Raw genomic sequence first — 132,557 nt, forward strand, 5'->3', positions numbered from 1 at the left:
AGCCATTGGTAATGATACTATATACTTATGAGAACTTAGGAATTAAGGCAACTTAAATTTCTTAACCATGTTGTAATTTAAAAAGTTGTGTGTGGCCGTATCATCTATGAGGATTCTAACTTTTTTATTATATTTCCATGCCCTCGAACCAAATCATGTGGTCTAAATGATGATTCCCACATAGATTTTTCCACCATATAACAATACTTTTCATCACAATGACAAACCTCAACTGATTTATATTAGGAGAGTCCTTAAGTGTCAACACTTGAATAGTGTGCACCTACCATCCTTGCAATGTAATAAATTTTCCTTTATGCTCAAATGTTAGTGTATTATGCACATAGCTTCTCGAAAGTGTTTCCCCAAATGAAAATAACCATTCTCTCCCAAGAATTACATATATAGATACATCACTTGAAATCTAAAAGTGCTTCATACTCTTGAATCTTTATCCCAACTTGGTTTACCATAGCATCCCACTCATCTTTATCATATCCATTGACTAATGATACTATATACTTATGAGAACTTGGGACTTGAGGCAACTTAAGTTTCTTAACCAAGTTGGGACTTGAGGCAACTTAAGTTTCTTAACCAAGTTGTAATTTAAAAAGTTGTGTGGTTGTATCATCTATGAGGATTCTAACTTTTTTATCATATTTTCATGCACTCGAACCAAATCATGTGGTCCAAATGATGATTCCCATATAGATTTTTCCACCATACAACAATACTTTTCATCATAATGACAAACCTCGATCGATTTATATTTAAGAGAACCTTAAGTGTCCACACTTGAATAATGTGCACTGATTTTCCTTTAGGTTTATCATTACCATTCCCAGTAAGTTCTTGTCCTTTTAGGGCTTAGGACAATGCTTTTTATCATGTCCCGGCTCAAGTCGAGAGAAACAAAGTTTCTCTTTGACTGCTCTCTCAAAATCTTGATTTTTTAGAAACTTACTAGGATTGGATTTTTTTTGCTTTTTGGAAGCTTTTTCCTTTTTAAAGAAGAAACTGTTTCTTTTTTGAGAGCCGAAATTTTCTCCATGAGGCTTACATGAAATTTTTTTATCTTTTTCTTTACGATTACCATTACCCATGGTATCGTCAAATTTTTTTGCAAATCTTATAACCTCATCTAAGTTTTTTGGCTCTTTGGATCAAGCTTCCTTCTTGGATTCCCTTTTCATGCCTGTAATGAAGCCTCTCCTTTTTGAAAATTGTCTATTCCCTTAAGTTTTAAGATAATTTCTCTATAGCAAGCTATATATTGAGTGAGATTTAAATTCTTTTGTTCCATATAACAATTACCCTACTTCTCCCAATTTTGACCTTCTTTATTTTTAGGAAGCTCCTTTAAGAATAATTCCTTTAATGAATCCCAAGAATTGGATACTTGCCTAGCTTTCGCTAAACTCATCCACCTGTAATGTAGGAAATTATGTGTTTGGTTGTACTACACATGCACATGTGGGATGAGGGCCTAGGCACATGATATGGGGCATAAGACGGGGGTTTATGGGCAGCCCATGTGTGAAAGGTCCTAGGAGTAAGTGACTATATAAGCCACTTATGGGATAGTTTGTACCAATCTTTGATATCTTTTATGAATACACATTACCTTGATGTCTATGGCACAAGCTTCCATGGTGAGCTTCTCCCTTCATGATATTCTAGAATGTTGACCTACACCCTTGTTGTTTACTCCATGTAATGAGTGGACCTCCTCCTTGTAGTGGTATTAGAGCTCATGCCTTTGATCCATTTTCTTGAATTTTTTGTATTTTCTTGATTTAGACCAAAACCCTGGCATCCAAAACACCGGTTCTCACTTTTGAGCTCATCCCTCTGAATCCTTGAAAAAGGTGCTCCTAAGAAAGTGTTCTGGGGGGGAAGGGTCTTCCTTCACCTCTGAATCTTCCCGCATCCTGATTCTGAATTGGGCCTTGCTACCTCTTTGGGGGAGGAAAGTTTGAAGTACTTCTTGGGGTTTGGAATCTTTTAAAGTTGGAGGGTACAGGCTTTGTCGGGACCTTAACAACAAAGGCTTTGGCAAAGTCCTTTACCATTCTTACTGCTTTGGCCACTGAGATAGGTTTGGCATTCTTTACTAAGGTGTCTAATGGCTCGTTCATTCCTCGAATGAACCTGGACATCAGCTACTCTTCATCCAATTGAGGAGAATATTTGAGGAGAAGGGCAAAAGCTTGATGGTACTCTTCAATTGTCCGGCTATCATGCTTCAGTTCCAAGAACTCATTCATTTTAGTTTCAAGGAAGCCCGGAGAACAAAACCTCTTTCTGAGAGGTAAGCTTTAAGATCGCTCCAGGTCTAGGTATTCCGATTGAGATGGTTAGTCTCGCAGTGATTCCTTCAAGCGACCCTGGCTGTTTCCACAATCTTTAACCTAGCGAGAGCCATCTTGCTTCTCTCATTGTAGCCAATTACATCAAAGTATTCCTCCATTGCTTTAATCCACTTTTCCACTACTTCACCTAAATGCTCCCCTTTACCCTTGAAGGGACTAGGTTGGGATCTGTGCAGGGCTTTTCGAACATCCGGATCTAACTCTTCGTCATCGATTAGAGGATCCGATTACCTTGCACGGGCCGCACGCCTCATGACTCTGACAAAACGAGATTTTCGTCAACTTAACTTTGACAACAGATTTATAATTATTTAATTTTTATGATTTATTCTTTAATAAACGGAGAATATTTCATCATACATCATGAAACAAGATTTACTCCGATAATTTTATCAACCATATTCACAATCATGAAAATAATTTGGGATTTTTTCGCAAAACATCATTTATTATCAAAAGTTTTCGATATATACATAGAGCATCACGGCTCCCAAAATCATTGCCTCAATCATATATGCATAAAGAAGCAAAACTGCGAAGGAGACATGCCATGGTACACACGATTCATTACAGAAAGAGGTGCTATAATTCTACTTCTAGGGATAAGAAGCCTAAAAACTCGGCATGAAATTTTGAAGTTCTTGGGTGAATGATTAAGAGTTGTACATGCTGAACAAGCCCTAGCTTTATTAGAATCATGGCTAAGGAAATATTTTGCCTAAGCCTCAAACGCTGACTCTGTACTGACATTATCACTCTGCTTACTCGGGTCGTAGCAGAGTTGATGAGGTGCTCGAATGCAAAGGCTATCATATCCTGACTCTGGAAGAGTTCAGGAATGCCAGATAGATTCGGGGTATCCATCTATAAATTTCCAATTCAATTTATGAGTTTTCAATTTTTGAAGTTTATTCTACATAAATTTAACAAGTGAAAACATTATTTCCCAGATTTACTTTAAAATTTTAAGCAATTTCTGATGCTGTTATGTAAATTTACAACATCGCCCTTATACCAACTGTGAGATTCCACTGCCCCCTCTATGCACCGGATTCTCGGATGGTAGTAGCAGAAGTAGCTTCCTCTTGTGCGAGGCAGGGTTTCTCACTCGGGGCCTCGCCCTCGAATGTCCGGGCACGAGACTAAGCTGGTGGTCATTCCGAAAACCAAAACCAGGAAAATTTCCCATGCCCGGAAAGCGGGGACGATTCCACCATTTTTATTTTCTAACGAATTCTTTTTAACGAGGTCAAGATACTAAACTACCTTCATCTGATAAAACCAGATACAAGGGAAACTATTATAGACTTAACTTTGAAGGAATCAACGCTTTTTTCCTAATTGAATCACGCACAGCTACTGTTGATTTATTCTTTAGACAAGTCTTCAAGATTCTAATTAACTACTTGAGTTCTAAGCGTATTCCTATTGATCAATTTTATTATTAAAACTCTACTGATTCCAGCAGCTACCCCATCTGGCCCATGGGCCAACCACTGGAATTGGTAGAACCAGACAAGTACTCACCCACCCATAATTGAATGCCTTTCTGAACTTTTGCTTTAGAATATAGATACGCAAACACTCCTCTTTAAACTTTAATTTATAAAACAATCCATTGACAAACAATTATTGGTTACAGATGTCATAACTCAAAAATTCCATTCAATCCTTGTTTCTCACAAAACAATATCACTCTGGACTCTCCGTTGAGACCAATAGGTCAGCAACGAGATCCAGTAACAGATTACAATAATTTTCTCTTCATCATACATATATATCTTCCATGACATACGCATGGGTGTCCTCGGCATCACGAGCCCGTGCATCACCTGGTCAGAACCCTCCAGGATCTTCCTTCGATGTCCTTTTATGCATCTATTTATGCATAAAAATCAATATTCGTGAAAGTAACACTTTTATAATAAAAAAATTTATTTTATGTATCATTTTATGCATAAAAATTGATATTAGTGAAAGTAACACTTTTACAATTAAAAATTTCCTTTTATGCATCATTTTATGCATAAAAATCCATTTTGATGAAAGTAACACTTTTATAATTAAAAAAGTATTCTTTTATGCATCTATTTATGCATAAAAATCAATATTGATGAAAGTAACACTTTTATAATTAAAAAAATATTCTTTTATGCATCTATTTATGCATAAAAATCCATTTTGATGAAAGTAACACTTTTATAATAAAAAAATATTCTTTTATGCATCTATTTATGCATAAAAATCCATTTTGATGAAAGTAACACTTTTATAATAAAAAATATTCTTTTATGCATCTATTTATGAATAAAAATTCATTTTGATGAAAGTAACACTTTTATAATAAAAAATATTCTTTTATGCATCTATTTATGCACAAAAATCCATTTTGATGAAAGTAACACTTTTATAATAAAAAATATTCTTTTATGCATCTATTTATGCATAAAAATCAATATTGATCAAAGTAACACTTTTGTAATAAAAAAATAACCAATACGCATCTTTCTATGCATATAATTTATATCTAATGAAAATCACTCTTTTATGATTAAAAAAATAACCAATATGCGTCTTTCTATGCATAGAATTTATATCTAATGAAAATCACTCTTTTATAATTTAAAAAATAACCAATATGCATCTTTCTATGCATAGAAATTATATCTAATGAAAATCACTCTTTTATAATAATAATAAAAATAACCAATATGCATCTTTCTATGCATAGAATTTATATCTAATGAAAATTACTCTTTTATAATTAAAAAAATAACCAATATGCATCTTTCTATGCATAGAATTTAAATCTAATGGAAATAACACTTTTAGAATAAATATATTTCTACTATGCATTTTTCTATGCATAGAATGAAAATGACACTTTTAAAATATACACAAATGATAGGGATTATTCTTTTAGAATAATAAAAGATGAAACTTATTTTACAAAATTTTAAAATTTTTTCCCATAACCTCCTTTGTATGGCTGACCATTTTTTATTTTTTTCTACTTTAATTTACTTAAAAATTAATGGTTTTAAGAACTCTAAACTAATCAATTTTTACTTTTAAAAGAGAAACAATATGAAAAGACTAATCCCAACAATTAGATTACTTAACTAGGATAAAGAAGGGCTGAATTTAAGAAAGAAGAGAGGGGGAAAGCCTTTCCAACACGGCATAGCATGTGTTTATCATTTTAGGATAACAAAAAAAATAGAAAACCATTAAAAGAGTAAAGAAAAATATAAGATTTCTAACTTACATGAATTCTAGGAGCTTTCCTTTGGCTTGATGGTTTGAGGGATCTACTCTTGTTTGTAACAAGAGTGGCCACCAAATCTTTAGAAGAGGGAATGGTCAAAAACTACTGAATTATTAAGAAATTCACAGTTCTTGGCTCTTGGGAGGAGTAGAGTAACAGTGCATAAAACACTATTAAGCTCCAACAAAGGGGAAGGCTTCTATTGATAGGAAAAAGTGAGCTCCTAACCAAGCAAACTGATTCTAGAATTTTCCAGAAGAGTTTGGTTAATTTTTGACCATTTTTAGGTCAGCTTAGCTTACTTTTTGGAACTAGACTTGAATTAGGAGAGAGGAGAGATAAAATATCTCATTTTTTGATAATTTAAAACTCCACCACACATGTGAAATAGGTGCCTCCTTCATGAGGGGGAATCCCCACATCTGAGGTGTCAAAAATTCATTTTTTTAGTATTTCCTTTGGTCCTTAGTCCACTCTTCATCTTATGTGAGTATTTACTCATTTTTGGGGGGATTTTCTTTATTTCTTCTATTTATCTCCTCCACACATTTGGATGAATTTGATTGGCCCCTCAAAACCTTAATTTAAAATTTTCAGAAAATTTGGACCCCTAGGATAAGGCCTTTTGAACAGATTATAATTGATTTCTAATGCACCTTATGAAAATCTTTTTGAACTTCTATTTTCAGGAGAATTTATTTTAATAAGATGAGATATTTTTCCATCCAAAAATATCTAAAATCTGAATAACCTCTCTCTAGAATATTTTCTCTCTCTAAGCCAAAATAGGTAAAAACAAGATCTTTTATATTTTTGAAGAGGGATTTGATTACAGGGGAAGATACTCAACATCTTGAGAGGCTGGGGAGGAATCTTACATACCTTTCCTTCTTTGTTCTTGACATCAAAGAGAAGGAAAGTATAGAGGGTTTTGTGTAAAGATTATTAGACAAATATTTCATGCAAGTATCTCAAAGTATTGTGCAAATTGATGAGGGCATTGGTCTTAATGAGATCATGGTGTTGGTAGGACTTGTCCACATGTATACCCAAAGGGTCAATCACTAGGGGGGAAAGTTTGTTAAGCTAAGCAAGATAGAAATGAATGAGTTGGTAGTACCCATTCTTGGATACACTTTATGCTTTAGTAGTGGGGATGGAGTGTTGAAAGATTTGAATATCAAAAGGGATAAAAGAGGTTACCCGCTCACTCAACCTTTTAGTCATTGCATGGATTATGATTATGTGGGTCTTTGTGAGTTCATTAAGGGTATCCTTGGGGTCAACAGACTTGCTAAAAATTCTGAAATTGTGAAACCATACACTCAAGTACAAGAAGTTTTAAACATTATCTCATGTACCGATTGTGTTCTTGCATGCATAGATCTTTTTCCTATGATGGAAACATCCCTATGTGTTGATGTAGCAGCCCATTGTGAGCTAATGATGAGCTTTGTGATGGCTAGAAATTCATAACTTGTTGATAGAGACAGAGATAGTGTGTGCGACAGAGACAATGAGAATGATAACTGCTATTTGAAATTTGCATGGTGCGTTGGGGGTGAGTGAGACAATTACAAAGAGAGAGAGAGAGAGAGAGAGAGAGAGAGAGAGAGAGAGAGAGAGAGAGAGAGAGAGAAATCCATTAATAATCTTAAAGTTTAATACATCATTATCATTATGAGTTTCCTTACCAGAATGTACTTCAATATTTCCCTGAAAATGTAGTGCTTCTCCTCAGAGCTCCTACATCTACTACCCATAATATAAAACCCATCTAGTAATCCTAATGCCTCTTTGATTAAGAGGAGCCTAGGATTGTTGTCTAGCCTATAGGGGTCTAACGTTATGTAAATATATCGTTGATTAGGATTATGCCATCCATCAACCCCGAGGGATTCACTCTTAGAAAACTTATGATATCACGTGAGTGTACAAGAGGGGGGTTTTTTGAAATGAGACATAAGCTTATAAGGTAGGGGTAGGGCCATGTATTTAGGTGAATACTAAATCTTAAATTTAAGTTAGGGGGAGGGAGCCTTAGTAGTACTTACTTTCATGGTGCATGTATGGTAATGATCTAATGATAAGAAATTATCATAACATGCTTTAATAATGATTCAAGTAGGTTGTGGTGATTTACAGTGATGATTCAAGTAGGTTGTGGTGATTTACAGTGATGATTTCCTAGTACTTAACGTCTATTTCTTGGTAGCATGCATGAAGTACTTATGTTTTCTCGATAAGGTTCAAAGTAACATACTTTGATCTAAGGAGAGGGGGTGTGTAAATGCTAGAGAAAAAACATAGAGAAAAGGAAGAGGGATGACATAGTCATTTTAAAGGTATCATTTAATAAGCTTAAATATGGGGTGTTATCATCTTATGATCATCATATATAGGGGTTTTTCTTGAGGTTCATGCATGCAGGTGACATCCCCCTTTATTGTGAGTGAATCCCCTAGGCCATCAACTTCCCATTTCAAGCTAGGTTGGTATACGTGGTATCCAATACCACCCAATTGTGCAGCCTCATAAAAAAGGAACGTATCTGGCAACGTATTATTTTCATAAACCACCTTTATAATGTCTAACAACATATCTGTGCATAAAACATAAGAAAAGTTTATATTAAACAACAATCATGATTTGTGTATTAGTGGACAAGAGAGAGACTGAGAGAGATACAGATAGTATATATAAATAAAAACATAATAATTCTAAATAATTCAAACAAAACTTAAAAAACCTTCTCACACCAATGATACACAAACACACGAATAAAAGACACACCCTAACAAAAGGATAAAACCTTAACACAAATTAGCTATACTATTCATTATTATGAAAATAAGACATCATATATACAAACTTAGCTATACTAATCATCGTGAAAATAAGCATCATATATATCATCATGAAAATAATACATTAATTTAATTTCTAAGGAATTTGTCCTTTGGAATACATTTAATCACATCATCAAACATGCATCTTACTTGATCTTTGTCTCTATAGAGCTCATAATTTATTTCATAGAAATCTATTAAATCAAGATTTTCTTCAATATACATAAGGGCTATATTTTCATTTAATCTTTCTAGCCCTAGCTCTATAGTAATTTTTGGATATTTTTCATCCCATCCAACACTTGCTGTAACATTCCATGGTCAAACCCATTCATTGCCATGATCATCAAAGAAACGGACCTCGTACTCTCTAGCCAATTCCACCCTTTCCTCGTACACGAGTCACCTCTTCCATCTCTTAAATTTATAATATGTTTATATTAAAAAGATATTTGAAACATATATGTGTATGTATGCTTATATTATGCATGAATGTTTGTATATCTATATCTATGTGTGTGTGTGTGTGTGTGTGTATGTGTACACACACACACACACAGTTTTTTCATATGGCATATGTAGATGGGTATCAAAGTATGGTTCAAGTATGTTATTTTTCTCTGGCCTAAAATATACGTAACCCTAATTCTCTAAGTCAGTTTTTTTAGGAAATATATAAAAATGTGAGATAGAAGTGAGAACTCTATCACTGATAAAGACATATATTTTAGTTCTGCAAATTCAAGCTACACAGACCATTATAAAGGGCACAAAGGCCTTTACACACCCATATATATAAACATATACTACCTAAATATCATGTTATCGTGGGAGATATAATTCTAAGGTTAAACAATGATTCAGAATTTCTCTCTCTCTCTTAGGGAAGCACAAAGCCTCATGGGCTTGGGTTAAGCTCTAGGTTTTGTAGACATCCCTCAAAGCTTCTAAACCACCTCAAATGGCTAAGAATATCAAGCTAAATCTAGTCGCAAGGGTGTATAAGCTGAGAAGGTTGAGGTTCACAAAGGGGAAGGAGTCTCAATTTGATTATTAGTGCTATAATATGACAATTAATAATGCAGTAATTATGATGATTAATGATGGTACTATGATGACTAATAGCGGTTCTGATGGTCGATGATGTGAATAAAGGTGGGCACATCAACCCAACGCAAGTGATGTTTGGCTTATTTCTGTGGTGAGGAAGGTGTTAACCACATATTGGTTAACACATTCCTATGACAACTATGTCCGCACACTTATGTAATGGGCACCGGCATTATATATTATAAATCCCATCATTTGATGAGGGAAACGCCCTAAAGATGCTCCCAATTATTGAGCTTTGAAGAATAGACAAGAGGATCTTGGTCAGTTCCCCAAACCATAGAGAAAAGCCTTATAACTATGTTTTGGGCACCCCGGGTCACTTACTCCCAGGCGGCCTAGTGGGAAAAGGCTTAGAACTATAAAAGCCAATTTCTCTTATTTGTAACTCATTCTCCCATTTGTGCAATAGAAATGGAGTGTTCTCTCTCTCTCTCTCTCCCTCTCTTGTAACTCTAATCTAGCAATCACGTGTTTCCTCTTGCTTCCTCTCTCTCTCTCTCTCTCTCTCTCTCTCTCTCTCTCTCTCTCTCTCTCTCTCTCTCTCTCTCTCGTGATTAGGCTAACCAACGTGATCCTCTTCCGTGGAGATCCCACACGATCTTCAGAGAGAGCTTGCATCACTCGTTGGATTAGAGTAACCGCCTTGGTGTGACACAAGTGCGGGAGGACGGCGGTGATGAGCGGACGGTGGAGCTCTTAAGCCTAGCTCGAGCTTGGCAGATAGGCAACTTCCCACGACATGTTAGGATAGGGTTTCCTTAACATCTTGGTGCTGCTGTCGGGGAGCACAAATCCACTACTAGTGTATGCCATCTTTGATTTGAATCTGACAGAGCCTCCATAGCCTGCCAAGTAAGCTCTTTGACAGGTGGTTTTTTAATTTTTTGATGTTTTGCATGGTTTTTGTTGTGATTCATGTATAGCTTTGTGTTTAGAGTAGGATTACTACTTGTTTGAGTGAAAAAACTTGAGATTTGGGTGATTAGAGAGCCTAATCAAGAGGGTTTTGGCTCAAACCTAGACCATTTTCCTTATTTTTAAGCTTGATATTGATTCTTTTGCTCAATTCCTTTGCATAGGTAGGTTAGCAATGTTAAATAAAACCTAATCTATCAAAAAAAACCCAAAATATTTCTTTTAGAATGCACAAACGGTGGGAATTACTCTTTTGGAATAACATAAAAATAAACTTTCTTTTCCACAAAATTGCAAAAAATTTTGCCATAACCTCCTTTGTATGGCTGACCATTTCTCATTTTTAACATTCTATTTTCAATTTAAATTAACCCCAATTAGATGTAAAGGACTCTAATCTACACAATTTTCAATTTCCAAGAGAGTAAACAATAAGAAAAGTTTAATTAATCTTTTTGTTAAACATTCTAGGATAAATAAAGATTGAATTATAAAGAAGAGAAGGGGATGGCCTTTTCATCAAGGCATAGCATTAGAATTTACTTTAATCAACTAAATAAACAAGAAAATCAAGAAAACCATAGATTTAAAATTAAAAAGTAAGAAAAATTTAGCTTTCATGGAGTTGTAAGCTTTCCTTTGGCTTGAGGGATTAAGGGTTCTACTCTTGTCTGAAGCAAGAGTGGCTACCAATTGCTTTGGAGAGGATTAAGCCAAAAACAATTGAATCATCAAGAAAATTCAATGTAAATGGCTCTGGGTAGGAGTAGGGTAGTAGTGCATAAAACACCATTAAGCTTTTACAAAGGGGGAGGCTTCTATTTATAGGAAAAAGTGAGCCTCTAACCAAGCAAATTGATTGTAGAATTTTCCAGATCAGTTTGGTCAATTTTTGACCATTTTTAGGTCAATTTAGCTTACTTTTTGGATCTAGTTAAAACAGGACAGAGGAGAGATGAAAATATCTCATTATTTTTTAGTTTAAAACTCCTCCACACATGTGAAATAGGCACCTCCTTCATGAGGAGAGATCCCCACACTGAGGTGTCAAATACATCATTTCCTCTAAATATCTCTTAATTTTTAACTAATAAACCTTGTACTCAGTCAACTCTTCATCTTATGTGAGCATTTACTCATTTTTAGGGGTTTTTCTTTTATTCTTTAATTTATCTCCTCCCTACATTTGGATTAATCTTATTGGTCCATAGGAACCTTAATTGGAGCATAATTCAAAAATTTCTAAAAATCTAGACCCTTAGGCTAAGGTCCTTCATACCTATTTTTAATTAATTCCAATTGCACATTGGAAAGTTCTTTTTGAATTTTTGTTTCAAGGGAAATCATTTTAGACACTAGGAGGATTTTTATATCCAAAAATATCTCAATTTTTAATTACCTCCCTCTAGACATATTCTCTCTCCAAGTCAAAATAGATAGATAGAAACAAGATCTGTTATTATTTTGAAAAGGGGGATTGATTACAGGGGGAGAAACTAGATATCTTGAGGGGCTGGGGAGGAATCTTACATCCTACCCCACTTAAAAAACATGAGATGTCCTCATCTCGCACGTGGAGTATGATCTCTTTCATTTTCTTCTTCTTCTTCAATCACTTCCAGTGTTAGTGGACGGCCGATTTGGGAACATCTCTCTTTGACTTCCCCTATTCGGAGGTGGATGTCTTGCATTACTTTGGATTGAAACTGCGGGTTGGTTAGAGGGTCTACCTCTAGGATTTCCTTGATTTTGGCGGAAAGAAACCTGATTACTCTGGAAGGAAGGAGCTGGAGTCTGGAATCTTGATCCCTGATTTCCCTGCCCCAAAAACCTTGATCCAAAAGGAGTTGGGCAAACCATACTGTGATGTCTAAATCCTTGACAGTTATAGCATTTCACTCCCTTGTTCAAGGGTGAAACTTCTGAAGTTGAATTCCAAGGGATTTAGTTTTGGAAAAATGACATTTCTTCCATTCTGGAACTTCCCATATCCTAGGCTTGACCCTGATATCTTTTAGGCGGTGAAAGGTTGGAATCACCTTCTAGAATTAAAAACCTTTTGAAAGGTGATGGTGCTGGCTTCGGTGGGACTTTGACATCAAAGGCCTTGGCGAAATCCTTCGCCATCCACACTGCTTCGGCCATGGAAACTGGCTTGGCATTCTTCACCAAGATATTCAAAGGTTCGTTCAGTCCGTGAATGAACCTAGCCATTAGCTGTTCTTCATCTAGTGGTGGCGAGAATTTGAGGAGGAGAGCGAATGCTTGGTGATATACTTCAATAGTTCTGCTCCCCTGGGTTAACTCTAAGAATTTGTTCGCCAGGAGGATAGAACCTCGTCCTTAGGTAAATTTTGAGATCAGTCCATGTCTGGGTATTCCGATCTAGAAGGTTTGTCTCGCAGTGGTTTCTCCATGCCACTTTGGATGTTTCTACTATCTTCAGCCTTGCAAGAGCCATTTTGCTCTTCTCATTGTACCCAGTGACATCGAAGTACTCTTCCATTGCTTCGATCCACTTCTCCACAACCTCGCCCAAGTTTTTCCCTTCACCCTTGAAAGGTCCAAGCTGCGATCTATGAAGAGTTTTACGAACATCCAAGTCGAGCTCTTCCTCATCGAGTTGGGGGTTATCATTTCTACCACGATGACCTCAATCCATGCTCCTATCAATACGAAAATTCTTGTTAAGTCCCTTTATTTATGATTCAAATCGGATTTTAGATTCAACTGATTCTGGGGTTCTTTAGATTGGTCAGCTCCTCACAAAACCATGGGATAAAGATATATGTATATAGAACTCATTATCAGATAATAATTCATTCAGAACATATCATTCATATCTTTAATACAATAATGGTCCATTAGACCGAAATTTCCATCTGGAACAATCCTCCATGGGAATTTCAATTCTACAAATTTTTAATTTGTCATTCCTTAACTTGATCCACTAAGTCAAGTGTTAAGAGTAGCAATTTGTCAGCACAATCCACTAATCTTATAGTGATTTTCTAAAGTCATTATCATCATTCCAGTTATGAACATCATCACAGGGACTCATCCCATTCATCCTCATTGTGGTTTTTCTCAGCTTATCGTCAACCAAAATTCAAGAATCATCATTTTTCAATCAGAATCCAAATCAACTCATCAGTTCTCAACCAGAATTTTAAAATCATATCAACCACATTCGAATTCATCATCTGGATAGCATTTTTGCTTATAATTTCAAGATCTTATATTTACTCGTAAATACTGCTAGTAAAGAGCTGCAGTTATACCCTCAGTATATACGGGTAATCACGGTCCTTGGAACTACAAGGTAAATACCATCATGTCTAGGCCTCAAGCAAGTCAGGGATTCCATATAATTGTGGTACTTCCATCTGAAGACCCAGTTACCAATTTATGAATTTCAGCCTGAATAACAATTTGTATGAATTTTATCACACAATTACAACCTTTTACTACTACTACATAATTTTTTGGCATTTTTGGCTTCTCGGTTGATCCACATTAGCCAATTTTCTCTGATACCAGCGAAGAGATCCCTGTCCCCTCCATGCAACGATATCAGGGGTACTAGCATCGAAAGTAGCACTTCTTGCACAGGGCAGGGTCCTTCACTCGGGGCCTCGCCCATGGATATTCGGACGAGAGACTAATCCATCGGTTCTTCCAAAACCAAACCCGAAAAAACTTCCCTTGCCCGAAAAGCATGGGCAATTCCTCCAGGATAATTTTTCTCTAATGTAGTCGAAAGCCTTAACTAACTGAACTGATTTGACCAAACCTGTAAGTCCCATAGCTAGATCAGGGAAAAGATTGCACTTGGATCATGAGACCAACGCTTTTTTCCTCACCATTGAGAGGCACAACCGTTGATTCTTTTCTATAGAACAATTTTTGTCTGGGATTTACTTCATCTATCGTACCATAACAGAATTGAGTCTCATTTTAGGGATCCATCAGTCCAACCTTACCCCATCCAGCCCCATGGGTTAGCCAACCACCCAACCACTGTAGTGATGGGATCCAATTAGGAATTTGATTAGGTTTTATCTCGGGTACCAGGGAAAAGAGTTCCCAGGTCCCCTAGCCAGATATTCATGCAAACTTAAAACTAGTCACACCACACACACCCAATATGAAATTACCTTGGTTCCTAGCTCATAGTACTTGGTAATATATTCACATATTAAAATGGAATCTCCGTTGAAAACCAGTAAGATCAACAAACAGATCCATATAAAAGATTCATGGACTCATCCGCCGTTGAGGACCAGCAAGGTCAATCAACCAGATCTATCCCCGAATTCAGAAAACAACTCTTACTCCTTGTTCCAATATCTTCCACGACGCACGTGTGGGTATCTTCGGCAACCAAGAGCCCGAGCACTGTATGGTCAGCACCCTCTAGGATCCTTCGCAGGTGACCTAGCGCTTCAGTCATAGGCCGCTTCCTTGGTCCCTCATCCATTGTACCAGAAGCTTACCATTTTAATCAAACCGAGGCTGGTCAAGACCTCCTTCAACCTTATTACGCGAGATGTCCTCCATTGACTCTCCGTCAGCTATTGCAACTTTATCAGATTAGGTCTCCACGACCTCATTCTTCACAGGACGGTCAAAATGCTTCCCCAGCATTCTTGACATAAAACAGTCATTTTAAAAACAGGTCATAAATACAGTTTCTATAGCGAACTCTCGTCTTTCCTCATTGTTCTACATCAATCCTCATTTATTTCATCTATATTCCCATTCTCATCACATCATAATCATTCACATCTATCCCAATTTACATCACATCTCATTCATTCACATCCCGATTCACATCACATCACATCAATTCATGTCCATCACATTCATTTACATCACATCCATTTACATCCATCACATCACATTCATTCATACTACCCATCACATTCGTTCATTCATATCCACCACATACATTCTCATAACCATCCCATCACACACATTATATCACATCACTTCTATCCACATCATATCTCATTCATACACATCCATCCAATCGTTCACCCCTGTATGACTACCCACATCTATTCATACATTCATATCTATCACTTCACACCCACATATATTCATGTCACATCACATCTATTTTCATCACATCACATTCTTTCGCATACACATCCACATCACATTCTTTCACATACACATCCACATCAATTCTTTCACATACATTCACATCCATTCTTTTACATACATCCACTCACATCCCATATCATTCATTTATATCCTGATTCACATGACATCACATCTCATCCATTCATTCACATTTATCTGATTCACATCACATCTCATCACATCTATTCACCTCACATCTCATCACTTCTATTCACATCACATCCATCCATCCATTCATTCACATCTATTTCATGAAATTTAAACAAAGAATTTAAGAGAATTCTAATTTTGATATAAAGATTCTTTACGCATCTATTTATGCATAAAAATCAACTTCACTGGGAATAACACTTTTATAAAAATCCTTTTATGCATAAATTCAAATTTAAGGAAAATAACACTTTTGAAATAAAAAATAAATCCTTTATGCATCTTTCTATGCATAAAATCAATTTTAATGAGAATAACACTTTTGAAATAAAAATAAATCCTTTATGCATCTTTCCATGCATAAAATCAATTTTAATGAGAATAACACTTTTGAAATAAAAATAAATCCTTTATGCATCTTTCTATGCATAAAATCAATTTTAATGAGAATAACACTTTTATAATAAAAATTTTCATTATGCATCTATTTATGCATATAAATCAAATTCAATGAAAATAACACTTTCATAATAAAAATTTCCATTATGCACCTTTCTATGCATAGAAATTAAATTCAATGAAAATAACACTTTTATAATAAAAATTTCCATTATGCACCTTTCTATGCATAGAAATTAAACTCAATGAAAATAACACTTTTATAATAAAATTTTCATTATTCACCGTTCTATGCATAGAAATTAAATTCAATGAAAACAACGCTTTTATAATAAAAATATTTCCATTATGCATCTTTCTATGCATAGAAGTTAAATTCAATGAAAACAACACTTTTATAATAAAAATATTTCCATTATGCATCTTTCTATGCATAGTAATTAAATTCAATGAAAACAACACTTTTATAATAGAAAAATTTCCATTATGCATCTTTCTATGCATAGAAATTAAATTCAATGAAAACAACACTTTTATAATAGAAAACTTTCCATTATGCATCTTTCTATGCATATAAATTAAATAAATAAATAATATCAATGATATCCATGCATATTTATAGGTGAATATTTACATGGAGTAAATTAGAATATTTCTTTTTAGAATGCACAAACGGTGGAAATTACTCTTTTGGAAAAACATAAAAATAAACTTTCTTTTCCACAAAATTCTAGAAAATTTTACCATAACCTCCTTTGTATGGCTAACCATTTTTGTATTCAAGGATAAATAAAGATTGAATTATAAAGAAGAGAAGGGGATGGCCTTTTCATCAAGGCATAGCATTAGAATTTACTTTCATCAACTAAATAAACAAGAAAATCAAGAAAACCATAGATTTAAAATTAAAAAGTAAGAAAAATTTAGCTTACATGGAGTTGTAAGATTTCCTTTGGCTTGAGGGATTGAGGGTTCTACTCTTGTATAAAGCAAGAGTGGCCACCAATTGCTTTGGAGAGGATTAAGCCAAAAATAATTGAATTATCAAGAAAATTCAATGTGAATGGCTCTGGGTAGGAGTAGAGTAGCAGTGCATAAAACACCATTAAGCTTTTACAAAGGGGGAGGCTTCTATTTATAGGAAAATGTGAGCCTCTAACCAAGCAAACTGATTGTAGAATTTTCAAGATCAGTTTGGTCAATTTTTGACCATTTTTAGGTCAGTTTAGCTTACTTTTTGGATCTAGTTGAAACATGAGAGAGGAGAGATAAAAATATCTCATTAATTTTTAGTTTAAAACTCCTCCACACATGTGAAATAGGTGCCTCCTTTATGAGGGGAGATCCCCACACTAAAGTGTCAAAAATACATCATTTCCTCTAAATATCTCTTAATTTTTAACTAATAAACCTTGTACTCAGTCAACTCTTCATCTTATGTGAGCATTTACTCATTTTTAGGGATTTTTCTTTTATTCTTCAATTTATCTCCTCCCTACATTTGGATTAATCTTATTGGTCTATAGGAACCTTAATTGGAGCATAATTCAAAATTTTCTCTAAATCTGGACCCTTAGGCTAAGGTCCTTTATACCTATTTTTAATTAATTCCAATTGCACATTGGAAAGTTCTTTTTGAATTTCTATTTTAGGGAAAATCATTTTAGACACTAGGAGGATTTTTATATCCAAAAATATCTCAATTTTGAATTACCTCCCTCTAGACATTTTCTCTCTCCGGGTTAAAATAGATAGAAACAAGATCTGTTGTTATTCTAAAAAGGGGGATTGATTACAGGGAAAGAAACTAGACATCTTGAGGGTCTGGGGAAGAATCTTACATCCTACCCCACTTGAAAAACACGAGATGTCCTTATCTCGCAGGTGGAGTATGTTTTGGATTAAGGTTCTTATGGACCAATAAGATTAATCCAAATGTAGGGAGGAGATAAATTAAAGAATTAAAAAATTCAAAAATGAGTAAATGCTCACATAAGATGAAGAGTGGACTAAGGACCAAAGAAAACAATTAAAAAACTGAATTTTGACACCTCACAATGGGGATCTCCCCTCATGAAGTAGGTACCTTTTTCTTTTCATTACCCCCAATTTTAATCAATTAAATGAGATATTTTTATCTCTCCTCTCTCCTATTTCAAAACTAGGCTAAAAAGTAAGCTGAACTGGCCCAAAAATGGTCAAAATTTGACCAAACTGATCTCAAAAATTCTAGAATCAATCTGCTTGGTTAGAGGCTCACTCTTTCCTATAAATAGAAGCCTCCCCCTTTGTAAAATCTAAATGGTGTTTATGCACTGTTACTCTACTCCTGTCTCCTGAGCCATCTACATTGAATTTCTTAATATTTCAATTGTTTTTTGCCTAATCCTCTCCAAAGTGAATTAGTGGCCACTCTTGCTTCAAACAAGAGTAGAACCCTCAATCCCTCCTCAAGCCAAAGGAGAGCTTACAAGCTCCATGTAAGCTAATTTTCTTACTTATTTACAAATCTTAAATCTATGGTTTTCTTGATTTTTATGTTTTACAGTTGATTGAGTTAAATTCAAATGCTATGCCTTTGAGGAAAAGGCCACCCCCTTCTCTTCTTTACATTCCAGCCTTTCTTAATCCTAGAAAGATTAACTAAGGGATTAATTAAACTCTTCGTATTGTTTACTCTCTTGAATTTAGAAAATTGTGTAGATTAGAGTTTTATGAATCTAATTTGGGTTAATTTAAGCTAAATATGAGAAATGGTCAGCCATACAAAGGAGGTTATGGCAAAATTTTCTAGAATTTTATGGAAAAGAAAGTTTATTTTTTATGTTATACCATTTTTTTGCATCTAAAAGAAATATTCTAATTACTCCATGTACATATTCACCTATGAATATGCATGGATATCACTGATATTAATTATTAAATTTAATTTCTATGCATAGAAAGATGCATAATGAAATTTTTTTATTATAAAAGTGTTATTCTCATTAAATTTGATTTTTATGCATAGAAGGATGCATAATGGAAATTTTTTTATTATAAAAGTGTTATTCTCATTAAATTTGATATTTATGCATAGAAGGATGCATAATGAAAATTTTTTATTATAAAAGTGTTATTCTTATTAAATTTGATTTCTATGCATAGAAAGATGCATAATGGAAATTTTTTTATTATAAAAGTGTTATTCTCATTAAAATTGATTTTTATGCATAGAAAGATGCATAAAGGAATTTTTTTTATTTCAAAAGTGTTATTCTCATTAAATTTAGTTTCTATGCATAGAAAGATGCATAATGGAAATTTTTTTATTATAAAAGTGTTATTCTCATTAAAATTGATTTTTATGCATAGAAAGATGCATAAAGGAATTTTTTTTATTACAAAAGTGTTATTCTCATTAAATTTAATTTCTATGCATAGAAAGATGCATAATGGAAATTTTTTTATTATAAAAGTGTTATACTCATTAAATTTAATTTCTATGCATAGAAAGATGCATAATGGAAATTTTTTTATTATAAAAGTGTTATTGTCATTAAATTTGATTTTTATGCATACAAAGATGCATAATGGAAATTTTTTGATTATGTGTTATTCTTATTAAATTTGACTTTTATGCATAAATAGATGCATAAAGAAATTCTTTTTATTTTAAAAGTGTTATTCCTATTAAATTTAATTTTATGTATAAATAGATGCATAAAAGGATTTTCTTTTATATAAAAGTGTTATTCCTATTGAAGTTGATTTTTATGCATAAACAGATGCATAAAGAATTTTTATATCAAAATTAGAATTCTCTTAAATTCTATGTTTAAAATTCTATGAGAAAGTGATAAATGAATAATTAAATACTCTAAGAGAGAAATTTCTATCGTTTTATATTCACACGGATTGTAAAAAGAAAATTCAAGAAATATATCAAGATCGAAATATTCAGATAAATGATTAATTTATTCCTCATTGAAATTCGTAACTAATTTAGAAATTAGTTAAGTGAATATTCAAAGAAAGAAATTCAGTAAAACAGTAACTGAATTATCAAACCCTTTTTGAGAAAGATAGTTCAGGAAAAATCTTATCAAGCTTGAACCTTGAATCAGACTATGACCAAGACCAAACTCTTTCGTCAGTTTCGAGGAGAGAAGATGTGACCAGTTCAGAAAAATACACTCAAATCTCCCACCAAATCTGAAACTAAGTTTAAGACCCTTTGAATTGAACTGAAAAATACACTCAAATCTCCCACCAAATCTGAAACTAAGTTTAAGGCCCTTTGAATTGAACTGTGGATCAAGGTTACAGAATTTGAGGAATTCTGTTATGAAATTCAGAATCACGATCAAGAAGTTTTGGGGATACTGATTCAAGAAATACTCCTTGTATTCAAAAGAAATACTCCTTGTATTCAAGAAATACTCCTTGTATTCAAAAGAAAATCAAACTGAAAACTTGCATAGAAACCCTATTTTCTTAAAGGACTGTCTTACACCAGAATGCTGGAGGGAGCATTTGGTATATGTTTTTCTAAGGGAAGTTCGGTTGCAACAGCTGGCGGCAGGGGAGTGTTCAAAGGACAGCTCATGCAGCAAAGCCTACCCAGGTCTTGACGAGCCTCGGCAGTTAAAATGGTGCGCTTCCGGTACGATGGATGAGGGCCAGCGAAGCGGTCCCTGAGTGAAGTGCCAAGACACCTAAGGAGGATCCTGGAGGGTTCTGACCAGGCGATGCACGGGCTCGTGATGCCTAGGACACCCATGCATATGTCGTGGAAGGTATGTATGATGGACGAAATGATTATTGTAATCTATTACTGGATCTCGTTGTTGCTAACCAGCTGGTCTCAACGGAGAGTCCAGAGTGATATTGTTTTTTTTAGAAACAAGGGACTAGATAGAAATTTTGAGTTATGATATCTGTAACCAATAACTGTTTGTCAATAGATTATTTTATATGTTGAAGTTTCAAAGAGGAGTGTGTGCGTATCTGTATTCGAAAGCAAAAGTTAAGAAAGACATTCAATTATGGGTGGGTGAGTAATTGTTTGGTTCTACTGATTCCAGTGGTTGGGTGGTGGCTAACCCATGGGCCAGATGGGGTTAGGCTGGAATCAGTGGAGTTTTAATAATTAAATTGAAATAATAGGAATACGCTTTAGAATTCAAGTAGTTAAATAAACACTTGAAGAATTTCTCAAATGAGAAGATCAACGGCTGTGCCTGATTTCGGTTAGGAAAAAAGCATTGATTTTCTCAAATGATTAGATCAATAGTTGTACCTGATTTCAGTTAGGAAAAGGCATTGATTTCTTCAAATTAAGTCAATGATAGTTTTCCTTCTATCTGGTTTAATCAGGTGAAGGATAGCTTAGTCTCTTGACTCCATTAGAAAATTCGTTAAGAAAATAAAAAAGGTGGAATTGTCCCCATTTTTCGGGCAAGGGCCCGGTTTCGGTTTTGAAATGACCACCAGATTAGTCTCGTGCCCGGACATTCGAGGGCGAGGCCCCGAGTGGGAAACCCTGCCCTGCGCAAGAGGAAGCTACTTCCGCTGCTAGAGTAACCGGGAAACTGGTGCGCGGAGGGGGCAGTGGGGTCTCACAGTTAACAAGCACTACTACCGTTATCTTATATCAAGGAGTCAAGGTAAATACACCAAAAGGAGTCATACATTCAAGATATAAAGCAATGGTGTCTAAATCTACAACTTAAACGGGTGCCCGTAATGGTCCTATAGAATACTTATGGTGATTTTCACTTCAAGAGCATGTAATATTAAGTTAGGATGAAATCCCGAGTGATGTAATTCATGGATATATTATGAGATAATTCATTCTAATAGCATTAGGCCTCTTATAAGCCTAAAGTGCCCGACCTGCCACAGTTTGAGTGTGAACACTTATGGCCATGTATATAAGTGAATATTTCTCATAATACAGAGAACTCTCCCATTGTGCAATAGAGTCTTGCTAATCTCTCTCTCTAGTACATGCTAGTGAGTGTGTGTGTGTGTGTGTGTGTGAAGTGAGGTGAGAGAAGGGACGAGTACACATAAAGTAACGCACAACGCTCATCACTGGAGATGTGATGGAATTGCTTCTCAAGGAGTTGTAGAGCTTGGAGACCTCAAGAGTTATGAGCTCGGCCATTGGAAAGATTCTCACAATAGTTGTGGTTCACTAGGTAATCTCTTGTTGGATGTGTTTTAAGGGAGGGTTTAGGTGAGCCATAACACCAGCAAATGGTGCATCATAAGCTTCATGTAAGATTTGGTCTTTTAACTCCTTAATCTTTGGTATACACATCCTTAGTTGATAGAATAAACATCCATCACTAAGAGTGTAATCTTTGATTATCCTATGCTCTTTCTTAGAGTGAGTTGCTTGGGCTATGAGTTGTAAAATATGCCCAAAGTAATCATCCAAGGCTACTTTATCCTTCACTTCCATAAGTAAAGGGTTACCTAGCATAGAGATTGCAACCACAAAGGACTTTCTACTACATTATCTTTGCCTTGTATGTATTTGATTTCAAAGTCAAATTTTGATAAGATCTCTATCCAATGCCTTTGTCTCATGTTGAGATCTAACTTAGTAAAAATCCACTTTAATCTCTTATGATCTATAGTAAGCATGAACCTTCTGCCTAGTAGGTAGTGTCACCATAACTTAAGAGCATGAATTACAGCCAAAATATCTAGATCATGAGGAGCATAGTTTGTCTCATAATCTTTGAGTTTCCTTAGAGTGTAAGCTACTAGTTTCCCTTCTTATGTAAGTACTCCACCAATAGCCAATCCACTAGCATCAGTACTCACTTCAAAATCTGCATCAAAATTTGGCAGTTGAAGGATGGGTGCAATTATGAGAGCCACCTTGAGTTTATCAAAACTTTGTTGATGCTCCTTAATCCTAACTATTTTTGTATTATTTTTGAGTAGCTTGGTTAAAGGTGTGGCTATCTTTGCATAATCCTGAATAAAGATACGTTACCACCGTGTGATTCCAAGAAATCCTCAAATCTCCTTGATGTTGGACAGTTGAGGCCATTCCACTATATCTTGCTCCTTTGTTGCTGGGTCTACTAAAATTCCATCCTTCGAGACAATGAATCCCAAATATTCAATTTTTTCTGCAAAAAAGGTACACTTACTCTTTTTAGCAAAGAGTTTATGCTCCCTTCAGATTTTTAGAACTTTTCTAACTTGGGCTTTGTGCTCTTTCTCATCCTTAGAGAAAATCATAATATTATCAAAGAACACCAAGACATGATTGTCAAGCTACTTCCTAAATATATCTTGCATGAGACTGTTAAATTTTGTTGAGACATTAGTCAACCCAAATAGCATCATGGTGTATTCATAATGCCCATATCTGGAGTTGAATGGTATCTTTGTTGGGATGTCTTCTTCCTTGACCCTAATTTGATAGTATCCAGACTTCAAATCAATCTTTATGAAGACTTGGGATCTATGAAGTTGATTTAGAAGTTCATCAATCCTAGGGATTGGATACTTATTCTTCACAGTGAGTTGATTTAGGCCCCTAATAGTCAATGCATAAGCATAAGGTTCCATCCTTCTTCTTCTTCTAAAATAGGACCGGGGCTCCCGAGGGTGATACACTCGTCCTGATAAATCCTTGCTATAATATCAGTCAAAGTTATTCCTTGAGTTCCATCAATTTTGGAACCGATATTTTATATGACCTTTTTGCCACAGGTTATGCTCCATGAATAGGCTCAATCTCATGGTCAATTTCCCTTTATGGAGGCATCTAGGTAAGTTCCTCTAGGAAGAGATCTTTGTAGTCTTGTAGCCAATCGAGTTCACTCTCTATAGCATCTTTCTCTACATGTTACGTTTTACTACGAACACCTTTTGATTCTTCCTGAGACCCTTTAGTAACTTACTACCCTTCACTAGTTGTAAGTTGGGTCCACCAGTCCTCCTTGAAGCTACTATTTCTTCGTTTTTGGCATCCTTGAATGAGATTTGCCCACTCTCATAGTGGATAGCATCCCTTTTTGCTTTTAACCAATACATTCCAAGAATACCATCATAAATTCCCAGGGGCATCACAAGGGAGTAGCAATTGGTTGGTTTACTATCAAGATTAAACTCTAGATCCCCTATGGTATGCTGGGAAATTTCTTCCTTGTCACTAGCTAGCTCGATGATCATTTTCTTGGATGGTTTTTTTTAAAGACCTAATTGTCTGATACACTTTAGTGAAAGAAATCAATGAGTACTTCTAGAATCAATCAGCAATTTAAAATGTTTACCATGATGAGATGCTAGTGTCTGGATCACTGAAAATTGCCAATTATCACCTTGGTGCTCACAAACATGAACCCAGCCTCTAGCCTCCTCTTCATCTTCAATGGTCGCTTCTTTAGCTTGAATCATAGCAACTCTTCCTCTTTCATGACCTCGTCCATGATATCTACTTTTGGGGCCTTGAATTCCATTTCTTATTAGACTAGGTTTTTGAACAAAAGGAGTTCTTCCCCTAGGATTAGCTTGTGGGTTCCTAGGGGAAAGTTTGGAGGAGGTAATTTTGAAAGGTTAAGAGCCTTGGGTGGATGAGGGCATTCAGCACACCGATGACCTGGTTGACAGCAATTGTAGCACACTGCACTTCACCAGGCTAGGCCATTCTATAGGGACTCCAGGCGAGGCAAGAGTGGTCGTGATTTTTGACCATTGATCAGAAGATTAAAGGGTAATCCAGAGGGTCACCCTAACTTAAATGGTTTGGGGTAAGGTCTCTTCCCTAAAGTTTTTATCCTTTAGTTATTCTTATGAAGGTTTGCTTGAAAAACTGCATCCTAAGTCAGCCACATGGATTCTACCCGATGGTTGAGGGGAGGGTTTAAGCCTTACACAAATCAACTAATGGATTGAGCCAAGGTCATAGTTGGAGCATACTTATTGAGTTTAACAAACTGGGAGTAGTAAGCATCCATTGATGAGTTCTTTTGGGTCAAGCTATAGAACTCATTCATCTTTAGAATTTCAAAGTCTAAGGGTAAGTACCTTTCCTTAATATCTCCCTTGATTTGTTCCCATGTGATATTGCTTTCTTGGATATCTTTTTCTCTACACCACTCCTTCTACCATAGCTTAGCACCCCAGTTAGTCGAAAATGTGCCAACATAGATTGGTTGGCTTCATTAGTACCAACAAGAGAGAAATAGTCGGTCATGGACTCTATCCATGCCTCTGCATCTTTAGCCACAACTCTTCCTTCTCCTGAGAAGAAAGAGGGTTATATCTGCTTAAGCAAGAATTTACTTTTAGCTTCGTCATTCTGTTGGCGTAAAAAGGGAGAACACACTTTAATTTCAACTTAAGGAAACCCAAACAGGTGAAAAAGATAATATTCACTTTTTATTACTTTTTGTGAAGAAGGTTGCGTGTTGATTTACAATACTTTCTTGAAGATTGTTCATCCCTAGGAAAAACTCAGGAGGTTGTGTGGTAAGATCCAAAACATAGATTTTTGTGGAATTAGTGATCCCTGATTTAGGAGGTGTGGAGATATTCTGGGATAGGTGGAGAGAATCAAGCAAAAGAGGTGGAATGAATCAAGAAGAAATCAGTGGGATTAGATGCTTGGATGTAAACCCTATAAATTGAGGCATTGGCCTAATGAGAATTTGCTAGTTTTTTATTATCCATGCCTACATTAAGCTATCAGTTAATTACTCACTAATCACATCTTAATTATCATCTAATCTCTTTGTTAATGATGTTGATTCTAGCATTTGATCCACCATAGCTCATCACATTGCTGTAATTTGAACAATTTTCTCATAATGAATGGACACAATCCCCCTTTGTGTTATGAGAGCTCTTGTCTTGTCTTGTGAGAGAGTGTGAGAGTGTACTCTAGTGCATATGCCTTCTCTATGCATGCTTGTGTAGAGGAGTGAGAGAGAGATTGCCTTGTGTGGTAGTGTGAGTGACTCTATGGTGACAGCATGGAGGTGGAGCTTGGAGGATTGGAGATTTTGGAAGTGAGCTTGGAGAGACCTCAAGGGATGTGAGCTCGGAGCATTGGTAAGTCCCCAACGATGGTTGTTGTCTGCTACTTCTTTCAATGGTGAATGTTTAGAGTTCTCTCTTGGGAGGTGTGGTAGCCCATAACATTTTTTGGCACCGTTACACCGGGGAAACAACATTGTTTCTTTCGTTCTCCTTGAGTTTCATCTCCCACTAACACAACATATGTTGGCCAATCACATGTCTAGAATTCCGAATGGAAACCTGTAACAACTGGTATTGATGATGATCTCCTAGATGCTTGTTTATTCAAACTCGACATGGTGCCTGAATGGAGTGAGGAGATATTAGACTATCTAGCTTATGGTTTCTCGTCGCAAGAACGACCTTTGAACAAGGATAAAATGTGTTGGCTTATTAAGCTGGCTGCACCTTATCAATTAATTGCTGGAGAATTGTACAAGCTAGATAAGGATAATATCTTAAGAAGATGTGTGTGAGAAGACGAATTTGTCACAATACTAGATGAAGCACACTCAGGAATAGTTGAAGGACATTTCACTGGGAAAATTATAGCTCGCAAGGTGCTTCAAGAAAGACCATGGTGGCCCACATTATTCGGGGGATGCCATGGAGTTTGTAAAAAGATGCGAAGAGTGTCAAAGATTCGCTATTCCACTACAAAGAGACAGGATGCCACTCACCCCTATGATTGTAAGACAACCTTTTGAGAAGTGGTGTATTGATTTTGTTAGACCCATTAGTCCAGTTGTGCATCCATCAACAAAAGCCTGATATGTGATCGTGGCCCCACAGACTATTTCACAAAACGGGCAAAGGCAAAAGCCTCTACTACATCCCCTCATCTAGCCAACACTAAAATCAAATTCTTTGTAATGTTTGGAACATAAAGTATATATGCAAGGTACTTCACCTTACCATCTTGCATAGACAATGGCACATCTCCAACATGGACAATCGGATGAGAAGTGTCATCCCTTGTTTCAATGAAACCTAGTCTTTCAAGACTCTTCATTTCCTTGAGTTAATGCACAAACAACGGCTAAGTTCTTATATGAACAAATCATTTCTAGATTCGACTGCCCATTGGAATTAGTCAGTGTGATCGGGGTTCACATTTCATTAATGAGGTGATTGATCACTTACTTGATGGATTCTTTGTAGTCTGCCGAAAGTCATCACCTTATTATCCATAGGAAAATGGTCAACGGAGAGTACAAATAAGATTTTGTGTACTATCTTGACAAAAACATTAGTTAGAAGCAAGCTCGACGGATTGGGAACATAAGCTGACTGAAGCTTTATGGGCATATCGAATATCTTATAAGGTAGCGACGTGATATACTCCCTTTTGTCTAGCTTATGGTGTTGAGGCAATGATGCCTATGAAGTACTTAGTTCCAAGCCTGCAAATTACGGTGCAAGAAAGGTTAACTAAAAATGCATTGGCTGAAAGATTAATTGATTTAGAGAAACTTGATGAAACCCAGCTAATTACATCACATGGGCTTAGGGTCGAAAATTTCGAAGAAAATGTTGGTTTGACCATAACCTAAAACAAAAAGAACTGGAAACGAGAGACTTAGTCCTCATGTATGGTGTTGGAAGCACCAGAAAAAGAAACTCAAGTACAGAGGGTTAGGACCATTTAGAGTGTCTGAAATCACCCCTCAAGGGTTGGTCCGAATTGAAGCTATCGAGGGTGTGCAAATGGAAGGGTACATCAATGAAAGCAAACTTAAGAAATATTACAGACCATTGACCCACGAGATGCTCATGCAAGAGCATCTACTGAAACAAAAGAAAGAGCTGGCCAAGGAAAAAATCAAGCAAGCTCAAGATGAAGCCAAGGCATGGAAAGCCAAGGCCAAACAAAGACTCCAAGAGAGAATATTGCATGTGAGCATGGCTTCACTAACCCTCCTTGATGAGGATGACTTGGACATTGAGCCGGCAGCACGTCTCAGTGTAAAAGTCTCTATGACCAAAAGTTATGCAACGAGCATTGCGCTAATTGATATGGGATCAAGTCATAACTTGATCTCCTATGAAACACACGAATATCTAGACACACCCCACCTAGAAGCCACCAATGCACAAGTCTGAAGTGTGCATTTATCTACTACCAAGGCTATGGGATTTTTAAATGTTAATATTTCCATCAAAAATAATAACTTGTTTAGAAAGGTATTTGTCATGCTTGTAAGATCTATGGAAGAAGAGATAATTCTTGGACGATCTTGGATTTGCTCCAATCAGTGTATATATCCAATGGGAAAAGAGGGAAACACAACTCAATGAGGGCAAGGAGACCATTACCGTGCCATTATATGGAGTCCCTTAAATAAAGGGAAATAGGCAATGATGGATGACACAAAACCGCCAATGCCAAAACAACCAACAATCGTACCAGAAGAGGCGTCAACATCAAAAAATAGTTAAAGTATCCAGTAATTCAGCAGTGGGTTCCTAAGGACCAACTTCGCGCCCAGGGATACTATGAATGCAAAAGGAGTAGTCAGGGAATCAAGGCAAAAAGTTCAAGCTACGAACAAAGGAAAGAGAAGGCCATCCAAAGACAACAAGCAGTATTCCAAGCAGAGCCACCACCCAAAAAATACTCAAAAGCAATGGGTTAGGAAAGAATTGCTAGCTGCACAGGGATATTACCAGGGAAATACATCAATATGGGTGCCGAAATCCTACCCGAGTTCTAATACTACTGGCACTTTCAAAAGCTCGCGAAAGGACCATGAAGGCAAAGAGGACCAATTTACAGTTAAAGCAAATGTTAAGAAGACCCCAAAATTGGTTTGGAGAAAGAAGACCATTCAACCCACCAAACAGAAAGGAGCAACATTGCCAACTCCACCTACCAAGGTGAACGAATTAAGCAAGGTTAAGGAGAAGGGAAAAGAAGGCGTGCACCCATAGGCACAAGGCACACAGCAAATTCAACAGGAATCAGTGGATGCACTCTTCAATTGGATGAACTGAAGAGGTTACAACAACAAATTCCCACGAGGGCCAAGGTACCAAATTGGTTTCCATTGGCAATAAGCAGAGAAGAAGTACAAAAGGTATCCATTTCTCAACAATGGGTCCAAGGTAAAAGTGTATTTAACCCTTCTCTTAATGCATGATATGGGGAATTGAGTGTTTGAGCATGTAGGAAGCATAGGACATCAACCTTGCACGTACGAGATCAAAATTGGTTTCCATTGGCAATAAGCAGAGAAGAAGTACAAAAGGTATCCATTTCTCAACAATGGGTCCAAGGTAAAAGTGTATTTAACCCTTCTCTTAATGCATGATATGGGGAATTGAGTGTTTGAGCATGTAGGAAGCATAGGACATCAACCTTGCACGCACGAGATCAAAATAGTTCACGTGGTGAAACGCTTAGTGCTTCACACCATGAAATGGTCAAAAATAGTTCACGTCATGAAACGCTTAGTGCTTCACGCTGTGAAATGGTCAGAAATAGTTCACATCGTGAAACGCTTAGTGCTTCACACCATGAAATAATAAAAAACGATTCACGTCCTAAACCGCCTTAGTGTCTCATGGCGTGAAATGGTCAAATACCATCCGTCGGCCAATCGCAAGACACTATGTGGATTGCTTCATTAAGTTAGCCTTTGAGGCTGACAAATAATTCATAAAATCAATTTCTTTCCTCTTTTGTGCACTTCTGGCTTGTGCAAGTTATGCATTCAAGCTTCATCCATTGCATCTCTGCTCATCGCTCACGGATTTTCCACGTGATCTTTCGTCTCACATTGCTTTTACGACATTCGATTTCAGGTGGGAGCTTGTGCTTTAACCTCATTCAGTGAGTATCGATTGCTATCATGTTGTGCATAGTACTTTGTCTAATTGTTTTCTATTTGCGCGGTTGTTATTATGGCTTGTACCTATTCCCCAATGCTTGTTATGAAAGAATGTGCATAAAATGTTTTACTCTTGGCGATTGATTTTCCCCATGAAATAGCAATCTGCTATTTCATGGCACCCACTTTGATCCTTCAAATGGGGCTACACAATCTCACTCTCTGTCTAAATGCTTAAATCTATCATAGTTGACCCATAAAAGCATTTAAAATAAAAAACCTAGGGTCAAAAACCTTCTATCTGACAGGTTAAGCCCGCTCATGCATTAGCAGTATCACGGCTTAACCATCTCAGGTTTTAAGTTGTCTCAAGGGTTAAGCCCTCTCACGCATTAACAGTCTCATGGGTTAACCATCTCACGGCTTAAGCTGTCTCACGGGTTAAGCCCTCTCATGCATTATCAATCTTAACCGATCAACCAATAATTTTTGAAACTATGTTTAGTGTGCCTAGAAGAATTTTTTAAATTAGGCTCATTGCATGGGGTAGGGTTTTCTAGTACAAGGTTATGATGCACACATTATGAGTCGAAGGGGATGCTTGTGGAACACACTCGTTTTAGATGTGTGTAAGCAATCTAAACATGAAAGAGTAATGAAAGAATGTTGTTTTGCGTAGGTGTGTCTTGAGCCAGGTGCCTTGAGCCAATGGTTACTCTTAGGCATTCAACCTTTATTGAGCTTTACTATAATGCCCAACTGGTGCAAGGGCTTCATATTTGTCATTATCATCTCATAAGTATGCATAACATGTGCGAAAGCGTATAAAGTCATTTTCTCAAGGTGCCTTTTAGTATTGGAGTAAAGTAGAGTCACCAATACTTAACTCTGGAGAGCTATAGGAAGGGCATGCATTCTTAAAGTACACAAAGGAAATTATGAAGGAACTGAAAAAGAGCAGAAGAAAAAAGTTAGATAAGAAGATGAGGGGTATCATTCCAAGAGTCACTGAGGAGTCTGAACGCCTGGAAGCGGAGCTGGCCCAAGACATCGCCTCTTTTTAGCAAACAAGTGGTGGAGCACCAAGAAGCAAGGGGGATTTGCCTTTCGGAGATACCAGTGTGAACAGCTTTCAAAGGGCCTCAACAAACATCTCCTCCTAGCCTAGCTCATATGATTTTCAAAAACCTATCACTGCTTCGTAATTCTATTATATCAGATCATAATGCATCAGCAAAAATTGGTGTAGATAAAGCTCATGAGGGAGATATACTACAAGATGATATAGGCCACAAGGATGAAGAGGCAACCTCTGCACGTCCGGAGGCCCCAGATGAAAGCCAGGAAACGGAAAAAAGAAAGAGAGACAAAGAAGTAATAAGCCCTAACAAGCGATAACGACTAGATGATGATGAAGACCAAATCCCGGATGATTCCTTCTGCATAATTTGGATATTGTCCGCTTCCTAACTGAAACTATGGAGGGCCTAGACAGCTTGTTACAATTTCCACTACGTGGATTAGAAGGCCCAGCTTCCACAAGTGCTTCCATCTGGGAACAGGAATAAAGGGTATGGCGTTGCCACTTATTAACTACTTACATGATTAATGACATAAATGATATCCTCTGGAAGCAAGTGACAAGGTGCAAATGCTCCAGGAACAAATGGCGGCGGCAACAGTGGCTACACATAAAGATGTCATCCTTAAAGCCTTAAGGCTGCAGAAGAGCAGGAGGCAAGATACCAAGTCTTAGAGGGAACAACCAAGTACTCAGCCAAACCATTGTTTAGAGGATTAAGGAGAATATAGAGCTGAAAGTGCAAGTAGAACAAGCAAAGGATCAGGATCAGCCAAACCATTGTTTAGAGGATTAAGGAGAATATAGAGTTGAAAGTGCAAGTAGAACAAGCAAAGGATCAGGTCAAAAAAGAAGTCGCACATACTCACGAACAAGAAAGGCAACATGCTCAGCAGTTTCAAGATGCTCAGGAAAAGTTCCATGCCAAAGAAGAAGAATTCACAAGGACTATTGCTACCACCAATGAAGCCCTCGTAGCTTTTGAACAGAAGGTACTTAATCTTCAGACTGAGAGAGAGCAAACAAACAAAGCACATGCAAGAAGGTTAAAGCCTTGAATGAAATGATCACTGCCAAGTCGTTGGAGATTCAATAGATGTCCACTAGCCACAAACAGGAAGTGGAACAGATCACTCAGCAACTCAAGGCTAGCCAAGTATTGGCAATAGAGAGGCTCAAGCGAATAGAAGAAGCTCAAGATTTGGAAGCATCAGTAAGAAGGGCACAAGAAGGCGCCACACGAAGATATGAAAAATTAGATGCAGCTCGAATGGTTCATGAAAAATTAGATGCACCTCGAATGGTTCATGAAATGACAATATCATATCTTCTATCAGCTAAAGACTCAAGAATACAATAATTGGAGCACCAACTTGCTGTAAGAGAAAGAAGTGCAAGACAGGAGCCGCTAGACGAATTAAGACTACTGATTGAATGAGCCTCAGAGATGGGTTTGTTGCCAGTGACTCCTCGGGCCCCTCCTCAAAATCTAACTCTCTCTCACTCCTTTAATACGAAATTAACTTATATGAAGACCTCAGCTTAGGGGATTCAACACTAATTAAGCAAAATACAGAACGAGATGCAAACCCAACTATAATCATGGGTATTTTTTGGGGGGATTTATTACTAACAGACCCCAGTGATATATTCTTCTATCCCCTACATCCCATCATGTGTTAAACCTACCTAGTTGGTGTCGGGTGTTGCAAAACTCAGACATCTTAGACAACGGTGTCTACAAACTTAACCTGTTTGTCCAAGATGATATCCCTAATACACCAACCAACTACGAGGTTGTAGCACAGAGCTATCAATGGATAATTAGTCATGGGTGGTTAGAGGTCTATAACACACATCAACACTTAAATCTAACTGAATCAACACTTTATCACCCATATGGCATTCTTAAGCTTTATTTGCTATATACATAAACATTTAGAAGCCATGATGACTATGGTCATATATAACTTTGATAAAGTACATACTGAATATCCTGATATAACTCCTGATGAAATCATAGAACTTCAGGAGTTTATGAAAATCGACAAGCCCACCCACCCACCTCCTAGTTGTGGAGAGGGTCAAGAGGAAACACAAAGTTCTTCCACTCCTACCACTTATCCTGTGTTTTCCTTTATAGCAAGTAAACTACTACATCCTTATACTAGTGTTAATCCTACTAACAAATCTGAGGTGGATTGCATCTTCTCTCGTCTCCCTTCTATCCCTCTAGAATTTCCCACTAACACTCACTCCTCCCGAGGAGTTGCCAACACCCCACCAATCTCCACCAAGGCCAATTCAAGAGGTATGCCAAATTCAACCTCAAGTTGACATACAGTCTTATACTGTGACGACCCCATTCTTAAGTCTTTATCATGTGCAGAGTATGAAGGTTTAGTTAGAGTTGGCAATCTATTATTAAAGCCGAAGCTGATGCTCAAGGTATTGATGCAAATCACACCATTTTTGAACCCACTAGACGCATATTGCCAGAAGCTTACTCTACAACCTTATGTACCATATCCTCTCCGAGCACTAATGCCATAATTGGAGGAGTTATTGCCAATGGCAGGAGAAGGAATTTTATGGGCTAATGTCATAAAACATACAAAGCTGGCTAACCCTCGTTTAGCAGTTCTGCTGGAAATCATGATTGTGACATTTATGATCACCTTACTACTACCACCGATGGAGAAAAGCACATCCTGTACATACAAGAGGGGGCTATACCAACCTTATCACAAATGATGCAAATCCCAGAATTGAAGATTTTGGTATGCAGCCAGTGTGGCGGAGGGAGTACTTGATCAAACTCGAATATAGTCAACAGTACCAATGTGCACCACCCACACAAAGAGTGGATCCGCTGTATATGCTAGTCAAGCGAAGGATGACGCCACTCAAGTTCCATGATACAAAGCAGTGGGATTCGCATGTGCGCTACAACTTTCCATTATTTGTCCTAGTAGCTTTTTCAGATATAGCCCAACAAAGACAGCAAATGCTGACCTCAATACACGTGCGTGGCACCGTATTCCAAATCCAACTATTGTGGCCAATGTCAAATTCTTGAAGCTGATCATGGTGTTCATTGACCAACGAAAGGAAAGATATGATGGCTTTGACGCACGCAGATCAACTCTCTTCGACATGAACCAAGGCCCAAGTGAGCAAGGCATCGCTTGAGTGTCTACCAGCTCATATGCATGTTACATTTGAAGACATGGTAGACACCGGGTTTTGGACTTCCCACTCTGCATTCCCAAGAACCCTAAAAAGCTTGTCCCGCCGAAACTTCTATTGACATGAGTTTGACGACCAGGTCTTTAGACCTCGGTAACAGGTTTCGAGAACATAACCTACATCAGGTAAGGGGGATGCTAATCCCATTTTAGATTAACAATTATTCTCCTCCATTTGAGGACATTAATAAGTGTCATACAAAGGCCTTATAAAAGTTGTACATTATGAGATATTGGCCACCCAAGGTCTTAGTTTGTAAGTTTTGGGTGCCCAAGTGTGAATAAGTCCAATTGTGTATAAGGTATTTTCTCATAAAAATGAATGGACACAAAACCCCCTTTGTGTTATGAGAGCTCTTGTCTTATCTTGTGAGAGAGTGTGCGAGTGTACACTAGTGCATGTGCCTTCTCTATGCATGCTTGTGTAGAGGAGTGAGAGAGAGATTTCCTTGTGTGGTGGTGTAAGCAACTCTATGGTGATAGCTCGGAGGATTGGAGCTTTCAGAAGCGAGCTTGGAGACCTCAAGGGACGTGAGCTCGGAGCATTAGTAAGTCCCCAACAATGATTGTTGTCTGCTACTTCTTTCAATGGTGAATGTTTAGAGTTCTCTCTTGGGAGGTGTGGTAGCCCATAACAGGTTATCACCAAGAGAACATGTCCCTTAGTTTATTTTACAACAACTTTAGACTATGTTACCAGTCTTGTTGTAATCTTGCATCCACGTTTCACGTAGTAATCCATGCAACAAACATACTCACATGAGAGAGAACCTTTTCTATTTTTTTAAAGAAAAAATCCCTAGTTAAATGCAATAGACAATCCCTTTTCTTAATCAAAAACTTCTAGGGCTGGTCCCACTTACACGATGCGTGGAGGTCCAATATTTGCAGTTATAGGGAGGTGAGCTGGTCCTCCACTTCCTTTGGGAGACATTTGAAGCTACCACTTCTTGGACACCCACGTCCTCCGCGTTCTGTACGTCCTCCACGAGCCATTATTCTTTGTCGTGGTTGAGTCTTTGCTTATTGCCGAGAAGTAACTCACATAGCTTGGGAGTTGAGTGGAAACCCTCTCTTAGGTAGAATATATTAAGAACATCTTGGAGATATAACCTCTAATCTCTCAGTTCATTCTTCCAACACTATATGTACATAATATACAACTAATAATCAAGTTGTAGTTATTTTCTTTAACTCTTAATAGGGAAAAATGGAAGGAATAGAGAAAGACATTGATTGATTAAGAGAGAGAGATATGGGAACAGAAGAGTAAGAGAGGTGGAAGTAGTTGGAGAGGAGACCGGGAGAGGGAAAGATGGACTAGAGATTGAGAGAGTGTGAAGGAGACTAAGATAGCGAATCCCGGAGGGAGAAGGAAGTATGTGGGGGTTGGTTGGCGAGGGTTTCATTGACAAGAGAGTATAAGAGTGGTGGTGAGGGTTGAGAGAGAGGGGCTGAGTACTAGCAAGGGTGGTGAGGGACTACACATGAGCGAAGCAAGGGTGGTGAGGGACTACGCATGAGCGAAGCAAGGGGAGTGAGGGGGCTGGCTACTAACGAGTGAGTGGGGGAGGAATGTGAGGGAGTGAAAGTGATGGTGGCCATGGTGGTGGGTAGAGGGAATGAGGGAGTTGACAAGGGAGTGAGTGCAAGAGACAAGGAGAGCGAGTGAGAGGAGTGAGAGCTGGACTCGGGAGTCACTAGAGGGAGTGTGCGCTCTTGCCGCACGTGTCGGAGCTAGGGACTTGCCAAGCACCGTGTGCGAGCCACGAATGGCTTCAAGCACACAACCAGGAAACCAGCAAGCTCAAAATAGGGAGCAACAGTGTGTCACTCACCGCTCAGACTGCCGTCATGAAGGATTCTTGCGTCGCGATGAGGAAGGAGCCGCCGTCGTCGCCGCTCTACCGTCGTGCCACTACGCAATGCTTGATTGCTACACTCTCTCTCTCTCTCACTCTCTCACACACACACATGTTGAAATTAGAGCAATGTGATGAGCTATGGTGGATCAAATACTAGAATCAACATCATTAACAAAGTGATTAGCAAATAATTAAGACATGAGTAATTAGCAAATAGCTTAATGTAGGCATGGATAATCAAAAACCAGCATTTTCTCATTAGGGAAATGCCTCAATTTATAGAGTTTACATCCAAGCATTTATCCCCACACTGATTTCTCCTTGATTCACTCCACCTCTCCCAGAATATCTCCACCTCTTTTGCTTGATTCTCTCCACCTCTTCACTTTTCCCAGAATATCTCCACACTTCCTAAATCTTCTCATGCTACCCTTTATTCTCTCCCAGTAGATTCTTCTCACCTTTTCACAAGTTCTTTCACATTTACACATTTTCTTTTAGAGCCTCTAACCAAGGGCTTGTTCCCGTACACACCCTATTCACTTATATATTTTAACACCTCCCCTCAAGTGAATACTCTCTAGCACACCTGGACCCTATACCAAGTTTCTCTCTTACTTGATAGTCCGCGACCAGTGCCTCAAGGCCCTAAACTCATAGTCCTTGACACTCTCTCTCTCTATGTGTCCAAGGCTTACTACAAGTGCCCGTGACCTTGACTAAAGTGCTCACACATACATCTATCTACCACGTGGCCTACATCATCGGTGGCTCAAAGGTGGTTTTACTTTGTTGGGGTAGGTTACATTGGGTTGTGGGGTCTCTCTCTCTCTCTCTCTCTCTCTCTCTCTCTCTCTCTCTCTCTCTGAGATTTTCACATGGTTCCTCACTCTTTGGAGCCTCACATCTTCTTTTATCTTTAGTCTTCTTCTCGTGGCAGCTTTTCTTCATGCGTCCATCTCTTCTTTCAATCTTCTTGGGGTAGCTTCTCTTCTCGTGTCCATGATGTCTTCCTTCAATGCTTCCTCTAGCTTTTCTTCTCGGTGTGGATCCTCTTCTTGGAAGGAGATGTTCTTCTTCTTTCATGGCTGGGACCATGAGCTTGTTAGTCAAGTCTTTTTGCTCCATGTGAGCAACATGTTTAACCATTTTGCTGACAGATCTTTTGGGCTTTTGATGTTTATCTTGTATCATTATGCAATGCAAAACCAAATTTATGCGGGAGGTCTTACCTCTTGCCTTATTCTGGAGACAAGGGCAGTGTCTGATCCCATTTTTACACTGATGTAATGTGCCCAATACATAATATATATAGCATTCATTCTTATGCACATTCCCAAATGCAACTCTGGCTGTGAATAATCTTGAATTTGAGTGAGATTTACAGGCATTAACTAAGGGTTAAATGTAAAATGATGATTATCATAAATTTATCAGCACAATTTTACCAGAAATTACATTAAATCAAGGGTAACCAATTTGTACGGAATGGTTGGAGTATCAAACCAACTCCGAATTGCAATCTGAAGTTATAGGGATCTGTATCAGATACTAATGGTTAATTTGAACCCTTAATTGTACCAAAATATAGTGATTAGTACTGATTAGTAAATTAATCCACTGTTTTGTGTGCAAAAAACAAAGTATGCGGGGAGTCCAGATCTGGTGCCTTAGACTTCAAATGAGCTCAAATGCTTTCAAAGCCATCAATAGCAATGAGTCTAGTAGAGGATTAAGCCAATAGCCACAAGATTTGTTTAAATATTGAATGCTTAATCTTTATTTTACCAAAAGTCACCTGCAGATTTGATGAAGAGCTTGGATCTCACTGTAGACTTAATCAAATTGAATTCTGACTTCACCAGCTTGTAGAGCATGCTTGAAAACCCCTGGAGCTATGAGGAATTAGGCTAATTTGATTTGATGAAGATAAGATCTGCAAATTGCTCAGAAAAAACGGCGCCCACTAATCAGTGAATTTTCGGAGTTCTACTCGGCGATTTGCGCTTCTGATTGAAGTGGCTGGAGCCCAAGGGTTATGGCTAGCTAGGGGTTAAAGGGTTTGGCCTAATGTTGAGTGTGCAAGGAGCTAGAGCTCCTCCACCAGCTGGGGGTACAGAGGTGAGTTGAAAAAAGAGGGAAAAATTATAATTTTCTATTAATCCTAATTAGCAAAATGATTAGCAAGATAATGGGCTCACAAAATGATGGATTCTAGGCATGACTCTGATACCATGTTGAAATTAGAGCAATGTGATGAGCTATGGTGGATCAAATACTAGAATCAACATCATTAATAAAGTGATTAGTAAATAATTAAGATGTGATTAGTGAGTAATTAGCAAATAGCTTAATGTAGGTATGGATAATCAAAAACCAGTAAATTCTCATTAGGGCAATGCCTCAATTCAAATAATTAAGATGTAATTAGTGAGTAATTAGCAAATAGCTTAATGTAGGCATGGATAATCAAAAACCAACAAATTCTCATTAGGACAATGCCTCAATCTATAGAGTTTACATCCAAGCATCTAATCCCACTGATTTCTCCTTGATTCACTCCACCTCTCCCAGAATATCTCCACCTCTTTTGCTTGATTCTCTCCACCTCTTCACTTTTCCCAGAATATCTCCACACTTCCTAAATCTTCTCATGCTACCCTTTATTCTCTCTCCCAGTAGATTCTTCTCATGCTACCCTTTATTCTCTCCCAGTAGATTCTTCTCACCTTTTCACAGGTTCTTTCACAATTACACATTCTCTTTTACAGCCTCTAACCAAGGGCTTGTTCCCGCACACACCCTATTCACTTGTATATTACAACAACAACACACACACACGCTGAAGAAGGAGATGGAGAAGATGAAGCAAGAGCACTCCTTGTATTCAACACTCAGAGAATGAAAGGTTTTAGGTTACATTTGACTTTTATATGTGACCTGGTTGTTCACACATGGGTGCCCACACATGGCTGGCCGATCCTAACCCTTATCTTGATGAAATTTGAGATGCGCCTCTCATCGCCAATCACCCAATCCCCTTACCCTTTACATGTGGTGCCGACAAGCCCGGCCCATGACTCAGAATACGTAAAATAATTATATGACGTAAAAAGTAATACGTCTAAATGTCCGCCCCAACAGGGAGGGGGAGAGGCTACAAGAATTGGAGAGGGGCAGAAAACACGTGAGGAGTGGTAAGGGGATGACTGGCTGGATCACAGAGAGAGAGAGAGAGAGAGAGAGAGAGAGAGAGAGAGAGAGGTGCCACTACTATGAGAGGGTAGACAGGAAGATGAGTGAGGGAGAGGGAGTGCAAGTGATTAAGCTCAGAGAGGGGGTTGCCACAGAAGGAACTGGAGAGGCTGCGAGGGATGAGAAAGGAAAGCGTACGTGAGGAGTGGTGAATAGCCGTAAGGGGGGGGATTGCTGTCCTAGAGACAAAGGGGGGGGGAGGTGGCTTTATAGGAACAAGGGACTAGGACGCGTGGGAGACGAGGTCAGCACCGACAGTGCGAGAGCATGAGAATGCCAACCAAGTTGGCCAGTGGGAGTAGAAGATAGAGAATGCTTACACAACCATATGGGCTAGGTGGCTAGTGGAGAAATACGACAAGGCGCTTGCTCGACAGTAGCAGATAAAGAGCATAGCATTTGCAGGGTTGATGACGTTGGTGAGACAGTGGTTGCCCTCCCTTTTTTATAAAATAATAAAAGTAAAATAAAATAAGAACTTGAATTTGCAATGATAGGGTTTTTACAAGGTTCAAGAAATCATGCCACATGGCAATGTGTAATTATGCACATTAGTGAATGGGTCCATACTCAATCTCTATCTCCAAGATATACCTAAAAAACCATCTCCTTGTAGGCCAGGTTGATGAATGTTAAAAAAAAACATCCTACCTGAAAATCGCCTTGATAGGCAGAAAGCCTGCCACTCCATGGTCTATCAACAGACCCAACACAAGAGGACTCTGTAGGTCCACTCAAGGACTGTGATTATTGACTTGCATTCTGTGCAATCACATTTTCAGTTACATCAACCCTAACGACATCTTTCTTAGCAGCATACTAGCTACTCATTTCATCAAACACAACATCTCTGCTTACTCTTAACTCACGTGTAGTAGGGTTATATTATCTATATCCATTTTTCTCAAGGGAATATCCAATAAACACACATTTTTCTACCTTTGGATCTAGTTTCGTATGTAACTCATGTGGCACATGCTCATAGGCAATATATCCAAAAACTTTCAAGTGAGACAAATCAAGTTTCTTGCCACCACTGAATTTCTCCTCTGGTGTTACATCATGTATGGCTGCAGTAGGAGTCCTTTTCACGATATAAACTGTTGTGGAAACATCGTCAACCCAATAGCTATGCGGCATATTCTTCTCTGTCTCATCAATGCTCATGCTATCTTTGTAATGTGCTTGTTTTTTTGCTCATCAACAACTCCATTTTGCTGTGGAGTGTATCTACATGTAAACTGTCTCTGAATGCCATTCTTCCGCAAGAAATCAGAGAACTCATTGGAGAAGTACTCTCCCCCTCCATCTGACTTTAAGCACTCTCCCCCTCCATCTGACTTTAAGCACTTCTTTCCTGTCTACTTTTTAGCCATCACTTTGAAATTTTGGAAATGAGTGAAAACTTCACTCTTCTCCTTCTCATGAAATACACCCACACTTTTCTCGTGTGATCATCAATGAATGTTACATATAATACCTGCAGCCACCCATAGACGTAGTTTTTGCAGGATACCATACATCTGAATGCACCACATCTAGTACATTCCTGCTCACATTTTTATCATGTGGAAACACATGCTTTGTTTGCTTTCCAAATTGACATGCTTCACATACTTTCTGCATACCGTCAACTTTAAACTTAAGCAGCCTTGTCACGATTTCTTTAGTCTACATAAGCTTCATTCTTTGCACATTTACATGCCCAATTCTTTTATGCCAAATGTCAGTATCTGCAACAACTCCTGGACCCTATGCAAACATTGCAACTTTCACTTCAAGCATATTTACATCTAGTGTAAACATTTTGCCTACTCTATTGTCTTTTTGCAACCAACCTGCACTTGTCTTTACAGTCTTCGACATAACAACTATCAAGGTTAAAGTGCACCTATAAACCCTGCTCAATCATCTGGCCAATAGAAACTCGATTCTTTATAATATTTGGAACGTGAAGTACATCTATAAGATACTTCACCTTACCATTCTACATAGACAATGGCACTTTCCAATATGGGTAATTGGATGAGTAGTATCATCCCTTGTTTCAACAAAACCTGGCTTTTCAGGATTTTTCATATCCTTGAACCACTCGCCATGACTGGTCATGTGGTTCAAAGCACCTGAATCCACATACCATACATCATCATTACATGCGAATACATCATTTTTTGACACAGTATTAAGCACATGTCGTATAACAAATAACCTTTCATTGTCCTCATTAATTTGGCTAGAGGATGCATAATTATTTTGTTGCACTTTTCCACTTCTTATGTCATTTTGCTTCGTATAGCAATCTGCCTGCACATGCCCATATGCCACAATAAAAAAAGTCTCGTGTATCATTTTGTTACCTTTGCCAATTTTCACGACCTCTTTGACTCCCCCTGCCTCTGAACTGGCCTCTTCCACCTGTGTGTTGTTGTTGTGATTCATGGGACACTACCCGAACTTGTGTAAAAAGCATGTTGCTATACGAACTGTCTTTGTTTTGTGAAAATTGATCTTTACCTAAACTCTTCTCTTTAATGATCAGCATTGACACCAAATCTGCAAAGTTGGGAATGTTCTCTCGAGTCTGAATAAACATCTTGAATGCCTTGTATTGTGGCTCGAGACCACGTAGACATACTTCCATCTTATCATCATCATCAACTGAAACACTAATAGATGTAAGGAATTCCACAATGCCCTTGATCTTTAAGGCATAATCATTTACAGACATGTTTCTCCACAATATGAAGCTCATTCTTCAACTAAATCTTTCATGCCTTGGTGTTAGTTTCATACAACTTTACCAAGGTGTCCCATGACTCCTTGGGTGACTTGGTATCGTGTATATGCGTAATCATGGTGTTCTGTATACTAATAGAAAGCTAATACATGACTTTCTTTGCTCCTTGATTTCAATCTATTCTTTTACATCTGCAGCAGTTAGATTAATCTCCGGTATCTCTGGTGCCTCCTCATGTTCACCTTCAATATAGTCCGAATAGCCTTTTCCTATCAAAAAATTTGTTAATCTAAATCTCCAAGCATGTAAGTTGTTCTTGTCAAGCTTCTCTGCAACAATCTGGTTAATTCTATCATTTCCTGTCTGCAACAGAAACTGACCAAAAATAACATTCTTGTTTGTCTTGCACAAATTATTGTATTCTCTGCAACGGTACTATACTACATCCAAACTGTCACAAACTAGTGACCTCAATTTGTATACATACACCCAATAGCACCTATAAGACCTCTTTGCAATACACATAATGTTTGCACAACTAAATGCCCTTCTTGTAGTTCCAAAAACAAAAATCTATAGAGAATCGAAAGTTACCCACAGTGCAAGTGAACGAATGCGAACTGAAAAACGGAGGTCAAGACGTGCCGAAATTGCATTTTTGGCCACAAAGTAGCTCCACTCCCATGAAGACAGCTCCTCAATTGGAGTTCGTTTGCCAGTGCTTTCGGTCGAAGAGCTCCCGACAAGGGCAAGAGTAGGTGAAGCTCTTACCCTCGTACCACTTCCTGTGCTTCTCTTGCTTGTTGCTCAGCTTCTTAGCATGAACCAAGCTTTAATACCATAAAAAGATGAAGAAAAGAAGAGAGCTTGAGCTCTTGCAAGCACACACACACTCACACAAACCCTAGAAGAGAACACACAAGATGAGAGGCTGAAAATCGTTTTTATTCTTTTCAACAAAAGGGTTCTACCAAAAGATAAGGGAAAATACAACATAAGTACTAAAGAACTATGTACATGCGGTCCATAGTGTGAACACGCTAAGTGAGTGAGCTGGTAAGATAAGTATGCCATAACTCAATGGTGGCCTAGTAGCTGGTATAGTCCACCTGTATAATCACTGGCAAAGATCTATCATGTCAACATCCTACCAAACACGCCAATGATGTAAGTGACGAAAACGATTACCCAAGCATATCATAAGTGTCAGCTCGTGTTGAGCTTGACATCTTAACATTTCCCTCTCTTCACTCTCCTTCACTTACAAGCACACCATTTTTTCCTCTTAACCCTCTCTCCTCTCCTTAGGGACAGGTTGGGATGTCCGGACAGAAGCGGTTGTTACGGCCGAAAGCTTGTGAACCCGCCATCTATATCTATATAGGATTAAGGACAACCCCACCTCCCTCCACGTGGGCAAAGGAGGTGGGGTTAATTCAAATTCCTGCGTTCCTCCCTCTACCGTGAAGTTCACGCTTGAGTTCCGCTTGAGTTTCGCGCTTGGGCTCCACCTTCGGTTCACCGGGTCCAGTCACATTTCGCCTCCTCGCCTGCTGTTCCAGTCGCGTACGGCGCTTCACCTCGCCTGCTGTTCCGGACGTCATCAGCTCAAGGTCGCGTGCGGCACTGCAACTCGCCTGCCATTCCGCCTCCTCGCCTGCCCGCCTGCTGTTCCAGTCGCGTGCGGCGCTTCAAATCGCCTGCTGTTCCAGACGTCATCACCTCAAGGTCGCGTGCGGCACTTCAACTCACCTCCAGGTCGCCTCGAGCTCTACCTCCACAGTTTGTACTGTTATGTAATAGGCCTTAGCACATCCCTGGTGAGGTCGCAGGGATGGCGACATGTATGCATGGGCCGGTGGGCGGCGGGACTAGCCAGTTGTGCGGGCAGCGTGCATTCGTAGGTAGTTTGTATGGGGCCCACTAGTGCCGGGCCCAGGTTTGTGAGTGGTACGTCGCCAGCGCCAGTACCCGCGAGATGCGCCCGCAGCACAGGCAGGGGCAGATGCGTGTTCACTGAGGGAGAGAGTCGGGAGAGCAAGAGAGAGCTACTGGGAGAGGCTTGGCAAGGATGGAGATTGCGAAGGAATTGAGAGGGGGTGAGCGAGGGAGAGACGCTGTTGTGAGGGAGAGGGGGTCAGCACGGAAGAGAAAGAGCAGGAATAGGTACGTAGCCACCAGCGCCAACACCCTGAGCGAGGGAGAGAGGCTATTGTGAGGGAGAGGGGGTCAGCACAGAGCACAGAAGAGAAAGAGCAGGAAGAGGGAGAGGAGAGGGAGTTTTACAAGAGCAGGAGGGGGCTCGGATTGCTACGCGTGTGCATGAAGGAGAGGGAGAGAGAGGCGAAGTCAATGGCGGGTGGAAAGAAGACAAATGGAAGACGGACGTTTAGTGCAGCTCACCACTGGGAAAAACGATGGGTGGTGGAGAAAAACGATGAGCATGCTAGCCGCCTCCACAGTCGTTTAGTGCAGCTCGACGATGGGTGGTGGAGAAAAATGATGAGCATGCGGCAGTAGCCGCCTCCACAGCCGCCTCCACAGTCGTTTAGTGCAGCTCGACGATGGGTGGTGGAGAAAAATGATGAGCATGCGGCAGTAGCCGCCTCCACAGTCGTTTACTGCAGCTCGCCACTGGGAGAAGAGACTAACGAGAGGAGGAGAAAGTCATGCAGCATCGGTGGTGGAGAAAAACGATGAGTCGCCTCCATTTAAAAAAACAATATATATATATATATATATCTTGCTTAACTTTGGGTTTAGCAAGGTGGGTTCATAAACACTCTATACTAGCAGAAAGGGCGCATGCGGCGTGGGCTCTCCTCATCATTTCCTTCATCATTATCTTTTCTCATCGGCACACAAGTCTGGTTGTTGAGCCCCTAGGGCAGATGTGCGTCCACTGGTAGCTGGCACCTAGCTTGAGAGTCCTCAACGAGGAGCTGGGGTGGCCCAATTTCCACAGATAGATTTAATCTACATGCACAAATCTGATCTCTAATGAAAGATTAGCAAGCTTCTAAAGGTGAAAGCGAGCTAGGCATTCAATGGGTTTAAGCATAACGATGATAAGTATACGCATCTGTTTATTGAAAGCTTAATTGTTAAGCAGGCAATGGATCCCTGCAGCTAATCAACAGCTACTGGAAAGCATAATTTGGATTCCTGTAGCTAATTGTAGGCTAATCAGAGCTACTAATTAAGAGACCAACCGTGTGTGTGTGTGTGTGTGTGTATCAATACCAATAAAACTAAAACTAGAAATTGAAGGGCATATATATATATATATGAGCCCCTAGGGCAGATGTGCGTCCACTGGTAGCTGGCACCTAGCTTGAGAGTCCTCAACGAGGAGCTGGGGTGGCCCAATTTCCACAGATAGATTTAATCTGCATGCACAAATCTGATCTCTAATGAAGGATTAGCAAGCTTCTAAAGGTGAAAGCGAGCTAGGCATTCAATGGGTTTAAGCATAACGATGATAAGTATACGCATCTGTTTATTGAAAGCTTAATTGTTAAGCAAGCAATGGATCCCTGCAGCTAATCAACAGCTACTGGAAAGCATAATTTGGATTCCTGTAGCTAATTGTAGGCTAATCAGAGCTACTAATTAAGAGACCAACCGTGTGTGTGTGTGTGTGTGTGTGTGTGTGTGTGTGTGTGTGTGTGTGTGTGTGTGTGTCAATACCAATAAAACTAAAACTAGAAATTGAAGGGCATATATATATATATATATATGAAATTGTAAGCCCCTTTTGTTTAACGCACATGATATATATGAAATTGTAACTCCAAGCCTGCAGCCAGCCTGGACGTAAAACTTAAAAATGGATATTTAAATATTAAAATTATATATTTTCTTAAGCATAATTTTTCATTTATAAGTGAATAGTCTATTAAATATTTTTAATATTCTAGATTACATTTTTGAAGTGAATAGTCTATTAAATATTTTTCCTCTTTGTAGAGTAAGAATGTAAAACTTAAAAATGGATATTTAAATATTAAAATTATATATTTTCTTGAGCATAAATTTTCATTTAGAAGCTTAAGGGAGACTGGCCCTCCCTCCACGTGTTTTGTTACACACACACACACACACACACACACACACACACACACACACATATATATATATATATATATAGAGAGAGAGAGAGAGAGTGTAGAAAAAGAATGATTGAGAAAAAGTGGTTGCATTTTGGCTAGCCTTCAAATTTTTAAAAATTTTGGTTATTCTATGTATGCCAGGCACCTCAGTTTGCTAGCTTTGAGCTCCACGTGGTCGTGCCTTTGCCTCCTCCAGCTCCTCGACTGCCTCCAAGTGCAAACCAGAACTGGTACTGCGCTGCTACCTTGAACTCGATGCAATTGTATACATGAGTGTTGTAATGAATTGTTTTATAATTAATGATTCAACCTAATATAAGCATCAATTCAAAACCTTCCTAAAAAGTCAAAGACTGATGACTTTTGATTAATGTTTGATAAAGATAGAATGTTTCTAATATATAAGCCAGCCAGATTTGACATTTTTGTTGTTGTGGAACTTTATTGAACTTTTCCTCTTTGTAGAGTAAGAATGTAAAACTTAAAAATGGATATTTAAATATTAAAATTATATATTTTCTTAAGCATAATTTTTTTATTTATAAGTGAATAGTCTATTAAATATTTTTAATATTCTAGATTACATTTTTGAAGTGAATAGCCTATTAAATATTTTTCCTCTTTGTAGAGTAAGAATGTAAAACTTAAAAATGGATATTTAAATATTAAAATGATATATTTTCTTAAGGATAAATTTTCATTTAGAAGCTTAAGGGAGACTGGGCCTCCCTCCACGTGTTTTGTTACACACACACACACACACACACACACACACACATATATATATATATATATATATATATATATATATAGAGAGAGAGAGAGAGAGAGAGAGAGAGAGAGAGAGAGAGTGTGAAGAATAATTTGGGTTTTTTAATTAAAAAATGATTGAGAAAAAGTGGTTACATTTTGGCTAGCCTTCAAATTTTTAAAAATTTTGGTTATTCTATGTATGCCAGGCACCTCAGTTTGCTACCTTTGAGCTCCACGTGGTCGTGCCTTCGCCTCCTCGAGCTCCTCGACCGCCTTTGCCTCCTCCAAGTGCAAACCAGAACTGGTACTGCGCTGCTACCTTGAACTCGATGCAATTGTATACATGAGTGTTGTAATGAATTGTTTTATAATTAATGATTCAACCTAATATAAACATCAATTCAAAACCTTCCTAAAAAGTCAAAGACTAATGACTTTTGATTAATGTTTGATAAAGATTTGGATTGTTTTGTTTTAAATAAAATATTTATTTATATAGAATATATATATATATATATAGAGGACTACCTAAAGATTTCAAACAAAATGTATTATATATATTTATCTATACCTTGAACTCGATGCATTCATGGGTGGGAGAGGAGGCTATTCACATGAACGGCTTGATGTCAATGGTGTGGCCAACGGCAGCCCCTTCGCCATGGCAGAAGGAAACGATCGATCACTGTCTTGGTTTTTGTTGTGATACCTGAGAAGCCCATGGGACCAAATCCCTTCTGCATTGCATTGCCCCTCATACCTCTTATGCCCGAATTATTGACATACACGCCTTCAAGAACAGATTCCTTTATGAAAGTTGGCACAGTATGTGTCCTCTACATGGGGAACATGCATGTTGTTCAAACAATGTGTCCTCTACGTGGGGAACATGCATGTTGTAATGAATTGTTTTATAATTAATGATTCAACGTAATATAAACATCAATTCAAAACGTTCCTAAAAAGTCAAAGACTGATGACTTTTAATTAATGTTTGATAAAGATTTGGATTGTTTTGTTTTAAATAAAAGATTTATTTATATAGAATAAATATATATATACTCGGACCTTTGGACGCATCGAAGAACATCTGCAGTCGTTAACTATTTGCTATATCTAGTGGGTCCATCACCTATATCTTGATTACGTGTAGCAATACATCTCACAACAATCTGACACAAGCTTCGCAAGAATCAGATTCTGTTGAGAGAGAGGCGCAGCCAGTGTGCAGAGACATTAGCTTTACAAATCATATAAGGTTCGCTTACAATGGCAGAAGAAACATACCGTGTGGAGCTCGAGGCGGAACGACAGGCGTGGAGCAGCAGGGAAGCGTGGAACGTAGCTGACACTGATGGAAGCGTGGAAGCGTGGAACTGACACTGATGGAAGCGTGAAAGTAAGCGTAGCGTGAACATCACGCTTGCATGAGGGGGAGGTATTTTGAAATAAGGCCCCCTCCTTTGCCCACGTGGAGGGAGGGCCAGTCTCCCTTAATCTTGTATAGATGTATATGTATATGCATATGCATATGCATATACATACATATATGGTTGTATATGTATTTGTATATGTATATATATATATATGTATATGCATATACATACATATATATATGTATATGTATTTGTATATATATCTATATATGTCTGAAGGCGGTTCACCTAATTTTAGCTTTTAGGAAACTCATTTAAAAAGATGGATGAGAGTGCGGGCCCAAGGGATTCACCTAGGAATATGTAAAATATCATGTGAGTTTGAAATCTTTAGGTAGTCCTCTATATATATATATATATATATATTCTATATAAATAAATCTTTTATTTAAAACAAAACAATCCAAATCTTTATCAAACATTAATCAAAAGTCATCAGTCTTTGACTTTTTAGGAACGTTTTGAATTGATGTTTATATTACGTTGAATCATTAATTATAAAACAATTCATTACAACATGCATGTTCCCCATGTAGAGGACACATTGTTTGAACAACATGCATGTTCCCCATGTAGAGGACACATACTGTGCCAACTTTCATAAAGAAATCTGTTCTTGAAGGCGTGTATGTCAATAATTCGAGCATAAGAGGTATGAGGGGCAATGCAATGCAGAAGGGATTTGGTCCCATGGGCTTCTCAGGTATCACAACAAAAACCAAGACAGTGATCGATCATTTTCTTCTGCCATGGCGAAGGGGCTGCCGTTGGCCACACCATTGACATCAAGCCGTTCATGTGAATAGCCTCCTCTCCCTGCGCCGACTACTTTCACTGTTTTCAAACCTTCTCTCTCCTTCTACCTATGGTAGACGAGCCACTACTTCCTGCTTGGAGGCGTTCTGTACAATCACCCAGAGTTCTTCACCCAAAGACTTCCAGAGTTCTTTCCTGTGGCTGTCGTTGTAGGCGTTCTGTACAATCACCCAGAGTTCTTCACCCAAAGACTTCCAGAGTTCTTTCCTGTGGCTGTCGTTGTAGTGGAGTTGGTAGAACATACAGTCTTCCCTTAACCACAGCAAAACTAAGCCGAGACTGGCCTTCCCATTCTGCCCTCCACATCTCAGGCTGCGCCATCGACCATTCACCGATCCTTGAATCCCATATCTCTGGCACTGGTGGAGCACAAAGGCATCTTCATTTTTTCCACCAAGCCAGCATCGTGGCCTCTCAAGCGGAGACAGCTTCCTTTCGCATCCCGTTCATCTCCACCAGGGGTCTCCAGTATCGCTGTCATCACTGTGTGACAGCTTATACCTCTGCACTGTGTTGGTGTTCGCCGATGGGAATCGTGTGGTCCGAGTAGCCCACGCCGGCTGCTACACGGCCAAACCTTCGCGACGTCCGGAATGCAACACTGTGCATAGCTGCAAGAGTGCGTGTATCTACACGGCCAAACCTACAGAGGCCACACTGCGCATAGCTGCAAGAGTGCTACACGGCCAAACCTTCGCGATGTCCGGAATGCAACACTATGCATAGCTGCAAGACTGCGTGTATCTACACGGCCAAACCTACACAGGCCACGCTGTGCATAGCTGCAAGAGTGCTACACGGCCAAACCTTCGCGACGTCCGGAATGCAACACTGTGCATAGCTGCAAGACTGCGTGTATCTACACGGCTAAAACCTACGCGACGTGGCCTCTGTAGCGCATGCAACACTGTGCATGTGCACTGTGCATGTGCGAGCTGCAAGTTCCACAAGCATGTGCGAGCTACATACATACATATACAAATACATATACAACCATATATGTATGTATATGCATATATATATATACATATAGATACATATACATATACATCATGTGGATACCTTTTTACCATTCATTCACTTGAGCGTAGTTGGGTCTTAATCTATTCTACGTACGTGTCATTTAGTTTCTGATTCACCGTTTCGATTATTTTCATAATCCATACTTTCTTCTAGATTAAATAAAATTTAAAAAATATTTCATTAATATATTTCTTAATGATGTACAGTATGGATAACGAGGGGGAAATTGTGAGGTGTTCCATGCATATACATATACATATATATATATATATATATACATATAGATACATATACATATACATCATGTGGATACCTTTTTACCATTCATTCACTTGAGCGTAGTTGGGTCTTAATCTATTCTACGTACGTGTCATTTAGTTTCTGATTCACCGTTTCGATTATTTTCATAATCCATACTTTCTTCTAGATTAAATACTTTCTTCTATTCTACGTACGTGTCATTTAGTTTCTGATTCACCGTTTCGATTATTTTCATAATCCATACTTTCTTCTAGATTAAATAAAATTTAAAAAATATTTCATTAATATATTTCTTAATGATGTACAATATGGATAACGAGGGGGAAATTGTGAGGTGTTCCATGGACGTTCAGGATAGAGGCCATTGTGCAGAGTATTCAAGACCTCAACAATCTGAGGTAAGAGAAGATAATGAGAAGACTCAACGAATAATGCATGCTTTTAAGCAATGCCGGAGGAAACTAAAAACCTCTACTAAGTGGGTGCGACGTAACCATGGTAAGAAGACTCGAAATGGAAAGAAGACAATAAATGTAACATCAGAGAATATACTCCATTTGGTCAACGACACAAACTCCCATGTGTTAAATGTGGAGAGCTTGATTGCTGGTCTTGGTCAGTGCATAAGAAATCATGGAAGTGGGGAGAGCAGTTCAACTCGAGAATCAGTTTCTGCCATTATAAGTAACAATCACGAGATTAAGGATATTGTCGAAGCTACCTACCTCCGCGTAATGGATACATGTGGTGCTTTCGGAGCACACCTATGTGATATTGGTTGTCGAAAGACAATTGATGCTATAAAAGAGCAACAAGACAAGTTAAGTGCCCATGTTGATAGGCTTGGAATGGAAGTATCAAGCCTTAAAGTAACATTGAATAGGTTTGGGGCTTTGCTTACCCAAATGAGTCGTAGATTGCAAACACGTGGAATGTAATTACTCAATTGGTTCACCAATTAGGAGTTGATCTTATGATCCTTTTGTAACACTTATGACACTATTATTTTTTTGTAAGTTTGGGCTGTAAGTACTCTAATGATAATGATGGTCGTTTACTTACCAAAATGAGTTATAGATTGTAAACACGTGGAATGTAATTATTCATTTGGTTCACCGATAAGAAGTTTTTGTTATGATCCTTTTGTAATGCTTATGACAGTATTTTCTTTTTGTAACTTTGGGCTCTAAGTACTCGAATGATAATGATGGTTCTTTTTGTCTCTCAGATATCATTGAGAGAGAGAGAGAGAGAGAGAGAGAGAGAGAGAGAGAGAGAGAGAGAGAGACAGATTGATTTATATATGTGGATATAATCTCTTAGTATTTATATGGAGATTATAGAGAATGTCTCTTTTAATCGTTTTTTATAGAAAATTCTCTTTTTATGGCTTTTTGTCTCTTATATGTACATGGGGGGAAGAGAGAGAGAGAGAGAGAGAGAGAGAGAGAGAGAGAGAGAGAGATAGATTTCTAAGCTTGGTTTGGTCATTGGAAGACATTGGATGTTGATTTTATAATGTTTTTGTAATATTTGTGACATTGTTATTATCTTTTTATAAGTATATATGTAATGTTTTATGATTATAGATTTTGTCTGTTATTTTTATAAATGTAAGTTTAAAGGAAAACTGTGAAATGAAGTTAAGGGGATGGAAAGAGCTCTCATCTATTCTACTTTGTGGATCAATGTAGGTACATTAGCTTTTCATAGGACTGCCATATTGTTGATTTGTCATATAGTTTGGGTCTTCCTTAGTCTTTTGAGGTAAGCTGCCAAAACTTTACTTTATTTTTGTTTTTCTTCTTAATTGTATGTTTATTTTTAGAATTTATGATTTTTAAATACGAATAGCTCGATATAGTTTGATAAGAGCATAAGGATTTTAATGCTCATGAGAAAAGATGAAACTTGGCAAAGATCAAATAAGTTTATGACATTTATTTACCTACATATAAGCACAATCTAGCTTGAGTCAAAGGGATGGATATATATATATATATATATATATATATACATGTATATATATATATATATGGATATATATATATATATATATATATACATGTATATATATATATATACATGTATATATATATATATATATATACATATATATATATACATGTATATATATATATATACATATATATATACATGTATATATATATATATACATGTATATATATATATATACATGTACATGTATATATATATGTATATATATATATATACATGTATATATATATATATACATGTATATATATATATATATACATGTATATATATATATATATACATGTATATATATATATATACATGTATATATATATATATATATATATACATGTATATATATATATATATATATATGGATATATATATATGTATATATATATATATATTCATGTATATACATGTATATATTCAATGTTTACTATTTTATAATAAAGAAACTGACTTTACTATTTTATAATAAAGAAACTGACTTTACTATTTTATGATGGAATTAGGTTTATAGCAAGAATGGTAGAGACACATAGTTTGAGGCGTCCTCTTCAGACCATTTCCTTGAATGCTCCAAGGAAAAGAAGAAGAAATGAAAAAATAAAATGTGCACAGGAGTCAAGGGATAGTGAACCTCATTGTTGTGATGCAAGGATGCATAATGTTAGCTGTAATACCGGTGATGTATTGATGCAAGAGACTCATAGGATTCTTGCAGAAAACGATACCTTTTCTGCACAAAGACAAGTAGCAAAAGAAACTTTGATGTGTTTACCTCAATCTAGCACTAAGAGGTCTCAAATTGCCATGGGTGGAGATAAAAGGATATCTAACAAGAGTGCTAGAAGTGTTCGCCGTGAAATTGCTAGGAATAGGACTCTTTTGAAAGAAATAACAAGGGAAATGGCAAGTGGAGTTTATTCGGGGATATCACTGGTTGAAAGTTTGAGACTTACAAGAAGGTACCGTCGCTTCATCGCTAGAAATAGGACCTCTTATAATGCAACTAGAAGAGTAAATGAGGGTAATGGAATTACAATGTGTTCCTTTTTTGCCCATGAAGAGAGAGAAGTACCATTTGCTAATACAATAAGAAGGGAGAGTATCGAAGAAATTCCCTCTTATGTATTTGAAAAAAGAAAGGGAGGGATTTTGTCTATCCTCCATGAACTCCCGCCCGTACAAGGTACACATGCAGCTACTTGGCCTTTGGTATATTCGTGCACTTTAAGTCACTCATTAGGAGGGATGACACATGAGTGTCGGTTTTATGGAGCACAGTTATGGGCAAGTGAAAAGAAGATGAGTTGTGGACAGGTTCTTGGCAAATATTGTTGTAAACATGGGCGTGTGTCTGTTCCTTCACTTGCTGAACCACCTGAGCCATTAAGATCTCTTTTGATTGGTAGTGACACTACAAGTAAAAAATTTCGAGAAAACATCAGGGCTTATAATAGTGTGTTGGCTTTTTCATCATTGGGTGCACAAATAGATGACTCTCTCTTTCACAATAGTAGTGTCTATACTTTCAAGGTGCATGGGACTGTTTATCATCGGATTGGGTCCTTGGTCCCCAATAATATGTACAATCCTAAGCCACAGTTTGCACAGTTGTATGTGTTTGATACTGAGCACGAATTACAAAATCGACTAGGTGTCATGAATGGATTGGAATCCACAACCCTAGAAGCACTTCAATCGATGATGCACACTTCTAATCCATTTGCGCAAGTTTTTAAGTATGTGGGAAGAATGTTGAGTGACAATCCAAGTTTGGATTTGAAAATGACTATATGTGAGACGAAATCCACATCTAGGCAGTACTCAATGCCAACAGCTTCCGAGATTGCTGGTATCATGATTGGTCAAGGTGATGATCATAATGTTGGTCGTAGTGATATTTTATTGCATACTCGAGAAGGCACATGCAAACACATCTCTAATTTGCATAGGTGCTATATGCCTCTTTTGTACGTCATGTTATTTCCAAGAGGGGAGGATGGATGGCACTTGAGAATCCCTTATGCTGATGCACAAGTTAGTGCATTGAGAAATGGTCATTGTGTGACTCAACGACAATACTATGCTTATCGATTGCAAATTCGCCCAGATACAAATGCATGCTTGCTACGTGGTGGAAGGTTGTTGCAACAGTTTATGGTTGATGCCTATTGCAGTGTTGAAGAGTCACGATTATCTTGGCTACGCCATAATCAAAAAAGTTTGCGTTCAGAGGTTTATAGTGGTTTAGTAGACATGCTTCATGTGGAAGGAAGTGGAAGTGGTATTGCAGGAAGGACAGTGGGAAGTAGAATAGTGTTACCTTCCAGTTTTACTGGTGGGCCACGACAAATGTATCAACTTTATCAGGATGCCATGGCAATTGTTCATTCAAAGGGCAAGCCCGATTTATTCATTACTTTCACCTGTAACCCAAAGTGGCCAGAGGTATTAGATGCTTTACTCCCGGGGCAAAGTGCATGTGACCGGCCTGATTTGACTACTAGAGTATTTCACCAAAAACATTCAGATATGATGAAAAATATCGTGAAGAAGGACCTCTTTGGTAAGGTGATTGGATATGTGAGTGTCATTGAGTTCCAAAAAAGAGGATTGCCTCATTCACACACGTTATTGATCTTGGATAGTGCCCATAAACCTAAGACTCTCCAAGACTATGACAGATTAGTATGTGCCGAATTGCCTGACAAGCAAATGTTTCCTGCTCTGCATGATGTCGTGTTGCATTGCAATATCCATGGGCCCTGTGGGCCATTCAATCCAAGTGCAATTTGTATGGATAAAGGGAAATGCACAAGGAACTATCCACGAGCTTTTGCACAAGAGACTACTGTGGATGAGAGTGGTTACCCCGTGTATATGCGTCGAAATGATGGAAGAACTGTGGCATTGAAAAAGTGTAATGTTGATAATAGATGGGTTGTGCCATATAACCCTTATCTTTCAATCACATATAATGCTCATATAAATGTGGAAATATGCTCAACAATATCAGCAGTGAAATATCTTTACAAGTACATATACAAGGGGCATGACAGAGCAACAATAAGATTTAGCACTGTACAAGGTGGGGATGTTAATGCTGCTTGCGTAGTCGATGAGATTCAGAGGTATTTGGATGCACGTTACATCTCTGCATCAGAGGCATGTTGGAGACTCTTTGAGTATGATTTACACAATGAGAAGCCTGATGTGCAACGGTTGCAGGTACACTTAGATGGGGGTCATAATGTTATCTTCAGAGATGATGATAATATTGCAGATGTTTTTCAGAGGGAAAATGTAGCCAAGACTACTATGACTGAATGGTTTACCTGTAATCAACAACATCCTGAAGCAAACAATACATTGTATAGTGATTTCCCTCAACAATGGGTTTGGAACTCCAGGTTGAAGAAATGGACCAAAAGAAAGATTGGAAACACTATAGGGCGCATGTACTTTGTAGCTCCTTTGGCAGGTGAGGCATACTATGTTCGCCTACTTCTTACAATATGTAAAGGATCTAAGTCATTTGAAGATTTGCGTTCGCTCAATGGTCACATCTATCCTTCTTTCAAGGCAGCTTGCATTGCCAGAGGGATACTGGAAGATGATTCTGAATGGGTTGCATGTATGGAGGAAGCATCATCTATGCAAAATGCCTTGCAATTGAGATGTCTTTTTGGTACTATATTGCTATTTTGTGAGCCTTCCTGTCCAGGAATATTGTGGAAGAGATTTCGAGAAGAAATGATAGAAGATTTTCTATACCAGTTATCGAGAAGCAGGGGTCAGTTTATTGGTATTGAAAAATTAGCTGAAACTCATGCACTACTACATTTGGAAGAAATTCTTCGTGCTTCGAGACGGACATTGGCAGATTTTGAAGGGATGCCTGAACTAAACAGAACTGATTTGGAAGTCTTGGGTGAAAATACATTGCTTTTGGAAGAGAGATCTTTTGATACTGTGGAACAATATAACCTGTCAAGTGCTATGGAGTCAACTTTAACAGATAGCCAGCGTGTTGCTTTCGATGCTGTAATGCATGCAATTGCGACAGATGCAGGTGACATTTTTTTCCTGGATGGTCCGGGGGGATCGGGCAAGACCTATTTGTATAATTGCTTGCTTGCGCGAGTACGTGGACAAGGGTATGTTGCTTTGGCCACTGCATCGTCAGGTATTGCTTCTCTACTCTTGGCGAATGGACGTACTGCACATTCTAGATTCAAGATACCTCTGGAGCTAAACAATTCTTCAACTTGCAAAATCCCTGTACATGGACAACTTGCTGAGGTTTTGAGAGTTTGTAAGCTCATTATTTGGGATGAGGCTCCAATGATTCATCGTTATGCTTTTGAAGCATTGGATAGGAGCTTACAAGATGTATTATTCTCAGATAAGCCATTTGGTGGAAAGGTTGTATTAATGGGAGGAGATTTTAGACAAATCTTGCCTGTTATTATGAAGGGAAGACGTGAGGATATTGTTAATGCAGCATTGTGTCGTTCCTTTCTATGGAACTCTATCAAAGTTCTAAAGTTAGCTGGAAATATGCGTATTCAATCGAGCAATACTAATGGATGCAATGAGTTTAAACAGTGGGTCATGAATATTGGGAATGGAGTGGATTGTAGCAATGATAATACGATGGTGACACTACCAAGTAATATGGTCTTGCAAAGATCGAGTCTTAAAGACTTCGTACATTGGGTATACTCTGAATTGGCTATCACTACGACATATGCTTCATACTTTAGTGAGCGTGCTATTCTTGCTCCGATAAACAGTCAAGTGGATATTGTGAATAAGACAGCTTTGGATGCAATGCCTGGTGAGCCTAAGGAATATTTCAGTGCAGATTCAATTCTTGAAAATGATGAAAATTCATTCCTGTATTCCACAGAATTTTTGAACACAATCGACCTTCGGGGCGGATATCCACCTCACTGCTTGGTTTTAAAGTTAGAAGCTCCTGTTATTTTGCTTCGTAACTTGGATCCAAGACGTGGACTCTGTAATGATACGCGGATGATATGTAAGGCATTTCACTCTAAAGTCTTGGAGACTGAAATCATCACTGGTACTAAAGTTGGTGAAAGAGTATTTCTTCCACGAATTACCTTTATATGCAGCGAGACCCAACTACCATTCACCATGAGGAGGAGACAGTTTCCCGTGCGGCTGGCATTTGGCATGTCAATAAACAAATCACAAGGCCAAACCCTAAATGTCTTGGGGTTGTATTTGGTGACTCCAGTGTTTACTCATGGACAACTGTATGTTGCGTTGTCACGAGCACGGTCTCCTCATGCTGTTAAGGTGTTACTTGAGGATAACACTAATGTGGAGTGTTCATTTGATGATCTTCAAAGTTATACACCTACAACAAACAATATTGTTTATAAGGAGATCTTAATGACTTCAGAGTGACAAGTCAGGTTTCTTATTTAAGTTCTGCAATTTGATTAATTTTGTTGTGATTTCTTTTTTTATACATATTTGTCCATGGTAAAAGTACCTATTTTTGTTGTTTATGTTTTGACAGACATGTCTAAGATTACCTTTACATTGGACATGCCTTTGTCGAGGTTAGTACGTGAGTTTTTCTCTATATTTGCTTAACTTTTCTTGATTACAAAGTATGGAACATGACATTCTATACTAATGTCTATCTGTATACAGAGCCACCGCTATGGTCAGCTCCTATTACTGCAGGTCACGTAGCAGGGATTATGATTGATGCTTATAGGGATGGGTAAGTATAAGTGTAATTGTTAGGCATTGTATGAATATTTTTTGAACCTATATATAAATAATTGTATAACCTATTTGTTATGCTTTGATTTTAGGATATTACATGACATTGATACGTTTATGGTAAGAGTTGTCGACGAAGGCATCGAGATGTACGGGATTGGTGTTCCTGATGAGGAGTGGGGTGTGTATTTGTTTTGGAGAGAGATGGACAGATGCTTTGCATCATTTGAGGGGTATTCAGTACCCGATGAGTGGTTGTTTCTTACGTCCATCATGGCCATTGGTATTCGTTATGCGTTTTATACTAGAGCTCCTCATGTACCATCGACTCGATGTTCTATTGTACGAGGTAATTTTGATTATGTTTTTCTATTATAAGATTTTTTTGAGATTTTATTTATCGATGTGTCGTTATGTGCAGATTTGATTTATCATTGTTTCGTTTGTGCAGGTCCTTTGCATTCATCGATAGTAGAGCATGTGCGGGATGGATCACCGCTTTACAATAGAGAGCGTATTGTGATGAGGAGACAATTGAATGATCCTTCTCACAAGAGAAGAATTCAATTTGTTGATTCTGACATTACTGACTAAGAATACGTATTTTGTGGTGCATTTTGAGAATATGTAATATTGGTCCTTTTTTGCATCTTTGTATGCTACATTACTATGATATTTTTGTTTTCGCCATAAATCTACGAGACATGGATGTTATTTTGAGATATGTATATATAAAGTCACTTGAAATAATGTATTGTGTTTACTTAAAACATGACCTAAATTGGAGAAACTGAGTTTATTTTTTCTAGAACTCTACCTGTCGGCCGCAGCAATGCGCGGGTCCAATACTAGTTATTTTCAACCAATAGATTTTGGCACCACAAAGTGTGAAAAAGGTCGAAGTGCACTTTCTCGGGGCTTAGCATGGCACACGTCTGCGCTTGCATTTTTTGCACACACAACCACCACAGAACCCTACGGCTCCCCGCCTCCGTCCGCCGCTCCCCGCCCCTTCAGACAGAGGTCTGCTGCAAAACCCTTTGTCTAAAGCTTGGTGCAAACTGCGGCGCATGAAAAGGCATACATGACAGCAAGGGAAGGAAACTTTGCCCCTATTGGAAATGTATATCATCTCCCTCTGTTGATGAAGGAGGGATTATATGGCGATGGCAATCAGACTAGGTGGAATTTAACCTTGAAATGACGTTGAGAAAGTATGCCAAGTGTTTGAAGAAAGGCTTGCTGTCGGAGACCCAACCTTCCTGCCATCGCCATAACAGGTAAAAAAAAAACCCTTATTCCTTTCTTTCTGCGGCAAAACGGAACACCACTCCAGCTTAGACTTGACATAGCAGGCCATTGGAACAGGGAAGAAAGGCTCGCCGTGTGTGTTTTGCTGCTGCAAAGAGAAACTTGTCTCATCTTTCTCTGTTGATAAGGAGTGCTTACCTCATCTGATATTGTAACGACAAGCAGGCTATGCCCAGCTTCACTCTTGGCTAGCTTGCCCTTGAAGTGATCGAAACAGTGCTAGCTGCGAAGGCTTTATTTTTTTTTCTGGCGATGGCAATAGAGACAAAGCTGGACAGGATCGAGCTTTTCACTGGAAGCTACTACGCTGCCTGTGCTGCTGGGGGCATGTTCTCTTCGGGAGCCGCCCATCTGCTCATCACACCTCTGGACGTGCTGAAAGTGAAAATGCAGGTTCGCTACTCTACTCTCCTTGATGGTTCTCCTTCTGTTAATGTTCCCTTGGTCTAAACTTTGCTTTTAAGTTCCTCTTGCATGCCTATGTCTTTCGTGCCTCTTGCATAAGCTTGGATATATGCTTGTCTTGTGAATATGTATGACCAAATACGTAGTTCTAGTAAGGCTTATCAGAATCAAGGTGCAAATTGGAGGTTTTTAGACTTTGATGGAGCTGTATAGAACTATATCTGCTGGTCTATGCTAGAGGATCTTGTAATCAGGCATGTATCTCACCATAAGAGATGAGGAGGGAGGAGAAACACGTAGTATTGATGTCAAAGAGGTCCATAGCATTCTATTGGGAACCTTTGCATCACCACCCTCGCCCCCTGGCATTCTTCTCCTTAAAATGCCATTTGAAAGAATTTCTCAAATGGGAACCATTTGGCAATATTCATGCATAAACTTTTTTGGTGTACTAACTGTTCAGTGAGCTTGAGGTGAACAATCAAGATTTAGTTTCATAGTCATGGAAATCTGCAAGGTTTGATTGTGATGAATGGCTAGATTATGGTCAAGACTTGGCACAAATGGGATGTAGGGTCATTAGATATGTGTGACTTATATCATGTTAACTTTCTTGGTTCTATTATTAGTTTGGAGGCTTGCTTGTTAGCTAGTGTTGTCTTTATGTTATAGTTGTAGAAAAGAGTACTGCTCTGTTGGAGATTGCAGGTTCGCTATAAGTGCATAAACTTTTGCAAGCACTTTTTGGTAAGTTGGCTCACGTATCCCAGATTGTGAGCGAGAAGTTGGAGAAGCACTGACGAGTATTAGTGCTTACTCATTAAAATTTAAAGGGCTTGTAGATGCTCTCAACTCTATTGGAGCTCTTGTTGATGACAACGACTTGGTGTTGGTTACAGTGAATGGGCTTGACAAAGAGTACGATCAGTTTTTGACATCTATTCGAACTTGGGAAAACTTCCCTAACTTTGAGGTTGGGGCAGGTGAAGAGTCAAGTGTCACCATTTGGTTCATCTCCATTTCTGGAGCCACTTCTATGGGACTGTCACTCCATAGAGCGGCTAAATTTGTACCATGTTCACAGGTGGCCAGGCCAGCGCCCCAGCTGAAGGGTCAGTCATCTTGTGTCACATGGACGAGAACCAGTTTTGTGCCACTCGTGTGTGACGAGTATTGTGCCATATGGACGGGAGCCTGTTTGCTGCCACCCGTGTATGACCAGGATTTCGTCTTATCCATGGGATTGTCACTCCATGTTAGGACTGATATTTGTATTGAGCTTTGTCTATGGGATTGTCACTCCATAGGAAGGTCCGTGTCAGGATTTGTGTTTTGCCTATGGGAGTGTCACTCTATAGGAAGACTAGGACTTCACATTTCTGTCGCGCCAGTTTTGTGCTCGACAAGAATTTCTTGTACAAGTTTCATGAAAGGGAGATTTCGTCCATTACATGTGCACATGCATTCATGTTTGCATGCACAAACTTGTTTTCGCATGACTTGTTTTCGTGTGTTTGCCTGCTATGTCGTGTCAGTACATTGGACGGGGACGCCTCCAGTGTACTATGGGTTCGCTGTCTGCTGACGAGTTGGTGTGGTGTGTGAACATGTGTCAAGTAGTGTCCTTTTTGGCCTTTTCAAATGTAAAATCCGTAAAGTAATGTAAACCTTAATGTTTATAAGGTTGGATGGTCACACGTTTAAAATATTGACCGGACACTTGTTTTAATGTGGGTGTCTAACTTAATTAAGGTTTAATATTTAAATTAAGAATTGCATAGAAAATATTTCCTTCCCCACACGTGGATGGTAAGTGGGGGGGGGTGGTTGATGGAAAAGAAGGCGGCTGCCACCCGTGATACCGCCTATATGCTGCCTTTGCACCCGTCTCTGGTTGCAGCCTTGGACCCGTCTCTACCAGGTCTATGTTGCTTCCCTTGGACACGTCTTCACACCAACCAGGTGTTGCTGTATTTGGTATCCGCCTTTATTTGCTAGAGTACCCGCCTGTACTTGCGGGAGTACCTGCCTGCTGGTGGAGTACCCGCTTGTACCTACTTGTCTGCTGGAGTACCCGATTGCTGTTGTGCTATCTTGTACCTGCCTATAGGCACCTGCTGCTGCCAACTTTGTACCCGCCTCCAGTTGGATTGCCCGCTTGTTGCAGCTCCTGTATCTGCCTTGTACTCGACTTCTGTACCAGTTGGCTGCCATACTTGTTCCTGTTGTTTGCACTGATCGGGATTACATTAAAAGGGGGAAACAAACTCCTCACTTTACAACCCAAATTGAATCTTTGTCAGGTACTTGTTTTTGTATTTTCAAATTCAGATAGTATTAAAATTAAATGTTGTTTTTTACAAGTCTTGTGTAGGCAAGCATCACTTCCAGTTGCCTTCACTATGGAAGGCCACTGGGGTGGTGATTTTTCCCGTGATTACCCTGATCGCGTTCTCACATTTAGAGGAGCCAGTGAAGGTCATTGGGGTATGAGGAAAATTGGGAATTTGATTCTTCATTGACAAAATCTTATTGTTTTTCAGTTGTACTCACTCCATGTTATGGAGAAATTTGGCCTTGGGGCCTGTGAACACTTGTACATATAAATACTCCAAGAAATACAAATTGTATTGAGGGACCGGCCCTTTCTGGCCCCAGTGATGGTGCCAAGTGCTCTTTGTCATTTTCAGTTTTGATGTTGCAAGTATTGTCCATTGTTTGTATTAGTTAAGTGATCTAAAAATGTGTATTTTATCTTCCGATTTGTAGGTCTCCTGTAAGGAGTGATTACATTGGTATCAGAGTCCGGTTGTCTCTCTTTCTCAAGAGGAGACATGGTGTTTTTAGATCAGAAGCAAACACATACACTTGACTCAATGGATAGCCAAGGCAATCCTTTGGAAGTGCCAAATTCGAGAGGTCAGTCAAGTGCCTCTCGCGATTCCAATGCATTGTATGGAAGGCACAAGCCTCTTGAGAGAGTTTATGACAGTGCATTGATGGGACAGTCATCCCTTGGGAAGAGCCTATGTACGAGTATGAGCCCAATGCATTGAGGGCTGAGTTGGAGCACATGAAGAAGCTTTTGCAGGCAAAGGAGCAAGAGCTGAAATTTTTGCATGAAGATCTCCATGTACAAAGTGTCATCGAAGCAAGGAAAGTTGATACTATGGTGGATATGACCTTTGAATCTATGGCTTGTGAAGTGGGTAAGAAGCCAAGGGAGTTGGCACTCTCCTATCTCATCCGAAAGGGTGATCTCAAAGGAGAGGATGGGAAGTTAATGTTCAAGAATCCGCCTCGTTTGAAGCATGGAGACCCAGCATCTCAACGGTTGACGTCTTTTATACACGAGGTATCAGTCACTTCTCGCCATGCATCTACTCCTCATGAGAGAGGAGGAAACAAATCTGTGCATGTTGGAGCTAGTGGGTGACATGATGGCCTTGTGGATTCAAAGCATGTTTATCATGGAGAGCATAGTAACATGGGACGGGGATGGGGACGGCAAAAGGTAGGGAACGGGAACGGGGACGACATATGGAATTTGCAATTTATTGACTAAGTGTGAACCTCCTCCACTTCCAGAGCGGTTGGCATTAACCTCTTCCCACCATGACCAGCCGTCGGTTCTTCTAGCACCACCACGACGTGTGGAGCCGAAGGTTGCTTGTGAAGAAGATGCCATGAGAGAGGGTGAAAGTTGAGAGAGAGAGAGAGAGAGAGAGAGAGAGAGAGAGAGAGAGAGAGCTTAAGGCTTAAGTGGCAAGGCCAAGCACCTTTAGGCTTTGAGAGAGAGAGAAATGAAATGAAATGATATATTAACGTCTTCAGAAGGCCAAAATGACCTATGAGACCAAAAAGGTTACAACAATTGGTGGATCTGATACAATGTTTGTGTAAGAAAAGCTAAAAACAACTAAATAACTAACTGAAATTGAAACAACTATGAGGAAAGTTTGCTTGAAGTGCTGGCTAGGGGGCCTGGGAACTCTTTTCCCTAGTACCCGGGGCAAAACATAACCAGTACGGTACTAGGAGCTCCTAATGGATAACATCACTATCCAAAGATGTCTCTCATCGGTCGATGGCAGATATCCTCAATGTCCTCCATGGTGAGTACTCTGACTGGACGTCTCCCATGCCGTGCTAGTATGGTCCTGATCCTCTGTTGTAGTCTCCGCCGGTGTCGAGATGGGTCTCTCATCTTGGGGCACCTGGACCGCCCCAGCTCTATAGCCCGATCAATGAGTGTACCTCTGGTGCGGCTATACTCTAGGGCTAGCTGCAATGCCTGCTGGCCTGACTGCTCAATCTCTGGTCGAAAGAAGTCTGTAATCTGCCTCTGTAGGTGTCTCTCCCTCTCTGATCCCCTCCCTCTCAAAGAGACCCTCTCTATGTCTACGAAGCTCCAGCAAGTATAATCCGAGGCATCTCTGATCCTGGTATCTCATGACTCTAGAAAGTGGTCCGAAACCCTCTCTAAACAGGCAGTGAAAACGGCCTCGTATCTCATAATATACTGGACAGTGACATATGTAATGTAACTCTGTCTCTGGCTCCATCTGGCACAGCTGACAAATCCTGGCCTCAGCTGGTACTCCTTTGAATCTGCCAGTCTCAATCTCTAGCTGGTGTGAGGATGTGCGCATCTGACCAATAGCACACCGTATCCTATGAGAAAGATGAGTATCCATGTAGTTGGGTCTAATCACAAACCCATCCTGCGTGAGCTGGAGAAGATGATCTCTATAGAAAGCCATCTTCGTACCAAGCTCGTGTGTCGGCTGTTTCCATGTCCTCCTAGTGTCCAGCTGAATCAAGTCTTGCCTGATAAGTCTGGTAATCTCTGCCAGTGTCAGAGAGGGAGGGTGCATCCAAGGAGTACTGAAATGGAGGTAGCCTGTCCATACTAAAGCCATGCAGCTGGAACCAAGCTGTCATCTGTGCATACCAACATGATCCGTCTCCCTGTGATGCCAACTGTCGTGAAGACTCCAGGGCTAAGCGAGCATATCTGTCTCTAGGGAGAGCCCAAGTGCTATGTATAAAGGAGACTGATCGAGTGAGTGCCTCTACTACCAATGGGGGGGCAGCCATCTCTGCACGGATAATATCATGTGGTACGGAGGCCTTGGCCTTAATCATTCGGGAAATCATAGAAACCAAGGGCCTCTCCATACGTCTCCATCCATCAGTGCTACCAGCTCGGCTGTGGTGATCCACTGAGGGTCCCCATATCTCCACTCCATACAGCATGGCTGAAGTGACCAAAGTGCCAAAGAGCCAGAGCTTTGTTCGAGGTTCCTGAAACTAAACCTGCGAACACATCCTCTCTAGTCTCCCCAATGTTGCATAAGCTCTGGTCAATCTGGTCTTCGCTGCTCTCCTCAAGGAAAATAGTGGGCCACTAAAAACCACACCAAGGTAAGTATATGCATCTAGTATATGCATCGTATACTCCACTGTCTCCTGACGATATGTAAAGGTGGGTACTGACCTCCTAACCCACTGTGCTGTGGTGTTAAACACCATCACCTTGGTTCTACCAAGGTTAACAGACAATCCACTGTCCTGTGCAAACGTGTGCAGTGCATCCAAATGACGCTGCATCCCCTCTGGAGAATCTGAGATCAGCACAATATCATCAGCATACAATAACATCGGAATCCATGTCCCTGCTAGCTGTGCTCCTTTGTCACCCTCCCGCTCTACATAGTCTGAAACCTCATCCACGTACATCCCAAATAAGGTGGGAGAAAGGGGGCAGCCCTGTTTCACCCCAATAGTGGAGTGAACCATCTCAGATATACCCTGAGTAGTACGTACGTGCCCCACAACTGTCCTGTATAAAGCCATGATTCCCCAAATCAGCTGTGTGGGCACTCCCATCTCCTGTAGTCTGCGCATCAGTCTGGCTCTCGGTACTGTGTCAAAAGCTTTGCGGAAATCCACAAAGCAACAATAAATCCTCCCGCCATATAATCTGCCCTCCTCAATAATAGCTATGAGTGTCAAGATATGGTCAAGAGTGGAGAAACCTCTCCTGAACCTTGCATGCCCTGATGCACGTATGCCCTCTCTCTCTGCCCATCTACTCAACTCCTGCTCAAGAATAGATGCATATAATCTAGCCAATGTGTGACCAATCATGATGGTACGACAATTCCTAGGAAGCATGGGATCCCCTGACTTGAAGATAGGCACAATCGTGGACATATTCCAAGTCTCAGGAAAACCCTCACACATGGCTCGGTTAAACATCATAGCAATAAGCTCTGCAAGCATATCTTTGGCATGAATAAAGTGTTCTGCTACCAAACCATCATGATCATATGCTCTCCCAGTCCTCATCCTGTCAATAGCTTTCCTTACCATCTCAGCAGTAAAGAAAGCACATTTCTCTGGGCATGGCTCCGATGGGTCTGGCAGGGGCGGCTGTCTTGCTGCTGTGTACAGGGATGCTGCATACTCACCCCAAATCTCTGTGGAGGTAATGGTTGGTGATGGTGAATGCTCATGGAATAGTCTCCATGCCTCGCCTGAGTCCTGGCTCATAAATAACTGATACAAATCCCTCTCTAACTGAGCAAGATAAGCCCTCTTCTTCCGTCGCACTAGGTGCCGGAAGGTAATCTGTGACCGTCTGTGAGTGGTAACACCCATGAGCACCTCTCTCTGTAATCTGATCCTCATCGCTCTGCACTCCACATCATACCAACTGTTCTGGGCATGTTCCCAGATTGTCTCGGTGTAGGCTGACTATGGGGATATGCCTCTGATACTGCAGCATGAAGCGTCTATTAATATTTGAGTGAGCTCATCTAATGGCCGTCCCGGCTCCTCGGCACATAAGCGTCTGTATATCTCATCCGTGTACACGGTGTTAGTCTCCCTCGTAAAGGTATAACGAGTGTGTGTGGAGACCTGTCCCAATGGAGCGGTGCTGAACTGAAATGTGAGAGTGAATTATCCACTGCTATTCCAACCGGCCTAGTGCCTACCATAAAATCCTGAAAAGAGGGAATGAGACTGGGCTGAGCCATAACATAGTCCACTGTACTAGCACCATGCCTATGTGGAAAGCTAGTGAAACCGCCCGATGTCGGGAATCTCTGTAGGCCATTCAGGATGGCCAATCCATGTGCAGTCCCCATGTCTATCAAATACCGCCCATACACTGTATGTTCCTCATCCTGTGAGAGTCTAGATAGGCCCATATCCCTAACATCAAGCTCCCTCAACATCTCCTCTGAGGTATCATAAAATACTGTCTGGTTATGGGCGGTCCTGGCATTGAAGTCCCCCAGGAGAATGATGTTACCATCCCTGGAGAACTCCCAAATGTCATCATCCAAAATAGAAAAGGGAGACTGCCCGCTAGGTGATGCATACACTGATGTACTAGGAGCAAAATAGCATATAGCAATGTAGAGATATCTACCCGTCTTTGCCCTCAGTCTAACCCACATGTACCTAGCCTGCTCATCTCTGCGGACTATATGTATCAGTGGCTGTAGCTCCTCTCTAAACAATACTGCCACTCCTCCTGAGCCCCGTCCTCTATGCTCTGAACGAGTCTCCTGTCTACAAGCTGTCTCCCATCGGTATCCACTAACATGTGGCATGGACTGTCCAGGAGCCTGATGCGTCTCATAGTAGAAGATGATGTCTCTCCCAGTGAAACTATCCTCAAAAGCCCCTACATCAAGGCGTAGAGATCCATTACAATTCCAAGTAGCAACTTTGAGTGTAGTCCCATAGGTCTCGTGCCATCATGAAGAGCGCCTCTCCATAATCACCACTCTACCATCTCTATAGAAGGCCACTTTCCCTTTCTCTCGGGCTGCCCTTATCTCTGGCATAACTTCTTTCATGTGGGCAAGTTGTGAGAGTGTGAGGTCATCTCCAAGAGATATTTCCGTCTTCTTTGCTTCCATGCAGGGGAAACGAATGGTAAGTGCTCTCTCCTTAGAAGATTCGCCACTACCTTCTCTCTTCTTTCCCACTCTCCATGCCTTTGTGTGCATGGCTTCAATGCCCATCATAGAGAAGAGCTCCTTGGTTTCCCCTTCCGCATCATCACGGTCTTTTAGACCGGACACTCGTACATGTAAGGCCTGGGTCTTCCTCCTTTGCTCCTCTTCAAGGGTCATGTTGATGATGGTGGGAGTGGGGATGGGTGGCGATTCTTTACCTTTCCCTTTCTTGGCGACCTCGATCCATTTCTCCGCCTCGTCCATCTTCTTTTGTGTCTTTGTGATCACCTCCACCCATGAAGATGTCTTCTCTTTATGTTGCTCCTCCTCCTCTCGAATGATCCTCATTTGATCCTTGATGGTATTCAGCTCTTCAATAACGGAGGGCTGAAATTTTCCATCCTCAAGCTTGCTTTTTGAAGTGGCTTCCAACTCCTTTTTGAGGGCTGAGATTTCAGCTGCTTGACTTTTAGCATGCAATTTGGCCTCCACTAGTTCCTCCTTTAAGGCTGAAATCTCAGCCTCTTGCTTGGAAGATCTCTCTTCGAGCTCTTGGATTTTGTCAAATCCCTTATCGAGTTTGGAGAGGCGGTTTATGATTGCGGTAACGGAAGAGTCGACCATCTTCTTGTTTTCTTTGATAATTGTGCCGAGCTTGACCTCCACCTTCATGAGCTCCTCTTTAAACCCGGTCTTGGCCATGACTTTTTGCATAACTTCCCATAGCCAATGGACTGAAAATTAATCCATGACACCAGCGCGAAAGAGTAGCAACAGGGAGGGGGGGGGTTCAAGTCATGTAGGGGAAAGGGAAAGGGAAAGGGAAAAGGGAAAGAGAGGAGATTTAGCAGAGAGAGAGAGAGTTATGTTGCTGCCTTGGGGGCCTGAGGAAGGGTGGGTGGGAAGAGAGCCGGGCGAACAGCGAAGAGGGAGAGGGGGGGAGAGAGAGAGCAGGGTAGGGCAGGGCAGGGCGGCGCAGAAGCGAAGGGGGGGAGGGGAGGTGGGTTTAGCGGGCGAACAACGAAGAGGGAGAGGGGGAGAGAGAGAGAGCAGGGAAGGGCGGGGCGGCGCAGAAAGCGAAGGGGGGGGAGGGGAAGCGGGTTGAGCGGTCGAAAAGCGAAGAGAGAGGCATGGTGTAGGGGCGAAGGGGGGCAAGGCAGGGCGGCGCAGGGGCGAAGGGGGCAGGGCGGCAAAAGCGAAGCAGGGTAGGGCGGCGCAAAGGCGAAGGGGGGCAAGGCAGCGCAGAAGCGGGGCGGGGCGGGGCGGGGAGGGGAGAGGGAGAGGGGAGAGAGAGAGAGAGAGAGAGAGAGAGAGAGAGAGAGAGAGAGAGAGTTATATTAACAACCACGGGAGGCCGAATCCGACCTATGGGATAGATCAGGTACATCCATTTACATTCCACTCTGGGTATCGATGCCAAAGAGGCATAAAACTGAAAAAAAATAACTCAAAATGAACTCTTAAGACTCTTAAGAGTTTAAGTTACAATGGGTTCTATTGCATCTAGTTCGAAATTGAGGTTCAAAATAAAAATAGCTATATTTCATCCATGGATGGATTTGCTCTTGAGAGGGGTGGGGTACGGAATTCTTTAATGATTGCTTGTCCTCCTCTGTATATTGCCCATTTGCCATTCTTTCTTGCTTCTTTAACTTTATTCAGCTATGCCGATTTGTTCTTGAGTTGTAGCGGGGTGAGTTCATCAGCTATCCATACCTTTGTCCCTTGGAGAGACCTTGTTTGCTTCATCACTGCTATTTTCTCATTGTTGTCCATATAGGAGACTTTTGCCTGTGTACCCTTTACTATAATAGAGATGGGGTCTCCTAAGTCCACGAAGGGGACTACTTTGCTCAGTTGTGCTGTAAGTACATCTGTATCTAATATGTAGTCTTCTCGAAGCTCTTGAGCTATGTCTGCCCTATCCCAGCCTTGAGGAAGACCACCGACTCTGATTACCTTTTTGTTACTTTCCATTCGTTCCTTTTCTTTGACCGCTGATATGACTTCTTTAACAAAATCTTGTGAGTTAACTGAATTTACCTTTGAAACATGGTTTGTCATTTTTGTTTGTAGTGTTGTAGGTATGGGTCCTTCTCGTGCTTCCTCTTGCTTCGTCTTCATGGCTTGCACTTGCACTTTCAGTTCGTTGATTTGTTCATCTTTCTTGATAGTCTCGTGTTTCAGTGCTGCTAATTCTCCTTGGAGTTTCTTCAGTTCTTGCATGAGGTAGGCTTCCCATGGTGTCGGCTTGCTCACGGGTGGAGGAATGGGCGGTAATCGTGAAGCGGTGACTGAGGCAAAAGACTTCTTACTTTCCATGTGTTGCTGCTGATAAAGGAGAGGGTTGTTGGTGGAACGAGTCCCCCCTCAAGGGTACCCTCTCCCCCTTGGGGGAGACTCAGAAAATGCGACCTACAAGATGCTCAGCTGTAGGTGCAGGGGAGAGTTATGTTGCTACCTTGGGGGTCTGAGCAAGGGTGGGTGGGGAAAGGGGTGGGGACGTACAGGCGGGCGAAATGCAGGCAGAGAGAGAGAGAAGCGAAGAGAAAGGGGGCGAAGAGAGAGAAGGCGGGTGGGAAGAGAGAAGCGAAGAGAAAGGGGCGCATGGGGCGCAGAGGTACAGGCGGGGGAAGAGAAAGGGGTGGGGACGTACAGGCGGGCGAAATGCAGGCAGAGAGAGAGAGAGAGCTGAAGGCTTAAGTGGCAAGGCCAAGCACCTTTAGGCTTTGAGAGAGAGAGAGAGAGAGAGCTTAAGGCTTAAGTGGCAAGGCCAAGCACCTTTAGGCTTTGAGAGAGAGAGAGAGAGAGAGAGAGAGAGAGAGAGAGAGAGAAAGAGAGAGAGAGCTCTTAAAAGTTAAGACTCAAGAGGCTTGAGCCTAGAGAAAGCTTGCGGGTTGAGAGAGAGTGAGAGAGTGGGGGAGTGGGAGAAAGAAAGAAAGAAGAAAGAAAGCTGTATTAACGTCTACTAGAGGCCGAACTCGACCTATGAGACAAATCAATGTACAACTGTCAATGCCTTCTGGATGTCCAGAAAAAAAAGAGAGGACAAAATGAACATGAAATAAACTATGAAAGTACTGAGCTAGTGGGGGGGTGTGATGGATGGAGCACTACTGCTAGAGGCTCAGAATGCAACCTATATGCGCAGGGTATACAAGAATGCAATGCAGATCTGTCTAGCTCCAACCAGTACCATAATGGGGGTGATCTCCGGGTGTGAGTGTAAGTGAGCTAGTCGCTCCTGGATATGGTGCTGATGTTGAGCCCGTATCTCTGTGATCTCCCTCTGATGTAGTCTGGGAGTTTGGTAGCCTGGTGCTCTTGGTCTTTGTTTGGCTCGGAGGTCCGCAGCACGCTGAAGTGTAACCCCCTCCTGTGCTAGGGTAGGCACTGGGATAGATCTCTTGAAGAAATCAGTGAGCTAGAGCTGTCGCCCACCTCTCCCTGTGGTATGAGTCCGTAGCAGTGTCTCGCTGTGGCGCGTTGTCTCTAGCAAGAACTGGCCAAATCTGCGCTGGTCTGCGGACTCCATGATCCGGCAGAGTGAGGGATGTCCATTGAAGATGGTGGTGTATCTCTCTCTAATGACACTATATGCTTTGCATCTGCATACATAATGTTCCTCACTCTCAACCTCCACCTGGCATAGTCTGCATATCCTCTGCTGTGGGGATCCGTGCTGCCCTACCTGCCTCAATCTCAAGCTGGTGTGATGACACTTTGAGCTGGCCAATCACCACTCGGGCAATGTGAGGCATGTACACATCCATGTATCCAGGTCTTTGTATGAATCCATCCGTTGAGATACGCATAAACTGATCTCTGTAGTATAGCATCTTCAGTGGTAGAGGCTGACTGGGTGTAATCCAAGTCTCTTGGGTGTATCGTCGCTGCAATAAATCCTGTCGAAGGACTCTGTTCCTCTCATTGTGAGAGAGCTGGATGTGTGGTGCATGTATATCATACTGGAAAGGTGGCAGATGATCTATGTCAAGACCATGCTGAGTGAGCCACTGTATCATCTGTGAATACCATGATCTCCTATCTCCACTCTCTGCAAGCTGCCTGAACGCCTCAAAAGCTCTATGTGAGAGTCGATTTGATGGCATATCTCTGATCCTCTGTGTGAAGCAGATCGTCTGGAAGAGGGCCTCTACTAGCATAGGAGGTGCAGCAAACTCCGTCCGGACAATGTCATGTGGGACGGAGGGTTTGCTGCGGATCATCCATGAGAGCATGAGAATCTGAGGCCTCTCTATCTGAGACCATGTGGAGGTGGCGAGCCCAGGTGCCCATACTGCTGCAGCATACATCAAAGCAGGGGTGACTAGTGTGTCAAACAACCACCCCTTCGTGCGGGGCTCCTGGAAGTGTGCCTGGTGACACTGTCTCTCTAGCACGGCCAGAGCTGCATACCCTCGTGTGAGTCTATCCCTGGTTGCCTGTGCCATAGTAAATCTTCCTGGCGGAGTCGTAAATGTAATCCCTAGGTACACATATGAGTCTACCACCTCTACCTGTCCTCCTGCTAGTGTGAAGATGGCCTGTCGTTGAACCGGCCCTGAGGTGTGGAAAATCATGGCCTTGGTTTTCCCAAGGTTCACTGTAAGCCCCCTCTGTGTGCAGAAGTCATCGAGTGCATGGAGATGGTGCTGTAGTCCCATCCGTGACTCAGAGACCAGAATAATATCATCTGCATATAGCATAATGTGGACTGTGGTACCTGAGATGTCTACCCCGTCCCCACCATCGTGACCAATGAAGTCAACCACCTCATCAATGTATAACCCAAATAGTGTAGGAGAGAGTGGGCATCCTTGCTTCACACCTATGGTGCTAGCAATAACATCAGATAGCCCCCCACAGTTTTTGTACAGTACTATGAACAGCTTTTTTTACTATACAATATGTGAGGGCAAAAGGACGAAAGGACCATATGTACGAGAGATAAGAGCAAACAACATAGCATGAAATATGTGAGTGAGTCTATATATAATGGTGAGTGAACATATGTACAAGAGCCCTCTGATGTGAGGTGACTCTGAGTAGAAAGACCAGTGCAGAAGCAGAAATGATGTCGGAGCTGAAGCATGGTCTGGGACAAAGGCTCGCGTCAATGTGAGGCAAAGCACTCCGAGAGGTGGTCGTTGTCGAAGGCTTGCGTCGGTGGATGCAGAGGCACTCCGAGCTAGTAGTGGCAGTGGAAGATGAGGTGATGTAGGCTCTGGTGACAAGGGTGCTATGGTACCTGAGGTGGTAGATGAAGAGCAGAGAGGGCTGCTGTCCCAAGTGGTTGTGGTGCAAGCTTGGATGACAAGGGTGCTGCAAGACGTGAAGGGTGCAGGCTTTGATGACAAGGGTGCTGCGTACCTGAACGGTGTAAGCTCTGGTGACAAGGGTTCTATCCCATGAGCTGTGATAAAACGCTGATGATAAGCTGATGTAACTGCTGATGATGTGCTGATGTAAGCGCTGAATGTAGTAGAGAGGGCTGCTGTCCCATGGTGTGGCCTGTAGCAAAGAGTGGGCTGCTGTCCCGTGATGTGGCGAGATGAGACAACGCTGAGGTGCTGTCCTATCAGGCGAGGATAATGAAGGTATGTGATGTAGAGCCCAGCAGAAGCAGAAGCAGCAGCAGCATATGAAGTGGTACCGGGTGTGATCAATGATATGGTACACAAATGATGACTGATAAGGAGAAGCTATATATACTATGGGGGACTGCTGGTCGGTCAGCCTAAAGGCTGTCGGCCAGCAGCAAAGACACAAAATCCCCAAATAAAAGCAAAAATACCTAGAAAAATTCCCTTTTTAGTGCTGGGAAAAATACTGTTTTCACACCCCCCCTCTCAAGCCAAAAAGGGGACCATGAGAGAAGAAGATGGATGCCAGGGTCCCACATTGACACACTGGTAGAAGGAATGCATCCCCCTCTGGAAACAAGATCTGATAAAGTCAGAGAGGGCGATCGTGATGGCAAAGGTGGTGAAGATGAGTGGATGTACATGGGTTGATCGTCTCCCAAAGTAAGATCTTGAACGGGGCTCTCCACTGAGTAAGAAGTCCCATTTCCTATGTGGTATAGATCAGAGTTTGGAGAAACAACTTCGGGTGAGAAGAATTGGTCCTCTGGGAGTGCGAGTGGACGATCCATGCTGCTGTGTGCTCTCGAGGTCTTCAATCCCTTTGCTCACGATAGCTCTGATACCATGTGAGGGCAAAAGGACGAAAGGACCAGATGTATGAGAGATTAGAGCAAAACAACACAGCATGAAATATGTGAGTGAGTCTATATATAATGGTGAGTGAACATATGTACAAGAGCCCTCTGATGTGAGGTGACTCTGAGTAGAAAGACCAGTGCAGAAGTAGAGATGATGTCGGAGCTGAAGCACGGTCTGTGATGAAGGCTCACTTCGATGTGAGGCAAAGCACTCCGAGAGGTGGTCGGTGTCGAAGGCTATCGTCGGTGGATGCAGAGGCACTCCGAGGTAGTAGTGGCAACGGAAGATGAGGTGATGTAGGCTCTGGTGACAAGGGTACTGCAAGACCTCTGATGACAAGGGTGCTGCATACTTGAGGGGCACAAGCTCTGGTGACAAGGGTGCTGCGTACCTGAGGGGTGGTGAGGAGCAGAGAAGGCTGCCGTCCCGATGGTGTGATGTAGCAGAGAGTGGGTTGCTGTCCCAGAGAGTACTGATGATAAAATGATGGTGTCCTGTACTGTAGCAGAGAGTGGGCTACTGTCTCGATAGTGTGAGCCGAGGAAAAATGCTGAAGTGCTCTATGTAGGAGAGGGGGCTGCTGTCCCATGAGCTGTGATAAAACACTGATGCAAACGCTGATGATGTGCTGATGAATGCTGATGTAAACGCTGATGCAAGCGCTGAATGTAGCAGAGAGGGCTGCTGTCCCATGATGTAGCCAGATGAGAAAACGCTGAGGTGCTGTCCTGTCAGGCGAGGATGATAAAGCTATGTGACATAGAGCCCGGCAGCAGCAGCATATGAAGTGGTACCGGGTATGATCAATGATATGGTACACAAATGATGACTGATAAGGAAAAGCTATATATACTATGGGGGACTGCTGGTCGGTCAGCCTATACGAGAGAGAGAAATGTGCACACTCTATTCCATAATAAACAATCTCATATCAGTATGCTCAATGTCATCAAGATTGTGAGAATCCACGTTTCAGTATTAGAAGGTCTTTAGGTTATCTTTTGGAAGATCAAGGGCCACAATTTTTGTATAGTCATATGGACAACTTTTTGTACTATACAATATATTGAAACTACAACTGTCTCTCTCTCTTTTCTCTCTTTGTTGGTGACTTGCATCAAGGTTCCTATTTAGTTGCTTAGGATTGAAAGAAAGACACTCAGAGCTTCTGCGCATGTGAGAGTTTATGCACTTTCTCAGAGCTTTAAGGCAATTGTTGAGAAAGACAAAGGCACGTACATTAAATGATTAGATGGTGGGGGAGAATATTTCTCCAATGAATGTAGTGATTCTCTGAGAGAGCATGGGATAAAGAGGCAAGTCACATGCAGGTACACCTTGCAGAGCAAAATGGGGTTGCAGAAAGAAAGAACATGCATATTGCAAAAGTTGCCCATGCGCTAGAGTTATGTACCTTTTTGTACTGTAGAATATACTAAAAATACAGCTCTCTCTCTCTCTCCTCTCCCTTGCGTTTTGCATCAGGTTGTTCCTATGAAAGGTGTTTAGGGATGAAAGAAGACACAGAGCTTCCGCGCATGTGATACATAATGCTTGATATTTCACCAGATCATTCATTTGTTGTTGATGGGGATAGTGGCTGAGAACAAAGCCTTGATGAAGAGTTTGGGATCCTGGCTGTTGTTACACTAGGTGTACAATGATCCATGTATATGTAGGTCTATGAGGGTCAGATATCTAGTGGACCAGTTGAGATATGATGGTGTACAGTCCAGCAGTATGCTTATATGGTCAAAGCAATGCAGGAAATAGAGCACACATGTTTTAAAGAGACACTTGGACGTAAACATTGGGAAGATGCCATGGATGAAGAGGTGGCTGCATTGGATGCAAATGAGACGTGGGAGTTAGTGCTTTTGCCCAAGGAGAAGAAGGCAATTGGATACAAGTGGGTCTATAAAGTAAAGCATAATTCAAATAGGTCAGTGAGTAGGGACTAGACAAGATTGGTAGTCAAGGGATATCCGTAGATCCATGGTATTGACTATGAGGAGACTTTCAGTCCAGTTGCTAGGATGGCAATGGTGGGAGCAGTCATTGCTATGGTTGCAACTAAGAAATGGTCTTTACATTCGAGAATGATTGTATTCTTATAGTTGTTGATCGGTTGAGTAAGCAGACCACCTTATTCCTTGCAAGTCAGATGCGGATGCTTAGGAGGTGGCCAGGCTTTTCATTCAGGAGGTGTTCCGCTTACATGGACTTTAGAAGAGGATTGTCTTATATAGGGATCCAAAATTTAGTGGAGGTTTTTGGAGGGCCTTGTTCTATGGTTTGGGGATGAAGTTACAGTTTAGTACTGCCTTTCATCTCCAGATAGATGGTCAGACTGAGAGCATGAACGAGACTATGATCACGATGCTGCTGTGTTATTGTCAGGAGCATCAAACTCTTTGGGAGGAGTTCTTGCCATTGGTGGAGCATGCCATCAATGATACAGTGCAGGCATCGACCAAGAAGACTCCCTTTGAGGTGGTATATGGCTGTCCGGTTATTAACCTGATGATCCGAGCTCTCAAAACTTCTAGAGGGAACTATGGTGTAGACTAGGTGGTTCAAGATTTCGATGGGCTATTGTTGCGACAAGTTTGGGAGGAAATACGGAAGGTGCAGACAGAGCAGGTCCGCGAGGTTGACAAACATCGTCGAGATAGTACCTTTAGAGAAGGAGTTTGGGTTTATTTGAAGATCATGAGGCAAAGGCTCAAACAGTTCGGGGAAGTTGCTTCCAAACTAGCTTCGCAGAAGAAAGGCCCATTCAAGATTATTAAGAAGCTCAATGATGTAGTCTTCAAGGTGGAGTTATCGAGCCATTGGAGGATGCATCTGGTGTTTCATTCGAGCAACCTTGTAGAGTATCATGGGCCAGAGTTGAGCACTCCGTGGGATGAGGATGAACCCGAGTTGGTGGATGACGGAGGATTATAGGAAGTCGAAGTAGGTTGTTTTGCAATAGTACAAGTGAGGTTCTCGTCGAAAGCAATTCCAGTATCTCCTCAAGTTCGAGGGCTACCCAATCCCACAGGCAGTCTGGTTTGATGAGGATCAGTTCACGGACCAGTCTCGCTTATCAAGAGGCCATGCAGTTGAGGACAGTAGCGATGCAAGTAGGGGAGATTGTGACACACCTATGAGTATGTAGGGCAAAACCAGACATAAGAGAGCAACTAGTCAGATAGCATAGAGGACATGTGGCAATGATGATGTGGCGGCGATGACAGGGCAGTCAAGTACAAGTGGCCGACAGTAGTACTACTGTCCGACTAGGAGCATTGGTGCATATATATACGTGGCTAGTCAAGTCGTCATTTTCATTTGCGTTTCTCAGTGTTGCACTTCACAAAGTGTTTCTTTGTAGGCGAAGTGGTAGACAGTAGGTCACAGGGCTGTGATTTGACGTCTTCATTCTCAGCCTTGTACTTGAATTTCAGTTGTATTACTTCTTCTCGTACATAATACAAAGCAATAGTTTAGGACTCTTGTGTGTGCTGTATGTGTGATTTCGCTGCACTCTTCTTTCTATCTTTGGAAAACCCGAGCACATAGGTGCAAGTGTTCCAGTGGTAACACCTACCCCTATCAACTTGGCTGATCAGTTTGACAGGGCTTCGGGCTGCATTTTGGGCGGCCAGGCCAGCAGCCCAAGGGTACCCAAGTGTGGGCTGGCCACCCGGTTGTATTAGGCAGCCTATTTGTGAACCCTTGTATGAAAAAAAGGGGTGATTTCAGGTCATGGGGGTTGGTGGACTAGTCCTACTGGCCGAGCTGCCCCTCCCATGGTCTTACCCCTATATGAACAGCATTCAGGGTTCATTATTCATATCTCATGTATTATGGAGCTCACATTTGGCAACGCTCATATGCAAGCTGATTGAAGGATTTGGGAACTGATCAGCAGTAATGTTGGGCTTAGTACATGTTCCTAACAGCAGCGTTTGGGGCTGGAGATCTGTGTTCCTAACAGCAGTGTTTGGGGCTGGAGATCTGTTTAACGGGGTCATCAGCATGATCTCTCTATTCAAAGAGATACTTATATGTACATTGTAAATGCAGCACCTACTGAGTAGTGGATGATCTGTTTCTGGTTGTACGTGCACATTATGAGCTTCTGAACTTGCAAATTCAGGTTAATCCAGGAAAGTATGGGAGTATCATTGGGGGTTTACGAATTTTATGGACAGAACATGGAGTGTCAGGGCTTTGGAAAGGATGGAGCGGAAAGCTTTATGGATATGGTGCTCAGGGAGCTTGTAAGTTTGGATTGTATGAGTACTTCAAGAAGACCTACTGTGATGCTGCTGGGCCTAATTATATCATTCAATACAAGACTCTCATCTATCTTGCCAGTAGTGCTTCGGCACAGGTTATTGCTGATGTTGCCCTGTGCCCATTTGAAGCTGTTAAAGTGAAGGTACAAGCCCAGCCTGGTTTTGCAAGAGGTTTATTGGATGGTCTTCCAAGGATGTACTCCTCAGGTGGAATATTCGGGTGAGTTAAATTCCAGCTGAATATTTTTCTGGAGTAGTGTGTAGCTGAGAGAGGAAAATGATATGATGATTAATTGCTAGATATTTTCCTTGTCTTTAAGGTGTACATGCTGGGTAAATTATGATTTTTGGTCTGTCACTGCAGACTGTACAAAGGGCTGATACCATTATGGAGCAGAAATCTACCATGTAAGATCATACATTTTTTTTGCGTAGTTTGTTTCACTATGTAAGAAAAGAGGGAGGAGCTCATATGCACCGTTGTAGACTCTACCTTTTATTTTTTAATGCAAGTGAAACATGGCAGCCTGGTGTAATGTCCCATAGCTACAGATAATCATCTCCAATTAGGGTATATATGGTGGGTTGGACAAGGGGTTGAGGTACCCCCCTGCATGCTCCGATTAGGGTATAAATGGTGGGTTGGACAAGGGGCAGGTGGGTGTGGGTGGCTAGGCGATTGGGTGTGAGACCCCAACATGTGGCCCATCCATCTCTCATTTCTAACATTGGTATAAGAGCTTGGTTGTTTTTTGGGAATATGGATCTGTTTTGTGGAAGTTGAGGACTTTCGAACACTGCAGAACTTGACGGTCTTGGATCTTTGGATAGTTATGGATTATATGACTCCACTTATAGTTGAGGATAATTGTTTCGAAGAGGGGTGATGCCATCATTTTTGAAATTTATTTTCATATATAGGCATTTATCAGTATTTTACACACTTCTCAAAATTTATGGACTTTTTAAGAGTGTGGGTGCTCCAGAAGCTATGGCCACCTCATGTATCAATGAGGGAAACTTTGTTTATTGAAACCTTGATGCACACCTAAGTGAAGGAACACAAATATTAAAAACTTATAAGGACTTTTGGAAAAAAGCAAGCAAAAGGAGATTTGGCAGCATATAAATACACATGCTTGGTGGCTCTCATGCACACATCTTAGAGCGCCTACTCTCTCTCTCTCTCTCTCTCTCTCTCTCTCTCTCTCTCTTTGTTATGAGAATGAATTCATGGAATATTTTATATATTTTCATGTTGTGTATTTATGGATTCTTAAAAGAATTCATGGAATATTTTATTTCCAGGTTTTTCATGTTCTGAATTCTCTTAGATGGGTTCAAATTGGGACGCCTTTCTGAATCCGGGCAATCGTACCTTACTTTATGCGTACGCAGGTGAATCCCTACATACGTGGGAGTATTGGTTGCATGGTCTTATTGATACGGAGTTTTATTTTTTAATCAATTAATTTATTAATTGATTGGCTTAGTTGATGTAAGTGCAGATCATTGGATCGGATAATGGAGGCGAGCTGATGTTAGTTAGGAATATCTTGAGATGACCAATTTTGAATACCGACAAATAATATTTGATTTTGTGACAACAAGCGTCATTAATTTATTTGGACGCCATTGTCAAGCAATGTGTATATATTATTTGGGACATGTGAAAGCTCCGTTGTGCATATTTGATTTTTCAAGATATGTGTACTTTTATAAGGTTCAAAGCTCATATTTATTTTTTAAGAAGCCTAGCTTGCATGCTTAAGAAAGCTATTTTTGAAGCAAGCTACCTTTGAAGAATACTATTCTTGAAGAAGTCGACATATTTGTAAAGCATACTATCGTGAAATATATTTAAGTACACGAAGAGGAAGCCACTCTTGTGTGGGGACAAATTGGACCCAACATTATGCATTAAATATTTTGTTTGTTCTATTTATCTTCAATATTTTATTTATTGCAATCACTATTATGGGTTAATATCAACCTCCCATAAGAGTGGTATCATAGCCAAGAGTGATTGCAATTGATTGAAGCGATGAAGAGCTAGTGGATAAAGAAGTGGAAAAGCTTGGCCAAAGGTAAAATTTTCAATACAAAACATTCGAACTCTAAGATTTACAAGGAAGGTATATTTTTATCTAATGGGTAACAAAAACCCATAAATCTATTACCTAATGGTCTTTCCAAGGTGGAATACTACTTTTCCAATTTAAAAACACCAGTAAAACCTACCTAAAATCCAAAAGTGGTTTTTCTATTTTCAAATCCTTTTCTCGATTGGTCACTACCGATGGATTTCTCTCACCTTGGAGGCCTTGGAATCACGCTCAGCATATGCTCTAGCTTTAGTTCATCTTTTCCTTCCTTTCAACGGTGCACATTGTATATTTTTATACTTAGTTACTTCATCAAATCCACCTGTGCGCTGCATATGACTCACCATAAAGCTTCTTTTATAAGCTTTACTTAGTAAAACTTAAAGCTACTAAAAGCTTTGAAAATTCAAAGCTTATAAACTCTTTTTCGTATTCTCCCATAAACCATTCAAAATTCTCATTTTTAAAAAATTTCTTGCTCAATAGTCCAATTTAGTCTCTGCAGAATTTCTCCTAGTGCTTATAAAATTTTTAGAATTTCATAAATCATTTTTTTAAATTTTTCTATAGCCCATTTATTTATCCAAGAATACTCTTTTTGACCTTGAAAAATTTCAAAAATTCTTAGTACATTACAAAAAAATTCTTGAAAATTTTTTGGAAATATCTCAGTGTTTTCTTAAGTACTTAAGCAAAATTCTTCCTCAACAGTCCAATTCAGCCTCTGCAAAATTTCTCCCAGTGCTCAATTTTTTTTAAAATTTTTAAAATTATTTTTTGTTCTTCTATAGCTCATTTATTTACCCAAAAATACTCTCTTTGAGCTTGACAATTTTCAAAAATTCTCAGTACATTACAGAAAAATTCATAAAAAAATTCTGAGAGTTTTGTCAAGCATTTAAGCGAGATTCTGGCCACCTAATCCTATCAATTTAGGCCTCTTCTTCACAAACCCATGGATTCGGGAGTTGATTTCAACCAACCCATCAACGATGCCTCTACCAATGAAGATGCCAACGCTCGAGATGGTGGATTTTCAAACTCACCACTTCCACCACTAACTTTTGAAGATCGCATTCAATTTCTTGAGAAACTACTTCAAGATGAACAACAAAAGTGCCTCGCCCTCGAACAACGACGTGATGGTAATAAAGTTACTATCCCTCAATCTAAAGACGCCCGCATTGCCAAACTCATCCTTCGACACTCGATAAACAAAAAAGGACATTAAGATTAGCCGTTGTAGTTTTTCTTTTATCAAATTTGATGATAAAAAGGATGCTTGTCTTGTACTTTCATGGTTAAGTCAATTGGATGATTATTTTTCTGAGGAGACCTTTTTAAAGTCGACTGTGTCGCTCCCCATCCTTCCTCCGCCTCCCCTCCTTCCTCCCCCGCTGTTCGCGCTTGCTTCTGTCCGCCCCTGGTTTTGTCCGCCCCTCTTCCTCCCGTTGCTATCTCTAGTCTGCGTCCCTTCCCCTCCTGCTCTCCCTACTCGCCTCCCCTCCTTTGTCCGCCTCCCCTCCTTCCGCCTCCTCCTTTCTGCGCACCCTTTGTTGTGCTGCCCTTCCCTCGTCCATTTTCGCCCGTTTTTTTGTTTTTTGTTTTTAGTTTTTTCTGGTGGGTTGTTTCTGTTGTTTTTTTTGGTTTTTTGGTTTTTGGTTTTTGGTTTTTGTTTCTTTTTGTTTTTTGTTTTTTTTTGTGTTCGTGTGTGTGTGTGTGTGTGTGTGTGTGTGTTTTTGCCCCTTTTCCACCCTCCCTTCCTTTCCTCCGCCTCCTTGCCTGCCTCTTCCCCTTTGTTCGGATTGCTCCTCATCCAGGTTCAAGTCGGCCTTTTTCTTCGATTAGCATCATGGCTAATCAATCTCCCTCGGCTGGGCGAACCATTGTTTTTTTTGAAGCCGAGCTCGCGGTCCTCTACGCTGAAATCGAGAAAGACTCCAAAACGACTCTCATTGCCAGAATCTTTGGATCTCACCCTTCCCGTGTCGAGGCTCGGGATTTGGTCCCGGCAGCTCTGCCCTCCGACCTCACCTCACACTTTCGAGATGTCAGGTTGCTTGGAAGAGGTTTCTTCCAAGTGGATTTTGATTCTGAGGACGCAGCCTCAAAGGTTTTGAAGGGCAGCCCTTTACCATTGGGCCCGAGGAAGATATTCTTTCTTCCCTACTCCAGCTATTTTGACCCTGTTGAGAAAGACCGAAACCGTTTCCCGATTACTCTTAGATTCCGAGGTCTTCCTCGCGCATATTGGCCTATGTTAGAGGCCATCGGGTCCGCCTTTGGGCTGGTTCTTCAAGTGCCCCCCCTCCACGCCTTGCGGACATCTTGTGCCCAGGTGGTCACTACCTCGGCGGATGTTGTCCCCAGGGTCATGGTTCTTGCCCGTTACATTGAGCTCTTTGAGGACTATGTTTTGCTTCTGGGCCCTTGTGGCCCTTTGAAGCAACGTATGGAGATTGTAGGTAAACCCAATCAGTGCCGGGTTTGTCACCAACTGGGTCACTTTGCTCGAGATTGCCCTCGGGCTCGGGGTCGCAGGAGGCCTCGCAAGCGTGCTTCTTAGGCGCCACCTCCCTTGGTTCCTTCCTGTCCTTCAATCTGCCAGGTGTGGCGAGCTGTGTCTCACGCCCGCCCCCCTGGTGCAATTGATGGGAAGGCCTCCTCGGATCATGTACAGATAGATGATGTTTCTGGTTAGAGGGATGTGTCAGTTGATGCATCTTTGCAGAGAGATGATATCTCAGATCAGGATGATTTTGTTGAGTCCTCTCTACTTGGAGGGGGCGATATGCAGGATGTTCAGCGTAGTGGGGATCATGTATTGTAGGATTTTCAGCATGATGCCATTGCTCTTGATGCCTCGCAGGGTGAACAGGTTTCTCGTACATATGCAGGTACTGTGCAGGGCCTTGGACAAGGGCATGTCAGTGGACTTTGCCCCTTGGATTATCCCGTCCTCCAGCATTATGAGAGGCGTCCTCACGCTGCCCATCGTCTTCTTAGATCGGGGGTCAAACCCTCTTTATCTTCCATGAGAATCGTCTCATGGAATGTTCAGGGCCTTGGAGGGCTTCCCACTCATGGTAGGAAGTGCCTTGTGAAGGACGAGCTTCACCCTGCTGTTACAGGAGGGTCTATGGATGTACTTTTGTTGCAGGAACACAAATTGGATAGATCTCAGTGTGGCAAAAGTGGTAAGATGCTTTCTGGCCACACCTTTTGGTCCTCGACAGTTGGGACTAGAGGGGTGTTTGCATTTCAGTGGCAGCATCTGTTATGCCTCATGTTATTGGGCACGGTGTTATCATCCCTGCTAGAGCGCAGTGGATCTTGATCATGCATGAGGGTCAGAAATTGGGAATCTTGAATATCTATGCACCTAACGTGAGAGGTGAAAGGGTGGCCTTTTGGGACACCATTACAAATGTCATTCCTGAGGTTGATCATTGGATAGTTGGAGGAGATTTTAATATGGAGGGTGGACGCGAAGGGGGTTTACACCCTTTGGAGCAAACCTCATGGGAGAGGTTCACGCTTTCCTTTTTTGGCAGGGATTGTTGGACTGAGGATGACTTCCAGAGAAGGCCAAACTCCTTATCTTTCTCTTGGCATAACCGAAGGAGCGGGGATGACAGCATCTTTGCACGTCTGAACAGGTTTTATGTGGATGATTGGTCCTTGGACAGAGGAGGCACCATTGCTATTATGCCTGACACTACCAAATCCGATCATTGCCCCGTCGTTTTGTGTCTCAGGGAGCCTGGGGCTCGCTCGGCCTCTCCCCGTGTCCGTATCCCTGACTCTCTTTATCTAGATGCTGACATCTCCCTTGAGATCAGAGAGATATGGAGATCTTGTAATGGTCCTGATCCTCATCATAATATTGCGCTGGCTCTTGAGAGGACCCGCCATTATTATCATAGCACTGCCTTGTCCAAGAAGAAGGAGGCTCTGGACAAGGAGAGAGCTATTAGGCGTAGGATTGCTGCTCTTCAGAGGGAACATGAAAAGCATCCACATGCGTCTTGGATTACAGACCTCTTGACCACAGTTAGAGCAGAGCTACAGTTGGCCATGGATAGGAGGGCTGAGTTCGCGTTTCATGCGAATGAGGCTTTTTGGACTCAGATGGGTGGCAGATGCAACAAAGAGTTTTTCTCAGCACACAGGCCTTCCCATAGCAGGGATTCTGTGAGGTACTTGCAGGATTTATAGGGTGAGGTTGAGATTGAGCTTGATAAAGTGAGGGGTATTGCTTCAGATTTTTATGGGTCTTTGTTGACTGCAGAGGTGCCCTCTCCTCAGAGAGATGTGGCACGGCAAAAAGTTTGGGAGTGCATGCCCAGGCTCATTACAGATGCTATGTGTTCTTCCCTGGATGCCCTTTTCTCGAAGGATGAATTCCTTCATGCACTGCATGCTCTTTCCAGTGGTTCATGCCCAGGGGATGATGGTCTTTCTCCCGCCTTCTTTATTCTTTTTTGGGATCATATTGGAGATGCTATCACTGTTGCCCTTCAGGAAATGTCCTTGTCGGGTATGATGCCGCCATACCTCACGGAGGGGCTGATTCACCTTATCCCGAAGAGTGGGGACAAGACTAACATCAAGCAATGGAGGCCCATAACCCTCCTTGCATCTGCATATAAAATCTTAGCTAAAGCCTTGAGTATAAGGTTGCAGCCGATTCTCCAAAGGACTATCCATGATACACAGAATGGGTTCCTCCAAGGAAGGAGTATATTTGATAACATCTTTTCTTTCTGGGAAGCTGTCGAGTGGGCAAAATCTAGTCAGCAGCCTCTTGCCATTCTTTTGCTTGATTTTGAAAAAGCTTATGACAGAGTGGATTGGGATTTTTTGGAGGGCACTACGGCACACATGGGGTTTTCCCAAAACTGGATCAGATTGGTGTCCTGCCTATACAGGGAGGTTCGTAGCACTGTTTCAGCTTGTGGGGGGCGCGGCGAGCGTTTTCAGATTTCCCGTTCAGTGAGGCAGGTCTGTTTCCTCGCCCCTTTACTGTACCTCATTGTAGCTAAGGCTATGAGCAGGTTTCTTCGGGCTGCCCCTGGTGTTGTGGGTATCATGTCAGGAAGTTCACCTCCTAATAGACCTCCTTATCGTGTGAGTCAAGCACAACAAGAGGAGATTATGAAGCAAGTGAACGAGTTATTGGAAAAGGGTTTGATTAGACCTAGCTCGTCACCTTTTTGCTCCCCAGTCTTATTGGTTCAGAAAAAGGATGGTTCTTGGTGTATGTGTATTGATTACAGTGCTCTTAATAAGATTGTTGTGAAGAACATGTTTCCTATTTCTAGGATTGATGACATCCTAGATAGATTGGATGGAGCCACCATCTTTAGGAGGATTGACTTGAAGAGTGGTTACCGTCAAGTTAGGATTGTTCGAGAAGACATCCACAAGACAACATTGAGGACTACTTTTGAACTCTATGCATATTTGGTGATGCCTTTTAGTCTTACCGATGCCTCGGCTACTTTCAACTGAATGATGGAAAGAATATTTCAACTACATAGAAAGTTTGGAGCTACTTTCTTACATTATTGTGCACTCAAAGAATGAGGACGAGCATCGAAAGCACTTGGATATTGTATTTCAAGAACTGTGGAAGCACAGTTATTTGTGAATGGCAAGAAGAGCGAGCTCTTTTTGTTAGAGATTCACTACATGGGCCACATAGTGTCCAAGGAAGGAGTCAGGATGGACCTAGACAAGGTCAAGACTATTATGAAATGGCCAGAGTTGACTAGTGTGCATGTAGTTCGAAGTTTCCTTGGCTTATGTTGTTACTATAGAAAGTTCATCAAGTGGTTTGCCGTGGTAGCTAGTCCACTGCATGATTTGACAAAGAAAGCCGTGGGATTTCGGTGGGCCAAAATTTTATGCTAGCAAAGGGCTAGTGTTGATTATTCCAGACTTATCAAAGCCTTTTATGGTAGAGTGATGTCTCAGGAGATTGCATTGGAGCGGTCTTGAACCAAGAGGGCCATGCCATAGCCTCTGAGAGTCAAAGACTTCAAGGAGCCGAAAAGACCGCATCTACATACGAGAAAGAGTTCATGGCCATCATCCATGCCTTGAAGATTTCGAAGCACTATCTTATGGGTGTTGAGTTTATTATCAAGACAGGTAGTTGCATCCAAACTACGTTTGGATGTAATACTAACGTTCCAAACGTTTGGAACGTTTGCTAACGTTTGGAAACGTAGTGAACGTGCACTTTTGATTTATAGGTTAAAAAAACGGATGCAAGTCAATGTCGTTTTTTTTTTCACTTTTCTTTACGTGCATGCGGCGTCTCTGTGCGGCGCTCAAGTCTTTGCCTGCGGGCGTCTCTATGCAGCGCTCAACTCTCTCTCTCTCTCTCTCTTTCCTTCTCGCAAAATTGAAACTAAAGGTTGTATAGTATTAGTAAGTGCTTTAACGTTCATTGATGAATCTTCAAACTTCATATTTCAAAATTTTATAAGCAAACTATAAATTTTGTATATATATATAAATATATTGGAGGCAGCGTTCACTACGTTTGGAATCTTTTTAGCACGTTTTCCAAACGTACTAAACGTATCGTTCACTACGTTTGGAACCACCTTGAGAGGGACCATCAAAGTCTTAAGTATTTCATGTCTCAACCTAAGATATTTGAAAAGAATATTAGATGAGCTAGTTACTTGGCCCAATTTCATTTTCAGATTATCCATACTCATGGAAAAGACAACAAAGTAGCAGGTGCTCTATCTCGGCCATGACTCATATAGTTTTTATGGGATATCATTTGGACTTTACTATCTCTCTGCTACGGATGAGGATTTCAAGGATACTTGGAACAAATTACAGAATGGAGACTTGGTGACCTCTTATGTCATGAAGGGAGGGTTCCTTATGATGCAAACCCGTTTATGTGTGACTAAGGACTTGAGGCTAAAAGTAATGGAGGAATGCCATGCTCCACCTTATAGGGGACATAGAGGTGTCATGACAACAACTTAGGCTTTGGAGAACAATTGACTCCACTTGGACTACCTGTGACTCCATTGGGCATTGGGCATGGTTTGCAACCATTTAAGTGCATGGTGATCTGTCTTAATTATGAAGTCCCTTCCCTAAAGGAAGTTTTTCCAATGCTTAAGAGCGGTCATTACTCCCAAGTGCTCTTTGTCATACACCGAATAATTCTTTTCGGCATTATTCAATTTGCGGCTATAATAAGCCATTGGCCTACCATCTTGGTGTAAAATAGCTCCAATGGCAAGGTTACTGGCATGGGTAATCACCTCGAAAGGTTCATCCCATGATGTCAACTTCAAAATTGGTGACTCAGAGGCAACTTTCTTTGTTGCCTGGAATGCCTCGAGAGCCTTGCCCGCTACAGACACTTTCTGACGATGAGTCTTCACGCCCTTGAGCAAGTCTGTAAGAGGTTCTGCAAGGTTAGAAAACTTGTCCATTTGGGTGTTGTAGGCCTGACAAAGACCCACAAATGAGCGGATTTTCTGGGCTGTAGTGGAAACATCCCAACTGAGAATGACCTGCATCTTTTCAGGGTCGAGGCTAATACTTGAAGAATTGATGATGTATCCCAGGTAATGTATTTCGTGTACTCCAAACTCACTCTTCTTGGCATTGATAAACAACTCATTGTCTTGCAAGAGTTGCAAAACCTGGGCCACATTGCGCTCATGCTGCTCTACAGTCCTTGAGAAGATAGAATGTCATCTAAGAAGATGAAGATGCATTTGCCAATGAGATCCAGAAAAACTCGAGACATCATTTTGTTGAACGTCGCTGGTGCATTGGTGAGACCAAAGGGCATCACTACAAATTCGTAGTGGCCATGCTGGATCCTAAAGGCTGTTTTTGGAATGTCGGCCTCAAAGATTCAAACTTGATTATAGCCACTCTTAAGATCAATCTTAGAGAAAATCTTTGCACTGTTGAGTTGTTCAAGGATGTACTCTATTTTGGGCATGGGGAATCTATTCTTCATTGTTAGCTTATTGAGTGCCTTTTAATCCACAAATAAGTGTGTGGACTTATCCTCCTCTTGGACAAACAGATTGGGAGCGGTAGAAGGTGAGGAAGATGGTCGGATAAATCTGGACGAGAGTAGTTGGGCTAACTGCTGCTCCAGCTCGCTCTCCAATGCCTTAGAAAGGCGGTAGGGAAACTTGCTTGGAGGTTTTGAACCAAGAACCAATTCTATGCGATGGCCCTCGGGTCCATTGGGTGGGAGGTTGTCTCGCAGCATGATGTTGCTGTATTGAGACAAAAGACCAGCCATCCGTTGATTCCCTGCGGGTGCTACTTGAACTGCATTAGAGTGAGAGTGGACATATAGTAACGCACACTTTGCTCCTTTTTTGATGGCTCGTTGGGCCTGAATGTGGGAAATGAGAAGAATGCCAGGAATGCTCAGATCCTGAGAGGCTCAGGTAAGTCTTCAACGATGGTGAAAGTGTCCTGCCTCCAATCAAGAATGGGTGCATATTGTCTAAATCACTGGATCCCGAGGATCATGTCACACCCTAAAAGAAGGGAGACAATGAAATCCCGCTGGAATGTGGCCCACTAAACGTGAAACTCAAATTGCTGAGCTTTATGAGTGATGTGTGTACGTAGACCAGGGGTAAACCCGTCCACATCTAAATGATCCAACGCAAGGACGAGGAAGATTGTGTGTCGGCTGAGTATCCACCTAGTTTGAGGCTTTGCTGAAGACTCTTCTGGCCACTGATGCATGTCCAGATAGCTGTAGGACTGCCTCCAATCAAGAATGGGTGCATATTGTCTAAATCACTGGATCCCGAGGATCATGTCACACCCTAAGAGAGGAGAGACAATGAAATCCCGCTGGAATGTGGCCCACTAAACGTGAAACTCAAATTGCTGAGCTTTATGAGTGATGTGTGTACGTAGACCAGGGGTAAACCCGTCCACATCTAAATGATCCAACGCAAGGACAAGGAAGACTGTACGTCGGCTGAGTATCCACCTAGTTTGAGGCTTTGCTGAAGACTCTTCTGGCCAGTGATGCAAGTCCAAATAGCTGTAGGACTGCACATATGCTGGCTGAATGTGAAGAGGAGCTTCCTTGTTGCCTGGAGTTGATAGGATGCTGAACTGCTTTGCTGAATTCTGCTGAATACCTGAATATTTAACTGAGGACTGATGCACTTGTATTTATATGTCCCATTGCTGCTGGTCGGCCAGCAATAATGCTATCGGCCAGTTCAGTACGGACAAAATAAATAATAAATAGCATTATTTGCTATTTAATTGCTGTGCATGGAATCTAGCTCCTTTTGCCACAGCCGACTGATATGCAGCCCGATTGCCTGCGCCATCTGTATGCTGGCCGACAGCCTGAGGAGGAAGATGTGGATGTCTCAGTTACAGGTAGTACAAGTGTATCCAAGAAATAGAAGGTGGCTTTGCACCACGGGCACAAAGGGCTCCCATCCCTTGGCAAGGCCTTGCAAAAAGGGAGTATCAAAGCCAATCTACAGATGCAGACAAAGCACGAGGCCACCCGAGAGTTGACAAAGCTCTTCATACAATGTGCTTTGTCTTTCAATATTGGGTGCACCAACTTACATGTAGGCTTCAAATTGACATGTATTCTATGCATTCAGTGTTATTTTTGCATATTTATACATTATATATTTGAAATTTTGTTCATGCAAAAACATGTAGGTAGGAAACTTATAGGAAACTTTGGCCTGATTGTACGAAACCCGTGTGAAACGTATTTGAAACTTTTAGGAAATTCGTTTCAAACAACCCCCTATCTACTATGCATGCAGATGACCGTATGGAGTTGTACGGATTGCCACATCATCAATACGGAGCTGTATGGATCTATTGCCAAAAACCCTCATCTATTGTATATTGAAAGTCCTAATTTGTTGCTAGAAATCCTAATTTTCAGCAAAAACCTTAAAAATTAGGAGATACTCTAATTTCAGTAGAAACCCTAGTTTGGGATAGGTTCTTCTCACATGAAAGGGTGTTCTACATGTAGTAAAAATGAGAGTTTTGAGCCATAGTTATCATTTATAAACCCACAAGAATGCTAGTTAGACTCATACAATTCAAACACGGCCAACCATAGGGCGGTTCCAAGCGTCCTATGACATGCCGGAAGGTTACAGACAAGGATTCTACTTTGATTAACGGAATTCAGCACCTTCAATCTTGACAATGAATAGCACAATATGAAGAGGATATAGTGCAGAGAGAGAGAGAGAGAGAGAGAGAGAGAGAGAGAGAGAGAGAGAGAGAGAGAGAGAGAGAGAGAAAGAGAGAGATTTTATTAACGTCTTCCAAAAGACCGAACTCGGCCTCTGAGACAAATCGGTGTACCTGTATGGGGTATCCTCTGTCATCCCAACAAATTGAAAAAGTACTGAACTAAAAAGCTGAATCTGGGTGTGCAGTAAGTACAATGAGTGGGGGAGGAGATGGAGCTCTACTACTAGGAGAATGCAAAGCTATATGCATGGAGTATACAATCATGATATGCAACCTAGCTAGCTCCATCCTGTACCATACTGGGGGTATAAAATGGTATACATCAATGAAGGGGGTGTCCACAGCTCCCTGAAGAACATGCCTGGGTGTGCTTTGAAGCGAGCCAGTCGCTCCGCACCCTCTCTGTGAAACTGAGCTCTGATCTCTGTCATCTCTCTCTGGTATAGGCGTGGTGTCCGAAAGCCAGGTGTCCTCTATCTCCTGCGGGCTCTGAGTGTCTTTGCTCTTTGGAGAGTAATTCCCTGCCGTGTAGGGGTTGGGAGTGGGATGGATCTCTGAAAAAATGTAGTAATCTGTGTCTGTCGTCCCCCCTCTGGAGCTGTCTGAGCCTGTAATGATGTCTCTCTGTGGCGCTGTATGTCTAGAATGAATCTCCCCAGTATGCGCTGGTCTGCTGCCTCAAAGATCTGGCGTAGGGAATGTGGCTTTCTGAATAAAATGGGATATCTCTCTCTGATGGCTGTATATGCTCTGCATCTGCATACATAATGCTCCTCACTCTCCACCTCCTCTCTGCACAATCTGCATACCCTCTCCTCTCGGGGGATCCGTGCTGCTCTGCCAGTCTCAATCTCCAATCGGTGTGATGAAACTCTAAGCTGACCAATAGCCACTCGGGAGCCGTGTGGTAAAAAGCCCTCCATGTATCTAGGCCTCTCTATAAATCCATCATCAGTGATACTCATGAAGTGATCTCTGTAGTATAGCATCTTCGGTGGAAGAGGCTGTGTAGGCGATATCCATGTCTCTCGTGTATAGAGCTGCCATAGGTCCTGTCTCAATACTCTGTTCCTCTCACTATGTGAGAGACGGATATGTGGTGCATCCCTGTCATACTGGAATGGTGGTAGATGATCCATGTCTAGGCCATGCTGTGAGAACCAATGTGTGACCTGTGCATACCATGATCCTCTGTCTCCTGCCCTCAGCCAGCTATCTAGATGCCTCAAAAGCTCTGTATGACAATCTGTCCTGTGGCATCTCTCTGAATCTGTCTAGCAGGCATATAGTCTGAAATATGGCCTCTACCATCATAGGAGGCGCAGCAAACTCAGCTCGGATCATGTCATGAGGTACTGACGGTTTGCTGCGTATCATGCGTGCCATCATGAGGGCATGTGGTCTCTCTATCTGTGTCCACCAATGGGTAGCAAGGCCTGGCGCCCATACCGCTGCTCCATACATCAATGTAGGTGTGACTAATGTGTCAAATAGCCACCCCTTCGTCCGAGGCTCCTGAAAATGCGCCTGGTGGCACTGTCTCTCTAGCATAGCCAATGCTGCATATCCCCGTGTCAATCTAGCTCTGGCTGCTGAACCCATGGTGAAGCGTGTGGCTGCTGGAGAGAAGGTAACCCCTAGGTACACGTATGATGTCACCACCTCCACCTGGCGTCCTGCGAGAGTGAATGTCAGCTGACTCCTGCCCTGTCTCGATGTGTGAAAGACCATAACCTTGGTTTTCCCAAGGTTCACAGTAAGACCCCTCTGTGTGCAGAAATCATCGAGTGCATGTAGATGCTGCTGTAGACCACCTGGAGACGCAGACACTAATACAATATCATCAGCATAAAGCATAATATGTACTGAGGTACCTGCTAAATCAACTCCATCTCCGCCTCCCCGTGTAATGAAGTCAGCCACCTCATCAATGTATAACCCAAATAGCGTGGGGGAAAGTGGGCATCCTTGCTTCACACCAATGGTGCTAGCAATAGTCTTGGACATACCTCCTGGACATTTGACTCGCCCAAAAACCTGCTCATATAATGCATAGATGCTCCATGTCATATCTGCTGGTATGCCAAGAGACTGCAGGTGCTGAAAAAGCCTCTCTCGTGGTACTGTGTCAAATGCCTTGCGGAAATCCACAAAGCAGCAATAGAGCTTTCTCTTCCTCACTCTAGCTTGATCAATCATACATCTCAAAGTGAATACATGGTCAGTGGTAGAGAAAGCTCTCCTGAAGCGTGCCTGCCCTGATGAGCGTAAACCTGCTCGCTCAGCATATAAGCTAAGCTCTTGCTCCAACACTGCACCATAGAGTTTGGCCAGCACGTGGCCAACCATCACTGTCCTGTAGTTGCTCGGATCGAGCATATCCCCTGTTTTGTGAATCGGCACAATGGTGTGCATTGTCCACTCCGCAGGCAAACCCTCTGCTAGTGCCCTGTTAAACAGGTGTGCAAGAAAAGGAGCCAAAGAATCTACTGCATATATGAGATGCTCACCTTGCAGGCCCATATGGTCGGCGGCCTGTCCATGCTGTAGGCGGAAACACAATATTGGGTCCCAAATACTCTCCGAAGGGCCCCCACCACGAATTGTGTGACATAGCGGAAACCTTCATGCCTTAATCACAACCCTTAAGCACCTTGTAGGAATTTTGACTTAAGACGCAAGAAAGAAGAGAAAGAGAGACTGATTTTCACTATATATATTATGTACATGGAAAATGTTACATGTATGCGTGGCCTTAGGCCTTCCCAAAAGGGCTACTGACTACTTCTATTGCCTATACATGATCCAACTCCAAGAGGGAGATAGATGATTTAATGTACAATGATGCTTAGCCTTATATAGGTCCTAGAAATGCAATTCACCTAGTATATATGCTGTCGGTGAGTTCTTTGTTACATGCACTGAGCTTGGTCGTGATAACGCACAATAGGGCCTTCTTTATACCTTTATGTGGTGAGAATATTGAGAGAGAGAGAGAGAGAGAGAGAGAGAGAGAGAGAGAGAGGAAACACAATATTGGGTCCCAAATACTCTCTGAAGGGCCCCCACCACGAATTGTGTGACATAGCGGAAGCCTTCATGCCTTAATCACAACCCTTAAGCACCTTGTAGGAATTTTGACTTAAGACGCAAGAAAGAAGAGAAAGAGAGACTGGTTTTCATTATATATATTATGTACATGGAAAATGTTACATGTATGCGTGGCCTTAGGCCTTCCCAAAAGGGCTACTGACTACTTCTATTGCCTATACATGATCCAACTCCAAGAGGGAGATAGATGATTTAATGTACAATGATGCTTAGCCTTATATAGGTCCTAGAAATGCAATTCGCCTAGTATATATGCTGTCGGTGAGTTCTTTGTTACATGCACTGAGCTTGGTCGTGATAACGCACAATAGGGCCTTCTTTATACCTTTATGTGGTGAGAATCTTTAGCATCCAGTTTAGAGAGTAAAGAGAGAGAAGAGAATGAGAATGAAGAAGACAACACAGTATTGGGTCCCAAATACCCACTGAATTTGCTTATATTATTCTTTGGAGAATGCTGTACAATGCTTGAGTAAACAAGCGATATGAATGTCCAACGCAAGGACGAGGAAGACCGTACGTTGGTTGAGTATCCATTGATCCAAAGCTCTACTGAAGACTCTTTGGGCCACTAATGCAAGTCGAGATAGCTGTAGGACTGCACATATGCTGGCTGAATGTTGAAGAGGTCCTTCTTGAATAGCTTGGAGTTGATTTGGATGACTATCTGCTTCTGCACTTTGCTTGATATACTTGAATAAATGTTTGATGATTGAACCACTGCTTATATATGTCTCTTTGCTATTGGTCGGCCAGTAGCAAAATGGACACTATAAGCATTAAATGCTACATAAACTGTTTGCGCATGGGAAAAAGGCAAATAAATGCTGCCTGACTACTGTAATAGAGTCGGCTGCCTGTTGAGCATATTGTATACTGGCCGACCAATGTTGGTGAGCATTTGATGCTGGCCAACTGATGCTCAGTAGCCTTCCAAGCTGGCCGATTGATTGCCTAGGCCCCTCCAAGGCCTAGTTGAAGCCCTCCAAGACCTAATGCTAAGACTGACTTCTACATGCACTAATTGGTGAATTTGCCAAGTGGGTTAAGAGGTCTAATACTTGACTGACCTCTTAAGGCTTAGAGATTGACCTATGTAGCTCGTGCCTTATTGTCCCTGGACTGAGGGCTCACAATGGGGTCATGACGTACGACAAATATTCCTATAAAAAAGGTGCTACTTTTGCACAAATGTTGCACTGATGATCATGCCAGTGTGTCACTGTGTACTCGAGTGTAGGGTGCACGTGACATTTCCTTTGGCTTAACTTGGCGGCAGGTCCAGAGCTTACAAGTACTCCGCTTGAAAGAACTCTTCATCTAGCCAAACTTCTTCATGGGTTCCTCGGTCTTTAAACTTTGTGTAAAACTGTCGTATTCTTCGACCGGATCCATGCGTCCATTTGTGGAGGAGAATTTGCTCTGGCTCTATGACTTTAGCTTCGCCGATCATATTTAGTTGTTGCCCTTCTGATATATCCTGCAATGCTGGGCCTACATATGGCCTCAACCAAGAAACATGAAAGACATTGTGCATTGTCTAACTTTTCGGCAACTTTAACTTTAAAGAGACATCATTTAACTTTTGTATGGCTGGAAATGGGCCGAAACTTCGGAATGAAAGTTTGGGACAATGCTTATCCACTTGCTTTAGCTGTTATTTCATGATGTGGAGATATACCCAATCCCCTTTCTTAAAGTTGACATCTCGCCTAGATTTGTTGGCTTGCCTAGTATATGCTTCTTGGGCTTTGGCAAGGCGCTTCTTAACTGACTCCATGATTTTTCAGAATGTCTTGGTGGTTTTATTGGCCTCAAGAGATGTTGACACCTGTCTCGTCAAAAGAGATGAGAACCAACGACTAAATGCTGCCTCATACGACGTTCGGCCAATACTCGATGAGTGAGTATCGTTTAGGATTGCCTGAACCAAAGGACGATATTGTTCCCATTTCGACTGCTGGTCATGGCCGTATGATTTGAGAACGTCAAAAGCCAATTGATTGTATATTTGTGTTTGGCCATATGTTTGAGGATAGAATGCACCGGACAACTACAACTTAGTTCCAAAATTGTCAAACAATGGTCTCCAAAAATGGGATGTAAATTTTGGATCTCTATCTGATGTGATAGTCCGTGGCAAACCACCAATAGGGTACCAAAACCGAATGAACAAGCGAGCTGTCTTCTAGTGTGGCTGTCCGCTTGCATGGAATGAGCATGCAAAACTTAGTGAATCTGTCAACAATTGTTATACACTGTGTGTTTCTAGATCTAGTTGAGGTGGGAAGAGGGCCTACGAAGTCCATACTGATGTCGTGAAAGGGTCCCTCCGGAATAGGCAAAGGTGAACATCCCGCCGCATCATAGGCCAATAGAATGACCTCTCTAACTTCTCCAAGGTATTGTTGATACCCCTATGACTCCCCACAAGAGAATCATGGGTATCGTGGAGAAGGACTTGGCGCTTTTCTTTTAGTACGCAAAGACGGTGCTTGAAAAACAACCAACCATCCTGTATACTGTAGTAGCCTGGTTCTGAATTGAGGGCCAACTGATATTGTGTCCCGAACTCTTCGAAATCCGGATACTGTGCCTTCATGCTGTCCAAGTCTTTGCCTTGAATTTCTAGCACAGTGGACATGTGCAATGTCTGAATAGTGCTCTTGCGACTAAGAGCATCGGCAACGGTATTATTTTTGCCGAGGACGTATCCAATCATTCTCCCAAATTGTTGGAACAATTGACTCCACTTGGATTGACTGTCACTCCATTGGGCATTGGGCATGGTTTGCAACCATTTAAGTGCCTGGTGATCCGTCTTAACTGTGAAGTCCCTCCGTAAAGGAAGCGCTTCCAATGCTTAAAAGTGGTCATCCCCCCAAGAGCTCTTTGTCATACACTGAATAATTCTTTTCGTTGTTATTCAATTTGTGGCTATAATAAGCCATTGACCTGCCATCTTGCTGTAAAATAGCTCCAATGGCAAGGTTATTGGCATCGGTAATCACCTCGAAAGGATCATCCCATGATGCCAACTTCAAAACGGGTGACTTAGAGGCAACTTTCTTCATTGCTTGGAATGCCTCTAGAGCCTTGCTCGTGACGGACACTTTTTGATGATGAGTCTTCACGCCCTTGAGCAAAGTCATTGCTTGGAATGCCTCTAGAGCCTTGCTCGTGAGTGACGGACACTTTTTGATGATGAGTCTTCACGCTCTTGAGCAAAGTCAGTGGGAGATGGTGCAAGGTCAGAAAACTTGTCCATGTGTGTGTTGTAGGCCTGACAAAGACCCACAAATGAGTGGATTTCTTGGGCTACAGTGGGAACATCTCAACTGACAATGACCTGTACCTTTTCAGGATCGTGGCTAATACTTGATGAACTGATGATGTATCCCAGGTAATGGATTTTCTGTACTTGTACTCCAAACTCACTCTTCTTGGCATTGATAAACAATTCATTGTCCTGCAAGAGCGCACACTCTGCTCCTTTTCGGATGGCTTGTTGGGCCTGAATGTGGAAAATGAGTGGATTTCCAGAAATGCTCCGATCCCCGTGAATCATGAGGGGCTCAGGAAAACCTTCAACGATAGTGAAAGTGTCTTGCCTCCAATCAGGAATGGGTGCATACTGTCGAAACCATTGGATCCCGAGGATCATGTCACACCCTAAAAGAGGGGAGACAATACGAATCCCGTTGGAATGTGACCCTCTGAACCTGAAACTCAAACTGCTGAGCTTTATGAGTAATGTGTGTACGTAGACTAGGGGTAAACCCGTCCACATCTAGATGATAAGGAACCTCATCTTGTTGGCCAACTGTGGAGAGATGGTACCTTAGGACTGCCCATGTCAAAGAGGACAATGTACTGCTGTCCCTTTGCAATGCTGTAGGCATAGATGAGAGCCTTTGTCTTTTCCTTAGCCTCACCCTCCTACTTATCATCAAATATTACTGGAGGCAGTGAATTCAAAGAGAGAAAAAGCTGAATGACGTTGGAGGCTGATGGCGGAGGTGTGGATGAGGCTGCTACAGTTGCTACTGTGGAAGTGGATGCCTTAGGAGGCTTTTCAGCCTGAAACTTAGTGCAATCTTTCTTCCCGTGTTCCACATTGTGACAGAAGAAACAACGGTTCTCTATCCTGTACTGTGGTCAGTGTCTATTCATCCGGCTAGAGATAACCTCCAGTGATGCCCTCAGCTTTTTCGTCAGGAGTCTTCTTGGGCGTAGAATCTTTTCTAGTGCCCAATTTACCCGGAGTGTTTTTCTTTTGGTCCTTTTGGTCTTTGCTGTTCTGAGCCCCCTTACCTTGGGTAGATGATTGCTGTTGGGGCTTAGGGGAAGACTGTACTTGCTTGGGCTTACCTCCATTTAACATCACTTCTTGATTCTGAGCGAGGGCCAGTGCCCGTGCACAAGTCTGAGGCTCAAAATTCCTAACTGGGTGCCTAATGTTAGTGTGTCTAAACCCCGAATGAACTGCTTGAGCTTATCTTCTTCCGATATGTCCAATTGCTAGGCCATTGTAATGACCTTGTTGGAATAGGTCAAAACAGGGGAACCACCTTGAGTGAGTTTGTAAAACTCGTCCTCAAGATTGGTCATGTACTGTGGTGGAAGAAAACGGGCTTTGAGGTCAGCCACGGAGTTAGTCCGATGAAAGTAGAATTGGCCTATGATGGGGTTTGTGTGAAGTTGTGACCAATTCTGCCACCAAGCAACAGCTTGCCCAGTGAGTTGGGGTGCTGCTACATGGACTTTGTCTTGTGGATCTGTAATTTTAGCTAAAAGAAAATGTGCTTCAGATTGATGAATAAATTGAGTAATAGCAACATGATCACTCTTACCATCATACTTACTAAAATTTGGAGAGGTTCGTATGACAGAGGTGGTAGGGGCGGTCGAGGATGAGAAATTCGGAGCCTGTTGGGGGAGGGATGCCAAAATGTGTGCCATCATTTGCTGATGCTGGATTTGCATAGCCTCCCAGTCGAGTCTTTGCTGGAACTCTCGGTCGGTGATTTCTCGACAACGTTGGTCTTCCTCATATTTGTGTGTGGCTTCCTTATCTCGTTGTTCCTCCACACATCTTAGTTCTTTCTCTTCTTCTGCTTTTCTTTTTGCTTCTTCGTCTTTTCTTTTTGCTTCTTCGTCTTTTCTTCTTTGTTCTTCACATCTTGCTTCTTCTTTTCTTTTTGCTTCTTCATGTCGGTCTTTGTCTTTTCTTCTTTGTTCTTCTATATTGAGAAGGATCTGTGCCAGATGTGAGATGCCTTCTTTGGGCTTCTCTTTTTTCGGCCGCAAGCTGCATCTTTAGACAATTTATTTGCTCCATCATTATTCTAAGGAGCTCTTCTGTGCTTGGTGGAACTGTGCTTTTTGTTTGGAAGCTTTGTGCCTCCATCACTTCTTGTTGGCTTTCTTCTTGATGTGATTTCTCTCCCGACATGGCGGAGGCCTGGTTGTTTTTTCCGGACTGTAGTATTACCATCCATTGGATGCGCTCACTTCTTTAGGTAGCCGAGTTGGGTCACCAACGTGATGCTTATACCAATGTTACATGCACTGAGCTTGGTTGTGATAACGCATAAGAGGGCCTTCTTTACACCTTTATGTGGTGAGAAGCTTTAGCTTCCAATTCAGAGAGTAGAGAGAGAGACGAGAATGAGAATGAAGAAGTCGACACAATATTGGGTCCCAAATATCCACTGAAGACGACACCCCCCCGCCCCCCCCCCCCCCCCCCCCCTTCTTCCCCGCTAGTAGGCTGTTGTAGGAGTATTTGCTTATATTATTCTTTGGGTGGAGAATGCTGTACAATGCTTGAGTAAACAAGGGATATGAATGCCCAACGCAAGAACGAGGAAGACCGTACGTTGTCGATTGAGTATCCAGAAATCCAAGGCTCTGCTAAAGACTCTTCGGGCCACTGATGCAAGTCCAGATAGCTGTAGGACTGCACATATGCTGGTTGCATGTTGAAGAGGTCCTTCCTGAATAGCTTGGAGTTGATTTGGATGACTATCTGCTTCTGCACTTTGCTTAATACCTGAATAAATGATTGATATATGTCTCTATGCTGCTGGTCGGCCAGTAGCAGAATGGACATTATTAGCATTAAATGCTACATAAACTTTTTGCGCATGGAAAAAAGGCAAATAAATGCTGCTCGACTGCTGTAATACAGCTGACTGCCTGTTGAGCATATTGTATGGTGGCCGACTGATGCTCAGTAGCCTTCCAAGATGGCCGACTGCTGGTAGGGCAGAGTGAGGCAGCCGACTGGCTGCCTAGGCCCCTCCAAGGTCTAGCTGAAGCCCGTGGATGATCCTATTGATTTCTACATGCTTGCAAATGCCTGACCTGATGCTAAGGCGGACTTCTACATGCACTAACTGGTGAATTCTCCAAGTGGGTTAAAAGGATTGACACTTAATTGACCTAGAGACTGACCTACGTAGCTCGTGCCTGAGTGTCCCTGGATGGAGGGCTCCCAATGGGATCACGGCGTACGACAAATATTCCTATAAAAAAGGTGCTACTTGTGTACAAATGTTGCACTGATGATCATGCTAGTGTGTCACTGTGTACTCGAGTGTAGGGTGCACGTGACATTCTTCTTGTCCAAGATTGAGATAAATCAGCATTAAATGCTATGTTTTCACACGTGTGGGTTTGCGGGCTGTTGATGTGGCATGTCCACATGTTGCTGACTGTTATATGACCTATAAATGTGGGTTTGCGGGCTGTTGATGTGGCATGTCCACATGTTGCTGACTGTTATATGACCTATAAATGCTCTAGTATTGTTGCCAAATGTGGGATTAGATGTGAATGTCCACATGTGTGCACGTGACAAATGGTGAATCTGCTTTATTGTTGAATGTGTAGAAGATTGACTGTCTGGCTGTAAATAGCCTGTAGATGACGACTTGGAGACGTTCTCCTTGCTACATTTCTAGAAACGTTGCTGGCTGCACTGGATCGATACCTCTATCTTGCATTTGGCTATGCACAAGCCTCACCAACTTATAGAAATCTCATATGAACGACCCAAGGGCTATAGTGATCTATATATAGGAGTATAGGGCTGTCCCAAACAGACCGACATGTGTAGCCCTGGCCGACCAGCAAAAAGAGGACAAAATAACCATTTAATGATGCATTTTCTCACATGTGGCCCCTCAAATCTGGGCGCCTAGGGCCGGCTGCTCTTGTGGGTCCCCAATGACATAGAGGGTCACAGCTGAAAATAGCCCTTGACCAAGCGTCTGACAGAGCCACCAGCCATGGGCTGGCCTTTGGCTAGCCCATGAGCATACCACCTTGACCTAAAAACTGTTACATGCTTCTAATGCAAGACCTAGTGTTAAGGATAGACCTCTACATGCTTTATCTGATGAATGGTTCAGAGGACTGACTCCAGATTGACCTCTATGGCTCGGAGACTGACCTACGTAGTTCGTGCCTGACTATCCCTGGACTGAGGGCTCACAATGGGGGCATGGCGTGTGACAGATATTCCTATAAAAAGGTATTATTCTGTAAAAATGTTTGTAGTGATGATCATGCCAGTGTGTCACTGAGTACCCCAGTGCAGGGTGCACGTGACAACTCTGTTTCCCTACGTAAGAGTCACAAGCATCAAGTAATCTAATACATCCCGTCCAAGGGAGTATAGTGCCAACTTGCCATAGATAAGACCATGGGTACCTATATATATATTCTTTGAGTAAAGAGTACTCCAATGTCTTGCCATGGTGGTGAGACTTCTAAGTCCCCATAATACCAATATCAAAATTATGCCCCAAATAAATGGACGAGACTAAATAAGTCTTCATAATCCTTAGATGATCCAATATACTATATATCTCCATCATGAGATACTATATAGAGGCCATAATAACTAGGCTTTTAAATTCTTAATGCTTTCGTGAAACACATACAAGAAAACATACCACTTTCTCCTTGCAAAGATATCGAAGGGTGAGTCCTGAAAATTCTTATACACAACAAATTCAACAAACTTGAAAAACTCAAAATATACTTAGCTTTTTATGTTTGTTGGAGTCCAATTTTTTCCTTGTACTTTTGTACGAATAGGTCCTCTTGTTGAAGGTAAATATTCTGAGATCCAAATCTAGACTTTCTCCCATGACTAGTTCTTTCTCATGAGCAAATAGTTGTATGGGTCTCAAACCGGGTTTTTGCATAATTTGCACCAGTAATTGTCTTGCGAGAATTTTTTTCCCAAATAACCATTGAAATCTTCCAAAATCTGGTTCATTCTTGGCTAGTGGACTGGTAGGCCTTTGGGTAAACCACACTAATAGACTTCTGAATTCCCTGGTCAGGACTGTTTTCCTCAGTTTGAAGGAAAGGTGAGCTCTAGTACCAATGTAACTACTCCGGGGGTTCACATACGACTGATGAATGCTGATGAAAATACTGATGAATGCCTGTAAATCCCATAAGTGACATGAACTCTCCACTTTGTGGTTGTCAATGTTGCACTTGTGACCTGATGCTTGGATCCCTCTTTCTCACATGTTGCCAAGTGGCTTCAAATCACTATCTATCATTGACTTCCTTGTGTGCTTAAAGGAGACGGAAGTCTTGTTTTTATTCATATTAACCAGCAGATTTGTAAGACAGAAAGACATCACCATATATTCTACCAAGCCAAATGATGTGCGAAAAGAAGTCTTATGCTTATCTTCTATACTGGCATGAACTTGGTGATAGTCATTCTTCAAATCTATGCTGCCAAACCTTGTTGAACCTCCGACGTTGTCCAAGGTGTCATGAATTTTTGGTGTGGGAAATCGATTTTTGATGGTGATCTTATTAATAGCCCTACAATCCACAAATCTTGTATGAACCATCCTTTTGGACAAGGAGTAATGGAGAGAAATATGGTGAAGAGCTTGGACGTGCTAGTCCTTTCTCTAAAAGGTCGTAATCTTCTCTTGTTGGCTTATATCAACACAGTATGCTGGCTGCTTAGGAGGAGGATCGTCAGGCCTATTCAGGTGGTAATTCACCTGGAAGCGCCTTCACAAAGCAATCCTTATACGTATTTGGGAAATTTCAACCTAGCTTAAGTAAAAGAATCCACAGGTACATTTTCATGGTCAACATTATCACAAAGTGATTTTTTCATTGCTTTATTTATCTGGATGTGGCTTACAACTGGGATAGTATCCCCTGATGTGCCAGCTTCAATTAGATGCTCATGGTCTTTTTTGTAGTTAGCATATAGATACAAAGAGAAATACCCAAGATTGTGGGGTTATGGGGTAAACTTTGAGCAAGAAAGTGGAGCAATGCTTAATTATTGTGGCATGATTCAAATCATCCTAAATATTGGATTTAGGAGATTCCAAATTTTTATATTAGATGTGAAGTGGTTCAAGGATATGTATAGAGGTGCTCAAGCAACCGTGAAAAGGAATCCAAATGGATTTATGGTGATGGATTCTACAAAATTTGGCAAACAAAGAGGGACACTGCATAAAAGTGGTTTTCTTCTTTTTAGACCCCTTGTGAGGGTCGAGGCGTGCATGCTATGGCACACCAAGTAATACATCACCTCCTTGTAGCAGAACAATCAAATAGTTCTCATGGTCCAGATAACCGTGTGTTTTTGATCACAGAGGTAACTTTCATTCCTTTGCCCTCAAAGGCTGAGCATGCATGTATCTCTGTTGCCACATCAGCTACTTTCCGAGGAACTGGATGTCGATGAAGCGCCCCTTCTCACCGACGAGGGTGGCTTATAGGAGATCTCGGATGTGATCTTGGGCTTGTCTGCTGTGGATGAACTTGCAGACTAAGGTCGTGGCTTCTAAAGAGTCCACTGAACTGGAGGAGGAAGAGGTCGGGTGCTGAGAGAAGATAGTGTACGGCGGCCTTGGTTGGGCTGTATGGAGCGGCTGCCATGGTGTCATCCAGTAAGGGACAGACCAGAAGCTGCTGACCAACTTCCGAAAGAAGAGCCTAAAGTTAAACAAGGAGCAGTCCAGAATGGAAGGAGAAACAGGTGGCCGGAAGACAAAAGACGGGGGAAGAAACCGGCTAACAGAAAAAGGGGGGGAAGATTTGGTGGAAGGGGGGAGGGACCCTGCAAGTGGGAAGACAAAGTGGGGGCAGATGGCGGCAAAGGGAGGGAAGGGGCGGGGGATGCGAACAGGACACGGGCAGCAGGCATCTGGGTCCCAGGAGGCAGGAGAGGGCACAGGAGACGGAAGTGTGCAGGCAGAGGGAGGGCAGGGTGGTAGCAGGGAGGAGTGCACAACGGCTGGACTGGGAGGGGGGGTGGGGATGCTGCTTGCTGCTAGCAGGAGCTCCTTCTTGACCGTACTTTGTCTGAAGGGGTTAGGCTGCAAGGCCTTTTTTCAATGTCTGTTTCGAATAAAGGCCAGGTTTCTGAACAGGAGTAACATGTTCAGGTTTTTTCATCAGAGCTTTGACAAGATAAAGCTGCAGGTAGGGACTGCTACATTGCATATGCTTTTTCTTTCCTCTTGTATTGAAAACAAATTATATGACATGCCATATAAGCATGACAAAGGCTTTCTGTAGCTTGAATCTTGATGTATTAGACTCTTTAGATGCTTGCATGCCAGCAATGCCATTGTTATGCTATTATTGCTCGGACAAGCTTTTTGTTCTTACTTGAATTGTTTTTTGCAGTCAGCATGATCATGTTTTCCTCCTTTGAGCACACAGTAGACTTTGTTTATCAACGTATTCTTCAAAGGCAAAAGACTGATTGCTCCAAGGGACTGCAATTAGGTGTTACTTGTATTGCTGGCTATATGGCTGGTACAATTGGCAGTGTAGTTTCAAATCCTGCAGACAATGTTGTGACATCTCTTTACAACAATAGGGCCCAGTCATTATTTCAGGTTTAAACTCAACTTTTCTTTTGTGTAAGGTTTTTTCTGGTATTTGTATATTGTTGAAATGATTTATTGCCACATGCACTCTCTGGGCAAGCATTTCTGTTGTGTTGCTTGCAAAAGTTCAGGAAATCTAGAAGTTCTCCTCAGTTTACTTCTTTGCACATGCATTGATCTGCTGTTACTGGTGAAAGGCTAAAATTGTTTAAAATTGTTTACAGTTTTAGAACACAAAATTTCCAAGATTACAAAAGGGTTGTTTGTACATTCTTGTTCTTTGGTCGTGATTTTTTTTCTGGTAGTATCCGTTTAATGCAAGTGTGAAGCGAAAAAGGTGCTGCCTTAGTCCATGCAGCGATACTCTATTTGCTGGTCTTTTAACAGGCTATAAGGAGCATTGGTTTCCCTGGACTTTTCACCAGAAGCTTACCTGTACGTATCATGTTGGTGGGTCCACTGGTGACAATGCAGTGGTTTGCATACGATTCAATCAAGGTTCTCATTGGCTTGTAAGTGCATTGTGTGGAATAATAGACGAAAATTCAATCGTCTTCGTGTTTCGTATTTTTGTGGCCTAAATGTTCTAGCTGTTGTCTTTTAATTTTGAATACAGGCCTACAAGTGGTGGTGTGGAACATCACATGTCCAGTGCTGTGAAGGTTGGCATTGGACGTGTTGGAGACGGAGACACATCTAGTGCTGTGGAGACTGCTATTACATGATCATTTTTTTTTGGAATGTGAAGCAACTTTTATACCAATGTCTGCTTATTCAGTGGCTCAGGAGGCTGTTAATATTGGGACCTTATGGGTTCATTGCTCGTGCTTACATGATGAGCTCTGTTGAGCTGTTTGGGGGCAGAAGGGAACACGGCTTACATGGTCCTAGGAACACAGCTCATCTGGGCAGTATTATGTTTTAGCTAAATCAAGTTCTGTTCAATGAAACAACGATCTTCAAGAAAACTGTATATGCCTTCTCTTTGCACAATCTATACGTTAGAAGGTGAGAAAGAAGCCGTGCTATTTTGCTTGCTTACACCCTTGACCATGCTACCTACTACTACCCCGATTCGAGTGCAGTATAACCAAACGAAGAATGAACACAATGACTGGCATTGGACCGAGTGGTGGAAAACATAAATTTTTGGTCCTTTCCCTCTTGCGGGTGGCCGAGCGCCAATCTTTTTTCTCTCTGGCTACACCATGCACACTAGGCAACAGGTGGGGAAGTCTTTCTCCCTTCTCTTCTTGTGCTGGGTGCACCCTGCGCACTGGGCAAAAAGCAGGGAAGCCTTTCTCTTCTCACTTCTTGCTGGTGGCCAAGCGTTCAAGTCTCTCATGGAAGCCCCTCTCTTCTCACTCCTTGCTGGCAGCCAAGGGTGACAGGCGTGGAGGCCCCTCTCTTCTCACTCCTTCCTGTGGCCGGCCAAGGGCGACACGCATGGAGGCCCCTCTCTTCTCACTCGCCCGATCTGCAGCAGAGAGGTCCGTTCTCTCTGGGTGCTGGGCGACAAGCGTGGAAGCCCCTCTCTTCTCACTCGCCCAATCTGTGGCAGGCGACGTCCAAACGTTCAAGTCTTCGCGCGGCCAAATGTTCAAGTCTCTCTCCTCCCTCTTCTCTTCTTGCTCTGGATGTTGGGTGACAGGCGTGGAAACCCCTCTCTTCTTGTTGGCGGCCAAGGGCTGGCCTCTTCTCTCTCAGGGTGCTGGGCAACAAGCGTGGAAGCTCACTTGCCTGATCTGCACTGCAGGCAACACCCACAAATGTTCATGTCTGGTGGCAGCCAAATGTTCAAGTCTCTCTCTCCCTCCTCTTCTTGCTCTGGATGCTGGGCAGAGGCGCCTCTCTTTGCTTCTTGCCGGCGTCCAGGGGCTACAGGTGTGGAGGCCTCTCTCATCTCGCTCGCCCGACCTGCAATAGGCGAGGCCCGTTTCTTTCTCTGGGTGCTGCATGGAAGCCTCTCTCTCTGCACGCAGGGCAGCACTGAGAGTGTGCTCTCTCTCCACGCAGGCGACAGCGATCTCGTGCTTCTCCATGCAGGTGACAGTGATCTTGGTCTTCTCTCTCTCTCCACGCAGGCGACAGCGATCTCGTGCTTCTCCATGCAGGTGACAGTGATCTTGGTCTTCTCTCTCTCTCCACGCAGGCGACAGCGATCTTGGGCTTCTCTCTCCAGGCAGGTGACAGTGACCAGCAGGGAAAACGCAGGGGGCAAGGGGGGGTACAGGGGAGCCGGAGTATGCTTCTACTAAATAAAATAAAATAAAATAATAATACTTAAGAGAGGGGAACCAAAGGGGGCCGCCGGGGGGGGGGGGGGGGGGGGGGGGCGGGCAGGTGTTGGTATTTTTGAAAGAGGGGGCGTTGTGTGCACAGGGGCCACAGGCATGTGGTCGGAGTGTGTGCACATGTAATGTGCGTGCACACGCGTATATGCGAGTGCGAGGGGCATGTGCGTGCATGTGTACGTGCGACGTGCGAGGTGTATGTGTGTGTGAAAATGCGCGTACATGTGCGTTATCACGTGTGAGGTGCATATGAAAATGTGGAAATGTGTGCACATGCGTGTGATTGTAGATGCACATGCGAGCGGTTACAAGTGTATGGGGTGCACGAGCAGGTGTGCGCATGCGTGTGGAAATGTGAAGGTGGGGTGCATGTGCAAGTGTGAACGTGAAGGGGTGGGTGCACATGCATACTAAAAGGTGGGTGCAAATTTTGGTACACGCACACGTGCGTGTAGATGTGGTATGAAAATGTGCAGGCACAAGGTGTGTGCAGGTGCATATGCGGGTTTAGCGGCTGCTGCTGCTTTTGTGGCTTGGCTCTTTAGTTGCTTGCTTTGAATTTGAAGCATGGGATTTCTACTTTTTAGTAGCCTTGGATGTTTCTTTGGCTATTGCTCTCGTCTTGGCTTCATGCGGGTTTAGGGGCTGCTGCAGTTTTTGTGGCTTGCGTGTTTTGCGAGGTGTATGTGCGTGTGAAAATGCGTGTACATGTGCGTTATCACGTGTGAGGTGCATGTGAAAATGTGGAAATGTGTGCGCACATGCGTGTGATTGTAGATGCACATGCGAGCGGTTACAAGTGTACGGGGTGCACGAGCAGGTGTGCGCATGCGTGTGGAAATGTGAAGGTGGGGTGCACGTGCAAGTGTGAACGTGAAGGGGTGGGTGCACATGCATACTAAAAGGTAGGTGCAAATTTTGGTACACGCACATGTGCGTGTAGATGTGGTATGAAAATGTGCAAGTGAATGTGCAGGCACAAGGTGTGTGCAGGTGCATATGCGGGTTTAGGGGCTGCTGCAGCTTTTGTGGCTTGTGTCTATGGCTCTTTAGTTGCTTGCTTTGAATTCGAAGCATGGGATTTCTACTTTTTAGTAGCCTTGGATGTTTCTTTGGCTATTGCTCTCGTCTTGGCTTCATGCGGGTTTAGGGGCTGCTGCAGTTTTTGTGGCTTGCGTGTTTGGCTCTTTAGTTGCTTGCTTTGAATTTGGCTCTTTAGTTGCTTGCTTGGATGTTTCTTTGGCTATTGCTCTCGTCTTGGCTTCATGCGGGTTTAGGGGCTGCTGCAGTTTTTGTGGCTTGCGTGTTTGGCTCTTTAGTTGCTTGCTTTGAATTTGAAGCATGGGATTTCTACTTTTTAGTAGCCTTGGATGTTTCTTTGGCTATTGCTCTCATCTTGGCTTCGAGCCTTGTGATTGCATTGAGGGGGGTGCGTTAATGTGGATTGTGTGAATGAGTTCTCCTTGCATGCTAATAAGTTAAGGCTTGTTCAAGTGTTAGTAGACGTTTCTATAAACAGGGGGCGATTGTCAGTGTGTTGGGACAATCCTTGTAGGCATGGTCGAATCCGCACTTATAGCATGTGCCTCCGTATGAGATGTGGGCCTTTGCATCAGAAACATAGAGAGGTGTAGTCTATGGGTGAAGCTTGTTTAGGACATCCACAGGGATCGTATTCTTACTGCTTAGATAGGTCTTGTTGGTCATAAGACTTATATACCTCTCTTGTTTGTGTTTTCCGTTTTTGCGGCTAGGGTCACGGAGTACTATTGTACTGGTGCGGTTCTTGGAGAAACTGGTTGGGGTGGTAGTACTAGAGGTGGGTATGGCAATTGTTGGGGCAATCTATACATACCTCATGGTAAAGGGTTTTGATATGTGGGCAGTGGAGCTTGTGTAAGAAGGTGGTTGTGTGAGACCCAATGTTTCACGGTACGGGATCTCTTGCCCAATGGGTTGGGTTGTGCGATTTCCAATGGCACTTGTCCTCTGTCAGCTTGGCTTTGATTATGTAGGCTCACTGCGACTAAGGACACGTTCTATGAATCCTCACGTGGATCCCTTTATGATGAGGTAGTCTCGGACATTGGCTCTTCATCCTTCCCCAGGTTTTGTTTCTCCTTCAAATGGAGAACTAGAATTGGTTTCCGTGGGTAAAGGTGTTTCTATAACGGGCTCCTATGGAGAGTGAGACTCTTGCTTGTGTTGTGTGCACTATTGGATGTATAGTGGAACACTTGTTCTTGGTGGTACGACAAAAGAGATTTGTCCCCTTTGCTGTAAAACTACTATTGTTGGGCTATGTTGGTCTTGGTCAGCTTGGGATAAATCCAGTGGTGCATATATCCTATCAACTACCTTTTTGTTGTAATAATTCTTCTATGTGTTATGATCCTTGGTGCTAGGCTTCATTATGGCTGAGTCTGCCCTGTATCTCCGGAGCTCTGCGAGAAACTCAGTACACAGACCTTTGTATGAATGTATGCTCTGTGTGTGCGTGGGGCATATATTGATACCAAGTTCTACACCCACTATTGGGCACTGATGACGTTAGTGGGATGTCATAGTATCTAGTCCATACTATGCATGATGGAGTTGATGGTTTATTGACTTGTGGATGACTACCATGAGGTTATAAATTGCACTTTCTTATACAGTGAATTTGGGCATGTTTTTGGATTCATCTAGGTATATATGTATATAAATCCAGCTCAGGATCGATACTAAATGTTTGAAACATTGTGGTATCTGACATCTATTTAAAGAGTGAGTTGGTGATTTGGAGTTCACAGGACCGTGACGGCTCCTATTTTTCTAAGTGTTACTATTTTTCTAGGTGTTCCAAGGACTATGACGGCTTCTATTTTTCTAGGTGTTCCACTGTTCCTCCACTCACACATGTATTAAAGAGAATGTGGGGGAGAGAGAGAGCTTGAGTTCCTTGTAAGTAAACAAACACACACACACACACACACACACACACAAAAGAGAGTGTAAGACACGAGAGATGGATGGCTGAATTTTCTTCTAGCTTCTTCTTTTCTCTACAACCATAGATAAGAGTACATACATAAAGGAAAAGTACATTACAAAGCTTGTCATCCATATCAACCATAATCTCACCAATCATGCTAGAGGTGTAAGTGCGGAAGCTATCACCTAAGCAGGTCATCAATGTCTGCCGTAGTACTAGTTGAGCTCTAGATCTCAACATGTGTCTCGTTGGCTCATTTCTTTCCAAATCTCCTTGCTTGAGGTGGATCCGAAGGAGTCTAGCCTTTTTAACCTTAAGAGTAGAGCACTCTATTGACTATTGGTCATTTGCTAGAAGGCTTGGTGGGTTTGGGGAGGTGTGGTTTGATGCCTTGCAGTTGATTATATTTTCGTAGCAATCAATTAGTCCAGATCAAGTTTGCATCAAAAGCTCTTGGGTGCTTCTAGATTAGGTCTGAGAATGGTTTCAAACAAGTTTTTTTTTTCTGGTTTATTACTGTTGCTAGGCTCACTGTGTTGAGATGTTAAGATCAACACGAGCTGACACTCATGACGCATGACCGTTTCACAATTACACACCATTGACGTGTTGTTTGGTAGCTGACATGAGGGATCTTCACCAGTGATTCCACAGTTGGACTACACCTACTTAGTCCTATGGCATACTTATCTTGCTAGCTCACCTATTTAGTGTGTTCACATTGTGGACTGCTTGTATATGGCAATCTAGTACTTTTGTTAGGTTTTTGCTTTTCTTTTGTAGCCTTCTTTTGGGAGCAAGAAGAAGAACATTTTAGCCTTTCATCTTTTTGTGTGTTATCCATTGTTGTGAGAGTGTGTGTGCTTGTAAGAGTTCAAGCTCTCTCTCCTCCCCTAATCTTTTCATGGAATTAGAGCTTGGTTCAAGCTAAGGAGCTGAGCAACAAGCCAAGGAAGCTACAAAGGTAAGAAAGCGATATATGGATAAGAGCATCTGCATCTCTTGCCCTTATTGTTTAGGTACAACATTCCCTGGGTAGCTCTAGGAGCTACATATCTCCAATTAAGAAGCTGTCTTCAGAGACATGGAGGTGCATGTGGTGTACTACAGTTTCGTGGCTAGTTTCATGTTTCGGGCACATTTCAGCCTCCGTTCGATCACTGTGCAAGGTGTTTTCAAGCACTTTTGGTAAGTTTTGGATTGGAATCGTTTTTGTCCAAACTTTGGTTATTGCAGTGCAGCAATGCATTTTGAGTGTCCAGATAGAGATTGCATATGTATTGTTGATTGTGGATGTATGTACATGTACTCTGGTCACGTGTATTGTGGCATATATGTTGTGTAGAAGTATCGCTCTACAGGAGCTACATCCCTCATTTCTGTGTTGCATGTTGCATATAGAAATTGTATGTTTGTAGATTTTTTGTTGTAAGCAAAGATGTTTGACAACATTAACCAAATTGTCAGAGAGAAGTTTGACAAGAACAATTTCCATTGGTGGACGTTCAAAACGACCAATTTCCTAATGGGAAAAGGATTTTGGGACTATGTTGAAGTAGACAATGAGGAGCCTTAGGAATTGCTTGAGTAGAATGCAATTCTAGTAGAGATAAAGGCGTTCAAAGATTGAAACCAAGGTGCAGGGAAAGTCATGTATTGGCTTTCAGTCAGTGTAATAAATACTATGATAGGGCATATACAAGATGCTAACACTCTAGTACTTGCATGGAAAAACTTGGTGAAGATGTTCTAGACAAACACAAAGGCAAGGAAGTTGTAGCTAAAAAGGAACTGCATACAATGAAAAAGAAGAACACGTCTATCAATGAGTATGCATTAAAGATCAAGGGAATTGTTAAATCCTTTAGATCTATTAATGTCTTAGTGGAGACGATGACTTAGTGAGTGTTTGTGTGAACGAGCTTGGCAAATAATACAAGCCATTCAAGGCCTCTATTGCTGTAAGAGAGAATGTTTCGAACTTTCGAAATTTGGTGTTTATGTCAATCATAGAGGAGAAGTCTTTGGATGAAGACTCTTCGTCCCAAAGCAAGAACATTTCAGAACTGGCCTTTTACTTAAATTTAGGTAGAGGTAGGGAGGCCAAGGTGATGGCCATTTTGGAAACTAGAATTATGGACATCAACAGTCCAATGATTCGCAATAGTAATAAACACACATAGGTGGAAGTAGCCAATCTCAAGGCAAGGGGATCTAGAGAGGTCGAGGCAATCGACAAAGATAGCAATCAGGATCAAGTTTAAAGGATTGCTTTTACTGTGGCAAACCAGGTCTATTGGGCAGATAATTGAGCAGGGTTTATAGGTACCCTTTAACCGTGAGGGTTGCTATGTTAATGACTTCAAAAACAAATGTCGTTTGGTTATAAAGGGAAAGAGTGGGCATAATGTTTACTTTGGAAGTAAGCATGTCTAAGGTGAAAGTTATGTTTACACAAGGTACATGTTTTGTGGTCGATATAGCTATCTGACACAAATGTATTGGTAATGTGAATGAGCAGTGATTGAAGTATATGCAGAATTCATAAATTATTACAAGCTTACCAAAGTTTAAGGTGGATGGAATGCATAAAGTATGTGAAGCATATTAGTTTGGAAAGCAAACAAAGAATGCATTTCCACATGATAAGAACGTGAGTAAGAGAGCACTTAATGTGGTGCACTTAGATATATAGTATAGGGGCCAAGAAAGGCGGCATCAATGGGAGGATGCCGTTTTTACATATCTTTCATTGATGACCACACAAGGAAGGTGTGGATATATTTCATGAAAGAGAAAAGTTAAGTGTTTACTTACTTTCAGAATTTTATAATGTTGGTTGAAAATCAAACATGTTTGCAGGTTAAGTGCCTAAGGTTAGATGGAGGGGGAGATTACTTCTCCAATGAATTCAGTGAGTACTTGAAAAAGCATGAAATTCAGAGGTGATTCACATATACAGGTACACTCTCCAGCAAAATGGTGTTACTAAGAAGAAGAATAGGCACATTACAAATGTTTCTTGTGCATTGATGGTTGAGAAGAGCTTGTCTCATAATTTTGGGTCGAAGCAGTTACGACTATAGTTTATATTATGAACAAGACCCCGCAGTGGCAGTGCATGGTGTGACTCCAGAGGAGAAGTATATTGGCAGAAAACTAGATTTGTCACACTTGAAAGTGTTTGGATGCATTGCAATGTACACATTCTTGATGAGCTATGTAGTAAGTTGGATCCAAAGGCTATAAAATGTGTGTTCATTTGTTACTTCTTTGAGCAATGTGATATATATATTACAACCCTATCACACGTGAGATGAGGGTGGCCAAGGATGTTGTCTTTGATGAGATGAGTAGTTGGTATGATGTTTTAAAAGACTCGATTGGGGTTGATGCACAGGAGCACATGGTTGCATAGAATACAGCTTAGCAATCATTGTCATTGATTGGACCAAGAGAGTCCTCCAACTGTGGGTCTATTGATATAACATGGAGTGGCAGGCTCCATTAGAATACTAGTCTTACAGGTTTATCAAGTGCATCACATAAAGGTAAAGATAAGGTTGATGAGTCTCTAGGTATGCCTGACATTTTAGCAGGGCATTCATATGTTGATGAAGAGTCTAGTGGCTTAGAGAAGAGCCTTGATGGGGAGTTTGGGATTTTAGTTACTATCAGGATACGTGGTGCAAGGAAGGCTAAGGTAGTCACAACAAGGACACCAAGGACAGATCCAAGACCAATAGGTCGAAAAGGGTAAAAACCCTCTTTAAAGATTGATGTATGATGGTTATGTAGCTCACCATTATGCATGCATGGCAAAGGTTGTGTAGTAAGAGGTTGAACCCACATGTTTTGAGGATGCTGTTGGGTATGTATATTGAGAGAAAGTCATGGATGAAGAAATGGTTGCATTGGATGCAAATAGTATATAGGAATTGGTACCTTTGTCTGAGGGTAAAAAGGTTATTGAATGTAAGTGGTTCTATAAAATGAAGCACAACTCAGATGGAAGTATCAGCAGGTACAAGGCGAGATTGGTTCGCCAAAGGTTATGCTCAGATCTATGGCATTGATTATGAGCAGACATTTAACCCCGTTGCCAAGATGGCAATCGTGAGAGACGTTGCAATGGCTGTGTCAAAAGGTTGAGTTTTACATAAGATGGATGTAAAGAATGCGTTCTTGCATGGTGTTACAAGAAGAGGTATACTTGGAACAGTCACTTGGTTATGACGATTTGAGTCACCTTGATTATGTATGAAGGCTACATAAAGCCTTGTATGGCTTAAAGTAGACATTAAGAGCATGGCATGATATGATTACATGGTGTCTTATCACCATTGGCTTTCATATGGTAGATGCTGATTATTCACTCTATGTGCAAAAGAGTGATACAGGGATCACCATCTATGTGGATGACTTAGATTACTGAGAGTGACAATGAAGAGGAAGTTGAGAATGCAAGGGGTCTCCTCAAAGAGAAGTTTGACATGAAGGATTTGGGTGAGCTGAGATACTTTCTTGGCATTGAGGTCATCAAGACGCTGAGGGCATATGGCTGTCTCACAGAGATAGTATGCATTGGACATGTTGTCCAAATATGGTATGGCTGGCTGTAAGCCCATTTTTGTACCATTGAATCAGAACGACAAGTTGAGTGTAAATGCAGGTGAGATTTTGGAGAATTCCCCTGTGTACAGGAAGATAGTGGGCAGCTTAATCTACATGACGATCATTAGGCCGCCAGACATGAACTACACAGTTGGGTTGGAGAGAGCTAGTTTATGTAGGCTCTTCGGAAGCCACATTTACATAGTGTGAGGCGAACACTACGCTACATGAGGTCCACAGTGGATTATGGTCTCTTTTATGAGGCTAGTATATAGTGCAGGTGTACGAATATATTAATGCACATTGGGCTGGTACCATATTAGACAGAAGATCTACTAGCAAGTTTATGTTTTCCTTTGAGAGTGTGCTATTACATGGAGCAGCAAGAAGCAGCCACCAACGGTTGCCTTGTCGAGTATAGAGGCATAGTACAAGTGGTAACGTATGAGGTAGCTTAGTTACGTAAGCTACTTGGAGATTTGGGGTTGCATGTGGATAGGTAGATTATCACCTATTGTGACCACCTTAGTAGCATAGAGTTGGCCAGGAACCCAACAGACTAAACATATAGAAGTCCATTATCACTTCACCAAAGAGAAGGTCTTGGCAAGAGATGCTGATCTCATGTATGTTAGCACAGAGGAGCAAGTGATTGACATTTTCACCAACGCCTTAGGAGCAGAGAATCTTCATAGATTCCGTACTATGCTTGAAGTCTTGGAGATGGAGTTGAGCTTGAGGAAAATTATTGAGATATCAAGCTCAACACCAGCTGACACTCATGATGCATCTAGGTGACCGTTTCACAATTACACCACTGACTGGCGTGGTTGGTAGCTGACATAAAGGATCGCTAGTAAATCCACAGCTAGACTATACCTATGTAGTCTTGCTAAGTTATGGAATACTTATCTCGCAAGCTTACCTATTTAGCGTGTTCACATTATGGATCGCTTGTACATAGTACTCTAGTACTTATGTTGGGTTTTCCCTTATCTTTTGTAGCCTTCTTTTGGGAGCAAGAAGAAGAATATTTTAGCCTTCCATCTTTGTGTGTGTGTGTGTTATCCATTGTTGTGAGAGTGTGCGTGTGCTTGCAAGAGCTCAAGCTCTCTCTCCTTCTCTTATCTTTTCAATGTGTCTAGGTTCACATCTCTAGACTCATGTCTCAAAGCTCATGTCTAAAGACTCACATTTGTAGATTCATATCTCTAGGCTCATGTATCCAGGTTTACGCCTCTAGACTCACGTCTATAGGTTCATGTCTCATAGCTCACATCTATAGGTTCACATGTCTGGCCTCATGTCTCTTTTTTCACGTATGGAGGTTTACGTATGCAAGCTTACATTTTTTTTTGGATGAACATGGCTCATGTACTTTCGTGGTATGAAATAAGCCTAATCGGGACATGAAATTCTAGGAACTCGGCCTATAGGATTAGTGTGCACTTATTGTATATACTTATTATCGGGTAATAAGTGTACTTAATTTTTTAATAATTATGAAACACATGAATTTTTTATGAAAATTGTAGCTGGTATAAATGCACTTAATTTATCATAATTCCAAAGGACATGAATTTAATTTTAGTTGATAATAAGTGTACTTAATTTTTTAATAATTACAAAGGACATGAATTTTCCTTGAAAATTATAGTTGGTACAGATTGTATAATAAGAAAATCTTCCAAAGGGCATGGGTAGGCGCGTTCATACGGGTCTTTGTGATTGTAATAATTAATCCATAGTATATTAGGTATACTTACCTCTAGGCTCACGTCTATAGGTTTACGTGTCCAAGATCACGGCTCATGTCTGTAGGCTGACGTGTCGAGATTCACGTCTTTTGTGTGGGAATGTGGAATCACGTCTCCATCTCAAAGTTGTCTTTTGGTTTTGGTTTTTGGTGGTTTTGTGATTTTTGTAGACTTGATATGGTATGAAAAATGTTTCTAATCTTAATTAATGGTTGTGATGCAATTAATTAAGTACTTTTTTATTGTTTTTAGATGATTTTGCATGTTTCTACTCTACCAATTTAACAATGCATGAACAATTTATGGAAAAATATAAAATGCATGAACAAAAAATGATAATTTCATTCTAATTCAAGCTGATGTAGCGCAATGCTCATGTTTTCGGAGTGGATTTCACTTCTAATAACAATTGCTAAGCTAATCCTTGGATCAAAGCAATGAAATCTAAGCTTCTTAGGCTTCAATTTCATGTAAATCATCAAAAAACTAAGGTTTTGTCTTACTAAAAGTTGATAATAGAGAATGTCTTAATGTAAAATAAACTTCAAAACAAAAACAAAATCAACAAACAAACATGTCCAATGCTCCACAATTGTATATTTTTCAAGGTGTGACCTAATCAACATTGGGCAATATTGGGTGATCCCAATAGCTTGGAATGGACCGAAAAACGCAAATATGCCCTAGACTAGTCCATGGTAGCAGTGCCAAATATGTTGGAGTCAAGAGCTTATCTTAAGCTTGTGAAGCATGTGCCATTAGGTTTTGCCTTAGAGCCGCAATGTAACTTTCCATTGTGGGTGTGCTAGCTCATCCGTTCCATCCTCACTCCGTTGTCACACTAGAATGCTGCTTTCCAAAGGGGTGAAGGAAGATCTCTCAATGCCTAGATGGAGGCAAGAAGAGATGGTTCTTTGCAATGGTTCTTTCTCACAAAGGTGCAAGAAGTTGAAACAGCCATTGTAAGAAGAAAACCTACACAATCAAATGTATCTAGTACGCATCCACATCAAATAAGATTCAAAAGTATACAAGCAAGTAACATGATGATTTTCCATTGCTTATTGTAAAAAATAACTTATATACAAGTGATTAGTTTTCACACTAGGTGGGCCAAACTTAAAAATGGTCTCGTCTCTATTACTAGTCTTAAGCAACTATGTACACTAAGTCCGTAGACTTTCTCTATTTGACATTAAGCACATGGTAAGGCTGCTTTATATGTTCTAGCGTTCTTTTATTAAAAGACAAGTGCTTGTTCACGCATGGGTAAGATGGAAAAGCATCAGCGGCGGGTGGAATACATGGTAATTGGTTAGGAGGGTGGTGTCCACTTGGTTGCATAATTAATAGAGAGATGACAAGGATATAGCAACATTTGCTAGGATAAGCAATGGGATCCATGAAGTCAGTTTCCCATCTTTTAAATGTAGACTAAGCAAGGGAGACTTAGAACTCCTTGGTATGTATAGACCACCAATTGCTACCATACCCACCTCAACCTATCCCTCCAAGAAATGCACCTTAACCCACCTCTGTATTACCATCTCAACCCATCCCTTCAAGAACTGCACCAGTACAACAATACTTGATAGCCCTACCTATAGAGTTAAAAAACCAGGAATAGGAGAAGTGTTCTAGGACCCTGCACCAAGTAGAGCTTATCGATCATCAAGTGGAAGGTGTGATGCACTAAGTACTTTAAGTCCTACAACATCGGGGACAGAGTGGTACATGGTGGGAAGTGCATGACAAGAAGCCTCAATGAATCTTGGAGGGAGAGCATTATGTCTCTTATGACAATGATGAGAAGGCTCAATGAATCTCGGACATAGAGCCTCATGTCTCTTATTACCATGCCACTGAGCTCAAGGAAGTAAATCGTGAAGAATCTAAGACAATATTCATTGCCAAAGGCCTCACCCTTGGAGCAAGAAGGAGAATCGATAGCCTTGCTCAAACAGGTTTTTGCCTAGAAATACATTGACATGAAGAGCATTAAAGTGGTGAAACACACCATTCCTCTCACTGTGAAAGCACAAAACCATTAAAATACATGAATCCCAAGTATAGATAAATGGTCAAATAAGAACTAGATAAGCTCATTGATGCAGGGATTTATGTATGGGATTGAGCATATTGAGTGGTTATTGTGCTAATGATATTGTTCCCAATAAGAGCATAGAGCTTAGAGTGTGCGCTAAACTTCAAAAAGGTTAATGTCACCACAGTTCGCGATCACTATCCCAATCACTATCCCTTACCCTACACTGACAGCATGTCACCAACGTAAAAAATCTATAACTTCTTGATGACTTCTCAGGGTACAACCAAGTGCCGATCAATCCAACTGATCAATACAAGTTAACATTTTCTATGGAGTGGAAACTAATGCACATCATGTTATCCTATTCGGGTTGAACAATTTCCCACCTTCAATGCTTGATGTGTTCAACCTTCAAGGATCTCTCGTGAAAGATCTTAGAGATATTCATTGATGAGACCTTTGTGTGCATTCAAGGTGGAAGGAGCATCTTGCTCATCACATAGACTACTCTTTGCAAGATTTAGACTCTACCACATCTCATTGAACCCACTCAAATGCCAATTTTGGGTGAAAGATGGTGCCATCCTTTGGACATAATGTCTTCAAGAGTGGCATTTCCATAGATGAGAACAAGATCCTATGATCTTGGAATTACCGCCACACCCACCATTAACTACAAGGAGGTGCATAGATTTATGGGACATGTCTTTTTATAGCTAGATATTCTAGACCCTTGTACAAGCTAATTATCTTTAAATGGATATACAAATGCCAATAGGCATACAATGCACCCATCTTGAGATCCCTCGAAAGAGATCCAATTTTTCAAGTACATATTGATGTGTTACTATTCGCTACTAGATGCGTGTAACACAGTTAGGGGAGCATAACATGGGTTTAATAGCTATCAACTCAATGATGTTGAACACAATCACATAACCATAGAGAGAGAGAGTATTTAACCATGGTATATTCATGTCTCAAGTATGATTCTTCTTATGTTCTATTACTTATGAGAAGTGATTGGTGTTATTGCCTCCTCTTCTTCTTCTACTTTGGAGTAATTGATGTTATTGACTCTTCTTCACTCTCTAACTCTATGTCCTTCTTTGTCTCTAAATGTGTTTTTTAGTGCTCCAACACCTTTGTACCAATTGGGTAAAAGTAAGTGTAGGAAGTATGTTCAAACACAAAGAAAATTTTTGACTCAACTCAAAGGGTCAAGTGATGAGAGGATTGGTAGATACTGAAATTCACCAATTAAAGTGTAAAATCAAGCAAGAATTGATCACAATCACTAGGTTGAATTTTATGGGTTGATAATTAAGGATTCAGAGATGCTTGATCCTTCATTAATAGATGATCAAGTGTATTATGAGTGAGATTTGATCAAATGCAAAAAATATATGCCCACAGCCACTCACATATATAAGATGAAGCTAAGCAAGTGATGAAAAACCCTAAAGCTCAATGAGCAATTGATTAAGGTAGCTTTAAGGATTTTTTTTGAAGTTGAGTGCACAAGAGAGATATCTTGGAAGCCTAACGATAGAGATTTAGTGTGAAGGATAGAGATTTAAGAAATTTCTAGAATTTTGAGTGCACAAGGGAGATCTTGGAAGCTTTTAATGATAGAGATTTTATGGATAAATATTTGTGAAGTGAAGAATGTTGTGTGAGAGGTGAAATGTGAGGACCAAATGTGTGGAGCTCACTCAAGCTTGATGGTGGCTAAGTTAAGACCATTATATTCTCCTCCTTTTCTAACTCTCATGGGCCATTCTTGATTGTGACTATTCCATCTCTAAGCTACAGAAGGGAAAGTACAAAGGGAAAAAATCTCTACCATTGGATAGTTACAAGTATTCTCACAATCCCACTCTCCTACCTAGCACATCCTCATGCTATCTTCTCTTCTGTACAATGAGACATAGAGAGGCATGAATCCAGGCTAGTTGCCAAAGATTCAGGGTAAGGAAACCTATGCACCTCTTGCTAAATTGATCTCAATTAGGCTACCTATTTTTCTATCATATCTTCACAAATAAATTATTTAGAAAATGGATGTTATGATACATTTCTTAATTATAAATTTGAAGAGGAAAGTGTGTAGTAGTGACCCAAAGGATATGTTTAGCTTGGAAAAGAAAACTTAGTTTTCAAATAGAAGAAAAGCATGTACGGGTTTGAAGTAAACCCCGAGATCCTAGTATGGAAGGGATAGTAAAGCTTAAGGCTTTAAAAAGAGTAATGCAAATTTTAGTCTTTACTTAATTAATAGCATTTTATCTTCTTTATGCTGATGACTTGATTTTGATAGGTAATGATGGTTTTGTGGTGGCTAAAGTAAAAATGGAATTTGAAATAAAAGACATGGGATATATACACTATATACTTGGCATTAAGGCAAGAAGGACGCCTGAAGTTAATACCTTCATTTCTCACCAAAATACATGCAATCCATTGTGGAAAACTTCAAAGTGCCTAATGGAGTTTCATAAAAGTAACAAAGGAAGAACAAAGAAGATTATTGATGATGTAATTCTATGATGTAATACAATATAAGAAGGTAAGGACTCAGCCCCTAACGTCATTGATAAATTCTTCCTGAGGAGGCTTAAAGTCAACAATGAAGGAATGGTGCTATATGAGGATGCCTCACGTAAACTCTACACAATCATTGCTTCTAGGGGCTTATAGGGATCTTTTCCATTCCTTGAAGCATCCCTAGTAAAAGCAAGTGTTACCAGCCTACCATAGATCAAATAGCTTATGTTGATGAGAGGAAGGTAACAAATATACCCCAAGACTCGCTGAGGAGGTCAGAAATATAGAAAAGATCTAAGTAGGGAGAGTCACACCACCTTAGCCTACCAAAGTGAAAGGAAAATGGGAGAAAGATAAGGAAGAACCTCTTAAGAGGAAATTACTTCAAGAAGAGGCAGCCCAAAAGAGGAGCAAGAATTCCCATTCTATAGCCATAGATAGGACGCTAACTTTTGGATTCCTTCCTCATTGGACCCAATCAAAGAAGAAAGGACAGAGGCAAAATAGTACCTTCCGAAGAGACGTAGTACCTCTTGAAAGAAAAAGGGTAACCACTCCCTTCAAGACCAGAGTACTAGCTTAGGGAGTCTGGGAAACCAAGAGACCATATAGTTATGAAGAGAGAGCTATGAGACCATCAATAGTTAATGGGATACTGGTTTACCTTATGATACATACGACCAATGTGCTCCCAAAATCCTTACTAGAATCTTTATGCGGGACCATCCTTTGTACTTGTACCTCACCCAGACCTGAACCAAGATAAAAAGCCCCAATGGTTCGAGGACCAATAGTTGACCCTATAGAACTTAGAGCACGAGCTCTTATTCTTGATAAAATGGGAAGAGTGCTAGATGCCATGGTGGTCAGACCACCAAGAGGAACAAGAGATGAATCATGGCTATTTGAGGATTAGAACCTCACACATATCCAAGCTAGTGTCCAAGTTTGAAGGAGGGGATCCCTACAACCACCTAGCTGCATTTAGACAAATCTATATAGCTAAGAGGGTAACTGATCCTAGAACTAAGATCGATGCCTTTAGATTGACCTTAGAAGGTAATGCATTGTTAAGGTTTCAAATGCTAGAAGATTCACAAAAGGGGACCATGGAGGATCTCAAGCTAGCATTTACCATGGGCTGCTTCTCAAAGACTAGTGTTAAGCACACCTCAGTTACACAATTGTATCAATTCAAGAATCTCAAGAACTCAAGCAACGTATGTCTTGCTGAGGAAAAGCTAAGCCAAACCAAGCTGATATCATTGTTCTTAGAAGGATTGAGAAGTAAACAATTACATGACGCGTTATATGTCAAAAGACACAGAAGACATAGAACAATAGATGCAATAGATTTTGATGATAACTTTACAAGAATCCCTTCCATGAAAAGCAAAAGACTAGACTCTTTGGTCAAAGAAGAAACCAATGTCGAAATTCAAGACACTAGGAAAATGGAAGAGCCCAAGAGTGTTAAAGAATTGCTAAGATATTGATCAAAGGGCTAGAAGAAGTGTGGAAGGCCATTTGCATTTAGCTCCAAGATGGGAAATGGCTTGGTGTGCCATTTGTAGAAGCAACCACATGGTGAATGAATGCATAATCTTGAGAGCAAGAGGGAATCATTGGGGCAGGTATTGCAGACGATATGTAAATCATGAATTGTCTAACTATACTACCATGCACAACAAATGGCTTTAATGATAGGAGTGCCTGCATTACCTACAGTTTGACCAAATGCTACTACTCGTGTATCAATGAACCCTATGTTGGCAAGGAACCTATGTAAAACATTAGATGTTCCACCTTCGTTGTTACCACTACAACCAATGATGTTGCCTAGTAGTAGGAACCACAAGGACGAGGCTAGTAGATACGGAACACATTTCATATGAAACCCCTAGCATGTCGGAATTCTACATTGATTATCTAGACTTAAGCTTGAGAACCCCACCCAGAAGTGAATATCATTTTAGGAGGACAACCATGACCAATGATGGGGGCAGTTGACTACCTTAATGCAAATAGCATCACAAGCTATCTCCCTTGATGATAAGCCTTCTGATTCCCCTCTTGATACTGCTGAAGCCCATACTCCAAGGTAGCATACTCAGCTTCATTGCTGGTCTGCACCTGTAATTGAATACCTTCTTGAAACATTTGTTTACCATGTGGGTCAAATAAAACTATACCTCCATTGGCCATTCCTAATCTTCTCTTAAAGGCCCCATCAAAAAATAGAGTGAAAGCATCTGACAGCCCTGTTTCAGGGTCCTTCCACTTGGGCACCTTCTTCTTTGCTACTGTCTCTTCCTTCAACACTACTAGATTCTGGCTATATGTCAAAATATCAGCTAGTGTAGCCCTTGTGTTGGCCTCCACCATACAAGTAAACTAGAACTCCTGTAGTTTAATAATCAACCACTTGGACAATCTCTTAGAAGGAATGTCAGACTGTATTAGATCAGGAAGTAGGGAATAGTAGGTAAAAATAGTAAAGGGCTTTAGGAGTAGTAGGACCTAAACTTCCTCAGAGAAAACACTACATCCACCATCACTTGTTCTGCCTCATAATATGTTCTCTCCACTTGAGTCTTTGTTCTGATGACAAAATATACAGGCCTCATATAAGCGTGTTCTTTCTCCTGCTGCAAAAGTACTGCTCCCACAACATCGTCACCCATAATAGGGTTCACAAAAAAATCTTTGCTCCAGTCAAGAGGCATGACTACTGGAAAAGTGCTAAGGATCTCCTTCACCTATATAAAGGTCCCTTCCTCCTTGTCTTGCCAACTGAAAGGATGATTTTGAGATGCCTGCTATAATGGATATAAAGCTTGAGACAAAAGAAAGATGAACCAGGGAAGATATCTTACCTTGTGGGTAAAAATCAGCAAAACTGCTTCACATCTTGAGGAGCTTTCAATAAAAGAAAAGCTTTCTTCCTTTCAGGATCTGCTTCAATTCCATTCTCTGCTGAGACCACATGACCAAGTAGAGGCACTTTGGCTTGTGCCAAGTGACATTTATCAAGGTTCAGCTGACCACCTAGATCATCGTCATCACAGTGGATCCATCTGCCACTATAGATACAAAAATCATCAATGAACACTTTGATAAAGGACCTAGATAGGGCTCAAACACCAAATTCATAAACCTTTGAAAGGTTCTAGGGGCATTTGTTAGCCTAAAGGGCATAATCTTGTAAGTAAAACACACCTAGGGGGTAATAAAGGTGGTTTTCCTCTGGTCTTCTAGAGCAATTGAGAATTGAAAGTATCCTGAATATCCGTCACATACATTATATCTTTCATGTCCAGCCACACTATCCAGGATCTCATCTTGGAAAGGCATTGGGTAATGATCTCTTTTGGGGTTGTTGCATTTAGAGGTTTAAAATCAACACATACTCTCCATTTCCCATTTTTCTTTGGGGTGATCACTACTACTCGAGAAGCTCATTCAGAATTATTAACTGGATATATAAATCCTACTTTTAGCAATTTATCCACTTTTTCTCTCAACACGTGCTACTGTACAACCCACAATCTTCTCGACCTCTGTACACATGGCTTAGCCGAATCTGATGTTGCACTACAAACACTCCCCTAACCTGTGTATAAGAGGAGATGAACATGTATGTAAACTGCTGTAACATGCTTATATACTCCTTTCTCTCAGCCTTAGTTAGATCCTTAACCATCATCTTTTGTAACACTTCCTCTCCACCTGGCTGTACTTCAACTTCACACTTCAACTCCTTCCCTTGGTTTGTACATAGCTGTACAGACATACACATAAGGTCAGAATCAGGCTCCAACTTGACTTCTTCCCCATCATCCTCTGAACTAACCTCCTCTCTGCAAAGCTAGTTTCTTCATCCTCCTCTTCTGATGTCCTACTTTCTGGAATTAACTCCCTTCCTTTAGCCATGTTATATTTGACCTGTCTTCTCACTGGCTGGTCGAGACCCAAAATTAGATGTCCTCTCCACCAGTCCTTCCATGCCCTCATGGAAATTCCAAGAATCAATGGGTATGCCTCAAACTTTGCTTCCATCACATGAACATCTAATTTTGTTTCAAATCCCAAAACATTTACCTGCAGCTTCTTTACAATTCCCAAACATCTAACTTTAGCACTATTTCCCATTTTGACTTTAAATTTTGATGGGGATCCAACCTTGAGTCTTAAAGCTTCCATTGTTTGCTGGGTCATTACAAAAACTTGTGCACCACCATCAATATATACTTTAGGAATTCTGTGCTTGTTTACCTAAGTATCCATAACTAGCAAATAATCCTTATCTTCCTTCACATGCACTATATTAATCTGACCCCCCTTTCACTTTTCTGGGTCATCTTGTGTTGACCAACTTGCTCCATGTCCTTTTGAGTTTGGGGAACAACTACAACAACTGGGACCATGTTAGAATAGGACCCTTCTATTGAAGGTCCTTCCTCAAATCATACTCTTCCTCCTGGAAACCCAAATGCAAATCTTGCATGCCAATGTGTCTTCTAGACTTGGTCTTCTTCTTTCCATCTTTAGGCTGATCCTCTACTTGCTTTCCTTTCTTCCCCCTAGATGGACTTGGTTCATCCTCTACATCAGCCCCTCTAGTCCTTTTGTTGGCTAAGATGTCTGCTTCTTCATCAACTCTAATCAAATTTACTTCTTCATCAACTCCAATCAACAAATTTACTTCTCCTTGTCTAATTAGTTCCATTAACTAGCTATGCTGAACCTATGGTACGGGATGATTAGGCATCTCCTTTGTCCTCCTGAGATCCTTCCTTTCCTCCCTCCTAGAGGTGCTAGAGGATACACATCACCTCCCATTCTTCTAGGATATGGGCATTTATATGCCCCCTTTCCATACAATTAAAACAATGAACATTCATGTTTGGTCCTCCTCTTCCCCTGCCTCTCCCATAACTTCCCTATCTCCTACCCTAGGGGCATTTTTGCCTCGTTGCCCCAACATATTCAGGTTCAAATTTTCCATCTGCTAAGTCAGATGGTTAATACCCTGCATTAGCTGATCAGAAACCACTGGGACTACTGCAACTCCTTCTGCTCTTCTCTCCCCAGGCATAGCTGACCTCCCTTTACTCTAAACTTCCCTTTGTTTTTGATCCAATCTCTGTTAGCTTCCACTCTTTCTCTCTGGCTATCCTCAAAGCCCCTTCAAAGCTTCTGGGTCTCTTCAGCTCCACTTTCCCTTCAAATCTAAATGAAGGGACTGGATAAACATATCTTTCTTCAAATGAACATGTGGATGCTCTGTTCCCAGGGACGTATCCCATCTTACCCACAAGTCTTCAAAATGGTCCAAAAATCTATCAAATACATCAGACAGATTATGCTTCAACTTTTGAATTTCCAACCACAAAGTATTTGGGGATTCACCCTATTTATAGTGCTGCACCAAGGCCCCTTTGATGTCTTCATATGCTTGACCTTGACTAACTGAGCTCTCCATGTCTATAGCCATTGTTTGGTATCTCCCTTTAATAATATAGACAATAATGTCAGCTTATCCTCATCTCCATCCTTCCCAAAGGTGAATGCTGCCAATTCCATCCTTGTAAAAAATTCCTCTAGATTCTCTCCAGCATGCCCATGGAAGATCGGATATGTCATCATGGTTGCTATGTGTTCTATTGAAATATTTTAGACCTACAAACAAACTAAAAGGGTGCTTCAAAGCCCTCCTCAGTGGGGGCACCAAAACAATGATGTGTCGAGGAGACCTGCCTCTATAGTCCACCGTCTGAAACACACCACCGTGAGGAGAGAACTACCACTAGCACCACAACACCAGCAAACAACACCAAATCAAGGCACCAATATACTCAAATGACGTCCCTTGATCTCTGGCTGACACTGTTAGACACTTAAGCACACTCCAAATTCCTCAGACAGTATAATTGACTCTTCTAGATGCCCTCCTAAGTCAGCTCTAATCTCCAATGGCCCTGATCTTCCCACAGCCGACCTCATCTAACTCACAAAAAATACTCTCAGCTCTGTGATGTAGACGGATTAGATGTTGATAGTATTCCTACTTTCGAATGAAGATGCTCACTTCCTTCCAAAATGTGTCCTCCAGGATCCTCTACAACCCTCTAGCATCAGCTAACCTTATATCCACAACCCCAGGACCTTCCTGGACTCCTTTGCTGACCCTCAACAAACGCTCTTCTAACTGAATTTTCTGAGACAACCGAGTTGTTTGAAATAGACCTGATTGACCCAACTGTCTCAAATGAAGCAAAATTCTTTACTCACGCGTCCTTTCACCTCCCTTGACTCTTAAGAAGTTGATACAATCTCAAAGAGTTATCACACCAAAGGTTCACTGTTTGCTGACTCCAACAGACTGTATTCTGACTGTTTTGACCAATCTGACCCAGCTGACCCTACTGGATCATAATTTCTCTCCTTTTTTTCCACTGACCCTCTTAAGCCCTCAGAAAACGCAAACCCCATCAGAACTCACCTCTCTACACTCACAGCTAATAACTGCTGATAGTTTACTGACTCAAGAATATCTTCTCCTTCAATTCTACCTGATTGCTGAGACAGCAGACTGTCAGACTAATTCACCTCTCTACACTCACACAACTGCTGATACTTTACAGACTCAGGAATATCTTCTCCTTCAATTCTACCTGATTGCTGAGATGGCTGACTGTCAGACCTAACTCAAAACTTTCCTCTTCAATACACAGAGAGACCAAAACCACTCTTGAACACCCACGAATGACCCCTATTGGGCCTCACCTGATCCAGGTTGACTCCCTTCTGACCTGACACAGTCTTTAATTGGCACCTAGACCACTAGCAATGCTCAACATATCAGAATGACTTTTGACTACTTCTGATTGGTAGCACAAACCTCACAAATGTTAAACAAGACCTATCTTGACACACAACTGACCAAGTTGCCTCTGTCAAAACTTTTTGATTCAAACACAAGCTAACTGACACAGATCCGATTCAACACAAGTCAACTCTTCACTCATAGTTGTTTCTTCTCAACACAAACTTTATCGAAACAACGTAGCTAAAACCAAAGCATAAGATTTCATCAATCCAACACAAATAGACTTCCTTGTGTATATATACAACTGAGCAAATCTCAACACCCCTGACATTTGGAGATAGAACAAAAAAGAGAGAAATTCCACATAACTAAGGGACTTCCACGCAATTATCCTGACAAAATCCTATCTTCTCAACTTCACTAAGAACCAAAATTAACAACCATAGCTGCAACAATTATACTCTATAGATAATTACCAACAAATACTTGGTTGAGCAAGGCTTTGAGCCGGTCCAAGTTCCAACAGAAATATAGCCTTATTGGCCTTAGGGAGTCCACCTCCTACTACAAGACCTTCTATCACTGATGCAACTTTTACTATGGGAAAACTCAAGTCAACTCAAACAAAACCTGTGGCGTCTTCTTCTTAAACAAAACAGTCGCAAACTGCCACTGAACTGCTTCACCCAAGCATCACTTCCCTTCTTTTTTACTTCTTGACTCTCTTCCATTTCTCTTCTCCCTTTTGACCCTCTTCTTGGTTCTCTTCCTGACGTCTCACTCACACACAATCTAATCTTCTCTTTCTACAAACTTCTTTTTCCAAGCGTCTCTAATTCCAATCTTCTCTCCACCGCTTCCCACAACTATTGCCCTTCTCTCCGCAATCTCCCCTCCTTTATTGCATACAAGTGTTCTCTAATTCCAATATTCTCTCCACCGCTTCCCACAACTATTGCCCTTCTCTCCGCAATCTCTACTCCTTTACTGCATACAAGTGTTTCTTTCCTTCTTTTGGTTGGGGCGTCAACAATGGCTAATTTCATTTCTGGAAAGTGGCCACACAACAGTAAGGTTTCTAGCCATATACCAATGATTTGTTTCACTTTATTAGGGTGGGGTGGACATATCAATTGGGATTTTCTTTGGGCACAAAAAAACCTATCAATGCCATTTATAACTTCTTGTTCACGTCGTGCTCGCTGTGCAATGATGCTAAGGATGGAAGCTAGCCTAGTCAAGGGAACTTGTTTTCCATAAACTCCTTGTAATCCCTGCCCTAGTTTATATACTTTACATTGTATATGGCCAAAGTACGATGGTTGTAATAAAAGCTAGCCATATAAGGCTTGTACATATTTTGGATGAGCAAAGCCCACTTGTATATAAGTGACTTATGGTAGTGTGTAAAAATACTTTTGATAATACAATCTAAAATTGAACTTAAGCTTGGGAGCTCCTTCCTTCTTGCATGTCTTGTTATTTTCCTAATTCTTACATGCTTCCATGTTTATGTTTGTCATTAGCTATGGTGTCTTGATTAGTTTCTTGCTTGTATGTGTGAGTGCTTGAGTGTTTGTGTGTGTTTGAGGTAAGCTTTCTTGATTCTTTCTTGTGATTAACTAGACGTGGAGTGTGCTTGAGAGAGAGAGAGAGAGAGAGAGAGAGAGAGAGAGAGAGAGAGAGAGAGAGGAATCTTGCTAGCTTCTCCCTCATGAGAGTGATTAGTTATGGAGGTCCAAGCATTGGATTGGTAGAGCTTGAGGGGCTGACCACCCTTTAGGTTTCCATTCCCCTGTTCAATGTGCTTTCATGCTCTAGATGGGTTGTACTCCTTGGTATAGACAATGCTTGTTGTGCGAAGCTACAACTTCCCTAAACACACACACACACACACACACACACACACACACACACACACACACACACATACACACACACAGAGTTAATGATGAATAAGTGCAATCCATAAGTGAATAGTTAATATACATACATATATTAGAAACACTCTAATAAATGCAATCCATGAAACTATGCCAAGACCATCATAGTTTTTATATGTATTAAAATCATGTGTATTCAAATACCTAAGGTTTAAAATCATGTGTATTCAAATACCTAAGGTTTAAAACCATATATACATTTTCTAGTCAACTTATGGTCTAATCAAAAGTTTCGATTTATGTTTACTGCTGTCAAGTTTAAATTTATGTTCACTCTCAAGTTGAAGTAGTTATATATGCCTTGTATTTACACATCTTATATTAGAGTTTTTAAAAATAATGTTCATTAACTATGTATGTTTCACGTCTTCTCTTAAACCTAGTTAACCTAGTAGACCATGCAGTGTTTTGGCAATGGTTTGAGATGAAAAATGTAAACTTACACTCAGCGGCATGTCTTGTGTAAGCATATTAATTTTGACTAAGAGCCCAAATGCACAAAATTTAAGATGAAAAAGTAAACTTACGCATAGCGTGTGCATCTTTTGGGTAAGCATATTACATTTTGACTAAGAGCCCAAACATGCAAATTTGAAAGTAAAAGAATTTGTAACAAGACTTGTGCTCCTAACACTTGAAAAGCCCACATGAGGTTTCAATCTAACATAGCAAACCACATTTTCTACTTTCACAGTTCCATCCAAGTATAGTAATCCCCACCACAAATACTCTAACACTTGTAAAGCCAACACATTAAGGTTTCAATCTAACACAACAAACCACATTTTTTACTATCATGGTTCCAAGGAGTACCATTACATAATTTATGTGCCCTCTCAATACAAAAGGGGAAAAACTGTATCATATAACTCTTTAGCAAATCTCGAAATTATACAAAGGGAGTCTCCAACACTAAGGCTATATATATATATATATATATATATATATATATATATATATATATATATATATATATATATATATATAAAGTTTAGCTCAAAACCAATCTAGAAAGGATCCACATAACTCAATTAGAGCATAAAAAGCTAACATGAAAAGGAATAGCCCCTTCACCATGGATTGAACCTTCAATCAACTTAAGTCCAAATAGAAAACCAAGTTACAATAATCAATACACTCCATGAGAGTTTGTATATATTGGAAGAATTTTGAACAAATGATTTTCTTTTGTAAGTAAGCCACATCTAGAATACATATCATACCAAACAATTGCCAGCAACAAGATATCCAATATTGATGATGTGCATACAAAAATGAAACATATTAGCATAGCCATGTATGTACATACTCATTGCATATATGTTAAGGCATAAATTTAATGAATTGTAGTGCATATAGGGGTTTGGAATTGAAAAATGGTAATAAATAATTGTAGGTATATTGTTGGACATGGTTGCAAGAAGAGTTAGTAACCACTTACCATTATGCAACCATATTATTGGTGGATATGGTTCTAAGAAGAGTTAGTAAAGTGGCAATAAAGCACAAGAAATAGAAAGTGAAGAAGGAGTTAAGAGCACAGAGTTGGAGGAAAAGAAGGCACTGCTAATGGCAAAGTTGAGGAAGGAGGAGGCAAGGAAGGTGAACCCACCAGAAGAAAAAGTGGCAGGGAGAGCAAGAGAAAACGAAAACAAACAAAAAGAGAAGACAACAACCGACACAAGATGAAGGCCAGAAAGGTAGTAAAAGAAAGATAAGTGAGCAAAGAAACAAGAGGGAAAAACAAAAGCAAAGAGAAGAGCAAGAGAAAGAACTGAGAAGGAGGAGGAAAGAGGTTGAGCACAACCTAGTGCATATCCCTTGATGATGGGAGCACCATCAACAAAGAGTAGAGAGACATCGACAAAACAATTGACAAGCTCTCAACCCTCTTTTAATAGCTTATTTTGGCTCCCCTTTGAGTAGGTAAAGTGTCTACATTTGGGTTGTCTTGCAAGGACACACTTGGAAAGTCCAAATGCATCTAATCAAATAGTCCAAAAACGTGCAACCAATGCCCATACGCATACTTGTAGGTTCCAATTTACCCAAACCACTCATTCCTGAGCTCAATCCAAAATCACAAGTGGCCCACATAGAGCTAAATCCAAGATAATAAGTGGCCCACACCCCTCTTTTCCTATGCCGTTGTAATCCAATCTTCCTTCTAACATAGCCCCTCTCCTATTCATTCAGTCTTGTTTATGCTACATCCAGCCCTCTTCCCCGCATTGCATTTCACATAAACCACATGCTCACGTACCTAAACTAAGAAGAAAATCCTTACTTAAGGAACATCAAGAGTAGGAACTAAGTCCGACAGTGCCATGACGCTACTGCCCACCCACAAGGTCAACAAGTAACACATAAGTAGGCTCTACCATCCCTTCACGAATACCTCACCCGAAAAGTCCACAAGTGACATGAGCAGTCTCTACCTTTCCTCATAAATCCCTCACCCACTCCAACATCATACACTTCCACATCATCTGCATACA

At 41.1% G+C, this 132,557-nt stretch overlaps 1 protein-coding gene across 3 annotated transcripts; it reads left to right on the forward strand.

Moving 5' to 3' along the window:
• The first annotated feature begins 59,351 nt into the window (after window positions 1-59,351).
• Window positions 59,352-106,065, forward strand: LOC147610097 (mitochondrial phosphate carrier protein 1, mitochondrial-like). Of its 3 annotated transcripts, none has more exons than XM_086786841.1 (7): window positions 59,352-59,719; window positions 59,795-60,143; window positions 78,509-78,870; window positions 79,015-79,058; window positions 104,846-105,060; window positions 105,439-105,563; window positions 105,668-106,065. In XM_086786841.1, exons 2-7 carry the CDS (start codon window positions 60,003-60,005, stop codon window positions 105,774-105,776), a joined length of 996 nt encoding a protein of 331 aa, XP_086642967.1. In that variant the 5' UTR covers window positions 59,352-59,719; window positions 59,795-60,002; the 3' UTR covers window positions 105,777-106,065. The 3 variants fall into 3 exon arrangements, with proteins under 3 accessions (XP_086642967.1, XP_086642966.1, XP_086642968.1); XM_086786840.1 differs by having other exon boundaries at window positions 59,808-60,143; XM_086786842.1 differs by having other exon boundaries at window positions 59,916-60,143.
• Window positions 106,066-132,557: the final 26,492 nt, after the last annotated feature.

The sequence above is a fragment of the Cibotium barometz genome, chromosome 50 (genome assembly GCF_041138505.1).
Source record: "Cibotium barometz isolate CiBa-2024 chromosome 50, ASM4113850v1, whole genome shotgun sequence".
Classification (NCBI taxonomy): Eukaryota; Viridiplantae; Streptophyta; class Polypodiopsida; order Cyatheales; family Cibotiaceae; genus Cibotium; species Cibotium barometz.

What these genes read in the sequence shown, in the direction of transcription:
- LOC147610097 (XM_086786841.1), top strand. Translation starts at nt 60,003, where the DNA reads ATGGCAATAGAGACAAAGCTGGACAGGATCGAGCTTTTCACTGGAAGC. An exon ending in ATGGAGCAGAAATCTACCAT is followed by an intron (nt 79,059 to 104,845) that starts GTAAGATCATAC and finishes TGTTTTTTGCAG; the next exon opens with TCAGCATGATCATGTTTTCC. An exon ending in ATCAAGGTTCTCATTGGCTT is followed by an intron (nt 105,564 to 105,667) that starts GTAAGTGCATTG and finishes TTTTGAATACAG; the next exon opens with GCCTACAAGTGGTGGTGTGG.